General features: G+C 36.8%; 8 protein-coding genes and 1 long non-coding RNA gene across 14 annotated transcripts; 6 read left to right on the top strand and 3 right to left on the bottom strand.

Annotated features, from left to right (window-relative positions):
* The first annotated feature begins 41,589 nt into the window (after nt 1–41,589).
* On the top strand, nt 41,590–49,902 carry zc3h12aa (zinc finger CCCH-type containing 12Aa). Its single transcript, XM_032559382.1, has 6 exons — nt 41,590–41,718; nt 43,201–43,647; nt 44,978–45,117; nt 47,053–47,287; nt 47,436–47,542; nt 47,935–49,902. The coding sequence occupies exons 2-6, from the start codon at nt 43,277–43,279 to the stop codon at nt 48,954–48,956; spliced, it is 1,875 nt and encodes a 624-aa protein (XP_032415273.1). The 5' UTR covers nt 41,590–41,718; nt 43,201–43,276; the 3' UTR covers nt 48,957–49,902.
* Nucleotides 49,903–50,734: 832 nt separating this feature from the next.
* LOC116717780 (CAP-Gly domain-containing linker protein 1) lies at nt 50,735–55,170 on the bottom strand. The gene is made up of 8 exons (XM_032559383.1): nt 55,032–55,170; nt 54,702–54,801; nt 54,530–54,614; nt 54,069–54,253; nt 53,914–53,998; nt 53,690–53,825; nt 51,697–51,936; nt 50,735–51,136 (listed from the first exon to the last, which is right to left on the bottom strand). The coding sequence occupies exons 2-8, from the start codon at nt 54,774–54,776 to the stop codon at nt 51,079–51,081; spliced, it is 864 nt and encodes a 287-aa protein (XP_032415274.1). The 5' UTR covers nt 54,777–54,801; nt 55,032–55,170; the 3' UTR covers nt 50,735–51,078.
* Nucleotides 55,171–59,542: 4,372 nt separating this feature from the next.
* LOC116717326 (uncharacterized serine-rich protein C215.13) lies at nt 59,543–67,511 on the top strand. 3 transcript variants are annotated; one of them, XM_032558615.1, is made up of 10 exons: nt 59,543–59,695; nt 61,294–61,363; nt 63,015–63,641; nt 63,732–63,776; nt 64,571–64,623; nt 64,726–64,821; nt 64,952–65,111; nt 65,249–65,313; nt 65,476–65,571; nt 66,476–67,511. In XM_032558615.1, exons 2-10 carry the CDS (start codon nt 61,333–61,335, stop codon nt 66,722–66,724), a joined length of 1,422 nt encoding a protein of 473 aa, XP_032414506.1. In that variant the 5' UTR covers nt 59,543–59,695; nt 61,294–61,332; the 3' UTR covers nt 66,725–67,511. The 3 variants fall into 3 exon arrangements, with proteins under 3 accessions (XP_032414506.1, XP_032414505.1, XP_032414507.1); XM_032558614.1 differs by having other exon boundaries at nt 63,015–63,776; XM_032558616.1 differs by lacking the exon at nt 63,732–63,776 and having other exon boundaries at nt 59,549–59,695; nt 63,015–63,281.
* A 1,327-nt stretch (nt 67,512–68,838) lies between these two features.
* On the top strand, nt 68,839–85,486 carry inpp5b (inositol polyphosphate-5-phosphatase B). 3 transcript variants are annotated; one of them, XM_032558611.1, is made up of 23 exons: nt 68,839–69,254; nt 69,774–69,853; nt 70,051–70,148; nt 71,109–71,138; nt 71,256–71,366; nt 71,780–71,923; nt 76,164–76,254; nt 77,305–77,475; nt 79,070–79,171; nt 79,427–79,541; nt 80,093–80,209; nt 80,994–81,181; nt 81,327–81,438; nt 81,529–81,638; nt 82,186–82,321; nt 82,779–82,889; nt 83,041–83,206; nt 83,310–83,545; nt 83,636–83,743; nt 84,398–84,482; nt 84,814–84,941; nt 85,038–85,149; nt 85,244–85,486. In XM_032558611.1, the coding sequence occupies exons 1-23, from the start codon at nt 69,198–69,200 to the stop codon at nt 85,339–85,341; spliced, it is 2,706 nt and encodes a 901-aa protein (XP_032414502.1). In that variant the 5' UTR covers nt 68,839–69,197; the 3' UTR covers nt 85,342–85,486. The 3 variants fall into 3 exon arrangements, with proteins under 3 accessions (XP_032414502.1, XP_032414503.1, XP_032414504.1); XM_032558612.1 differs by lacking the exons at nt 68,839–69,254; nt 69,774–69,853; nt 70,051–70,148; nt 71,109–71,138; nt 71,256–71,366 and adding an exon at nt 72,848–72,980 and having other exon boundaries at nt 71,811–71,923; XM_032558613.1 differs by lacking the exons at nt 68,839–69,254; nt 69,774–69,853; nt 70,051–70,148; ... (1 more) ...; nt 71,256–71,366; nt 71,780–71,923 and adding an exon at nt 73,070–73,097.
* A 927-nt stretch (nt 85,487–86,413) lies between these two features.
* On the top strand, nt 86,414–104,179 carry mtf1 (metal-regulatory transcription factor 1). 2 transcript variants are annotated; one of them, XM_032558949.1, is made up of 12 exons: nt 86,425–86,517; nt 89,658–89,742; nt 90,237–90,763; nt 93,091–93,329; nt 95,104–95,235; nt 95,477–95,550; nt 95,989–96,122; nt 96,862–96,939; nt 97,694–97,796; nt 97,883–98,514; nt 99,538–99,607; nt 100,417–104,179. In XM_032558949.1, the coding sequence occupies exons 3-12, from the start codon at nt 90,296–90,298 to the stop codon at nt 100,896–100,898; spliced, it is 2,412 nt and encodes an 803-aa protein (XP_032414840.1). In that variant the 5' UTR covers nt 86,425–86,517; nt 89,658–89,742; nt 90,237–90,295; the 3' UTR covers nt 100,899–104,179. The 2 variants fall into 2 exon arrangements, with proteins under 2 accessions (XP_032414839.1, XP_032414840.1); XM_032558948.1 differs by lacking the exon at nt 89,658–89,742 and having other exon boundaries at nt 86,414–86,517.
* Nucleotides 104,180–104,219: 40 nt separating this feature from the next.
* Nucleotides 104,220–104,821, bottom strand: LOC116717505 (uncharacterized). The gene is made up of 4 exons (XR_004338752.1): nt 104,802–104,821; nt 104,681–104,724; nt 104,397–104,495; nt 104,220–104,324 (listed from the first exon to the last, which is right to left on the bottom strand). It is a non-coding gene; the product is annotated as an uncharacterized LOC116717505 (long non-coding RNA).
* A 920-nt stretch (nt 104,822–105,741) lies between these two features.
* On the top strand, nt 105,742–110,942 carry yrdc (yrdC N(6)-threonylcarbamoyltransferase domain containing). Its single transcript, XM_032559156.1, has 6 exons — nt 105,742–105,994; nt 107,683–107,878; nt 108,021–108,135; nt 108,229–108,348; nt 108,425–108,555; nt 109,577–110,942. Exons 1-6 carry the CDS (start codon nt 105,823–105,825, stop codon nt 109,644–109,646), a joined length of 804 nt encoding a protein of 267 aa, XP_032415047.1. The 5' UTR covers nt 105,742–105,822; the 3' UTR covers nt 109,647–110,942.
* Nucleotides 110,943–111,095: 153 nt separating this feature from the next.
* LOC116717641 (glycoprotein endo-alpha-1,2-mannosidase-like protein) lies at nt 111,096–124,839 on the bottom strand. Its single transcript, XM_032559155.1, has 4 exons — nt 123,786–124,839; nt 121,337–121,446; nt 115,117–115,193; nt 111,096–113,810 (listed from the first exon to the last, which is right to left on the bottom strand). Exons 1-4 carry the CDS (start codon nt 124,297–124,299, stop codon nt 113,174–113,176), a joined length of 1,338 nt encoding a protein of 445 aa, XP_032415046.1. The 5' UTR covers nt 124,300–124,839; the 3' UTR covers nt 111,096–113,173.
* Nucleotides 124,840–129,016: 4,177 nt separating this feature from the next.
* lin28aa (lin-28 homolog Aa) lies at nt 129,017–142,195 on the top strand. The gene is made up of 3 exons (XM_032559124.1): nt 129,017–130,465; nt 137,554–137,738; nt 141,495–142,195. Exons 1-3 carry the CDS (start codon nt 130,388–130,390, stop codon nt 141,712–141,714), a joined length of 483 nt encoding a protein of 160 aa, XP_032415015.1. The 5' UTR covers nt 129,017–130,387; the 3' UTR covers nt 141,715–142,195.
* Nucleotides 142,196–142,700: the final 505 nt, after the last annotated feature.

Below are 142,700 nucleotides of genomic sequence, written 5' to 3'. Positions count from 1 at the left end.
ACATTGACCTGTTTGTCAGAAGTGGGTGTTGTGGTTTATAACTACAAACTGTAAAACAGATATGTTATCACAGATGTATAGTGAATTCCCAGCATTGCAAGCGGTAGCTATAATATGTCCGCCAAATAGTTTATATGAAATTGTCACTTTTATAGAAAATCTGTCATATTGATCGGAACAAGTTAATTTCCACACTCTCTGTTAGAATTGTGAGAAGAAAATAAACATGCAAGTAAGCAAGTCTATTTTTTAAGCTTGTTGTAAGTGCCAAACACACCCTGCGCAATACTGCAGTCACAGTGTTTCAGCAAAAGTGGTATGAAACCGTAATTCAGTTGCACATTTCAAGTCAGAGAGGTGTGAATGCTGACATTATGTTGCACACGAATCACAAAAGATTTTGCTACGCCGAACACTATGAGGGAAAAGTGAGGTTCAGAACAGTGACTAAGGTTTGTGTCAAAGTTTAATTGCATTCTCAGTGTGAAAATTATAAAACTGCTGACCTGTTGGAGAATTTGATGGCTTGCAGTCACACTGCATAGAATATGTAACATTATTATATGCAGCTCTGTGACTGGTCGCAGAGCTGAAGAAAAAGTCTGAGCTAACGCCTTTCTGTCTGCAATTTCTATTTCTGTTTCCGTTGCTTGTGGCTGATGTGTCCCATCTTGGAGAAGTCAATCTTCCTCACAAAGAAGGAGTCTACCTTCCCGGGGGACATCGTTTATTCATGTATCAGATTTATTTTTTGCTGTCATGGCCTCCCAGGATCCACACCGCATTTATTACAGCGGGATAATGAAAACTGAATTCATATAGTGAAGCCCCACATGCATTGTGTGACTTGGGTGCAGTGTGAAGGTCTCCTCCCTCCACTACAGCAGGCTCCGCTTTTGAATCAAGGAAGAATTTTGCTGTTTACAATAAACTTAAAAGTTTGGAAAAAGCTAAACTTGTTAGTTTGGTGTAGAAAAGGTGAATATTTAAAGTCAGAAGTTGTGTTGTTACTTTTTTGCACTGGCAGTTTGCTTGTGTCTGAAATTGAGCAACAGATAGAGCAGGGAAAAATCTCTGGTGGTCTTAAAAAGAAAAGTTGCACATCAGCATGAAATGAGAGCAGAAACACAGACATCATTCATGGTAATTTTATTCCAAACTACCTGGTTTTGAGGATTTCAGGTCTCTTTAGAGAATACTCTAAAGGCAGAAAGCAACTCACTTCTCTAAATACACCGATCTTCACACTTTGAAAGTTCTCAACGCAACTTACTTTACACTAATCTCTACAGCTTTTTTGAAAGTGCAGTGTATTCATATTAATAAATGTGAAATTGAAGTCCACTCAGAGACATAATCTTCAAATTAGCTTGATTTTCATATAAGTTATTTTCAGATGAAAAGACAGGAAAAACACTGTTCAGTTCAAATAAATTAATAGACAATTTATTTAATACAAAGAAACATTACCAAGAGGATTAGAAACAGGAAACTAGGTAGAATGGAAGAATTTTTTTTCTTGTCTATGCCCCTTTTCATTGAATAGAAATACTTTTTCGCAAATATTTTTTGCAAAGCATGTTTTAACAAAAGCTATACACCACAATTATCAAAATCAAATAATCAAATACTGTGATGTCTTGTTCATTAAATTGTTATTGGTAAACATTATTATGTACATGCCAAACACAAAAGAATAACAAAAAAAAAAAAACGTTTTATCCAGGTTCTGTCAAATTTAATTAATCTGTCACCTCTGTAGGTGCAATTCATTGTCTCAACCATAGTGTAACATAAGGGCAAAGAAATAATAATAACTCAATAACTCAAACTGTTTATTTTTACAGTAAAATAAAATGACTAGAGTGTTGCCCTATGTTCCCTGAGTACTGTTTTATATAACTGACGATAACTGTATTGTCAGTTATATAAAAGTTATATTTTAATTAGTTACATTTTAATGCTGAACTTACAAAAGTAATGTATTAAGGGTCTGGGTTATGTAAAGCCTTTCTCTTGTTTAATGTTTGTTTAATGTGTGATCAAGCTCCTTTGAGATATTTTTTTTTCATTATTGATTATTCTTTCCTGTGTTTCTATCTGTGAAGGTTTCTCATTGCGAATATTCTATGCCAAACTTCTCCTCTGAGCTCATTACTTGTTCAAGCCTCCCAACCAGCAAGATCTCCAGCCTTCTGGAGTGCAACTCTCAATTTGTTCCAGAAATCAGATACTCATTGTTCTTCTCCTGGTCACACCTGCACACTCTCAATTTGATGCAGACGCCACATCCAGACTCACCTGTCCCTCCTCTACATTCCTACTAGATCATATCTGTTCTCTGGCTCCTCAGCACATGGACTCTTTTCAACCCCTCCCTTCAGTCTCGTTTCAACATTTTAAAGTAAGCAGATTATCACCTGAAGACACAACCAAATACTACCTTTAATGTATTTACCAGTTCCCCCCACAGCAAGTCCCCGAAATATCAATATTGTTCTTTTAATCCTTGTCTCTGAGAGATTAATGTTTCAGCATTTGGGTCTGGTTGTTAGCTCTGCAAAGCATTGTTTCTCACTAATAATGCTGGGGTCATGCACTTAATTTTCTAGCATACATTGAAGTCATACAGTGAACATGACATGATTGTTGTGCGTTGTTGTATAATTTACAGAAAACATGTTCTCCTGGATATATTTTATGTAGGAAATGAACAACATGAAACATTAATCAAATTCATTTCAGTTTATTTATGAAGCACTAACTTACAACAGTCATCTCCAGGTGTTTTACAGGATAAACAGATCCATGTCCTTGTTAAATTCAAATTAGTTCAGCCCATTTCAATATATCCCGGTTCTATAGTAAAATTAACATCAACTAGACAAATGTTGAGTGAGTACATCGAGTAGATTTTGCAGCAATCTTTTTGCGTGTAGTGAGAGTGGAGAGGAACTACTCCCTCGAAACAATGAGATACCTTAAGCAAAACTACAATCAGTATCAACAAACATCTACTGTGATGGGCGAAGGGTTGAGAAGTCAGAAGACACAGAAAAACTATTTCTATTCTGGAGCATTTATTAGGGACAAAAGGTCCTTTTCTGAAAAATGAGTTTTTGACAACAATATTTCTGATAATCATGTGTCAAGGAAAGAACCAAAGCTAATCACAGAAGCACTGATCCAGGCGTATTATCTATGGGGGGGGAAAAAAAATAAAAAATCCATATACAAAGTGAATGTCAAAAATAGTCCCATCAATAGGTTTGTAAAAGATAGAGAAAAAGTTGAGTGTAGAAGAAACTAAGCCATCAGGACTTGATGGAGAAAGAAGTTAAAGTTAATGGCAGCAATGGCACCAATAGCCATATATAAGGTTGAGTTTTAATTTTATCTGTCCATGTGAAGTACAAGATAGAAACATGTAGATAATCAGAACAAAAGTTACTTCATTAGTCAGAGTGTTGCATCCGCATCACATTAACTGTTTAAATATCACTCATGTTTTCCAGCTCTTCCAGCTCAGCCCTGAAGTTTGGAAGAAGAAAATAAAAAAAACTGAATCAGAAATGACCTCTGAGCAAAGAGAATATCAAGATAAAGCTTGTACAAATTTCATCACACATTTGACAAACTGCTGGATATAAGAATTGCTCTATAATTCATTGTGTGTATTTCGTTTGTTGTCAAGCCTCATCACATACACACCAACCTATAAGTAAAGAACAGGCCCCTGTGTAGATGGAGAATCAGAAATTTTCCATAATTTTATTCTTTTTGTTTGTTTTTGCCATTGTGTATTCAGTCATCACATTACATGATGTTTCTATGCTCAAAGAGCATCAATCAGTGTTCATATCAAACATCTGAAGAACTATGGTAGAATAGTTCTTCTATTCTACCAGCCAGCCAGAATGTTGGTGCCAGCCAGAATGCTGTAACTATTTCTAAAACTTGCCTCATGTCACCAGTCCAGACTGATTGCATAACAGTGTGGATGATTATTTTCTGTCACAGTGTGGGACATCAGTCAGATGTTGTCTCTGCATTGTCACAGACCATGTTCGTTCTTCTGTGGCCACAGCTACTCATCTCTGTTTGCAGCCCCCTGGAACAACTATGTAAAATGACAGAAAAACAAATGCTGTGTATCATGAATTTCACATGTCTCCCCAGTCACTAAGATCTGAACACTTTTGGGACTTGGTGGAACGAGGGATTTGCAGCATGGATGTGCAGCTGGTGAAGCACAGAAATTATGTGATGCAATCATGTCTACATGGACCAGAATTTAAAAGGGGTTTTTACAACATGCAATGGAGTCCATGCTACTAAAACATTTTTTTTATTGCAAAAGCAAGCTGATTCCAGTGCTCTTAGTGAGTAGACTGTGGACTGTGACATCAGACAACATAGTTTAACTGTAACTGCAAATAAACTATGCAAATAATTATTGTAGATTGCAATAATTATTTTGTTCAGACTAGAAGCTGCAGTGCTTTGCAGTTTAAGAGCACTGGTACTTTCAATTTATTGGACATTTGACAAGCAATAGAATTTTATGAAGGGTTTTGGACTGCTGAAAGCAGAAGAAGAAACTTTATTATACACCCATCACACTATTGAGTATTTGCCTTTTGTTTCAATTGCATATGAAGACAAAATCTCATAAAATAATAATGCTCTGCCTCTGCCTTACTACTCTACAAGTCTGGCTGCAAGGGATATTTTGGATGAGTAAAAAAGAAAACTACTTTGGCCTCTAAAGGCTATCATATAACGTAAACAGCACGCATTTGCACTGCTACTATGGAAAATGTTGAAGTCAGGCGTTGCAGCCATGATATTATCTAATGTCATGCTGCACATAACAGCACTGTCGAAAATTTACTTACCTCTCCATGCTTGATGTGTTAAACTAAAACTGATACCATTGATGATACATTTTCTGATTAATTCTGCTCTTAATTATATTACCCTTTTGGTGCACTCGTAGAACATTGAGATTTAATTCCCAGACAGACAGGTGTTTCTAAGATACTGAAAAAAGAAATGACATTAGATGATATCAACAAACATATTGAACACAACTGGTATCCTGAGAAGTATCCTAACAACTTAATATTATAAATCCAACATTCTTAATTCCAAATGGCCAAGTATGCAATGGAGACTGTTACATAATTAGGCTACTCTTTATTCTTTTCAATTTTGTTTTTGTTTTCTCTCTCTGTCTGTCTCAATAGACATGTCAAAAACAATATTTTCTATAGCTTCTTAAAACTCAGTGCTTCCTCTAAATTCATTCTCACAGTCTACTTTGATGAAAATGTAAGACTTTGAATCTTCTTCATTAGTAGTCACTTCCTAACTGAACAGTGCTACATGCACAATAATGTAGTGCTTAGATATGTTGTTTTCTCATTGGAAAAATATGTTTTTCATTTTCTGACATGGTCACAGGAAAGGGCTTTAAAAAAAGCTTAAAATTGTCCAATTTTAGTCACCAAATAATTTATTTTTACATCTCTGGTTTCAGATCCCAATGGTCTGAAAAAACGGTTTATGATCTCTCAGCAACAGTAGCAAATATTTCTTGTCTTGAAAAATCTTCATCAAAGTTTGACATTAGCAGAGATGGAGATCACTAAATTACTGATGAGAAATTTAAAGGTGGAAACACATTTGCACACTTTACAGTTTAGTCTAGTGACTGATTTTTAAAGGACATGTTTATCTCAGTAATAATCTGATATTAATTTTTCTTTGACCTTACGCTGAAGAAGGTTCTAAGATACAAACTGAATTTAGATCACCCTATCCAGAAGACTAAATAGAAGCATGCCAGTCTTGAGTGCCCTCCTTATATATTTGCACAGTTAATCACAATACAATGTCTTGCAGTTTTTTGGGGGTATATTGCAACAGACACTGCTGCTTTATGTCACATCCCCCAGGCTCTAGGAATTTGAGTGCAGGAAAAAAAAAAGCTCCATATAAGAATACACATCCTTGGATGCAAGAGAAACCATAAAAAATGCTGTTTTCTGAGGGATGTGGATGTGATTAAGGGTTTAAAAAGGAGCAAAATCTAGCATAAGAGGACTTAATGTGGGTATAAGACTTTATTAGGGATTATAAATTGAAGATTCAATGTGCATCCCATGCAAACAGTATCTGAATATTGGCTTATTCTGAACAAGATTGCCAGTCGAAATACTCCTATGCATATGAGATGTGTGCTAAATATTTCTGTGTTACTGCCTGCCAGATAAACCCAGGCTTTGTTGTCTAATGGGATCCCTCACATGACTGCATGATTGACTGACTTACTAACTAAATTAATAACTTGTTTATCTATCAGCTTAGATAAACACTTTAAATGACTGGAATGTGAAATTTGATATGTTTCCATGAGCTGCAAAGTTGGATACATGCTGATTTTCTCACTGTGCTGGAAGTCAGAAAAACACAGATTAAAAGAAAATGGAAAATACAGAGAGGGACCTCTAAGGGGTGGAAAGCCAGAACCTTACAGCCTCTGTCCTTTGAGAGAGTCATTATCTCCTCCCCCTTCACCATCACACCATAATCATTTGTCTGCTTTACCACAAGTACATGTTTCCCTCATCAGTATCTGCAGTGCCATCTGACATGCTGCTTGCCTGACAGGTTGGCCTTTTTAAATGATGCTTCGTCATTGAGGAAGGCATGTAGTTGCATTTGTGAGCTAGTTGTCCTTGTGTGTGAGGCTAAAGGAACAAATAGCTAAAGAAAGAGGAAAGGAAAATGATGACACATGGGGAGAGAAGAAGAACCTAAAAGAAATGGGGGTGGAAGAGACAAAATGGCAGACTACAACAAATGGTAGAGTTGTACAAAGGAGGAAAAAATGTTACATTTCTTTCTGTGATAGCTTAAGAGAGGCCTAATATAAAATGACATTGTAATAGGTGGCGTTTAAAACTGCTCTTTAGAAAACAAAGAGCAGTTTTTGCCCTCAGTTTAGCTAAATAAAACTTTAGTGACACAAATGTTACATAACATTTTGTGAAAAGACAACTTAACATTTTATAATGAATACATACTATAGAAAGTTTGAGGTCGTATTTAAAGATCCACAATTTTATTTATGTTTTTAGTTTTAAAAATCATAAAACATTTTCAAAAATCAGATTGACACATTTTGTTCTAGGGGATGCTGTTTGTGGAAAAAGATCTAAGCAAAAAACACTTAGTTTCGAACACAATGATGAGAAAAACATAATAAATATCACTGATACTTCAGTCTTCCATCATTCTGTGGTTGAAATTTAATGCAGGATTTATGCCATACAAAGAAAAAAAAAAAAAAACATAAAACACTGCTAATCTGCTGTTGCAGATCCCTGGTCTAGTTTGGCTGCCATGTCTTGTTAGATTTGTAGTCACACCATTCTACTTCAGTTTTTGTTTAATGGGTGCAAATATCACTTACAAACATGAGACCTTTACAGAACAGCTGCCTTTATTCTTTGAATAACAAACAAAAGGCATCCACTTGTTAGGTGACTGCGATACAAGTATATGGGGGGAAGGAATGCATACATATTTTCTGGTTTGAATTAGTTTATTACATAAAATCACAATAACACACACTGAGATCTGTGGTTGTAATGTCACAAAGTGTGCAAACGTTCAAGGTGTATGAGTAGTTTTGTGAGGCATTGTAGCAGCTGTGGGCATGTGACACACTGATAACTTGGACAGATGGAGAGGCGTCTTACATACTTAAAATCAGAGCCAAGTGATTTTTAAAATAGGGCAGACAGAGCCAGTTTTCTCTTAGTAGTTTCCCCTCTCTCTCTCTCTCCATCTCTCTTCATGCTCCATCCTGTCCTTCTCACTTTCTCATTTCTGTCTTACAAGCTCGCTGGACCCGTCTTGCTGACATGCTTCAGCACAACCGCTAAGCACATCGCACTGTTGGGTCTAGAGTTCACACTGCTGACAGTGCCAATTCATTAGTGTCCACTGACGCAGGGCCAAACTCCCATGCCACAAAGCATTACATTTTTCCCCCCACAGAAGCTTTCTTTTTCTCCAGGTTTTGTCTGCAAGGAGATGCGATTACAAACTACGTGCTTACTTCCTTCACACCATGAACCTATTAGGTAGAAGAATGAAAAAAAGAATGACAGCTAATCCACCAGAGCATCTGAAAACTCAACCAGGGGCCTCAATTATATGCGGATGGCTTCCTCTGAGTCTTTTCACTGCTTTAATTAGATTGGATCCGCCTTCTAATTATTCTAATTGATGAATTATAACTTGATTATGTCATATTACAGCTCAGTAAATCTAAAATGTGAATTTGCTTGTCAAATACCAAAAAGACTACAAGTCATCTGAGGAAAAAAATTGGTTGGCCTTGGCCATGGCGAGGGAGATGCACAAGAACCACAGCAGACACTACATTTATTTTCAGATGCTTCTCAGGATTTGGGCTCCTTTAATCACTTCAACCCCAATCAATTAGACCTCAGCTCGTGTTATTTCAATAACTAATCTGGGATTTGGGGGCAGAGTCTTCTTAGTGTTTATGCCGTAATTATATCCAAAATGCATTAGCAAATGTTTTTAATTTATGTTTATGTCTGATTTAGCACTGGCAGAACCCAGGAGCTGTGCTGCTTTAATGTATCCTCCATGAACAACATTAACAAGAATTTGATGATGTTAGATCTGCTTAATTAGGAACAGCAAGGGATTTGTTTGATGTGATAAAAATATCATTTAAGGTGAACAGAAATTTGTGAGGTCAGGAGTATTACTGCCACCCACTTAAAGAGGAGGCAGGCTCTGATTAAGACTGAGCAGCTCGAGTAACAGTGGGAGTAGAGCCGGGGAATGCTTGCTACTGATTTTAAATAATGAACATTTAGCTTTCTCTTTGGCTCACCTTTGACCTGCACCATGACCCACTGCCTGAGCTCCTTTGCCCCAGCCATTCGCAGCAGATAAAAATGTATGTGGGAAGCAGGTTGACATATGTGTATCTGTAAATCTCCCCCGCCCAAACATGCAGAGACAATCAGTTCAGAGGTTGGAGTTCACCCAGGCTTGATTTACAAGGGAGCTTTCACCACTTTACGTCATCCGTTAGCATCTGATGTCTGATGGTACTCAGCCTAAACAGCCCACCACACAATCAGTGGACTTATTTTATTAAAGCTACTCATAAAGTGTATGGTACGGAATTTGCCTAAGCCTTTTGCCTTCGGGGGATGTATTTGCTCAATTAAATACACGTAAAAAGACAAAAGGTTTGCTGATTAATTATTTAGCCACTCTAGCAACTGAAATAATGTGAGTGTAGGCGGAGGTGTTGAATTTCTGCCACACAGCAGAAGTGGTTAATGAAAGGCAGCTTGTTACTATACATGCATACAGCTTTCAGCTTCATAACACATCTGATTTAGTAATATAAGTCTGAGCTTGGTGTTGTCTGTTTGCTATTGTTATTGGTTTGGTTGTGATCTCTAAAGTTGTAATGGATTAAGTACAGTTCAGATCCCGAACTCACAACCAACGAAAGGTTAAACTGGTTTTACCGACAACAATTCGAACGTGCAAGATGATCGATGTTTATTCTTGGGTACAACTTTCAGATCGAACTCTACAAAACAGACAGGAGAGAGTAACTGGGAGCACAAACAGTAAGTAATGTGTAATCAGGAAGTAAAGGATTACCCAGTAGAGGTTGTTTTCCAGGAGATCCTACTGAGAGACTCTGACCTCAGCAAACTTTACTTGGTGAAGTAACAGTTGAAGAAAAAAATATGTCTGTTTACTAGGGATTGTTTTTCTTGCAGGACCATATAGAGGGGAAACCACAAGTAATGATATCATGGAGTGATGAAACTACATCAGGGGGATAAGTCAAAGTAAACATACAGATTGTCTTTAAAGGGCATGAATCAGGTTTATAGTGTCAACAATCTGAATTTCAATGGTTGGGGGGAAAATACTAGCACAACAGCAGGGCAAATGGAGAAGGCAGATCAGATCTGGAGTCCATGAGGGAGTAATCAGAGTCCAGGTGCATGAAGTAGGATTCAGAGTCCAAATTAGAGGAACTCACACTGTTGTCAGGAAGCAGGCAGAGGCGATGGTCAAGAGGCAGAAAAAAGAGTCAGAACATGATCAGAACAAGGACATGGGACATATGACACTCTCCTGAGCAGAGCAGCAGCACAGGTGGGAACCATCAGTAGCCAGCAGAAGCGATAGGCGCAGAGGATCAGCAGGGAAATCATGTCAACTTGTTCTTATTCAATCCCTTTTATTTAATAGTCCTTAATAAAATTTTGCCAACCCGTTCTCTTCAGAAGTCACCTAACAAAGAAGTAGATCAAATTTAATTTCAATATAAAGTCATCTGTAAAGGTCTACAAGGTTTGTTAGAGAACATTAGCCACCAAATGTTTCAATGAGACTTAGAAACTCTATAGATAGGCCACGGCTAATGTTGTGGAGAGGTTTAAAGTGGGACTGGGTTCTAAAGTTGGATTCAAATCCTTGAACATTTGACAGAGCTCTGTTGAGCCCATCATTTGATTAGAGTTTGATTGTGTTGTTTTATAACTTTTATAAACAGAATCAAACTGGAATGTGGCAGGTCAGGAAGACACAGCCAAAAAGCTTATGGGAACTTTAAAGGAGATGCAGAGTACTAATGTTCAAGTGGTAAAATCTGGTAAACTATTTGAAATGCATGCCACAAATATGTGATCTATTAAAATTCAACGTCTTTTCACACTACGAAGCTAATAAGAACTTTAACTTGTGCACATAAGAAAGTCTCTGCGTATGAATGTGTAATGAGGTTTCATTGAGTCTCATCCAGCCAGGTTTATGAATATGCATGATTTATTTTTATTTTTTTCTTATCTCAGAGACTTCCCAGTGTTTGGGAAGTTTTCCAAGAAAAGGTTGTGATGTGTATGCAATTGACTTTTTGTCTGTTCATGTGATTGGATTGAATGCACTATATACTTCTGTATAGAAATTTGATATTGTTTCATAAATTGTCTTGAAACAAAATTTGTTGTGAACTGGCACTGTATAAATAAACTGAAGTGAGTTCTACAAAATTATGCCACTGCTGCAAACACACCAAAACATGGTCATTCATCTAAACTGGCAGGTCAGGAAAGACCAACATTGGTGGAAGACACAGCCAAAAAGCTTATGGGAACTCTAAAGGAGATGCAGAGTACTAATGCTCAAGTGGTAAAATCTGGTAAACTATTTGAAATGCATGCCACAAATATGACTTTCATAGAAGAGCTGCAAAAAGAGAGACTGCTAAAATTTATCCAAAAGAAAGAAGCCCAAGTCAATGTAGAGGCATAGAAAATAAGTGGAAGACATTGTTCTGATCATGTGCAAGCAGATAGATAGATGGATAGATGGATCTCATTCAACATATTAAAAATGATTTTTTTAGTTCATAACATGAGACGATAAGTACCTTTTGTGAAATATCATGTTATACTAAACATATTGCAGGAATTGCCAGTAGAGTCATTTGTGCTCCTGTTTCTTGTTTTGTCTCTTAGGAAGTTATATTTTCTCTTTGACAAGATGTGAATTTTCTCAGAGAGAAACTGTTGTCATGTTGATTAATCTTTTGCAGATTTATTGAACTGTCTGCAGCACCGTGACAGTCAGCACAGGGGATTTACATATTTTGTTGTGATGACATGATCTTTTTCCAGTGGCACACTGAGCCAACCATTGTGAAATTTCCCATGAGCGGTTTTTGAGAAGTAAACTTTTATGTAATTTCCATCAGCAAAATGATAAAACATTAAAAAGTAAAAATACAATGCCTCTGCTTTACTTTGAGACCTGATTTTGTGCTTCCCAGCACTCAAGCTGACTCACTTGCTGAGTTTGAGGCCAAGGACGATATTGAATAAGCAACTGCAGCAGAGTGACAGATTGATCTGCTGTGAACATGATACAGATGTAACCACGCAATTCATTTTCCCTCACTGTCAGTGTATTAAGATGTAAGGTGTGTTTTCTTTGGCCCAGTAAATAAGCTTTTATTGTGTCAGTCCCTCAGAGAGTCATTTTATTATTTATAGTGTTTAGATGAATAAACTGTTTTATATGGTTCAAACAGGCAACTCAGTATGCATAATTCAAAATTTTAAAAGTCTGTGATTAATCCTTGAAGAAAAAGGATTAAAAATGTTAATAAAAATGACATGTTTATTAACTTTTAGTAATCTAACCTAAATTAAAATTGTGACAGATGCTGTGGGATCAACAGTAGATAAAACTTTCATAGCGGTTATTTTAAAAAATAGTTCACTTTATATAATATATTTTTTTAATAAGTTGATGTTATAAAACTATTCCACAGCCTGGCAAAATATCAAAAATGAATTTTTCAGGGATAGTGGGTTCAAAGCCATATTCAAACCTCAGTGCACCAGCAGTACGTAATATCTCTGAAAAACCCACATGAACTCAGGTGGATATTGATCATGATGCAGGCTGTATACGCAAAAAGAAAAAAAATCTGAGTGAGGTCAAGAAAAAAAAAAAAGTACCCTCTTTGGGAGTTCCAACTCCCACAATCCCTAGTTAACCCGAACATCAGCACAAAGTGAGGCAGCTCTCAAGGTCAGAGGAGACGCCTATACCTACATAAATCATGAGTGGAGTCATCACAAGAAAAACCTCGAATGCCCATAAGCGTCTCTCAGTCCCATGTGTAAGCATCTTTCTTCCCTTTTGCCTCACAAAGGCATTCATCACATTTTCTTTCCATGTTTTTTCCTCTATTCTTTCATGACTGATGTGCTAGTTGAAAACTATCCAGTAAAGGTAGATCCACAGGCATTAGCATTTAGCCATTTTAGTCTTTTTATCAGCTCTCGGTGTTTGTATGTGCTAAAACCTCTTGAATGAATATTTACTTTGCTTGGAGGAATGAGAAGAGTTTCATATGGGGAAAGAATTTGGGTGTAACATTTTTTGATACATTTTAGCTGACATCTATAGCTTGATTTCTGTGGTTGTCATTTTCTTTTTTGTGTGTTTTTTGGGGGGAACGGTTTTCTTTTTACTGTGGATGACTTATATTTGTTACGATCAAATATTTACATTCAGTCTACCCTGACGTGAAGGCCTGAGTCAGTCAGCATCGTAAAGTTATTCCTATGGTGAAACTTTTTTACATTCAGTTACACAAGTCCACATATTGGGGTTTTATGTGACAGACCAGCACTAGGAAGTGCTAATTACAAAGTGTAGGAGAATGGTGGATACATAGATTTTACTAATAAAAATTTGAAAAGTGTGATATACATTCATGTTCACCTGCCCTATGTAAAAAGAAAAAAAAATATATATATATACAGTATATATAAGCTTTTAGTATGTATGCCAGAAACTGTTTTAACTACAGGACCTTCATATACATGTTTCATTTGTCCCCTACATGCCTGCTTGTTTACTAATGTTCTATAACAAAACCTTGGGAACCTTAATAGAAAATAGAAAACTAAAAACAAACATATACAACATACAGATGGATCGTATTGATTAAATAGCTGAATTTGGAAAGTAATTTCTTTTCACTGGATTTAGGGGTATTAGACTAAACGTGGTTGAACCCAAGACAGTGCGGGGTATTGCACTGTCACATGAAATCTTGTAAAACACATAGTTTTGTATAATATGGTGATTTAACAATACTTTTCCAAGGGACTGTAAGTATCAATGCTACAAAATTGTATACAAAATACTAAAACTAAACCATAGAAAACTTTAAGGTAGTGAGGTCAGTGGTTTTAGTTTTACCCCGTTTTTTAGTGCAATTATGCCAATTTTGAAAGTTCTACAAATCAGCCCCAAAGATTCTTGTACTGCAGAAACATCATAATGCTTGTGCGAACTTTATGCTTTTCTTCACTGTCTTACCTAGATCACCATGACCAATATTTGTATCATGCCTATCTTGTAGGTGTTGCAACAGTGTGTTTGGCAGCTGCCAGGTGGAGGAAGCAAGCAGAAGTAACAGTGTCAGTGAACATTAGGAAACAGGAGACACCAGACTTCACCAGCCACAGTGTGCACACCGCAGTGGCAGGCTTGAAAAAAATTGGCAAGGACCAGATGGAAACCTGGGGGAGATACACTGAAATGTCGTTAACTGATGCTTGGCAGGTGAGTAAGCTGATGCAATGCCCTGAGCCAGGTGGGAAGTGCACAAGCAGTATGAGAAAGTGGGAACAGCAAAAAGAGGAAAATGTTAAGGAACATATAAAAAAATAAGGGAAGAAGTATGGAGGCTGATGAAACTGAAACCAAGTTCATCTTTATAAGTACAGGCTCTATATGTTCTCAACAAAACCACCTCTCTCTCTCTCTATTGATCTCTCTTTCTCTCTCACTCTACCAATCTGTCTGTATGTAGTGGTAGCTGCACTGAAATAAGTTGGAATGCATGTCCTAATTTCAGTTTTTGCTCTAATTTTGCATCATAATTATATCGGTGGGTCTTGATAATGTCCCAAAATCCTCCCTTTAATGAAATTTAAAAATTATGAAAGACTAAAACATCATGCTTTTTAACCTTTTTATGTTCTTGGCTCTGATGCTGCCGTTATCCTAAGTGAAAATTCTAACAGAAATATCTTGTGCAATAATCTTTCAACTCAGCATTGCTTCAAAACTTCCACTTTAAAATGTTTAAATTAGAAATTGCTTACGTTAAGAACAGGCTCTGACTTGAGGGATCTTAAAGAAGTGACATTTCTATTTCATTAAATAATGGTGAACATTTTAACAGACCACTGCAACCTACCGAGCATTGATCAAAGTTATAAAGCATTATATTTTAAAACATTTACACAGTATATAAAAAATAAACTACAAATGTCCTAGTTTCCAATTGTATCCAAATAAAAAAGTAGCTTTTGTGTGCAATGACTGCCTTTTAATTTCACTTAATAAATGAGAAAATGAACTTTGGTCTGTGAACTACTAGCTTTGTACTTTCTCCATCTCATAACAACAGAGCAGAGGAAAATTTCTCTTTGCACCAGATGCAAAGAACTTTTATTTATAATTGCATTTTGTTTAACAACCTTTGTATGTGAAGCTTCTGCTGGAACATTGCAAAGTCATAAGGTTTATTTGTTTATATCATTGTTTATCTGGATAGGGACAAGCGTTAATTACCTGCGTTAACACAGAACACTATGACTATTGTAGACTTAAATACTTTTCAATACATATATATTAACAATATAAAACTGTTTAAAAGACAGTAAACAGCATAGCAAGATAAAGTATCATCCATAACATAGATCTTAAAATTAGCTTAAAACAGACTCCAATGAAACAAAAGTCTCTGAGAATATACGGCTTTTTGCTGTTAATAAATATCTATACAATCCCTCTGTATGCATGTGTAATGTGTCATTTAAATGTGCAGAGAGAGAGTTGTTATTTGCTCAATGATATATTTCTTGATGAACATCTGCCTCTTGCAAACTCAGTTTTGCACATATTTAGGACATAACTGTGAATTTGCGCCTCCAGACAAAAAGAAAATTTTTTAGCACTTTGAATGGGAAGAGGTGAAACTGAACTGCCTGGCTGAAATATTTTAGTAAAAAAAATCTTTGGTGAGAAAAACCTGTCTAAATATATTTGTTTTTATACAAGAGCATTATACTTTGTACAACATTTTCTCTTTTCTGTTAAAGTCTGGGTTTTTCACAAAAGATTATTAGCATTTTTTTTTATCATGACTCGTTGATACACCTTTGGAGAAAAATGGGTAATTAAAAAGCCAATACCTCTTGCAATTTCTGGAAATTTGCTTATTATTGATCTCCTTTTCTCCTCTCCTGCTGTGAACCAGATGCGTTTCTCTATTGATCTCACATCACACTGTGCAGTGTACCGGCACAGTATTTTTAAATCTCAGGCTATTATGTATTGATCTATAAAAACTTTTACATTTTTTTTCCTTCAAAATACATACAAGTTAGTTTGACGGGATGTCATTTTCAGCTCAAAGCAATATTAAACTCACTGGGGTATTAATGGCTATGCTCATACAGAAAATGAAATTGTTTTCATTAATTTATCCCAAGAAATACTGCAGTGTTCGTGTGCCCCATTAGCACAAAGGGCATTCTTGGATTTCTTCACTCTTTTAAAACAAATCCTTTTACTGTATCAGCATCATTTCTCTGAAGGTGTTTGAAACATTCTAAGCATGCAGCCACCTCAGTGCGAATTCATGCCTGATTTACATGATTTCTATATATGGCTCTCACTTCAAGGTACACCCATTGCGGTTTTGATACAGAAGTGCTTTGTTGTTAGGAAACAAGGGAAGAAAAAGACCAGAAAACAAAAACAAAAAGTCTATTTCTGTCAAACGACAACCCTCTACAGTCTTGCGGATGTCAGAAGTTGAATTTACAAGACAAAGGCGGTGAGCACACTGCAGCTCTCTCCTGACAGATGGATGAGAAATAAACAACAGTGGCTCAGAGGAAAACACGTTCCCAGTAAGCAGAAGTGAGAGATTTGGCAAAATGTCCACTGTATTTAAATGACAGCTAAGGGTCTGTCTCTTTGTTCTTATTCTAGTATCCATTAGTCATGTTTAGGCTGCAACTTTGGTGTCTCTTTTGCTTTACTTTTGCTACCATGTATATTCACTGCACTGTTGCGTGGGCCAGCATTAGCGTCACACTTTTTCTATTTTCCACAAGAGAGCCACATTTGTTAAACTTATGTTAAAATGGGAGTCCATTAAAATTACAACACATTAAAAAGCAAAAATCATTGAATTTTATTTAGTTATTTTTATTATGAATAATAAACTATTAAAGTAATTAATTTTACTTTGTGTGATCTATTAAAATTTTACGTCTTTTCTCACTACGAAGCTAATAAGAACTTTAACTTGTGCACATAAGAAAGTCTCTGCGTATGAATGTGTAATGAGGTTTCATGGAGTCTCATCCAGCCAGGTTTATGAATATGCATGATTTATTTTTATTTTTTTTCTTATCTCAGAGACTTCCCAGTGTTTGGGAAGTTTTCCAAGAAAAGGTTGTGATGGATCTCAATGTTGCTGCATCGAGGTAAGTGGCAGAGAGACATTCTTGAAGTTGTTCTCAGGAGTACAAGGAGAAAAACAACAAAAGCACATTGTCTGTGATTCTGCATGTACGTTCACACCCTTTATCTGTGCCAGAAGAAGTGGGTGGTCACACTGTGAGGTGAAATCTCACACCTAGGATTATAACACTCCCAACAGATCTGTAGTCCTGTGTCAACAATCACCATATTATGTGTGCTGTAGGTTAGTGTGCAGGCTGTGTTTAATCAAATTGAAGATTTTGTTATTTAAATTCATTTAGAAGAAAGAAAACTTGATAATGGTTAGATTGGAATTTAATAATAAACAAAATGTATCTTTTTGATAATACTAAACAGTTTAATTTAACCAAAAGTCTTATGAAGCATCAGCGATTAACCTACTATGGTAATGTATTATTTATTTAAGTCACACAGCTGTATCTTCTTGCTTTAGACTATAGATCATGTCTAAAGAGTCAAATCTAAGGTCAAAAGTCCATAACAAGTATTTTCTTAGTTCCTTTCAACTTCTACGCAACACTTTTCTGTTTTTGACCGTGATCTGCTGTAATATTTTATAGCAAAATGTAATGATCACACTTATTTTATAGGATAGATTAACATATTTGACTTACTTAGCTACTGTGCCCCAATAATATTTTTCTAAAGGCAAATATAAAACAAAGTAAAAACTTGTACCTAAATATCAACAAGACTCTAAAACAATTAAATAACTGAGATAAGACTTTTAGTCACAAACTGTAGATAGTCAAAATACTCAGAAAACTGTGTGAAGAATGAAAATGTTACACAAACATTGATGCAAAAAACAATATAAATGGAATGTCATGAGGCGCTAAAGGCTGTTATTACTTATTATTACCAAGTAATTAAATTTCCTGAGAAATTTTGGGTTTTCACTAGTTGTAGGCTAGAATAATTAAAATAAATTCATAATGAAATCTATCATTCTGTGTATGATAAATCTTAATAATTGAGTTACATTTTTCAAACTGAATGCCTGAAATAAATTAACATTTAAATTTTATTTAAATGTACTATGTTCTGCATGTGGAAAAGCAATGTAAACTGTCCTAATGGTAGTACGCTATGAACTCTCTACACATAACCTCAGCCAGATGATAGGAAGTGATGTTCCACAAAATATGCAATTTTTTTTAGCTTTCAAACCCAGGAAACATGGATTTTTATACCAACATATATCAAAATATATAAAGGAGCAGTTTACTTTAGATTGTTGGATACACTTTTCCTTGCACTGCAAAAATATCTGCCTGCATGCTTTTCTGCTATTTCCTTTCCTCGTGTGAATGAGAGACTGTGGCCGATGCCGCGCTCAGGTGATGAATGACCAGCCGTGGATAAAGTACACAGCAATAACCCCTAGGCAATTCGAAGAACACTCAGGTATGGGCCAGTGAATTTATCATTCAATTGTCAGAGGATTTTATCAAGTGTGTTTTCTCAGGTGTCTTCTGATTTATTTTACAATTTGTAAAAGTCTCTCTGAGTCAGCATTCGACAACCAATGAACAGCAAGCTTCAGCACAATCGAGGAGTTGAACAGTGTCCTGTGAACAGCAGGAAGATGCTTTTTTAAAATGTTTAAATGTAAGAAGTGGTTAAAATTCGGTGTCTGTCCAGAGCTGCGGAGCATGAGTGGTGCAACAAGCAAACAGGATGTTTTAAACAGAAACGGACGACCTCGCTCTCTCTCCTCTCACTGCTCAGACGAGAGTGCGTGGGTTTGGTCAGCATGGTGTAGGAAGCACAAACCCTGCTGAGCCCCGTGGGCTATGAACACTCATCAGCACATGGAGAGCTGTTCGCTATTTTGAAGGGAATATCTGCGCTCTCCCCCATTACACAAATGGGTCCACAGCAGCGGAAAAGTTTCCTCTGCGATACCGCTTGTTTATTTCTAATGAGCAGGCTAATTGTTAATTATTTTCTTTCTAATTGTGGTGGTGGACCTGGCCTCTCAATCTGCAGTGGCAGGCCTCTTATGGCTTGTAATGGGGCTAATGTGATATTGAAACTCATGCACTTTGTCTTGCACTGGCATTCTGTCCCTTCTAAACCTCCCATTAGCCAACAAGCACAGCAGGAAGGCAGCCCTTGAGGGACATTACCAGTCCCACCTCTTGAAGGCGTAACATGTAAGCTGCCTCTCTACGGAGGGAGGGAGCCCTGTTTTCTGCCTTGCCCAGTTCTCTGCATCTCTCTGGGGGCTTGGCAGTGTCAATGTAGGGGTGGCAGTGATTGATGACACCCACTGTCTTTAACACAGTATGGAAATATAGCACCAGATGTCTTCACGAACGTATGGTTCTGCAAAGTTCTGTGAATCCAGGTCTTAAGAATTAAAAAATATAAGTTGGACGTTGCATGCCAATGTGATTACTAACAATAGCTGTACAGGTGTGTTTTAATAACTAAGAAAATCATCTAAAATGTTTATTATTTTCTAAATCCACTTAATTATGTTGTAACTTGTATGATACACAGTACCTTAGTTATACACATTATATATTATGATCTAAAGCCATCAGAAATGTCTACCGAGAAATGTTTGGGTGCTTCGTGCTTTCCACTGCAGAAAAACTTGATTCTGATTTTATTTTCCAGCAGTACTTAACACCTGCCCACTGCCAAAGGCTATAATACCATGTTTAATTGCAATTGTACCACTGAGCTTGACAAGCCAGTCAACACTCTGACCTTAACCCAAAAGAGATTCTGTGGAATGATGTCAAGAGTTCAAATGATGCAGATGAGCTGAAGGCCACTATTGAACCATACTGTACCCTCAATACCATGCAGCAGAGCCACTGCCTTATAGCGTATAGAGGCCCTCACTCGGTATTGAGTGTGTATGCTTTCCAGTCCCTGGATACATCTTTCACTAGGCTAAAACACCTGTTTTGTATATGTGTTTCTTTTACTTTGGTGTAATATTAAAATGTTCAGAGAAAAAGAATTTTCTCAGCTATAAGAATGAACTTCAAAATTAACAAAAATAATACCATGAATATATCACTCTATGTATAGTATACTCTATGTATACTTCATCAAAAAAATGTATGGGCATCATATTTTTAGCTGCATTACCAAAAGAAAAATAAATGTTTTCATTCATTTTCCAAACACAGTAGTGTGTGTAATATGCACAGGCACTTTAAGGGCATGAACATTCACAGTAAGTAGCTGTTGCTTGAAATTCAGTCTGTATTCATTTCACATATGGCAGCAGTATGTCCAGAGAAATACCAATCATGCTATAGGTCGCTTCTTGTTCATTATGACAAAACTTGGACTTCTTATTTTTCCCATGAGTTTAATTTGATGTAATAATTTTATCGTCTTTACAAGAGTGCAGATATGTTAAACATCCAGAGGTTATTTTTATGCATAGGGGAAAAAGGGGCAGGAGGAAGTTATTTGTCGGTCTGGTGAAGTGGGAGGAAGTTCCATTTAATTGGATTTTGATGTGCCCTGTTGTCATGGCACCCAGATCCCAACCTTACACATGAACTTGTGCCTGTGTGTATAAAAGTGTGTAAGACAGAGCAACAATGAGAATGAGACAAGCAAATGGAGAAATAAAGACATAAATATGAGCAGATGTGAAACCAGGCGGGAGGTGGGGGGTGGGTGAATTTTCTGACACTTCAAGTGATCTTCTGAAAAGAGCATTTACTCATGATATTCTAGCGATTTGAGAAATAAAAGTGCTTGGCTATTTGTCACAACGGGCTCACGCTACAGCTGGTTAAGTGGCCACGGATGCCTTCACCAGGAGCAAGTGAGATCCCAGCCAAGAGGTTTAGTGCATGTGTAATGAAGGAACACAACGTCCATCTGCATCTCAGTCTGCTTTGATGTGGCATGTGCTCCATCTTGACTGATCTCAATAGTCAACTGTATCAAATGTCGGAGCAGAAATTCACGTGCAGCATTCATCTGCAAAACTCACAACATTTCATAACAAGCAACAGGCTGTAGGGAAAAAAACAGTTTGGACACCAAACTTTGCTTTATGAATTAAATTATTACTTTTGGAAAGGGCAAATCAAGTATTTTATTACTAGCAATACATCAGTAATATAATAATTATACAGATAAAGTGAAGCTCACTTTACAGACAATTCTTTTGTTTTTTTTTATTAGTTTTTTGTGCTTTTAATTATTCTTTCTATTTTCATTTACAAATAATGATACAGAACCCAACTTTGATTAATTTTACAGGATAACCCAAGTCATTACCAGGAAGCCAATCAATAAGAACAATGATCAAATATGGAAACAGAATTCTACCAGAAACATTTTGAGGAAGGGTTTCTTTGTAATTTATTAGGAGACATCAGCGTACTTAATATATATATTTTTCAAGCCTATGCAAATCATGTCCCTTTTGATATTACCAAAAGGGTAAGTGCATTATGTAACATAATGCAATTGAGGTACATTTCTGTTGAATAATCTTGAATGCCTAAAATTATACATGCTGCTGATGAATGCATGTAAACCTCTGAAGGGCACTTTATCTCACGTTTGTACACTATAGAACAGACTAGTAGACTCTGATTTCTGATTTTTAACAAATTACAAAATAATCCTTGATGAACAAGTTGCTGTCGGTGGTCAGTTCGCTTTAGAAACATTGTTTTGAGTGTAAAGTGCAGGTCAAATCCCACAAAAATATCCTCATACAAAGCATCAAAACAGATGCTTGGGATGTTGGGTGTGACCCAAATAAGTCCAGATTATATATATCCATCCACTCATCCAAAAAAAGCACCAAAGAGAGTCAATGAGCGTGTATGTAAACACCAATATTGACATAGCGAGCTATAGCAGCAGCTTAACTTTGCACAGGGGAGCTGTAGCCAATCCAGTGAACCATATAAACACACAGAGGGAAACACTTGGGTTTGAAGGCTCCATATGCCTTATGTCACTTTTATGACTCTGACATTCTTTATGATTTGGCGTTTTTCTAAAAGATTTCAACTCAGCTTATTTATGTAGCACCACTTCATAATAATTGTCATCTCAAGGCATTGTGTAGGACAAACAGGTCCAATTTATATGCAAATATAGAATAATTGAGTCCAAAGTTCATTTGATTCCTTCTCCTTAGTTTAAATACAATTTCATCTAAGTGAATCTGATGTATTCAGATTCATTTTCATCATTTAATTGTAATAAAGTCAGAAATAATTTATTTTAATTAACAATTAGAATAAAAAAAAAACATTGTCTGATGAAATTAGCAATTATGGCTAATAATTAGCCAAAGATTAGCCAGTGAATCTGATTGGGGAATAGTTGCCACTCCAAACCCTCAGCCAGCTGATTTAATGTTTCTGTAAGAGAAAACAAATCAACATGATTAAAAAATGAACTATTTAATAAAAGGAGTTCTTATGTTGATTAAGCAACATTTAAAATGTATATGGCTTTGTTCTGACTTATCACTGTTTTGGAGATTCAGCCAAATTCCTAGCTTTCTCCATCCAAAGAGGGATGCCTTCTCTATTAATCAGACCAGCTTTCAACAAAACCAATCATCTACACACCCCACATTGTTTTCCAGAATCACCTAAACAACCAGCGGTTGAATGAGGACATGAGGCTAAAAATGTAATCATTTCACCAATATGGGAGTGGATTATAAAAACCACCAGTCAATTCAAATACATCTGATAAAGTATCAGCTAGAAAGTAATAATTAATTTTAAAAAATGTTAATCCTTCAACCTGGCTCAGAGTATGCAGGCTAAATGGGAGCCCATGTCTACCGGTTTTGAAGTCTTAGTTGTAAAACCGTTGAAAACAATTGAAAAACTTTTATTCTATTGAATCAGGAAGTAACTACTTCCTGCAACAATGGGAAAAGTCTATGAAAAGTATTATTTCTTTGGTTAACTTTGGACAACCTTACTCAAACTTTGTGGTAAAAGAGCTGTGGAGGAATCATAAATAATATATAAAACATGTGTTCCACAAAGGAAGAACAGTAAAAATGAGGTAAATTGAGTCTTACAGCATTAAATAATACCCTGTTACACATTTCATTGTGATAACTTACTGTTCCTCATAATTTTTTTCTTGAATATCTTTTCATGAGGTTGGCAGACATAAAAAATAGATGAAGAGGCATCTCGGTTTGGCATGCCAGCACCCACATTCCACATCAATGCAAACAAGAATCTGGAGCATCCAAATTTAGTCAAACAAAATCTGGGGTTAATCACCCAAAATACAACGCAGACACTCAAACACCTGTTAGAGACGCGAGACAGTGCAATGATTTTGCATGCAAAAATCATCTCCTTTATACTAAAGTTAAATTACTTTTTCTATCTGTAGTGGAAAAAAAATCTTTTTTTAACAAGCTAGAAATAATGTGGAAGGAGGAACCGTGGTTGTGTCCATAGGGCAGCCTACCGTTAAACTGCAGGAGGTGATTAAAAAATCACAACCTATTATTTTTATAATAGCAGGTTTCTTATTAATCATTTGCTTCAGAGAATGCATGATGACTACTAACTACTGAGACAAATTCAGATTTGAATATTTTCCAAGTTCATGTGTAAAGCGACTGCTCTTCAGCTAACTGTGCACTGAAAAAGCTTTGTTTTCACTCTAAAGCACAGACTTTATTCAGTTTAAGTAAAAATGTAACAAGACTAAGAAGTGAAGAGATTCACAAGCTAAAATATCGAGTTTCCCTGACTGATAACCTACGGATGAAATCTTTAACCAGGATACATGGTTAGCTCTTGCTAATTACCCACACAAGGGTCAGTCAAAGAAAACTCATATTATTGTTAACCAACACAAAGAGAAGCAAACTGAGAATAGAACAGGCTTTACTTCCCCTAAAGAATTAAGAGAGTATCCTATGGGAAGATCCATGCCCATTCATCTTTAATGTATCGCTCAACTTGTGCTCCGAAGCCCCTGAGGACTGACATTGGAGAACAGACAGAATAGAAGAAGAATGTGACAGGGAAAGAGAGAATTTGGAAGGAGGAAAATAAGGGAACACAGGGGCAGCTTACTGGGGAATAGAAGTATAGTGTGAATGATTGATGAGAAGTCAGAGCTGTTGGGGCGCATTCACCAAGTAATAAAAATGGATTAATGCAACTGTTTTCACTCCCCGTAGATCAGATTGCTATAACGATAAGTGAGGGGTCTGGTTTTGGGAACTTTAAGTCTATTAACTGACCGGCTTCTTTCATCTCCCTCTGGAGTCCCTGCATCTCATTCCCTGTTTTATTCTCTTTGTGTTGTTTTTTTTATCTGAACCACAGTGTAGATTTTTCCTGCTGTCCAATTGTCAGCGTTCTTTTATCTTCCTGTGTATCAATCCTGATTATTGCTCAGTTAATTTGTGGGGATTGATCCACTCTGCCCCAAACCGTTCCCACCATTTTTGAACATCAAGTGTAATTTTTCCTACAAAATCACCTTCATCCACACTGCGTCGTGATTACCCTTTTCACCCTAATGTCATCATTTTTCCCACCCCGTCACGTGCTTGTGTTTTTGTGCTTAAGTCAGAGTGACCCCTGTTGGTGGGGAATGCACCTGCAGGCAATAATAACACATCTCTCTTCTCTCTTGGGGACATCAAGCGTGAAATCAGTCTGGCATTGGCTACTCTGTGACAGACCCTTAGTCTTGGGGCCATATTCACCCCCTGCTCTCTCTGTCTTCACTTTGGAAGCAGCACCAGTCAGCAGGTGGGGTTGGTCTCTTTGCTTCATATGTCTCAGTAGTGTTTCCTCTTTTCTTTAAAAAACAAATACTCCACATCTGACGGAGTTGTTAAAAAGGTCAAGATCATATAGGTGGCACGCAGTATGTCTTTGTAGATCTTTTTTGGATGGAAAAGTGATTGGAAATGTTTTGAAATTATAACTGCGGGTCCTTTTCTATGTTATTTAAATTGTCTTACACCATTTGTATCCACGCAATTTTTAATACATATTATGTTGATACTTTTGAACCTAACATAGTCTCAATGCTCTGAAGAAAAAAAAAATCTAATTTTAAAAGTGGGATTTATTTACTAAGGTAAAAATGAATTCAAAACAACCTGCATGTATATGAAAAATTAATCGCCCACCTGCCACCCTAAAGTGCATTGATAATGCATAGATCAGAAAAAAACTGAAAAACATATAAAGCACTGCAGGCCTCACTCGCCTCAGTTAAGGTCAGTGTATATGATTTGACAATAAGAAAGAGACTTGGCAGAAATGGCCTCAAAGGGAGTTCTAAAAGGAAAACTACTGCTGACCAAGGGAATACAAAGGCCGGTCTCACATTTGCCAAAAACATCTTTGTGATCTCCAAGACATTTGAGAAAATATACTATGAGGGGAAATACTGAAACAGTGAAAGTGTGACAGTCTGATTGTTTCAGGACCTGGATGACTTGCTGTAATTGATGGAAACATGAATTCTGTTCTGTAGCAACAAATCCTGAAGGAGAATGTCCAGCCATCAGTGCATGAAGTTAAACTCATGCACTGAGTGCATGTGGGTAAAACAACAGTACGCTGACCCAAATCATGCAAGCAAATCCACTTCTATAGGCAACAAATATGTTCACTATAGAAGCACAACAAAGCCAGTTGACTGTCTTGTTCATGAACATTGTGTCAGGACTTTTCATTTTGATGACATTTTCATTGACATGAATACTTTCTTTTGAGGAATGAACTATCCATTGTGACAAAGTGACACGGATTTGTAGGCAATCAACTAGGATTTGCAGTTTCTACTATTTGTTTTGAAAAATTCACTAGCTGCTATGCAAACGTCAATAGTGATGTGAGAAAAACTGTAAGATTCTGGGTCATAAATTTGGACATGCTGCCCTCTCAAATATCCTCCTACGTGACAAAACTGAAACAAGTCTGCTGATGTTGATCTCCATCAGTTATGATATAATGAACAAGCAAAAAACTGAAAAAATCTGTAAAAAGGGAAAATAAAACATATTCAAAACTGCATGAAAACATTACAAATTTATTTTATACACAAAGATTCCTCCTATAATATGCAGGAAATGAAATATGTAATGAACTGATATGCTATGCTATGTTAATTCATAACAATACACTGGTATCTCTCTGTAGCAACCAGGGGAGAGGTGGGCAACCCAGAAGCACAGAGGCCAGACAACTCGACATTTATACACTCTTACCTAAGGGAAATATTTAGAGAACCATTAACCTAAAAATCATGTTTTAGGACTATGGGAGTAAGATGGAGTACCTAGTGTTGGGCATTGACTGCACAGGGACAGTATGCAAACCCCATACAGAAAAACCCCAGGCCCTAATTAGAACAAATAGCTTTCTTGCTGCCAGGCAATCGTAATAATAATCGTGCCACTGTGCAAAGGGGTTGACATATTACCTACAATTTAAAGTGGCTAAAAAACTATTCATGTTAAAAGTGTGTTAAACTTCCAAGCCTCAAGTGAGTCCAAATTTCACTTAGATACTGATAAATGTGGTCTTGTGGACTGTTTCTTTCCAGGGAACCTAAGTTTCATAAACTTTAGCAGCTTTAATTATGCCATGAAGTTCACTGACTACCTTTGAAGGTGGACCACCCATTGATTGGACTTATTTTTGTCCAGAACATCCACATGTGGCTTGTTTGAGCAGAGATCTGAATAATTTAAGGTCAACAGCACAGTTGTGTTTTTCTACAATCTATACACTTCTCCACTAAAGTTCTGTACCTCTCATTTACAGTCACAATAAAAAAAAACCTTTGAACTGTTTTCAGTTCAAGGGTTTTATGAATTAGGACATAGAAATATCTTTCTCTTTACATGTTGTAAAATATTTATGACTTCAGGTGTATAAAAGTGCATGACTAATTTCACACTGCAATTTATTAATAAGCAAAGAAAAAAACACAATGGACCTTACCAGAGGGGCCGCTTTTCATTGGCTGATGCCCATTCTACCTGGTCACGTGTGTGGCCGTCTCACAAACACACTTCCCGTTAGCCAAGTACAGCATAATGGCAGCACTGATACAACTTCTACACCTTGAAGCCTGTCTGCTACACAGTCTTACGTTAGCTAAACAGATCAATATGCAATGTGTACTGTATCTGACATACACTAAAGATTTTATTTTAGCAGAAAAGGCTTTGGACTAAACTGTTACTCGTGTTAGCCACGTTAGCACCAAGTACAGCTAGTCAATCAACCATCGCTGTGTTCAGGGAAGCGCTGATTAATAATCGAGAAATAAATATCAAGCCTGGAAACTTGATGTCGTAACGGACTGAATGTTATGTTTTTAACGTAATCTTTACTCGTCTTGCAGGGCGCAGGCAGTTGCCAAGGTAACAGGTGTGCTTAAACTACAAAGAGAGAGAGAGTAACAAGGTAGGAGTGGTTTTGAGTTGATCACCTGTTCGGGTTATTTTACCTTTGTTTACCTTTGCTGTGGCGCATTACAGCCGCTGTAGTTTCTAAACGTTGGACTAATTACCTCGTTCGTTTGTGAGTTTACGTCATTCACAACAAACATCAAATAGAACAAATATATTTCATACACAACAAATGGCTTCTACCGTGGTAATTATGTGAAATTAAATTAATTATATCCCAACTTCAGAAGATTTGCCTTTACCTTTACAGAGCTCTTTCCTCCTATTAGTCTGTAGCTTCTCATATTGACGTCATCAAACCAAATTTCAGATCTACCATAACTGACTGACACCTGCTGGCCTCAGGTTTGCAACCAGCTTGTGACTGAGAAACCGGTAACCTCCTCCCAGATGATGACATGAACTTGTTAGTTCCTCTGTCCATTGTAGTAGCTGATATATTGTGAAAATCCGGTAGCAATGATGCACTAATCCAGTCATGTTTACATAGAAACAACGTGCCGCGAGGCTTTGCTTGTGAGACTTGCGGTCACGTGGGTCGGTTGTGGGCGGAGCTTGGTAAGGTCCATGGATACGAGGTGTATGCAAAAATTATGCACATTTGCTCCTTCCATAACATACAAGTGAGAAAGTAAAAAAAAAAAGAAAAAAAAAGTTGGTATCAGTGTTTTGTGTTTTATCACTTGATCATCATCAGGTGGGACCCTGGATGAGAGACCAATCACAGTCCTTAGTGGACAGCAACTAGCAACGCTGTAAACCACATAGGAATTCATGTCGACTTCTCTTTCAGACTGGCTCTCAGCAGCTGGCTGAATCACTTTTAAACTAGGACTCGTCGGCATAAACTTTTAGGCTAAAATAGGAGCTCTCTGAGAGGACACTGAGAATCTGCATATAGGTCCAGATCATTCTACTGTGTCTTGATACATGGACCCCTAAAACTGACAGAGTTTTTCCCTGACAGTATTAAAAATACACACATAAACAAATTTTCAATCTTTGAAACATTTCTTAATATCTATATTCTCACATGAATGTATTTATTTTTTGCTAGTGAGTTATCCCTGCACAACATTTTAATTTCATTCAAAGTCATTCAGCCATTCCGACATCCACCAGATTCCAGAGAAAGTCGATATAATCGTGTTTGTCGCCGCTGTTGTTCTTGGAAGTCAAAACACAGAGAAGCGACTCATCCTAAATTCAGTAAAGCATGGAGGCTTTGATACAAGCACCAGAGATTGCCTTTGAAACGTGCAGTACAGTGAACTTGACTGTCTGCAGTAAGTGAAGCGTAACTGGGTCCAAACACAAAACAATTTTCACAGTTTGACTTCAAATTTAATCTGATTGGTAGTAAATTGGATTTATGCAAAAAAGAAAATAGCAATTTAACTCTTCAATATTAAAATGAAGCATAAAGGCATTGTTGATGCTTTGGTGTAGAGGTAAATAGAACAATGACAAGAATGGACCAGGAGACAAGAATTAGATGTTCTTTTGGTCTTTGTACTGAGGGGATCACTCTGTGATCACTCTGTGACCCCCTCAGTACAAACTGAAAGTTCTCATTAAAACTGAAAGTAACATAACTACCCAGAAACTAATCAGGTTCCACTCAGACAATATCTTTGGTTACAAACTGGCCCTTTTAACATTCTCAATTACCTCACTTCATTTATTCCAAATTTCATTTAACCAGAATGACCCTGACTCCAAAAATGACTTTCAAACATCACAATGAGATTTTGATTCAGTGAGATCTGAGCATTTTGAAAGTTAATTGGTGAAATCTGTCAGAGTGGCTTGTTTAATTATGGTGGACGAGGCTTTCATTTGGGCCTTGACCTAAAATAGCGCAGCAGGTGACTCACGTTGTGAGGCTCATTCGTGCAAATGCAGCTGATCCTTTATTTATTTCTACAGAAGTCAAAGCGATGACCCCTGAGGACGGTAATTAAGGTGGAATCAACATTTCATTCTGTGCATGATGAGCATGTCAAGACAATTATACTCTTTGAAAAATGGAAGAGGGACTTGATGCAGGGGGGAAAAAATGCGGGAGCTGCTCAGGTCTGAATTGTGAATAATAACAGGCAGGTTTGAGCATTCACATGAGGCTGATCCACCGGCTGCTGCTTACATGAGATAATTAGGTCCAGTGTAGTCACTGGAGGAGGAAGCTGGTGGAGTGGGAGTGTGCAGATTCAATCAGCCTGTATATTTTACCGTATTGTTAAGCACTTGAGCTTTTAAGCAGCTTTGTCACTTGGGAACTAACAGCATTTTTTACCCATCTCCTCTAGATTTGTCAGGCACATATTCATTGCCACTGATTTATGTGTCAGGTCATAGTCCATATAGGCAGTAATGTATTCCATCAATTCTACTGTACTCGAGAAGCAGAGAGGCTATGAAGAGCTTTCTCGCCTCCCGCAAAGTCTGAACTGGGTCAGGGCTGAGAACCTGCAGGCCATTTCTTTTTGCATAAGTATTCCTTTTATGTCATGCCAGTTACATGGCAGATAGGCAACACAGTTCATTTTTATGTAAACTTGTAAACTAGTACTCCATTATCTTTCAGCTTAGAAAGAGTATACTGCAATATGTAGGAATTAAAAGAGTCACAGCAGAGTCACAACAGCATGCAAACATGCAAGAAACAGATCTGAGGTATAAAGTGAAATGAATGTTTGCCAGTTTTTAATTCTGTATTTAAACTTTATTGGATTTTGGCACCTACATTTTTTAAGGTTTTTTTTGTTTTGTTTTGTTTCATGTTTTAGGGCTTACACTGAGTGTGGTTTATTCATTTAGTTGTATTTTGTTATTTCAAATTTAAATATAATATAATTTTCTGTTGATCAATATTGTTAGCAATATTACACTTGGGGTTAGTGCTACTGCATATTTTATATGTTATTGACATAAAACTGAACAACTCGTCTTGTTTTGTGTGGGTCTAGATACTTTGTTGACAATCTGTTCAGATGATTGGTTAGGTGTCTGAGTCTTCATCTCCTTAAAGTTAGAATAGTGAGTGCTTCTAAAATAGATGCAAGTTCAGGTCAGAGGCAACAATCTTTTTTTTTTTTTAAATCCTGTATTTCTGCTTGATTTTCATTGTGCTTTTCTTGGTAGATTTTCAAATTATTTTTAGACTCTGGTCTGTTATTGTATTTCAAAATTTTCTTTCTTAGTTTCGGTTTTTGCTCATGACAAGATCAACTGCCAGATTTATTAGTGGATAGTGGCACTAGAATGTGACAAATGTTTGTAGATAACCAGAAAATTTTTTTTATAATCAAGCTAATTTCTTCCTCTGTATGTTTCAAATCTATGAACATGTTTTTCAATAAATCATCTGTTTAATATCTGATTAGATGATTAGATGCTTGATTAAAAAAATGCATCTTAGTGTACTTTTGTTTTGAATTTTATTAAAATATGTTCTATGACTAATGGCTCTGATTTGCACCATTCAATGAAGAAAATAAGCAGAAATGTAACGATATCTGGTTGAAGTTTGGAGTGTAGAGAACATTTCAAACTTCAAATTACTACCTAGGTTTTGAGACAAGACATGATTGTTTTTACTGATCCATTTTAATGTCTTAAAATAAATGTTGTATGCTATATCTCTCCAGTGGATTGATTTTCCTGGCGACATTTTCTAATCCCAAAAATGACTGCTATTGCACATGTATTTTTCTTGGCGGTCTTGCTCATAAAGCCTAAAGCTTAATTTTTAAAACCAATTTAGAAATGTTTACAAAGGTTAAGAAATAATAAATCACATTAAAGATGTATCTGACTTCCATAAACCTATTATTTTGCTTGTTTCGTTGGCACTGGAACAGAAATACACATCCAGCATAATTGAACGACCAAATTATGGTAGCCATTGGGAAATGACTTATTTTATGCGTGCTGTTCTCATTTCACGCCTGATGGAGTCTCACCTTTAACCAGGAGGTGCATGTCTTTCTGTGCAGTTTCAGGCACAGTATTCTAATAAAGGTATAATAGAAGCATTCTCCCTTTTTAATTGGACATTGTTAAAATGACATATCAATCCTGCTGCAGAAATGTCCCTTCCATGTATTCTGTAATTGAAACAGTCTCCAGTTCCTGCTCCATTTTCTGCTGTATAAGAAGATTGAGATGACTTATGTGCAACAAATCCCATCTAAGCATAAAGTTGCCTATAGTTGACACTCAGCATTAAATCATCATGTCAGTTTACATGATTGTAATGATGCTTTGACTTAGTGTCCCACAAAATATATTCAGAAAGTTACTTTTTTTTTTCCAGCACATAACATTTTGCATACAGGCCAAAAGATTCCGTTTTATTTTGTATACTGTCCATGTGATTGGTTGAATTGGGTTATATTTATGATATGTAGGAATAAACTAGTAAAAGGGGTTGAGCCACACCTTTCAGATTTGTACTTAGTCATTCACAATTAATCATTAATTTTTGTAATGATTAATAAAATATCCCTCTAAGGTATGTTCAATTTTGAGGTTTCAATGTGGCAAATATGTGAAAAGTACAAGGAGTATTCATACTTTTGCAAAAAGCTTTGTGTGACACATTCTTCTTTAGTTTAAAGTAGCCCATTATCTTGCAGCTCCCTTTTTATTCTTATCATTTATATTAGTAATTCTATCGCTTTCAGTAATTTATCTTCCCTCATAATATTTATTTTCTGCAATTTTGCATTCCGAAAGCCCCGATTCCCATTAGCATTTTTGCAATTATGCAGAAATTCCATTAAAGTTCTTGGCAATGAAAAGACAAGAAATGATTACCCTATTAAGCCCCAGAGTGAAAACACAACATAACGTGAATACTATTGTATGCTAATAACATTTATTGGAGGATAAAAAAACATTGAATTACTACCTGTGCCTAACCACTCAAAAGATTCTGTTTCAGCTATTCTCGTCATGTGGCAGACAAGCAGACTGAAGCCGAGCAAATAAAAACTGGCAGCTTCTGGATGAACGGCTGCATGTTTGGGTCATGATAAGGAAGAATTACATTTTTACACGCCACTGAAGAGAGGAAAACAAAGCCTGGTGTGGGTTTAAAAGCTCTGTAAACTGTTGGAAAACAACTCAACACGGGGGGGGAAAAATGAAGTATCATTCTCTCTAAATGGTTTAAACCTTGTCCTCGGAGGATGATGTAAGTGATTTAGACTTCATCAGAATCACACTCTATGGCCCCCGAAGCACAGATACAGAAGAAACATGATTGTAGTGTGCAAGGGAGGGTGTAAGGTGGTATTAGTCTTTTGGGGGGAACTCTGAATGGAGCTATTACAGAGCCTAGTGTCATTTCTACAGATATTCATTCATTGTAACAAGTGGGGCAATGCTTATTTTTAAGAATACTTCCACAGTCCCCTTTCTGTGTCATAAAATACTGTATGCTCATCTCCATTATGTATTCCCATCTGTCCATCCACCGATCTAAATCTGACTCAGTGCCAAAGCATTTCTTTATGTTTATATTTGTTGCTTTTCTTTGGAAAGGTGGAAGCAAATCATAGAGAAGCCATATGGTTCTGGCACAGAATTGAACAGCAAACAGAAAATGATTTAGTTATTCTTTAAATATTAATGTGTTTTCATTGCAACTACAGATTTATTGGTTTTTTTATTATTATTATTATTATTCATGATCCACACTCAATAATATCTAATTTTTAAGTAAAATAATAAATAAATAAGACCTCTTTTTATTTTATGTTAAATAAAAAACCAACTGTCTTGTTTTTTTTGACAGAATTACACACAACTTCGTCTATAACCAAATATATCAATAGTCAACACTAATATTTGTGGTTATAATGCGACAAAATGTGTTTAAAAGTCAGAGAAAACTTTATCTTTACAAAACTTTTGAAAGACAGCAAAGTGCCTTAGTTTGTAGTCTTTGTTGAAAATAGGAAAGATGACATAAAAATAGCAAAACCACCCTCTCATCACCCATTTTTATTTATGTCATCCTGCTTGTTTTGATGTTGTTTGTTTCTTGTTTTACTGACTTATAGTCCTTTTTGTGTTCCCATGTCTGGACACATTGGAAAATAAATGATGGGGTGGATAATCTCTCACCAGCTATTTTGATAAGTACTGCATTTAAGCAAAATTGTAAAGAAAAAAATAGAAAAGTTTTACAGACATCCATTGTGGTGTTGTTTTTGCCTTCTTGTTTTCTTGTCTTCTTTTATATTAAAGCTTCTTGCTGGAAAACACAGGAAGCCAGTAAAATTATTAACACAAACATAATCTTTACTGAACGCTTCCAAAAACTGAGTTCAGTCATGGAGGACAAAACAGGGGCACAAGGCCTGTACTGTCTGTTATCTCTACCATTTGGAAGCTTGGCTCCTCAGAACCTACTCCCACTGAGTGCAAATCAGAAAATCTAACAGCTAATGGCAACAGTTCTGTTCCCTTCTGTTGTTAGTGACAGCAAAACTAATGCCCACACATACAGAGTGTAGCACAAACGCTGTCAGCACCCTCCTAATGACCCCATGGGTATAAGTGGCCAAAAAGAGAGCGAAATCCCCACAACAGCGCTATTTCTTTCTCCAACACCCTTAAAGCACTTTAGCCTTTACCAGCATGAGTGAACTGACATCTTCAATGTTTGTCCTGCAGCAATCAAAATCCTAAGTCACATTTGTGATTGTATAGAGCAATACTGGCTGTGTGCAAGAAAGAAGTATGTTTTGTTGTTGTGCTGTCGGTAAATGTGAGGGAGAATTTTTACGTTTAAACGTGAGACAGATCAGCAGAGACACTGCAAGTCAGAGGTTATTAAAAACAATGACAAAAAATAACTATAATAAAAAAAAACATAAAACTGATTAGTAAGTGGGAGAGTAACAGAGGAAATTATAAAAAAAATGATATACTACTACTGCTTTGGAGTAATGTTTTTTTTCAGATTGTACTGTCATAAATTCATCCTTACAGTCGTAATCCTTGCCCTCTTAATTCAATATGGTCACAGATTTGCTGGTGCCGATCTCAAGTTGTCAGTTGGTGAGACATATGGCAATGTGAACAGCTTATCACAGACACATGGGGTTAAATAATAGAGTAACAAATTAATTTAACATGTCTTTTTGAACTTTGGGTGTACCCTTTGAGAATGAACACCAATAATTAACACAAAATAAACTCTATAACTTTGTCTAAACCACAGAGTCTTAGCTTTATGTATTTTTTTATTTTAACATAAAAGCTTAACTCAACAGTTCTTATAAAATGTACCTACCCACCAATATATATTCACATTTACACCCCCCTCAACCATTTTTATTTAAGGTTGCCATAAACAGATTGTTTGTTTTCATAGTAATTTGTACCATAAACTCAAAGCTACTCAATATTGTGAAATTTTGTTTCAAAAATCAAATAAATATCATACTTCATTACAGGATGTGACTGTATTCTTTTCAATACCATAAACATTATTAAATGGGTTATGACCTGCTATGACAGATAAAAGATGTTTCAAAGTTAAGCATGAAGTAAATACTTATTATTTTTTATCATTATTGATCACTATAGAAAAAATTATTTTAAATGAGATTTAACTCGTCACTGATGAACAAAAACAGGTGGGATATATTCTCCAGTTTTGCCACTTCAATCAATCCATAAAGTAATAAACACTCTTTGAACATTAAAAACACATTAAAAACACATAAACACGATGATAGATAAGCATTCTTCTCTCTAATTCAACTTGATTAATCTGACTAGACTAGGCCAACCTGTGTCTCTTCCTCTATTTGCTTGTCACTATTCTGAAACTTCCGTCCACTGAGAAACATTACAAACTGCATGAGAAATATCAGCTTCCTCCAAACAATCTCAAACAAAATCTCCTTCAGTTTTATTCTCTTCTGTGTTGTTCTACAACAGCTAAAAGCTCTTAAATGTTGACATAATTTATTCAAGCTAGAACATGAAAAACATTCTCATTTGATGTAGCCTCATCACATGGTTTCTTCGTGTGTTTTCTAATAAAGACTTTTATGCAAAAGCACTTATGAAAAAGTCAATCTCTAGACATGCAAAGATGGCAGCTAGTTATGCCGAAAGACCTGCAGCCGTAATTGCAATGAAAGGTGTTGCTGACACATTGATAGAGGATCTGAATCCAGTTTGAAAAGAATTATTCTGTGAAAATTTTAGAAAGCTGTGTATCCTTCCCTTCCAATTCACAATGGTTCAGTTGCATCAGTCCTTCTCTTAAAAATTTACATGTAATAATGTAACAAAATGTGAAAGTGGTTTTGCAAGGCATTGTACGAACCCTCATGTGGAGCACAATGCAGCTTTTAAATGCAGCTGTATGGTCTTTTTGTGGCTCTGCAGAAAAGTGTGAGAAAATAACCATGATGTTGTTTTCAAGTGCTTCAGAGTCTCGCTTAGAATTGGGAAAACTGTGACATTTACTACCGGGCTCCATCGCATGAAATCAGGCTGCTGGTTACATCATTCCTCCTTTAAGGGGAATATGTGACTACTCCAGTTTATTTGTTTGTTAGCGAGACAAACAAAAAAATTGTGGATTTCTTAGTTTGACATCTCTACCAAGAGAGACGGGAGGATGCTGTCTCAGACTTTTACAATTGGATGCAGTGTTGAATTATAATACAGTTTAGGAAGTAAATTTACAAAACCCCAGCATGTTTGATTTATTCAAATATAATTTTAAAGAAATCTTTGCCACTCCTTTATGTGAAGCACAACTATCTGTGGGTTAGTACATTTTTTTTTTTCTTTTTAAAAAATGCTCAAAAGCCAGAACTCGTGTCAAATTCCACAATGCAATACAAATTTGATATCTGTTTCAATCTGTTGGGTTCTTTTTATTTTAATAACAAAGCTACAAATGCCCCAATACGTCCTGTAGATTGTTAAGAAGTAAACACAGAGTACAATGAAATACCGCAGAGCTCCACTCACTAAGCTCAGCACTATCTCCAGTGTTCAGCACCTCCACCGAGGCAAATCAAGTTAATGTTACCAGTACACAGCTCATACCACAATTCTGAGCATTGTCAGCAAGAACAGGAGCCCCGGGGTGAACAAACATCAAAGCAATCACTCAGAGAATGCAAGAATAGAGAGTAGCTGTCACACCATGTAACTGCGTTACCATTTTTATTCAGCACAAAGAGAAAAATTCTCATAAATAAAACCCTTACATGCTCCGTTGCTGTTTATTTTGCCTCTGCCACAGTGATAAAGCAAACATCGTGATGCAGTGTGTTGTCTCTTCTCCCACAGGCCACAGCCTATTTGATTGATAAAGACTGGTTGAAGTCAAAAGCTGGGACTGGAGAAGCAGCACTGCATACCCTGACAACCCTGAGAGCAAACAGGCATCGGGTTAATCCATCTTCAGCAGCAACAGTGGCACACCCGTGGAAAAGTGCGAGACCGTTACGATTTTCAATTTTGATGCAGGTATTTTTTCAGCATTGCTCAATAGTGAAGATTTTGATTCACCGCAACATGAGTGGAGCACTTCAGCAGAAACTCAGCTTTTTTTTTCTTACATCCCAGCAGAGAGTGCATTAATCATCGCAGTCTCACCCTCCTAAGTGAAGACAGAGAGCAACAGCTGGGAGAGAGGAGCTCGACTTTAAGCAGTACAGACTCCAGGAGGTTCAGCCATCACTTCTTGTTGTGGATTCTGACATCAATAGTAATGAATACCTTGGAGCGTTGCCTGACTGCCTGAGCATGAATTGCTAGAACACTGAAAAGGTTTTTTTTTGTTTGTTTTGTTTTTTGCTTGTGTACCTTTGTGTGCTGGACTTCTGCACCTTTGTTTGCTTGTGTAACCACGTGCATCAGCGAGAGCACATGCATTTTGTTGGACCAGATATGAGTAATACGCAGAGTATCACACAGGACTAAATGACCTGAACTGACAGGAACAATTAATCAGTTTGCCGGTGCTCCTGGATGAGGTTTCATGCTGAGGTTACACCTGCACAGGCCTCAGTTGCACTGGGATCGGGAACACATATCCAAAATTATCTTTAAATGATCTATGGCTGCCTAGAGCATATTTATCTCAAGTGGAGAAATGTGCATTTGCATGGCTTTTAGAGTTTTGTTATAAAACACATATTGTCTCTGGGGAAACCTGCTAAAATTCCCTTCATTTATTTGTGTAAATTGCCATAGCTATCTCCATAACAAAATTTGTGCTTTGCTGTGTGTAATTTTCTGATAAGACAGGAAATTAATGAAAAGAAACTTAGGTTAATTTCATTAATAACCTGCCATAACTGATTTGTACCACTAGGAGGCAGATGAAACAAGCTAAAAAAGATACTCATACATCTTGAAGGCAACAACTTTAAAATCTAAAATATTGCTTCTTATTTTTATGTTTTTCCTGTAAATTGATAAAAATGGATTTGAGCTGACATGATAGCAACCAGCTGTATAAAATATAACTAAATAAACTCAACAGATCTTCTCTATGAAGTCTGAGACCGAATTTGTAGAAAGATAGCTTAAAAGAATAATCAATTATTAACCAACTACATGGTTAGCAAACTTTAAAAAAGAAAACTTCAACTAATTTATGAACTTGAAGTTAATCTAATACTTTCCATCCTTTTCTTGGCAGTTGTCCATTAAGCAACTTCTTCTCTACAATTGTCTGCTCCCATGCTGCTCTGGGAATTTAGTTGTCACTAGTCAAAGCAAATCTAATTAATCCTAGAGTCGAAGCCTCAGTCCTCTCAGATCTGCTGCTTTTTTTTCCAATTTTCCTTCAGCACTGTAGCCACCTAGTCAGAGGAAAAGCCTCACTTTTTCTACACTTACACACAAAGACAGGAGCTCTTTACTTGCAGTTCTATGTAGGACAAGTAACCAGCTGTCTTTGGTAATAAATGAGTAAGATGAATGTGGGGGATGTGTTCATTTGAAAGCTCTTGTCACTGAGAGTTTGTCGTCCGGCAGCACAAAGGGTAGAGCCGTCCTGCCTGATTTACTTTAGATTCAAACTGCGGCTAAATTGGAAACCGTGAATCACTCTGACACTATTGGTGCAAGATGGATTACTTCAGTTAAAGGCTGGCTTTCTTTACTTTAGATCTTTTTAAAGAAATCATACAAAAATTAATTTTTCTGACAGACGGCTGACCTGGGCAGGCTTTAAAAGGAAAAGCAAAGAGACTCCAGCTCTGAGGAACTACAAAGCTGCTTTTTTTTTTATCTCCATGGCGTTATCCCAGCCGCATCCAAAAGCTCTCAGCAGCACAATGAGTCTGGCTGAATATTTGATCAACGGTCTCAGGTTTAACAAGCCTTGCCAAACAACACCTGCCTGGGAGGAAAAGATATGCATTGGAGCAGGGCATTGCTTCCCTCAAGATGTTAAGGAAAAAAAGTGTTTAATGTTCACAAAGCCCAATCTGTGCGAAGCTCATCCAATTTTGGGCTCTAGGATTCTGAGCAAGGTTCAAGATTTGCATTTCTGGACAATAGTTTTCCTGATGCCAATAATTCCCAGTGCAATCTAGACATAAATTACAAAACAATGCACTCTACCACATCTACGCAATGCTTTTAGAGATTGAATTCAATAAAATGGTAAACAAGTGTCCTTGCCACCAAATGTCACAGAACAGATGTTTCTTCATACTGTAATGCTGTTGGAAGGTCTCCCACATATATGGCCATATGCGATCAATTTCCAGAAAGCAGAGCATTTATCTATTATATTATTTTATTCACTCTAGGCTGTATTGTGGTGTAAATTAGTTTAAGGTTAGGATTAGGCTTTGAGGGGTTATGATTAGGTTAGGCCTTCAGGTAAAGAATGTAAGTCAGAGTTGTTTTTACTCTTGAGGTGATGGAAACACATCTGTTTGAGCGTGCATTTGTGCAAGCTCCAATTCATGGCTGCTGTCTGCAGCTCATTGCCCCGTGGTAACATCAGGCCTCACAGACACCTGGGACCAGCAGTTTGAGGCCTCGGAGAAGGCAACAGCCTGGCAACTGGCCCTGATTACTTTCTCCACTCTCCGGAACTCAACTCAGTGTGTGCCATTAACCAGCTCCGCGCAGTGCAAGTCCAACTCAACCATGCCATTAACCCTGCACACAAAGGGTGGTTTACAGAACACACACTCACACACACAGCGCAGAACACTTCACAATTTATCCATCAGTGTTCGAGATACCGAGCTGCTTGCAGGCAACCACTGTTTATTGTTTTAAAAGTAAGAGCATAGAGGATTGTAGTGCAATGCCATGAAGCAAGGCTGGCATCTACTGGGCAATTAATATAACAGAAGAATATGAGCTGTTAAAGCGTAATGCAGTAACAGCAACTACTGCTACTGCAATAATTAATACGAGAAAATTGCCTTCTTTTTTAGACTTTATCTAATTAATCCTTATTTCTATTTTCAAATTTGTCATTTTAAATTGTAACAGTGTTGTGTCTTTTATTGATGCTGTTATTTTACCTCAGCGGAAGTTGAAATGTATTATTGATCTATGTGCTGTCCTCGCCCTGAGATTTCGAGTTTTCAGCAGCTAGACAGCCAGACAACGACGCTCCAATAACCAAACTTGTTTCTTTTCGACTTGTTTATTGAAGAGTGGTCTCTGACCACTGCCATCACTTTGGCCATCGTAAACTGAAACATACAAGACTGAGTATTAGCCAACGAACATTGCAAATTAGCCATTCTTGCTGCGAACAAAAACTTTAAAAAAACATTTTCCTAAATGACTCCAGCGTACAATTATTTACACCACAGTTACATAAAACAAAGAGACAATTATTGCTTTCACAATTAACCAATACTTACGAACAAATCTTGTCTGAAACACAACGTATAAGGATAATAATCAGCTTAACCCATGAACTGCTCGGTGTTGCGTTCCACCATCTTGGATCTATTTTCTTTTTTAGCGTCACCAAAACATAACAAAATATCCACCAGGGGGCGTTCTAGTGCGGTTTTCAACCTTGCCGGTCCATTTTAACTTGCGAAAGGCAGCACAATCTATAAAATCCATTGATCAATGGCCACTGGCAAATTGCAAAATCTAATTTTAATGAACCAAAGTAAAGTTTTAAAATTATTTTGAATAAACTTTAAAGAGTAAAATATTATACAATGCAAAATGCGGTCAGGTACATCAATTTTTAAAATGAGTGATTATTATTAGTTTGTAAATATGTAAATGCAAAATGCATTACAACACATAACTTTTACCAGAGTGAGGCATACACTGCATTTTATAAATTATTAATAGAGATAAAATGACTATATCACAAAGACAAATATAGCCAAAAATAAATGATGTAAAGGTCTAGAGTTGCATATTTATACATTTTACACTTAATTTACTTTAGAGCAGTGTGTGTGTTTCGAAATATTTCCTACAGGAGCTTAATTTTTACTTTGCTGTCCGTGGATTGTTGTGTCGAGTTTCAACCACTAGGTGACACAGTCCATCCATAAACTTCATAATACAATCTGTTTCTGACAGGACAAGATAAGGTGTTAAAAGAATAACCTTAATGATAAAGCTTTATTATTATTATTATTATTATTATTATTATTATTATTATTATTATTATTATTATTATTATTATTGTTGTTGTTGTTGTTGCATATTTTCCAAGTAGATTGTTCTTTAATTGGAATATGTTGTTTTGTGTTTACCTAAATGAATTTGCAGAAGCAAAGGTCTATTTTCCTGTAGACCTGGTTAATGAACTACCTGGGGGGAAACATCATGGAAACAAACCTCCTGGAAAAAAATCAAAGTGTAACTGGAAGGTGGGAGGAAAGAGGAAGTCTTCTTTTCTGTCTAATATGCAAATACTTCCTGGCTTTGCATGTCTCCGCTTAGAAGAGGAGAAAAAAACGAAGTGGGCGGTGCTATGAAAAGTGTTAAACTTCACTGTACTCCGACTAGCAACAGGATTTACTTTAATCTGTTCGTAAATGGAGTACGAAGACACACAGAAACAACCAAAGCAGGTAAGAGGCTGTTCTTAGTCTTCACTACCAGTACTAGTTCACCTTTAGGTATATTAACGGCTGAAAACGTCCCGTGTTGTCACCTGTGTTTGGTAAAGGTACATACACCCAATACAAGCCTTTGAAAAGGGGCCTTTGTTGCGCAAACACCTGGCTTCAAATATTAGCTTTTCATTCAAACAGGGTAGAATGTTATGTTGATATGCCACATACGTTGCGCCAGAGGAACCACAGGATAGCCTGCTGTTTTGTATATGATCCCGTTTATCAAATCAGAAGGCAAATATCACCAGTAACAGAAAATTCACTGCCACTTAACTGTATTTACTTAATCATATTTACTTGAGTAGCTTTTTGAAGAAAAAAAAACTTGTATACCTACTTTTTAGTTTTACTTAACAATTACTATTCTAAACTATCGCGACTGTAACCTAGGTACAGTTTCTGTACACTCTATCTGCCCACTGCGAGAAACTTCATTGGAAGAAACACGTCTTAACCTAAAGTCCAGTTAGACACAAACAGTTTTCAAGTGAGGTTTGTTGGGGTTTTTTGTACAAAAACGCTGTTCAATTAATGTTGTTTTCTGTCTGTTGAATCTGATCTGTCACGTGTAAATCAAGAAGATACAGTTAACACTATTGTCATTAGAAGTACTTTATCCTGTTTTAACATATATTGACTACCAAGTTTCATAAGTTTTATATTGAATAAAGGTTTGAAAAAAATGTTTCTCCTGCCTACATTTGTTGTTTTGTAATTATGTTATCTATTTTTTTGTTGTTGTTTGCTTGTTTGCTTTTTTGGTCTTTAAACTACCAGAATTTCCTCAAGACTTTATATTTTTTATCTAATGACATCATTTTAAAGTGTTTAATTATATGGTATGATGAATATTAATCAGTTACTCAGTACTTAAGTAGCTGTTTTACAAAATATGTTTTATTATTATTTAAGCATCAGTGAATGGCAGCAGAAATATATATTCTCTCAAAAACAGCATTGACATACTTATTAGCACATGCTATTTTGCAAAAATTACATTGCAAGACAATGCACAGAGTTTGTGCAGGTCTAATCAAAAGTTTAATCTCTTTCAGAACCTGACATCAGTCGTCTCCGCTATGTAAAACTTTTATAGTTTTATAAACTTGTGATTTTGTAAAGGAAATGTCTTCCAAACCTGTGCTACTCAGTTTGTGCAAACCTGAGTAGCACAGATTTGGACAGGCTATTTATAAGTATATTTAATGTGAATTTACCATGATTTAATTAGCTTCTGTTTTAAGACTTTATAATCAATACTGTAGTAACACTGTGGGAATATTAAAATGTCTAATTTTTGATTTTGTGGTGTTTTGGTGTCGATGTTATCACGCCTTAGTAAACAACTGAAACAAATCACTCCAGACTTTCTGAATATTTAGTTTGTTGTGTTAATCTTTATGCATAGTGCTAATAAAATGTATCTTTCTCCATCAGTCGGTTGAAGAATATCACACTGAAGGAGCAGTGCCTTGCCTTACACATTGCTAAAACGGAGTTCAGGGGCTTCAGGATGGACCCGGTACTTCCCAGTGATGTTTTTGACTCAGATCTGCTGGAGACAGAAAGTGAGGAACTCCGGCTTAAAGTGGACTTCTTCAGAAAACTGGGGTACTCCACAGCAGAGGTGAAAGCCGCTCTGAGAAAGCTGGGCCTAAGCACAGACACCAACGCAATGCTCGAGGAGCTTGTGAGAAACAGAACCACCAACACGTCACCCTGTTTTTCCGAGAGCGATGAGAGGAGCGCAGATCTGAAAGACCTGCTGCTGCCTCCCAGTTGGGACGTTGGAACCTGCAGAATCATGCCACAACTCGGGGAGCAAAAAAGTGCAGACTCGGAGCTGAGACCTATTGTTATTGACGGCAGCAATGTTGCTATGAGGTAAAACAAAACTCTTAATTTTATCTAGATTAAACACTCACTGATCACATTGATAAGGTCATATTGCTAGTATCAGGTTGTATTCACTTTTGCCTTTAGAGCTGTTTAAGTTTTTAATGCGTAGATCCAACAAGGTGTCTTAAACATTCCTAATATTTTGGCTTCACATACTGCATACTGTAGTTGCTGGAGATTTGTAGGCCTGTTCCAATCTCTGTTGGATTAAGCCCTTGTAATGGAAAACCATTACAATTAAGTATATTAGAATAATTTTCATGTTCAAGAAACCAATTTGATATTATTTGAGCTTTGTGATAAGGTGAATTACCTGATGGAAGTAGCTATCAAAAGATAGGTACTGTATAATCATAAAGAGATAAACATAGAGATAAGCAATACTAAGGTTGGCTTTGGCATTTAAATGTTCCTCAGTTGGTACCCCTGTCTGCAAAGTGTGGTGAGAAAAATCAAGGCTCATCAGGCCAGGCAATTTTTTTCTAACCTGTCGTTGGTTCTGGTGAACATGTAGAAAGTGTATCCTCAGTTTCACTCATTCTACAGTAAGTCACCCAGTGATCTTCTGCTGCTATAGCCCATCTACTTCAAGTTTCAGTGAGTCTCCTCATTGAAATGCAGGACATTATTGTTCACACAACTGTCAGGGGTATTTTCTTCTTCTTGACTCATGAACCTTAGAGATTGTCAAGCGAAAATTCCAGATTGTCAGTTTCTAAAAATACTCAGACCGAGGCATCTGGCCCCAACAATGATGCTACATTAAAGTCAGTTAAAACCCTTTTTTAATTATCTTTCTGATGCTTAGTTTGAACTTCAAAAACAGTACAGACTACCAAACAGAGGTACTGCTCTACAAAATAACTATGTAGATAAGCAAAGAGAACTAACAGCAAAGACAAAAAAAATACAAATTAAAATGGATGCATTTAAGACAAAGAATAAAACGTAGAATATAATCAACTGGTGTCACAGCAAAAATGGAATTGTTTAAGACATCTGGGTTAGGAATAAATTGAGTTAATGATATGACACTGGCTGGTGTTAGCCACACTGCCTGAGCTTGTTTTGGCAAAAAGCCACTGATACAAGATGAAAACTCAGGAGCCCCACCCCTTCATGTGAAACATAATGCATATTGTCCTGAATGAATAGGGAAGGGATAGCACACAAGCTCCTTCAGTGAGATCATTCAAAGGCATGCTGTTTTGACACGAATCAACTGAATCTTAACTACTTCCTTCAAGATTCTTTCCACTGAAAACGCTTTAACTGATCCTCTCCCCCACACCCTTTCTGTTGTTTTCTTTTACAGTCACAGCAACAAGGAAGTGTTCTCATGCAGGGGCATAGAGTTGGCAGTGGATTTCTTCCTGGACAGAGGTCATAATAACATCACTGTGTTTGTTCCCTCTTGGCGCAAAGAGTTGCCCCGAGCTGATGCCCCTATAACAGGTGAGGACAGGCAGCTGGTTCCCGTCAGGAAGACCAGAGTTAGTTAACCCTTCTCTACCACCTAGGAATTGCTAAAGCCTGTAGCTGTTAGCAATTACACTGGTTACATTTTTAACCCTTGAGACATTCTTCAGCAGCTATTAGTCAGTATGGCTTAGCAAAGCAAAGAAGATATAATCTCTTTCTAGTACACAACATATAATCTAAATTGTCCATCCAATTTATTTTGTATAACATTACATTTTCTACTACAATCAAAACAGAAATAACTTGAAAGATTACAAAAAAATTGACTGAAAGTACATCTTTTTCTGTGTGGTTCAGTTTAAGATGTTTTCACTTTAGCCTTAGAGTCTGGGCCTCAACATGTTTTAACAAGCTTTTTTTTTCCTCAGTGGGATTGTGTGAGATGTGAAGAGAGAGAAAAAAGAAACACTCAGGTCATTGTCTTCAGTCGTCAGTTTAAAAAATATAAAATATTTATCCCAGACAAGCAAAGCACAGAATGTAGCTGCCACATAAGGAAGCAAAAAATAATGGGAAGGAAATAGGAGGTGTGGTAAAATGGGGTTGTTTTTACCTAGCTATTTGAATATGACGTCCACTTCAGTTTGTTCCTTTATTGTAGCTATAGGTATTGCTTCATTCTTTATTGATATGCTGGAGATACAGCTTCTCATCACTCATGTGATATGCAATGAGACAAGACTGTCTTTTGTAATAATAAGCTAAAACGATAGATTTGGTAAAAGCAATGTTGCTTACTCTTTTAGGATAATTTGTTTTACATTACATAGTTCAACTACATATAAAATCTAATTATTGACTCACAAAGCTTTTATGTCACAAATCTGTATTGTTGACATAATCTAGCTTGATTTAATATCTTTGTTTCCATGAAACTGAGCAAGCTTCTTGAGGATATTGCTTCACTTTAAGACTCTTGTGATTTTGGTATCTTCTCATCTGGGGTGGAGCAATCCAAAGGTTTTATTTCAGACTAAGAATAAGGAAGTAAAAATAAGCCCACAGCCACCCCTGGGAAAGTCCCATCAGGAACTTTATGCCTTTTCTTTTTCCTCCACACCTACTGTAGTTTGTTTATAGAGTGTCAACAATCATCCACAGCAATAGGTCAAATGAAAACAGTCACCTGGATCTACAAAAACACCTGCATGAAAAAGTGCCAATTGGCTAAACATTACTCAACCAGTTTCCTGGTTCGTTGGTTAGGTTCACATGTCATTGCACTTGACTTTCTAACTTGTTTAATCAGTTTCTGTGATTGTATTAATGTTTAATTTGCCTACTGTAGGAGTCAATAATACAATATATTATGGGAATTGTGGGAACTATATTAGTTTTGGATATGAAATATACTTTTCTTGATAGCATTTAGTTTCTGTAAACTACTGCACATTTGTCGAATGCTTATTGCATTTTTAAAGCCGTGTTTTTGTGGCAGCCTCTTCCATGAATTTTGAAAACAATAACATGGTGCAGAAGTTTGAATTCAATGTGTATTTGTCTTTATTCAGCACAAGGTCAAAAAATACAAACAGACTCAAATCTATACATTCACTCTTCTAATATTAGGTTTAATCGCTCTTAGCAAGTTGTGGAGAGACTCCACAAATAAAGTATTTAACCATATGGCGTATTTCAAAAAATGCTTGAATTCATTTAAATTAGTTGGTTTCACAACTTTGACATAACTTAAAGAGTAGTAATACATTGACAATAATATTAGCTGCAATTTTTGTATCTGGGTCTATATGTATAATTTAGACACTGTGGATCAGAAAACACAATAAATACAGTTCTAATTCATGTTTTAAAATCTGACTAAAGAAATGTAAAATGTAAAATTCTGACCAATACTGTAAAAAGGACTAAAAACTCATTTGACTGACTTGTGACCTTTACTCTTTTCAGATCAACATATTCTGTTGGAGCTTGAAAAACGGAAAATAGTGGCCTTCACCCCTTCCCGCCGGGTTGGTGGCAAGCGAGTGGTTTGTTATGATGACCGCTTCATTGTCAAACTGGCGCATGATTTAGATGGCATAATTGTGTCCAACGACACCTACCGTGATCTTCAAGGAGAAAAACCTGAGTGGAAGAAATGCATTGAGGAGAGGCTCCTCATGTACTCATTTGTGAATGACAAGTAAGGAGAACATCCCACTTCTTTTTTACAGTACCACTGTTTAATAAAGGGCTGCTGCTGCATTAGAGGCACACCGTCTAGCTTATTGAAATTTTGTGAAGGATCTTCTTTGAAGTAGCTTTGTCTTTATTCTCGTCTCTTTTTGCAGGTTCATGCCTCCAGATGATCCTTTAGGTCGACATGGACCTAACCTCGACAATTTTCTCCGGAAAAAGCCCCTGCCTGTTGAGCAGAAAAAACTGCCCTGTCCATATGGTAAGGAGTTACTGCCTCAGAGAACAGATATTTTATTTCATAAAGGAATCCCTTGATTAGTGTTTTCGCTCTCAAATTTAGACAAACAATGGAAACACAACTGGATAATTAGGCAGGGGTTTCAAATTTATTTTGCTTTGATGAAAAAGCACCTTATTCATTTTATTCATAAAAGTACAATTTTTATAAATAAGATAAATAAATCCTATATATAATTTAGAATAAATTGGCAAACAACAACAATCTATAAATTGTAAATGTCTACTGTGAGCCTGACAGGGATGTCCAGCTGATAGCTTCAAATATAGTCTGTTCTGGTTCTGCAGTTTCCACTTTCTGACAGAAGAATATGGTGATAATTCGATTGTGTGTTTATATGCATTGCCTTTCAGATAAAAAGTGCACTTATGGCATCAAGTGCAAGTACTACCATCCTGAGCGGGCAAACCACTCCTATCTGTCCTTGGCTGATGAACTGAGAGAGAAAGCACAAATTTCTTTTGTAAAAGAAGAGAAAAAGGCAAGATCATCTGTCAACTATCCTCAATCTGAACCTGAGCCTTCTCATCCTCGACACACACATCTCCCTTGGGATCAGCAGATTTCCTCAGTTCTTGGTCACATTAGTGAAAATAAACTACTGCTCTGGGAAAACTCCAGAAAAAGCCCCAACCAAATGCTGTCTTCAACAAATGGAGGAAAGTGTCAAGAAGAATATCCCGCGTCACACTACATACCAAATCATTATCCCAATATGTCTCGGGAATATTTTGATTCCGGTTTTGGTTCGACTGAGAGCTACTACTCCGACTTGCCACCATCCCGCAGCAGCACCCACAGACTTGGTTCTCAGCATCAAAGCACCCTCCCCAGGCTCCAACATTCCCCAGTTCACATGGAGAACTGTAATACCAGTTATTGTGGCAAATGCTATTCCTATCCTCAGCAGCAGCATCATAGCAACATCGACTGCTGCAGTCTACCCATCTATGACACCTACAATCCAAATATGTTCCCACACGGTGTACATCAACAACGGAGCCTGCCTGCCCATTTCCATAACACTGCAACCCCCCAACTCCATCATAATTACTGGTCAGATCCCTTTCAGGGAATGCCGCCAGCCAGATCCTCATGCCCCACCCCCTCCTTGGCTTATCCTTCACATTGCCACAGCTCCTGTTGCTCCTATGAGAATCACCAGTACCAAACCTGGGGCCAACAACAACAACCGCCGCTGCCTCCGGCTCCTGCTGCATTCAAGCAAAATAGATCAGAAATGCGCAAGAAACTGCATGCCATCTTCAACCCAAACCAAGTGGATAGGGTCATGGAGATGTTCCCGCACCTGATGGATGCTGAAGTTTTGGCTGCAGAGATACTGAACATGAAAGCTCAGGGGATGATATTCTGATCATGGTTCTGTTCTCTTTGATCTGGAATATCAAAATATTTAGGACAATTTCAGTGAGGGCTGCAGCAAAGTTAACAGCAAAAAAAATGGGATCTGAAATTGTAGTGTCATCATGCCCACATAGAACCACATCAATGTTTTTTATAGCAACAATACAGTACAGGTGTGTTAGTTCTTGCACACTAAAACCATCACATTGAGGTGTGTTAGGGTTAAACACAAAAACACGTTGATTGATTTGAACCTCTAGATTTTTAGGGTTTCACATCATAATGATGTAAAACGCTGGACACGTACTGATACTGAGAACTGATGAACGCCCACAGAGATAGATTAAGTAAATTAACTAAAATAGAAAAACCATCAATATATTAATCTCGTACCAAAATAATTAGTAGTTGCAGCCGTGTGTCATTCAGAGAGTATTACAAAATGTGTTTTTCAGGGAACTAATGTAAAAGATATTGCAGCAATGCCTCATTATATCTGCTTTCTATTATGCTACTGAAATATTTATGGAATTTGAGCTATTACTGTATTATATGTATGACATTGTTGTCAAATGTTACTTTGCCATTCAAAGTTTGGATGGAATATGCCTAGACCAAAGATCACTGAGTTTCAGGAGTTTTGACTGTTGATGCATATTGTGTCAAATATTATTTTAAGTTCTCATGCTGTATTAAAGGTTTTATGCTTTTGCTTTCGCTGTAGTTCTCTGTAACAGTCTGCTCTTTCAGTATTATCTTTGATCTGGCTGATCTCACAAGGAAGCTAATCAGAGGTGTCTATTAAAAACACTACCTGAATTAAAGGAATTTACCAAGTGTGCTTTTCCCTTTCCTGTAAATGTGCATCATTTCCATGAAACGCATACTGGCTAAAATGTAAATTATGTATGTTTTTAAGTGAATATTTTAATAAAGATAGAAATAAAAATTGTAAATGAGTCTTCTCAAATATACGTTTGAATTAGTGATTGTGACTGTCTTGGAAAAAAGAGTAAGGTAAACAAGCTTTAACAAATCTTACCTTTCAACTACATTTAGCTGCTTTCACCAATTTCCTTGAAATTAATATTTCTGGACTTAGACTGAGCCACAGTGGTCTCATATGTCATGCCAGCAATCACATTTCCTGAGCATGTATCATGTCAAAATCTTTTAATTGTCTTGCCATATCTGTTTTGACTGTTTCAGAGATTTGAAACATGCACCACCCAGAGGTAATCATAATAAGGGGTGTCTATTATCAGTGCAATTACAACCTTACCAGCATACAACATTGACCAAATGTAGTTAACGTAGTGATGCAATTTTCATAAGTGTTTTTTGCAACTAATGCTTTTCTTATGTACTCTATTTAGAGTCAAAACAAGACATGAAGAAAGAAAATGTGACCAATCACCAACAATATGATATTCTGAGCTGCCATTAAATATATGGCAGTTTGCCAGCAGCACTTGCAAAGAGACTTCATTTCTTAACACTTCTTAATATGTGTCAGTGTCTTACATATTACAATGAGTTTGAATAAATAAGCAGTACTTGGTCATTTAAAACTACAGTGATTGTCTTTTGTTCAAATAAATATGTTTACTCGTATTGCTTTTACCTGGGCAAATATTCACAACAAAGAATATTTTCAGATACAAATTGGTTTAAAAGACATGCCGTTATACAAATGGAAGATTTAGTGTGGTCTCGGTCATTAAGAGACTGAGCATGACATTAAAGACTCTTTTTGGTAAAGTTGTTTTTATTTTGTTTCTTGCTTTGCAGATAATCCCTAAGACATATTAATCTGTAGGAAAAATGGAAATGACTTGTATAGACATTTTATTTCCATCTCAACTTTTCAAATTCCCCCTTGTACCTTAGGGGACACTGTACATATTGCCTTGAAACTTTATTTCTTTAAGAAAGTTGCTTTACATGAAAAATCATTGATGTCATGTTTGTCCTTTGATACACAAAAAAGTCACACATTAGCTGTCATACATGGGGTATAAGTCATACTTGGTCATTTGAGAGAGATATTTTGCATTATTTATGACATGAATTTTCTTCATGTAGCAGGTTTACTGTTCTGTCTAATGTTCTGCCTGGTCCACAGGATTCTTTTATTCCCAGGCCATCAACAACTTGTGGAATGGCACAAAGGCACCATGTCCCGGTTTGCTGCCAAAAAAATGAAATTACATTTAGATACATGACTGGAAATTTACTAGTTTCAAAAGCAAAAACACATGACAACCTCTCATACACATGTTTAACCTTTTGCATATATACTGAGCTACTTCTGTTTAAATTATCTGAGTGATCATAGAGAAAATACCTTCAGAAATACCCTTTTGCTATCTTTGTCACTCAAATCAGACATGCCCATGCCTCACCTTTTAAACGCTGTAGTCTGAACCTGCTCAGCAGGCTTTAGGACTGCTAACTGAGGTCAACAAGTTAGGGAAAAAGAAGGTGTGTAAAGGTACTGTTTTCCTCTAACTATTTTTGTTTTAGTATTAGGAAACAATAGAATACTAACCGTCAAATGAACCAAGGCATATTTGGTTTAAAAGTGGTGGATTTACTTTCAAAGAAGTTGTAATATGATTATGTAAAGCACAGCTGAGAACCTTCTAGTTGGAAAAACAGAACTGCAGTGTAGCACTTAAATTCTTCAGACTATATACACAAAATATATCCACGAGGTATCAATGTATGGGGAAATTGATATTAGTTACCATTCAAAGTAGGTATGTCCATTATGACTGCCGTCACACAGTGATGCATCATGGCTCTGCAGCTCCACACCCAGGTGGAGCTCTGGCTCCCCCTGCAGGTTCCCCAAGAAACGAACTGTTCCCGTGCTGATCCGGCCAGATGGCAGCATGATCCTAACCCGATGGCCCAGTTGCAAGTCCATGGGTGAGTGGGGGACAAAAACCCGATGTGGGCCGTGAGACGTTTTCCAGGATCGCACACTTCAGAAGGGAAAAAAATAAGTTAGTTCTACAGCAAAAACTGAAGTATAATATCATGATTCATTTGTTTTTTTTTTGGGGGGGGAAGTTAAATTTGTAGGCTGATGTCTGCATTATTTTTAGGAACGTTTGGTAATCTATGAAATACTTCAACATAGTATTTTCCGTGTGTTGTTGACATTCTGCTAATTGTCCTAAATGAAGAAGACATTGAATGGGAATGGATGTGGTCAAAAAAAGTGCTCAGGTCATCAGTGGTGTTTAAACAGAGTTCAGTTGTCCCAATCAGTGTTGACAGATGGGGTGGGTAACCTCCCAGTGGCTTCTTTTGGGCTGGGAAAAACAACTTTAGGTGGGTTGTTAACATTTGGGGAACTTTTCACAACATTTGGCAGGTTTTTTGAAAGTCTTCATATGAAAATTCTATAAAATTGTTTGTCATTGTATGGCAGAAAACCACAAACTTATTAATTTTATTAAAATATCATGTTCTTGCTCTCATTTCATTTGTTGATTTATTTTGAAATGTCTACATTCTGTCAAATATGACATCATCGTTGATTGATAGTTACTGGTCAATCAAGTCTCACTATGAAATATATTAGTCAATGTCATTTGTAAGGAATTTCACTAAGCTACACTGAGGTGTGTTGGCTTGATGTTCAAAGGCAGCATCACGCTGAAGTGGGGAAAATGCAAAAATTATCCTAAGGAAAAGGAGGCTGATTTGGAGCTAAAATTGTGGATTGCACCTCTCCCAGAAGATTCTAAAGGCCAATGCAAACAAATCTGACTTGCAAAAGGGTAAGCTGGATATTCAGGTTTAGTGAGGGATATGAGATTGACATGTGGATTGGTAGACCACCAAGTATAACCAGATTTAGAAGGATAATTATGACTCAAATTTATTATAAAAATTATTTACAAGTAGAAGAGTAAGAAGATAAGATGTATAACTAAAAATGGCAGTATTTGCTCAGTCAACAACAGGGTTGCTACTCTGAGTTTCTCCACTATTATTGTTTTGAAAAGAATAGTATGGAGAAATTCCCAAAGCAGATTTAATGCATACTGCTGACGTTGCTACTGCACCAAACCCCCTGTTGTCTCGTACTGCCTTTGTGGTATTTTTTGTAAATGTACAGCTGTGCTGGATAATGAGATTCCCACATGTGACTTATGAACTGGTAGCAGGAGCTCTGAGGCAGCTCATCTTCCCAAGCTTGTGACAGAAATGTTTTGTGAAACAGCCTTGAGTTTTCCAATTAAAATTTTTACTTTAGTTGATCTTCCTGCTAATTTATCCAACTTGAAATATGGTAATTACTGCTGAGTAGACATGAAAAGGACAATTTAATCACATTCCCCAGATAAACATGCTGTGTCAAGGATAAGAGCCTAATTTTATGTTTAAGAAAGTCCGAAAAACTGATAAGGTCCAAGTTTTTTGTCTTCTTGTTTTAAAATGCCTGGTAATATTGGGTGTTACTAGATCACCTGTCTTATTACACCAAACAATCCAAAAGTTTAATTGACCCCCTTAAATCATAGAGTCTGTTTTTTTCCCAGAAGTTGGTGTGAAGACTTGAGGCAGAAGGAAGCCCAGTAGAACAACTACATCTAAGAACTTTCTGAATCTATGATCAAGTGGAAGTGAAATAGGTTAATGTCTCTCAGTATTTGTCACATAGGCAACTCAGTCATAAAGGTTTTCTTTTACTGACCTACTGGCCTACTCAATTAATGACTGTACCTTGAGGCTGATGATAATGAAGAAGATGATCTTGAGCTCTGTGGGGTTGACAATGATCCATGGCTCCCTGATAAGCTGCATGAATGGCTGCCACTTCTTGATGACACTTTGGATCTTCTGTGTTGGCAGAAACCACCTGCTCATCAGAGATAGTTGTCGGTGTCATTTCCTACTAACAATTGTCTCAATTGCTCAGTTGCTTTAATGTGATTGCTCTGATTTACTTGACTGCTCATCCAAATCATTTCCATTGTCTCTCTGCTCCTCACAAGTTCCCACCTTCAGCAGTATCTCAGCCTCAGAGAAAACCTGAGGAAAACCACAATCAGAATCATCGCCACAAACTTAACAACCCCTGCAAACATTTTAACAAACACACCTGATTACGCAGTTCCTCCTGTTGCCTTTGCAGCTCTGAAAATCTCTTTTCCCACGATGCTCTCTCACAGGCGATCCTGGTCTTGATCGACAGGATCTCTCTCTCGATTTTGGTCACTCGTTTGTGGAGTGCGTTAACGCGGTCGGGGCTTCCTGGGATGGCTGCAGTCATCTTGCTTTCATAAGCTATTAAAGGATAACAGATAATAAAATGTAGTTCCATGAGTCTGACAGATGAAAAGATGATCTACAGATCAAACACTATTTTTGCAGTAACTTTTAGAAATAATAAAGAACATTTAAGAAAATATTGGGATTGTAATATTACCTTGCCTTTTTTTAAATAGACAGCTTTTAACATGGAATTCAAACTCTGGTGGCATTATCAAATAAAATACTGTTAACAGTGAAGACTTGTTCTTGCGTGTTAGTTAAAAGTGTTTTACCTCATCAAATCCTTACCCACATGTCGTGTCACCTGTCTGCTTTTCTCCTCTGTGATGTGTGTTTCCCTTGGTAGGAATTTGATTGCATTGTATGGACAGATCTGCAGAGCATATGCGTACCATGCATTATGCAAGTACTGTGAAAAGATGTCATTATAAACTACCAATAGATCTATACAACAACTTACCCACAGAAACCGGCATGTGCAGAGTATTCCCTTGTATGTCCATATAAAGAATGTCTGTAGGATGTACGCTGTCATTTTTTTCCACTCACATCATTCTGTTCTAATCAGATAATAAACAAATCAACTGTTTATACTTATTTTTCATATTAATTTTGTTTATCAAACAAAACTCCTACGGGAATAAAGTACACCCTGTTTAAGGATTTTGTAACTATACAAGATTGTACTAAACCAAGTAGGTTTGTTCCTCTGTTTTAGCATCACATTATGATGTGGTTCTACTCTACAGTAATCACAAATTTGCCTTTTGAAAATGTACACAACACTCACCTTTTTCAGTGGTTCATCTGTATATTGAAAAAAGAATCCAAAGTGAGGTCACATGTAGATAATATCTTCCATTTCTGATCAATAAGCTTCTATTTCAGGTCTCTGATAAACATTAATGTGGTGCATAAGGCTCACTGACCTGTTGCTATGTGCCAGCTTTGCATGAACAGCACTTGACGACTGCTGGGTAGGTAAATCTCACCTAATCTTCTTAGTCATGCAATTACACAGTCCGGTTGCAGCCTGGCTTCTTAATTTGGTCTGCTGAGCCTAATAGTGTATATAAAACAGTGAGAGGAAACCCTCCGGTGCAACTAGTGTCCATCTACATCTGTTCTGTTCTTTGGCATACTGAGCAAGTCAATGCACAGACTATTTTTGTGGAGAGGATTTTCAGACCTGCAACATTAAGCAATGTGAAGTCTACTCTACAAATATTGACACATTATTGACTAGTATATTCTAAATTTCAAATTGTGAAGGCTTCTCATTTACTAGATTACCTCCAAATTGAGTTATCTTAGTTAGTTAATCTAGTTAGCATAAATGTTCTTTATTGACAGGAAACAATAAAACTACAACATACTTTCATAAATGAAATGGGAAAGGAGGGTGAAAAACATCAAATCAGAGATAATTATCATTCTCTGCATCAGTCATTTTGATATGATAGCTCTGTATTACTTATAGAATAACTAAACAATATTTAAAGTCAAGTAGGTTATGTTGTTAAGTTCTGGAAGTGAATTGACATTTTAGGAGTGTGTGAGCAGAATTCTTTGTTGTGAAAAATTATTTGTGCATTCTCAGCACAACTAAGCAGTTGTTATAGAGTATCAATAAGCAGAAAGTCAGTGCAGTAATTTGTGGACTTGTGTAATGCTAACACAATTTATTCTGCCACTTTTCATAAAATAAATCACTCTGTAAACAATTAGTTTAGCAGAGATTTTTTGTGCCTTATCCAACATATGAAGGGTGCCAATGACCATATATTGGACAGCTGTTAAGTTAGCAGTCTTTGCTATGATTACATGTTGCATAAGCATTTTTTGGTTTTGTATAATTAAGTTGTCTTAGAAATGTGGTGTTTTACTAGCTGCAAGCCTTAGTTATCTTAGTTAACATAAATAAATGGTCGACATACAGTACAGACCAAAAGTTTGGACACACTTTCTAATTGAATTCAATGAGAAGGTGTGTCCAAACTTTTGGTCTGTACTGTATATGATGGTGTCCACAATAAACCCATTATTTACCAGAGAAAACTTTCACTTTTCAGTGGAAATCACTCCAGAAGTGGAAATTCTGAAGTAATCTGTCAACAACATTTATTGTATGAAGAAGTACCTGTATCTATGGTATACAATATTTTACAGCTTAGACTAAGCTTATTTTTTGTTTATCGTTCATTATTGGTTTATATAACACATTTTACTAGATTAATTTTTATATTTAATTATTTTCCTGACCCTACTTATATAAATAAGTAGGGTCATTTATATATGTTCAGCCTAAAGTACTGTGCCACAGAGCTCATTGTTTGCAAATAAAACAGGAAATGTTTTTTTCCATCTTTGACAATGCAGGTGCCTTCGGCTTCCAACTAAAAGCTTGGCATTGAGGTGAAATGTGAGTCAACTGGCCACGTACGCAAGGTAATTGTTGGAGATGAATAGGTGTATAATTTTAAGCCTTATTCAATTTAGGTATTCATTCAGAGACAAAGAATAGCACTCATCTCAAATTGTGGGTCATGTCCTCATGCATGCTTATAATCAGTCACACAAACTGAACATATAGGCAACAAGCAAACAGCAAAGCTCCTTTCATGGTTTTGAAAGCAGACAATAATGGGTTTTAATCAGCTTATTGCAGACACTATGAATGTGAGTGAACATCGTCTGTCTTTAGACAGAATAATCTCAGACAAACTTTATCTATGCAAATCACATGCTAATATTTACTCTGTATTTGTTACTGAAAAATCCATCATGGCTGTTTACAATTACTTGTAGTTAATATATTAATGTTAATATATACTGTATATACATTTGGAATATGATCAAACAGGAAATTTACGTCATGGATGTGCAGCAGACAAATAAGCAGCATCCGTGTCAGGTAAACATGTCAATATAAACCAAAATCTCTGCGAAATGCTTCAAACGTCTTGTTAGATCTCAGCTACACAGACTTAAGAAAGTATGAAAACAAAAAGATTTCCAACCCGCTTTAAGCAATGTGTATTAATGAAGTGTATGTGCCTCTCATGTTTTTAGCAAACTGAAAACAGATCCCTGTCACACCCACCACCATTGTTGTTCAGCTTTTGACAATGGATTTTTGAACATTGATACTAAGTACTTCAATACAAGTTCCAGAAGTTTCCTTGGGATCCTTTTTTGCTTTGCAGCACACTTGTTATTTCAGAGATTTTTGGTCACCAATGCTCAGCTTAATAATGCGCTTACATTTCTTTTAATTGTACACAACTGTGAATTTGGGGAAACCTTAGGGGAGTTTTAGAAAGTTTCAATAATTGCTTTTCTCTATTATCTCCAGGAATTTATTTAAACACCCTCCATGTAAAGGGAACACACAAACAATACAATTATTGCCTATCTCAATATTAGTGACTTTCAAAACAAGTGGAGTTCCTAACCTCCTTCCAAAGAGGTTAGGAAGGTCTCTCTAATCTTTTGCATCCTCCACAGATTCTCTATCAAATTCAAGTTGGCAGAATAACTGGATCCCTCCAAAATGTTATGTTACTCCAACATATTTGTCAATATGTTAAAACACTTAAAGAGTAATTTAAAACTAAATCTGCCAGGGGTATCAATAATTTTGGAATTAACTGTTATACTATATGGAATGTTACCTCTATTTATTTACTTTAAGACTAATTAGATTTGGATATATTTAACACAGCTTGCAGTTTGTACTTAAAAGATGAAAGGCTTGTGTTATCTTAAGTGATTGTCAGTGTTTGTTAGTATGAACTGAAGTAATTAACGTTATAATTATGTCATAGATAATAACATAAATAATTCCAGTAAAAAAATGTTTGGAAACAACCTTTTGTGGCAAAAGGTTGTTTTGCCACAAAACCTTTTGTTTTTATGCTTCCAATAAAATTACTGGAAGCATAATTTTATTATGTTTCTACAAGCATAATAAAATTATGCTTTTGGAAATTTTATTCCAAAAGCATAAAATCTGAATTTTGGTAAAAGGAAATGACTCAACACTTTTTAGAGTGTAATTTTGACGTTTTTATGATTTGTAGAAAGATGGACGTGAAAAATAACACCAGTGAACTCCATAGACAAGATTTGTGTGTGTAAGTTTGAATTTCATTTTTCAAATCCACACAAGGTTAAGGCTCACATATGCATGCAGTCAATTTAATAGTGATTGAAAGAAATTGTGTTTGGGTATGTTATATCTCTTGTGAAAGAAATAGTGTTCTGTCTATTTTATTGTTTTTTCTTATTAATATTGTCTTCCTTTAAATAGGAAATAATGGGTAAAGTAAGATATATAAGAAGAGGGCAGGGTCAAAAACATTTTTACTTCTGCCTACCTCCTTTTCAAACAAATGGCTATGTAAATATGTGCCGCGTGGTGTGTGAATGTAAATGTGAATATGTTGGAAATAAACCAATAAACAAAACAAAACTTTGATGCAAATGATAAATGCATCAAAGTGCCACAAAAGCTTGAAAAATTATAATAACAATTCTGACAGGGTTAAAATTTTACATTAAATAAACAATGCACAAATCCCTTGATGTTTTTATGGGACAGTTTCCCCATCATGTAGTGCAAAGTTTTGATGAAAGGTGGAAGCAGTTCTGTCATCTGGAGTGGAGAAGCTCTTTTAGTGTTGTGCCCAAGAATTCTATGTTCTTTAGGCCACAAAGAGGTATTTGTTGTGTGGAAGGGCTTTATGGTTCGGAGAGAAAGAGGGGATCTGATTTCACATTGTGTTCAGCAGAAACCAGAAGACTCCCTATACAATCACACTGCAGGGCTCTGAAATCTCATTGACCTTATTCACTATTTTTTTATTCCTTGTTTTTATAAAACTTTAATTGCTAGCTAGATGACTTCAGAGTACACTTATGATAGGAACCTAACGCTTCAAACAACTATAATGCTATCTTTTTTTCTGGGTATTATGCTCACAAAACTGGGACGAAGTGGCATTTTGAGAACAGATAGAATTTAATTCTTGCTTTGTAAAGAATTTATTTGATGCCTTTGCTCTGAATAAGAGCTTAAAAGAGGCATTTAAAGTCATCCCTAAGGTTGACCACATTTGGGGCTTAATCAGAACTATAACCAGACATTAAAGAATTTTCATCTACAGTTCTGGGTGCTTTGGAAATCCCCCCCCCCACCCAGAAAGTTTTTACCTGTACTTATTACCACATCATTTTAAGACCCACCCAGCAACGGCAGCGTGCCTCCAGTCCCCTCCTCCGACATGGTGCAGGTGAGAGTTTCCACTTGTTACGCTGTGGTGGAGTCAGGAGGAAGAAAACTGGGGGAGGAGGAGGTAACAGAGAGCAACAAAGAAAGGGAACTCCAGAGAGAGAAAAAGCTTACTTAACTTCAACCTAAGTTGAGATAAAGGCATCCAGAGTGAATCACAGGTAAGTGGATTTTATTCATTTGTTTTCGGCTAACCAAGTCTCCAAAGTTGAAGAAAAAAGGAAAATAGTAAAGTGCGGGTTGGGAAAAACAGGATCATGTAACCGGAAAATTTGTTATTTGGAGAGCATATGTTGTCCTCTATTTTTTTTTCCAAGTAAACATTTCAGTTAAAAAAACTCATATGTTTCTTATGTGTAAACATATCACTGCTTTTGTCTGTCATATCAAACATTCTTTATTTTTCTATGCTCTGCCTTCACAAATGTCTACGATGTATGTCGTCTTTCTTTTAAAACAATTACTATCTTTAAAATTATGTAATTTATAGGATTCTGATAGCCAACATGTCCAAATGTCAGAGTTGGATCTTGTGCATTTTACCTTGAACTCAACCACCCTACATTTGAGGCTGCATCACTAAAAAATAAAACTAGTGTTTCTCAAACCTCTGTAACATTTTCAGCAGGTTACAGAAGAGACTTCTTTAAAATGTAATATAAACTCCAACTTTTATTGGAAAATGGCCACTTTCATAACATTTAAAAAAAAATCAAGGTTGAACTCTCCTTACAAATACAACATTTTGGGATTCCTTGTTGAGATGGAAGATGAAGTGACCGATGTTGTCATCAGTTTCCAGGGTGTAGCACCCACAGGAGCTCAAGCTGGGATCCAGGGAAGAAAGGAACAAAACAAGTCATGCCACTATAGCAGCTCTCCCAATGGGACTGATCAGGGAACAAACACATTTTAATTGTGCTCAATGATAAACTGCTGCAAACCAAGACTCTTGAGGTGTAATTGCGTGACCCAATGCTGAACTAATTTTTGCAGAAGTTACTTCATAGAGGGAGCAGGCTCATACTTTACAGCATTTGCAGCACTCACTGCATTTTGAGTTTGTATTGTGTTTTTGGGAGAAGTGGGAGGTTCACAGATATTTCTCTATGGACTTAATTTTTAATTAATCTTTAAAAAGACATCAGTGAAATTGTTTTTTTCTTCTACTAAATCTTTATTTAGTAGAATCGCAAAGACATTGATACAAAGACATCTTTCACAAGGTGACCTGACCAAAAAAGACAGCAGTACACATCACTGCGGACGATGTAAACAAACGAAAATAACTAAAACAAACTTTAAAAATATTTTTTAAAAAGTAACAATTTCATATGTAAAAGTAGAAGTTTCTTGCTCTGTGACCGGCTTCACCAAACAATTATGAGCTCACTTTTCCTCAGAACAGTGAGAGGATTGTAAAATGAGAAGATCTCACATCAAAAGAACTGGGCAGGTGGGTTACAATGAATGAGTATGGTTGTTATTCAGAAACCTATTATCATTGGTAATCAGTCTAAGTTGAAATCGCATCGCCGTCTGTCACATAGACCTTTTATCTGTTCATTAATGCTCAGTTTATTTTGCTGCCAGACAGGTATTGTTTGTCATGAAGTTTGTTGACTTTCAAAGCAGAACAAACAAATTACTTTGGTTTTATTATGGAAGTTCAGTTTTATATATTACATGCTACATCTGAATTTCCCCTCTGTGGGACAATAAAGGTTATTTCTATTCTATTTTATTTTTGTTTTTATAGGTTGGGCACAGAGCTGTCTCCGTTTCTTCCAGTAGCATAATGGCTTCAGTCGTTTTTAAAAAGGACACAGGTATGGGTAAATTTCTGTGAATTTAAAACTTCTGTTGAGATTTATAAACATGGTAATCCTTGTGGTTTTAATCACTTACTAATTTCTAAATCCTGAAAAGTATAGGATAAGCACAGAACAGGGTCAAACAAACTGAATTTTTATTTTATTCTCAAAAAGACAGAAAAACACAGGAAAAGATATTAAAATAATTTAGAAAATTATATTGTGGATTATGAGTAAGAAAAAAAATTGTGCACCAAATTCTAAAATCCTATCTTGTCCCATTCTCTGAACTTGACTGTCAGTGTTTTTAGAGGCCATGCAGTGTCGCTTCTTCAAACATCTTATCTGATCATTCTATTTCCTTTTAGCATTTCCTTAGATTTTCCATGTAGTAATCTTTGCTCCAACAGTCTTTTTCTTTAGTGATGAAGCTTTAGTCACTGAGTTCACATGAAGCCCCTGACAGTTGACTTCATTCACAATTTTCTTTATGGAAAAGCTGTACCTGATACATCCAGGTGCTTTTATAACTCTACAAGAGTGATCCTTTGCACTTTAACAGCCCTTCATAATTTTCTTCTGACCCGTAAGGTGAAGTAAAAACATACCTTGAAAATTGAATGCTCACTCTGAATTTGACTCTGGATCAGTCTGACATTTCTAAATAGATTCTGTTTGTTAAAATGTTAAAAGAAAATGTCATGAACAGAAACCCCAAAGTGCAAATAAAAAAAATTTGCTTTTTCATGTGGATGAAAAATTATATGAATAACTGTGTTAACATTTAGAACTTTGTTATATTATTAAAGTCTCTATTTGGTGTGACGTTATCAAATTAGCAGTCAGGCAAAAGTACATCTAATCTTACTGGATTGTTTGTTCTGTAGTTTTAAATGACATTTAACCATAGAAAAAACAACATCATGGAGATATAAACAAGTAATCCTTTCCAAGTTATTACTGCATTATTTATGAAATTATTATTAATTATTAAAGCCATTCCTGCAGGCAGCATAAATGTGAGTACAAAAGATAAATGCAAGTAAAAAAAAGATATTTTACAAAAATACTAAATGTGAAATTCAAAGCAAAAGTCAGACAAGCCAAATTAAACAGATTCACACTTAATGTCAGCAGCTCTGCTGATGTTAAAGGGGAAGACTTCATAACTGTTGCCCTGGCCTAAAGCCAGTTTACTAGCTTGAAAAAGACATTTTATTATCATTTTAATTAACTTTCAAAAAGTAAAAATCAATAATTTTTCTCCTGAAATATTTTATCCAAATAGCACAGTGCTAATTGGATAGCACAATGGCTCCAAATTCAAGCCATTTTTTTTAATTTGGAAATTAAAAATTAGATTTAATCATTAATCGTTCAGTGGACACTGTTGTATATTCTTGCAAGAGCTGTTTTTAAAAATCAACTTTACCAGCAGTTTCCTTAATAAGATGGGGTCATACAATACAGTACCTCACCTGTAGGAAGGTAATTACTGAACCCTTGCAAACAGTCAATAGTTTACAACCACAATTCTTAATGTCCTGCACTATATGTTTATTGCAAAGCCTCGCAGAATGGGCTTTATAATCTTCCAAGACATATGTTTGTAACTCTGCAGTACACTTTATATCTGGTATCTTTCCCATAATGTCTGTTTGTGCAGGTATTGTATGCCTCCTCCTATCAGGATTTCTGCTGCCTTCAGTATTTGTGTCTGGGCAAACCACAGCTGCAGACATGAGCACAACTTCTTCCACTACTGACCCAGCATCAATGACAACTGCCTCCACCATGAATACCACCACTTCTGCAGCAAACCTCACCATGACCATTTCAACAGCAACCTCAAATACCAACCAGGCTGCTAGCATGACTAGTAGCAGTTCAGCAGCTACCCTTACTCAGAGCACCATGTCCACCACTTATGGAGGTACTGTAATGTCTACTGCCATCCAGTCTCCTTCAACCAACTCAGATTCAGTATCTCAAAACACCCACTCTACATCAACCACCTCTGGAGGCCCAACATCAGTAAGCACCCACTCTCCTTCAACCACCTCTGGAGGTCCATCATCACATAGAACCCACTCTGCCTCAAGCACCTCCGGAGGTTCCTCATCATTCAGCACCCACTCTCCTTCAACCACCTCTGGAGGTCCATCATCACATAGAACCCACTCTGCCTCAAGCACCTCCGGAGGTTCCTCATCATTCAGCACCCACTCTCCTTCAACCACCTCTGGAGGTCCATCATCACATAGTACCCACTCTGCCTCAAGCACCTCCGGAGGTTCCTCATCATTCAGCACCCACTCTCCTTCAACCACCTCTGGAGGTCCATCATCACATAGTACCCATTCTGCCTCAAGCACCTCCGGAGGTTCCTCATCATCCGGCACCCAGTCAATTTCAGCCACCTCAGAAGGCATGGTATTTAGCTGCTCTCAAATGCCTCACATGTTATAAGTCAGGGTAAATGCAGGTAGACAACCACAATACCAACTTTGCTTTCTCAACTTATATGTATACCTCTATACATATACTTGTAAGTACACAAGTAGTCCTCCTTTTATAGCAAAGAATTGTGAAATAGAACTTGGGAAGATTCTGACTATAACTTTTTTGTGAAAGATGTATGTTTTTCAGCTGGCAGCTGGTTTCTACAAAAAGGATTGCATCCCATCTGACTTTTAGATTCTTTAGGAACTAGTGATGCACTGACAAATTTGGGGTTAAGAGAATCCGCTTGACTAGCCTATGAGTCTATATAGACTCAAAGTCATATTAGTGTTTTTAGTAATACTAAGGTGTTTCAAAAATGTTGTCAGGGAAGTGCAGTAGCTGTAAGAAGGTTTTTAATCATCCACTGTATTTTCTAGGATGGCATGTCAGCTGTTCGGCCAGTCTGTTACAACAGACTTTGGACAGGTGCTAGTTATTTCACTCTGACCATTCAGATCTCTTACAGTTTTGGTTGTTTTGTACCTGATGTTTTGGGGTGCTAAAATTGCCCATCTGCCACAAGATGTCAATTGGTATCTACTTTGGGAACCTTTCATCAAATTGGCAGACCATGTCTCTTGCAGTTCTTCATAACTTGTTGAAGATGTCTGGATAACCTGATAGTTTTTAGTGAATTCTTAGGATATACTGATTGTGAACAATTACAATATACCTGCTTTAAAATTTCCCAAACTTGACGCCATTTCTCTATTTCAGGTAATATGACTGAGGAAAATAAAAACACCACATCAAATTCTTCAATGGAAATGGCAAGTCAATTTTATTATTATTAAAAATATAATATTATCACCATGTTTTTTATTTGTACTATATTGACCTTAATCGTGTGTCACTCAATCTGTCTAAAACAGATAAATTGCCCTTCCTTCTCCTGCTATTGCTCTGATTGCTACTCAAAGTACAACAGTCAGAATAAATCTTATTGTTCTGCTGGAGAATCATGTCAGGTAAGGAAGTAAATAATTATTTTATACTCTGCTAATCAAGTCAGTTAAATAATCAGATTATTAGTGTAGAAGGATTGTGAAAAAATAAACATTTACAAAAGCATGTTTGTGTAATTTTGCAATGGATCAGCTGCTGAAATCAATGGACATGTGGTACAATGTGAGCTGCAGTGCCTCTTGTGTGGAAGATTGGAACAACACCTCTCGCAACTGTTCTGTGAATTGCTGTAATTCCACTAGATGCATTAAAGACATTTTTGCATCCATGATGATGATGATGACAACCACAGGTAAAATACAGAAATTGCATTTGCATATTTCATCTTGTCTTGCTTGTCTTTCTCTTTACAGGTATATTTAAAAGTACTTGTTTATGTGTGTGATCTTGCACTCTTACATACCGTATGCTTTTCTTACATAATTTTAGTAGCTGCAACCACAACAACAAACGCTCCGCCAACAACAAGAACAACCTCAACAACAGCAAACAAAGTAAAGGCCAAAATCTGTGAATGACCTTAGCATTTCTCTTCTCCTTGTTAATATCTATAAGTTTACTATTTGCTTTGTGCTTAAGACTTTCAATTAACTACCAGAACTTGAATGTTCTGACATAATCACCCTGTTTTCTGTGTTATGTTTTTTTTTCTACAGGGAAACAAATGTCACAAGGGTAGCTGTACTGGTGAAAACTGTTATAAAAATTTCAAGGATCTTGAAACCTGTTCTTCTACAAACCCACACTGTCAGGTATGATCTGTGAAAGGATTTTTTATAGCTTTTCTTTTATTTGTCTATGTGACATAAACCCAACACTCAACAGTAGGTGTAAAGTAAAAAAGTCTAAATAAAAGTCTAAAATAACTACAGTATTTTTTTCCTGTTTGAAGTACAATTACCTCATTCGAAAAAATATTTTCTCTAATAAGAGAGGGATTGATCAATGTTCTTGTACCTACTTAAATTGCACTGTGTGTTGTGGCAAAAGAAACTTGTTTGTCAGTTCCACTTTTGTAAAACAGGATAAGTTTTGCAAGCATGTTCATGCTCTCAGACAGAAGATCTTAAAGTACATAGAATTGTTTTTATTTATTTACTACATTATTATTATTATTATTATTATTATTATTATTATTATTATTATTATTATTGTTGTTGTTGTTGTTGTTTTTAACAACAGCAATCATTTATTTTTGATTAATTTATTAAAATATATATTTGTTAGATCACATTAAAGGGTGATTTTCTTTTCTATATCTTTCAACATGAGATGAGGCTACTGGGATAAAATATGCATTTACTCCAAGGCTTTTTGCATGTCTTTTATGGAGTGTGCAGAAGTGTGAAGAGGTTTGCAAGGTATCTAGTGCGACATGAGAATTAAAAAATAAAATAAAATGACATATGACATAATATATAACAAAAAAAAAAGTCAAGAATATTGAAAGGTTGCATTAAGATTTTAAAACCGCTTTAAGTCTATCTCTTTTTTTCCTTTTTTATTTCTGAAACATAAATGAAAATAGACTAACTTTATGTTGCTTAGCACAATTTTATTCACTGGGCTTCGCATTTAAAGAGTTAAAAACTTGTTGAAGTTCAAGCACCTACATTTTTATTTTGATACTATTTTTTTTTATATTGTCTTTTTCAGTTAAAAAAAGAGACCGCTAGCTCCGGCGTTGTTTGGACAGCAGGGTGCACCAATTGCACTGGATATGCTGCCTGCACTGCCACCACAACCTCCCCATGTAACCTGGAGTGCTGCACTGCCACCACAACCTCCTGCCTGATTTTGAACGGCACACTGAATGTCCCGTCTTTCGCCACAAGAGGTCCCTATCTTCATATTGAGTTGATTGCTTCCTTGGTTTGCCTGCTTGCAATCACTCTGCTTCTGTGAGTGAGTGAGCATGCATTTGCTGTCCTCGCATTTCTTTATGCGTATCTCGTTGGGGTTCATCTGTAATTGTATGAATATGAAACTATGAAAAAGTCTCAGTTTCAATTGATTGTGTGTCCTGTGTTTTGCACTTCCAGTTCACATTCCTTTTTGTTTAAGCATGGCTTTGAACTTAATTGAGAGCATCCACCACGGGGAACATCAACCTAATCCTAATCCTCAGATTTCATTCTCATATATATTAATATAAATTATATAATAAAGACAAATTTGAGTAAATTATGAGTAATGACTTTTAGTATTTATATGACCCATAGCCTGTCATTTGTACTTTGTCCATTAATTGGAATTGAAATATTTGCACTGCCACACTTCAACTGCTTAAAGGGAAAATATATTTTGGTCAGTGAGTGACCCTAAAGTAGGTACAGCACAGATGATTTATGATATAAAAAGTTATTTTTGGAATAATGCAGCTTTAACTTTATTTGCACTTTATGAAACCCAAAAGTTGGGCTGTCACAGGAAGTTGTTAAGGCAATTCTTTTACACATGTCCTTCTTGAAGTGTGCAATTTAATATGCAGCAAGTTTTGTCTTATAGTTTTCTGATTTTTGACTTAAATATATGTAATGTGGGGGATTACCAATTAGATATATTTTATTTTCAAATGGTGACATGTAAAGGCTAAAGGAAATCAGAAATGTGTCAATTTATTTTAGCTTTGTGTACAGAATAATTTTGATTGTGCTTAAAATGAAATAAATGCAATCTATATATCTCAAAAGTCTAAATCATTTGACATTTTCCATGCTTTTAAATTACTAACATTTGCTAAAAATTTATTAGCTAGCCTATCACTGATTAATCCTAAATCCATAAAATCAAAATACTATTTAAACAGAGCTTGTTTAACAGTATCTTGAAGTATGCAAAAAAATAAAGATCTTTAACAACAGACAATACACAAAGTCATCTGTTAGTGTGAAAAGTATTACAAAGCTGTTTGGATATACATAGGTTTTGCATTACCAACATGGCACAATAGTGAGAGTCATTTGCCAAGAGCAAATATTGTAAAGAGGAGAACCTTTCTAGGAATGGCTAGCTTATCAAAATGACTTCAAGAACTAATCCACAATTTATCTAGCAAGTCACAAAAGAACCCAGAACCAAATTTAAAATACTTTACCCCTCAGCTGCCTTGGATGAAGTTTGTGTTCATGATTCAACTGTTTGAATGAGAAGGGGCAAAAATGGCATCAACAGGTGAGTTTCAAGGTAAAAACAATTGCTGATCAAAAATAACTCAAACACAAAGACATGTTTCACATTTGGCTAAAGGAATCTCCTTGACCCCCAAGATTTTGTGGTCTGACAAGACACATAAAAAAGTTTTTGTGAGGATTTGCATCTTATAATTAACTTAAAAGTAACACAACAACATAACATCACACTCACAGTCAAACATGGTGGTACTATGTTGGGAGGTAAAATGGTGAACAGCCTGTATTTGTATAACACTTTATCAAGTCCAGAGGACCTCAAAGGGCTTTACACCACATTCATGTACATATTCACATGCACACCTTCCATTGGATTCAACTTTTGGGTACCTGACTTGATAGTACAATAATTTCTAATTCTTAATAAAAATATTTAGTAAAATATATCATTGCATAAAAGACAGTAAGCATAAAGTCTTAAAAACACTTGAGGATGATTTTTTTTTTTCTCATGGCTTTTCTTCAGTGCTTTTGAGCATAGCAATATCAAATGTGTTTAGCAATAACCTCTAGTAAGTACCCTGTGTTTGGGGGGTTGTAATTAGCTGTAGCCTATACCATAATCATCAGAACTTAAAATCGTATATTTTCTTTATTATTATTATTATTATTATTATTATTATTATTATTATTATTATTGAGATTCCTGTAAAATAAATGTCTTATTAAGACACTTGGTGAGGGTTACAGTTTCATCTGTTTTTCAGTTTCCTTCCCCTACATTTTGAAATCACATTTTCCATCATGGACATTTCGTAAGTTCCGCTCGCCCCTTCTCGAGTTGCGTGTCCTTTGAAGGCTCTAGTCCCATTTGGGTCACTGACTTGAAGCTTAATTCAAACCAATCCCAAAATCCTTCCACCCTTTCTGATTGTGCTGATGACAGCCCATATGTGACGTCAAGACTGATCCTGACGAGTGCGTGGCACCGTGAGTGCGCGCGCGCGCTGGGGTTCGGGCTGAACCAGCAGCGGAGAAAACATCTGGATCGTAAAGGAGTAAAAAAAAGGATGTCGGACCGCGCTGAGCTGCTACCGCTGCTGCTGGGCCGTGTCTCTTTCAGCTGCCTATTCGGTCGGTGATCCCCTCATGGAGGGGGAATAACTGGGTCACTCCAAACTCCTCCGCGGATTCACATTGGAGGAAAAAAAGAAAACGTGCTGCCGAAGTTGTCTCAGTTCTTCACTATGGATCAGTCCGTTGCAATTCAGGAAACTTTGGGAAAAGAAGAAAACTGCATTGTAGTATCCTTTGTTGTCTAAATGATCCAAGATTCAAAATAAGGACCTCCTGCTTCAAACTCACTAACTGGACCGACTGATTCTGGAGATACAACCCAGGTTGAGGCCTGTAAGATTAAGCTGTGGGAGTTGATCGGGTTTTTAACACTAACTGCGTCATTTGGTTTGTGATTACGAACCAGAGTCAGCTCGAACAGTTCGCGTAGTTTTGAGCAGGAAAAACGGGTTTTGTCTTAAATTAGTTCCCCAAAATAGCCTTTTCCATAGAACTGCAGTTGCGCATGTCATCCACAAGATGGCGACATTGTATCAACAGCTCATGATTTCTTCTTGTTGGGAGTGGTTAAGGAGGTTTGGTAGCATGTAAACATGAAGTAATTTGCATACATAAAATAGATTTGAATTAAGGATACAGCTCTTGAAATGTCTATGCAAAAGTTTTATTACATATTTTTCTGTTTTTGGCTGAATAGATGAATAAATATATTTAAATTACACTTTCCTTAACTAAACTGCTAACATGCTGCACAATGTGACATCTTACTTGAGGATTGCTCAGAAAGCAGACTTCTTGGACTGGTAGAGTGTGCAAAAGAGCATGCGTAAGTTCAAACAAATTAAGGAAGTTTTACATGGCTTTTAACATTAATATTGTTTGTTATATTTGTGCAACAAAAACCTCATCCCGCCTTTTGATTTTTAAATCTTTATTTCCTTCTGAATCACAAACTTAACTAAAACTGACTCTATCATTGGTATTTGTCTAATACTTGTTGCAATTATGTAAAATTATTTGCAGAATCTTTATTTATATCCATCGGAGAATGGCCATTACTGCTGATGATGTGTCACTTGAAGACATTATACCCATCACCCTTGACTTTGCTGTTGTTGAAGGTAATTTTCTTCTGACATTAAATATACAGTGTCTTGCAAAACTATTCTGTTTAGCTCTGTCAATCTTCCCTTTAACTTTTACCCTGTCAACCAAAGCATCCTCACATCATGATGTTGCCACCACCATGTGTCACTGTTGGGTTGATAAATTCAAGGTGATGTTTGTTGTTAGTTTCGTTCCACAAATGAGTTTGCATATAATGCAAAAATGTTTCAGACTTGGCGTCATTTGACCAGGACACGTCCTTCCACATGTTCGCTGTGTCCCATACATTGCTTGTTGCAAACATTAAGCTGGATTTATTTTCTTTCAATAGCTGATTTATTATTGCTACTTTTTCATAAAGGTTATATTTGGGGAGCGCACAAATAATAGTTTTTCCGTGACCATTAACAGAATGTCCAATATTAACTGGATCTTTTCAGCTCCTGCTTAAGCATATCAACCACTGCTCTTGATTATTGCTCTTTTTGCCAAACAGTGGCTTTAACAGCACAAAATGAAGTTGTAGAAGCTTGTGATATTGTTTTATAACACAACTTTGTTTTAGATTTATTCACAGCTTTATCTCTGCTCTATTGGGTGTGTGTCTGATGCTGTTTGATCACTATGTTCCTCTAACTAACCTCATTTAATACATTACATGTAGATAGACTATTTACAAATTGCTGAAGGGAGTTGGTTTCACTAGATTTTATTGGAAACATGAGAGTGAAAGGGGCTGAATAAAATGCACATCACACTTTTCAGATTTTTTTGTAACAAAAACTTTGAAAACCATGGGAGAATGGTGGTAGGAGTTTGTCTTGCAATCGGTGGGTTCAACGGGTATGAATACTTTTGCAAGACCTGTATTTGCTGGCACGTTTTAATAAAATTGTTTTTGCCTCTAAACTGAAAAGCAAATAAAGTACAGTATGAAGCACCCTGACATATTTCTCATGCTGCTTTCTCTATAGTTTCTTCTCCAGAACAGCTTGTGGTTGTGGGTAAGTTGCCCTCGTTTATTTGAAGTCTCAAATATCATATCATACATAACTGATCTACCGCACAGAAAATGAACCTTGCAATGTTTTTCCCCTGCCACACTTATTATCTTATTGTAGGTGCAGACACCAGAGTGAGAATGAGCTACAAGAATGAAAAATTAGAGCTCAGGCTTCCGTTTGGGTCCCACTCTCGCCTCTTTCTCTGTGAAGTCAACAAGGCATGGAGTGGTAGGGTGAACTGTTTGTGCTCTGTTTGCAACAGCCAGCATTTGACAAAATCTTCCAAAGCTTTTGAACATTTTAAGGAGCAAAATATAATCAAATTCTATAATATGTTTGTTAGAAAAGTTGCACAGATGTATTGCAAAAACATACGTCATCATGTCTGAACAATGACATCGGAATTAGACAAGCCTTTAGTTAGAAGGAGGTCTCTGTTGCTAGGGATGGTCACATTCACCACAAGCTCACTTTCACATTGGAAGCATCACATGAACAAAGCATTACGGGCACTATATCATGAATGTCCCTTTTGTTGTTGTTGTACTCAAAGTAGAGCTGTTATTGCTTTGCTGTGAAAGATATCACATTGTTTTCTCTTAATCTATTATTCTTGCTGTCACTGTCCGTTCGTCCATTAGATGTGTGCAGGTTGCCCACACAAGTACCCAAGTTCGAGTGGACCAAGAAGTACAAGAAATCTATCAAAAGACAGGAAGCTGCGAAGCAAGCCATTGCACCACTGGAGGTGTTATCTACTAAAAATAACCAGCACCAGAAAATCGGTTTGTCATCTCTGTTTTATTTATAAAAAGCTGGGGTCTGTGTAACCTATTGAACTCCTGACAGTGTCAGAGCAGAGAGGGATGAAGCAGACGCTTGTTTCTGTGTCTTTGGTTGACAATTTTATGCTTTGGAGAATTGCATCATAGCGATTTCAAAAACACCACTTCCTTTGAACGAAACTCTGTCATCCTTCATAGCGTATATTGCAGTACCTTATCACTGGTGAAACAACACTATGAATAATGGGACAATTGCTGAGGCAGACAAATTTGGTAGCACACCTGGTAAAGATATACAAAATGTTTGAAAATAAATTAATCTTTTAATGCTGTAGCATAATTTCTCACTGAGAAAAAAAAAGGAGTCTGATTATTGTACCTCAACAGTTCTTTGCAGTATGAATATTGCACACACCAATATAGGATTGAAACTATACATTGGGCCACTGGTATTCACGGGGTAAGGAAACACAACCCTCCATGAATAGCAAAAATTTGCATTTCATTATATCAAATGCAGAAGAGAGTATTTTAAAAACGGCAATCTTAAATCGTCTCAGTATCTTAGGTCACTATTTACCCTAAGACAAAATTTACTTGTTATTCTTAATGTAAGCACAACATCTTGTGAGTTTCTTTTTATTTTTGTACAATATTTCATTTCTTGCAGAATATAGCCTATGTTACATCTGTGTTTTGTGTGCTCCTGTAGACACGCATGCAAAACAAAATCAAATGCACAAACACTAAGACAGATCTCTGCAAGCTGAGTGAAACATTTCTGACCATGTTTGCTACTTAGTGTTGGTACAAAACAAACAAACTTTTTTGAGCGTTGAATTCCCAACCAAACACTAAGGGCATGAAGTATTCCCCAGTTGCATTTTTGCAGCTTGTTCTGCGTGTTTTGTCTTTTCACTGCAGCGAGGAAATGCAAAAACCCCTCCTCCTACTACAACGTTAGCATGGGCAGGTCTGAAACACAATGTACATTGATCCTCTGCACAGAATGCGTGGGAGCGGCACAAGGACATGTCTGGGATGACGAGAGACTCTGGTATGAAAATCATTCCCAAAGCATTGATTGTTTATTCTGAGGAGGCGAGAGAAAACACAGGAGGAGCTGTCAGGGAGCTGAGATTGGCTAACTCTCTCTAGCTAATGCTAACCAACAGTAATTCGAACAGGATTAGTGTTGCTAATTAGTTACAGCGTTTTCATTATGCGGAAATGTATCGCTTATTTTACGTCCCTTTCGTAACGCTAATGTTAACAACTTGTCTGCTTTTGTTGACTTGAAAACGTGGATATTAAAAGGTCGCGGCTAACGCTAGCAGCAGTCTTTAAATGATGTCGATGGTGGGGCACCTGTTGTGGCTGATGTTGCTCAACGTGTTTTAGTGGTGGAATATTCGTGTCCTTTCATACATTTGAATTGCGGTCAACCTGTTACATTTCCTGTCTTTTCACTGTCTGTCTACTCTTCTTTTGGCTTTTTCTTTCTCTGCCTTTTAGCTTAAAGCCGAAACTTTGTTGAGCTCAGAGTGCCTTTCCCTTTAGAAATTCTGCTTTAAAAATAATAGCTAAGCTTCCAGCCTGTCACCTGACTTTAAGTAGTATTAAAACATGTCAGTCATACCTGAAGCTGAAAATATATTGCATAAAAACAAAAAACCTTGCTTAACCCATGTTTAGGTGAATTCTCGTTGTTGATGCAGCAAGGGATGACTGGGAAGTTATGTAATTTTGAACTGTGTGCAGTTGTAGTGACAAAAAGGCGTTAATGTTTTAATACGGAAGAGAATGAAGGGCGATAAAAATGAGCTGACATGTATGCTGAGCAAAGATTGACCCGCTGATAAAGGCACATGAGCGGTGCAGTTTCTTATCTCCATATCTGGAAGTGTAAGCTCTTCCTACAAACGCTAAAGCATCTAAAAAAAAATCCTTAAACTTAAGACCTACTAATACGCATAATGTGAATTATTGTTACAAAACTAATTCAGAAATATGTTGGATTTAATAGATTATTTTTGATAACTAACAACTACTGCTTGAATGCATTTTGCAGTTTGTTTTAATAACAGATGTAGCATAATTCACAAGCAGTTGAGCTGTTTTTATTTGCTTTACCATTGCTTTTGTCCAACTAATGACTAATATACTGCATGTCAATACAGCTGCATGAATTATTTTATCACAGTTGCTGTTGCAATATCTTTGCAGTCGCATAAGGTTATTTGTCTTTTAAGTAGCAATAATTTGTAATCTAAATGTCTTTAATAGCCAGATTTTAAAAAGTTACTACCTCAAAAGTTCTTTTATTCAGAGACCTTAAAAAGTACAGGAAATATTGCACTTTTCATGAGTTCGGGGAATTCTGGAAATGCATCTTTGCCCCTCAATCTTTTTTTGCTGTGCTCTGCCCGTGAGCTAACTGAATTAAGAAATCTACATGTCTCCTTGCAGATAAGATGTGTTTTGCTGTTGTGAAAGACATGTTGTTCGAACAACATATCTGATAAGCCAGCCACTGCCAACTGTCTTCCTGAGCAGATATCTCAAGCAAATAGCATCTTATTATACTCGATATTATTCATTAAATAGAAGAATGATAAAAAGCATTGCATTTAACTACGGTACTACTGCTTAAAAACAATTTTTGTGAAATAAACTATTTTAGCAAAAACACAGAATGGTTTATTTAATTGTTTGTATTTATAAGAGGAGGGTCAATTGTAATGCAAAATTAAACATTCCTTACAGATACCGTGATTTATCAAGAACATTACATTTTTTGATTTTGCTACATTTAATCTTGCTTTCAAGGGTTTAACCTTTGTGCCACATTTTATCCTATGTTTGCCTTTCTTTTTCCAATATACAACTTAATATCTAATTAAGTAGTTTGGTGTCTTTTCAGGTAGGTCCTGCAGTCCATATCCAAATATATTGCTAATGATTGCCAACTGCAATTTATTAACCATGTTGTCTTAATAAGAGTGAGTAGTGATCCTTCATTTTTAACACAGTGAGTTCCATATCTTTATGACCAGGAATATATTTGCATAGTTGCATTTGTTTTTGGGCAGGTGAAGGAAAACTGTAGTGGCATAATTTTAGCCTGCTGACCGGCAGTGAGTAGCAATAGGTGAGACAGCAGTTTGTCAGCTCTGTACAGCCTAGAAAACCTGAATCACTCATTCACTTCTGATGGTAAAAAGACTTTACCTTAATAAAAGTATCATAGAAAATGTTAGTTTTGAATCTAATATCATTTGGTGTGTTGGTGACCCAACAGCTAACAGCTGACATTATTGTTAGCTGTTAATAAAGATTTATAAATAAACGTTGAAGGATCTCTTCTGGAATTCATTAAAAATACTCTTTTTTTTTACCTCCTTGCATTGTTCCAGATTTTCATGGTTCTTATGGTTTCTTTTTGAAAGTTTTAGAAGTCACTTGACCATATGGAACATGCTGAGATTCTTGAGAAGTCTGGGTCATATGTCACCACACATTTCCCTAATAAAAGTAATGCAATAAGCACATTTTCTTACTGAAGATGTAAAAATGCAATCCCAGCTTTAGTAGTAACATTTCTGATTTTTGCATTTATTTTGTAATCATACATGTGCAATTGTAGCTAATAAAAAGTTGGATGCCTCCAACATATGACTATAATTTAATAACTTCCTAAAAATTGTAGTCTTAAGATGGGAGTAGATTAGGAGGTTATACATATCAGATATAGTTTAGTGAGACTAAAACTATAGTCATTGTTCATCCTCACTGTAGATTATTCCTATTTGACACGACTTGATATGGTTTCGTTGTCCACCTCAAAATCATATTTAAGGTTGTCCTTCAGATTATTATGCTGTGTTGTCAGTTAGATGCATTCCTAATGTATTCTGGTTATGTCTTAAAGTTTAATTTCCTCCTCAAAGTGCTTGGCTTTCTCTCTCAGGGGAGCTGGCTGCCAAGCAGCAGGAGACAGGGCCCATGCTGTCTCATACTTCACACTCGGCCATTAAATCCAGCTACTTAGAATGCAGTAACTGTAACTGACTGCAAAAGATGGCCACAGGCATCTGAAGCCCTCGGCTAGGCCCTGTCTTTACAATATAGAGATTTAAGTTTATTTGTTCCGTGACTATAAATCCTAAGCTTCGTTTTAGTTAATAAGCTAAAATGCATTACATTTAACATTTTTCTGTTTTGTCTTCTTTACTCGCAGAGAAAGTGTCGGACAAAAAGGGATCGTTAGAAAAGGTGAAAAGTTCTAACAGTATCTCACAAAAGTCCAAAGGGAATTCCAGCCAAGATAAGTAAGTTGGGTTTTTAATTATTATTTTTATTATTATGAGTTTCTTTCAAAGTGATGGTTGAAGTTTGAAAAACAAATCCCTCCTGCAGTGAATGTAACTCTTATTAGCTATATTTTTAATAAATTGGAGTACTGCAAAGTGAAACGTATACCAGTTCACCGTACACAGAATACATGCATATATGGGCATACTTTTCAGTAAGCTAGCATCTGTGTACAAAATGTGTTTTTACTCAAATCTTGCCCTTGTTGTTGGTCTTCTGTTGTGTTCAAACTTTGTGAAGAACAGAATTGTTGGTTTTGATTAGCAGTAAGCCATAATCAACTAAATTAACAGTGCAATATAACCAGTCCATCCCCTTTTTTTGGATTGAATTACTGAAATAAGTCAACTTGAAACCTACATGTTCTGTTTCATAACAAAATATGAGAGAGAAACCAAAAAAGCTTTGTTGTATGCTTTAAATTAGAGCAACCTTTTCTGTTGCACACAGCTGCACAGGTGTGCCACTGCCCTGTTATTAAAAGCCAGTGCAGCACAAAACGGATCAAAGGGCCAGCCATGACAATAGCACTCTTTTTATGAGCAGTTCAAGTTTGTTTGCAGCTTTATTTAATGCAAATGTGAGTATAAGTTTATAGTTTAGCTCTTAGGTATTTGTAATTGTACTGCTTGTCAGTTAATGTGATCTAACAAGGTGTTCAACAGTACTGCTGACTCTTTGGAAACACTACCTTGCATGAAGGTAGTGTTTGTTTACAATAAATTCCTGGAAAATCACACAGTTCTGATGTAATGTATGTATATATAGTACAATGAAATAGTACTTATAAATTATCTGTTTTTTTGTTTTTTTTAATGTAAAATAGAATGTCTTTGTTAGAAAAAGAGTTGTTCCTGTTAAAGCCTGACCAGGGGCTTTGCTTACTGCTAAACGAATGTTTTAAATGCAACTGTGCATTTTCTGGTCAGACTAGCCATTCATCTGTTTGTGAAAACACATCTACCCTGTTGCCCCTTAACGGTCCGTTTTTAACTTGTGTGGTGCAGCCAGAGCATTTCTAGTCGAGAGGAGCGGGATGATCTGGTGCGCTCCTCCAGCCACACCGCCTCCAACAAAGCTCAGATTCTGGCCATGCCGCAGTTCGGCCTGCGCGACAATCTCATCAGGTGTGAGCTGCTGAAAAGTGAGGACTCGTACACCTATCTGGAGAATTTCAGGTATGATCCTTGTTTCAGTCACATCCTGCATTTGTTTGTCGGCTTTTCCAGGTGAAAGGATTTTGAATTTTAATATTAAGAAAGCTAAATATGTAGCTGATTGCAGTTTTCACATTCTAAGTCTTTTGCATCTACATTTATATTTTGTTTCTAAAAGTATGGTGTGTAGGATTTCCATTTTTAGAAGCTATAAAAAATGACAGAGGCTTTGTGGGTTTGCATTGCTATTTACCAAAGAAGAGCAAGGCTTTATTAAAAGCACTAGCTGACTATTTTACTATCCTGTGGCTTGGTATGCAGCACCAACTCATTATGAGTTGCATCTAATTGAGTTACTTTTTCCATGCATTTTATGTAACTGAAGGAATTTTTTATTTTTTTTTACACTGTGCACATTGATTTGTACAATTACCCTACTGCCACCTAGTGGTAGACCTGTCTAACTATTATTTTAGACACAAGTGATCTGCTAGGAGCATTGTAGACTGTTGAATGGAAGGAAACCTATCTTAAATCTGGACCTGAAGAGCAAATCTCAGTGGAGATCTAAATGGAAAGACTCTGCTACTGTGTGTGTCACAATCAAAGTGTCAGCAGACATTGCTGGTGTCCTCTATGTAATACTTCTGGTTTTGTAACCAGATGTATTTTTTTCCACTTTCAAGGTTTCTGTTTAAGTTTAAGTTTCTAGTTTCATACTTACGGTTTCAGTTAGGTGTCTTAGAAGTTTTGAGAAAATGAAAATACTGCTGTTTGCATGTACAATTAGCCATGTTGTAACTGGGTTGCACAAACCCTTGCTTTTTTTATTGGTAGTCCACTGATATTAGCTTGTGTGGGATTCTATAAAGTTGATAGTCATGTTGGGATTGGCCAAAATGAAGCTGTGACAATAGGAAAACTTGATTAAAAATACCACAGCTGTATGGTGAAATTAGTATGTAATTTCAACAAGAATCCTAACTGCTGCTAAAATAGCATGACATTTAGTATAACAGTTAAATCAGTGTTGTATATGATATATATTTTTATTGTTTTTTCCATCTATTTTTTAAACTGCTTAATTTGTGTCTAACCTTTTTGGTTCTGTTTTATTTTTCTTAGTTTGAGAACATTTTCAAACTTTTGAATTTGTCTTTCTTGTGATGAAAAGCATAGATGGGGGTCTTCTTTCAGCCAGCTGACAGGCAGTGCTGCAGTTTTCTGATCCACACAGTTGTAGAGAACTTATGCAGACACTTTTATTTCTCTCGGCTCTCAATAAAGGGGCTTTAATTAAGCCACAGAAATATGATGTAAGAACATTTTGGAAATTTAGAAATGGCAACTTTTTAAAAACAAAATGTTATGACAGTTTCTCTTATGCATCCTATAGTTGGTTAGAAAGAATTTCAAAGTTTTTCGTCATGAACCACTGTATTACATTGAAACAGAATACGCTCTGGTTAATATGTAATGAATTTTGTTTCACAATTTTAGTTTCCTCATCTGGAAATCAGGCTCAGAAAAGCCACTAGATTTTCCCGTAGACATAAAAATTCCCAGTCAGATTGATCAGATTAAGTTATGATGATTATTATTTTTTCTCTTACAGATTCTTTCTTGGCACATACAATGTGAATGGTCAGACACCAAAGGAGAGCCTCCGTCCGTGGCTGAGCTGCACTCCCGATCCTCCTGACATTTATTGCTTAGGGTAAGTCATATTCATCCTGCTGGAGAAGAGCTCTGCTTAATCCCGTTGCAAAGACCGACGTTTCCTGCTCCTTCCTCTGACAGATGCTTGCAACTATCGAACCTGTTTAAGTAAACCACATTCTCACCCACAGATTTCGCCATGCATACTGATCCTGCCTACGTTTCTATTTACTGCTTTGCTGTGAAGGAGTGAAAAAGTTTGCTGAACACGAGCAGCTTTGAAACTTTTATTTTTTTTGCTCTTTTTTTGTAGTTTTCAGGAGCTAGATCTCAGCAAAGAGGCTTTCTTCTTTAGTGACACCCCCAAGGAGCTGGAATGGATGAAGGCCGTGTTTGAGGCTTTGCATGAAGAAGCTGATTATGCCTTGGTAAGTAGGTTTTTATTTACAGAGCTGGTTTTTATATCATCATGAATTCAGAAGGTTTTAGCTCTGTTTACATGTTGGAGCCAGTCTCTCAGCATCTATCCTTTTTTGGTTTTATTCGCCAAGTCAGCCCACTTATAAGTTTTAGTTCATTTTAGTTATTATTTCCTCATTTCCCCTTTCTCAGAGTGCTGACTCTGTCTTGTTAACTTCCTCATTTGTTTGCACCACTAGTTTATTCGTCAGAGCTCAAGAGACATTATAATGAGGTGTTATTTCTCCCTGCGCACTTGCCTGATCTGCTCCTGACAGTTAAATTCAGCTATAAAATAAACATATTTTTGATTTGTGATTTATGCTGGACTCAATGGGAGTTTCTGTGCTTCTTTTTGTTCACTTCTGTGCACATCTGCTTAAAGTTTTCTTCAAATAAGATGCTGATGGAACTAAATGGCTTAAAGCGTAATGCTTTTGTATTTTATTTTAGTCATAAACAGAGTTAAATAAGTATTCATATTTAATTGTATATGTTAGCATATGGTTTGTTGCTTCAGGTGAAGTTGATCCGTTTGGTGGGCATCATGCTGATATTCTATGTGAAGAAGGAGCATGCAGAATTCATCTCTGATGTGGAGGCAGAGACTGTGGGCACAGGCATAATGGGAAGGATGGTAAGGATGACTTCTGCAATGCTCTGCTCAGAAAAACAGGACTTTAAAATAGTACTTGTTACTGCAGGTAAAAAAAACCAAAAAAACTAGTCTGTTAAATTAGTCTTCTCTCACTCATTTGGAGTGCACTAGCTCTAGATTATTGTTGTTGTTAATTCTTGTCCCTTATTCGCAAGGGACCAGAATATGCAAGGGTCTCAATGCAATCGCTTGATCTAAATTTAAATATCTGCCTTTATTGGTACTGATCCAGAATTTTTACTTAAACATTTAGTGTCATTCCTGACGCAAGTGTTATGTAAGCTACAAACTACATACTGTAAGTACTAATGGCTGTACTGCTGCAGTTTTTGAAGCTGTTTTATTTTGTCAATACTAATAATTACATATACAGTAAGTATCAGAATGATCATTTCATTATCAGATGTTAAATCTATATACTGCATTCTATGTATTGGACGTGACATGGTAAGAGACTTTAAAACATAATAACAAAAATATGCTGTTGCGGTCAATTATGTTGTGATTTTAGATGTTAGATGGTTTGACAAGTTAAGGAACTAAATTTCCTGTTGAAAGCAATTTCATGTGATGTCATCAAAATAAGTGTGACCAAACTGAAGAATGAGGAAATGCAGCCAAATACTCTTCTAATCACTACAAATAATGTAGTTAACATGTTAAATGAGGCAGTAGTTCAGATCATTCTCATCAAAAAGATTTTGTCATTTTATTTTAGACTGCCAAATTCTCTTTCTTTGTATTAATCTTTTATCCTTCACAGGGAAACAAAGGGGCTGTTTCGATCCGTTTTCGCTTCCACAACTCTGATATCTGCGTAGTCAACTCTCACCTTGCTGCGCATGTTGAAGAGTACGAAAGACGTAATCAGGACTTCAAGGACATTTGTAGTCGTCTCCAGTTTCGGCAGCTCGATCCTACAGAGCCTCCACTCACCATCTTGAAGCACAAGTGTGTACTTCCTTTATGATTCTACATTGTTACACTGTAATTAGAATTTTGGTGCATCAAACAGGTTTATCATTATGAATATGGAATGATAGTCTGATGTGCGATCATGTCTCTGTTATAAATACGTCTGTGCTTCTTGGATCAGTGTTGTTTTGTGGATCGGGGACCTCAACTACAGAATCAGTGACCTGGACGTCGACAGTGTGAAAGATCTAATCACCAAGAATGATTTTGAGACGCTTCACTCTTACGATCAGGTAATTACTGACAATCTATTATCTTAATGTTCCTGACTTATCATTTGTGTTTATGAGTGGAGATATTCATTTGCTTCATGTGACCCTCAGCTCAAGAGGCAGATCGATGTGGAGGCTGTGTTTGTCGGCTTTAAGGAAGGAGAAATTGATTTCCAGCCCACCTACAAATACGACACCGGCTCCGATAAATGGGATACAAGGTATTTCTAACTGCTTTTTTCTTTATGAATCTATATTTTTAATAGATCCACACTGTTTGTAATAAAAGATTGAAGACTTGCAGAGAGATTAGTAGAACACAAACTATTCAATTTATCCTGGAAACATGTCTCGCATACATTTCATTTGATTCTTTGAATGTTTTAGTCTTTAGAGGCTTCTTACATCATCCTAGTGTATGCAGCATCTCCATGTGGTTTTGAGTGTTCACAAAAAGAGATCCACTTGTTGATCCATTGTTTATTCAGCATTATTATTTCATCAGAAATCCGGTAAAGTCCAATTTGCTCTGATGTCCTTGTTATATTCATTTGACCTCCTGGATTACACTGTTTATAAAAAATATCTATAAATATGCCTTGATGACTAGGCATCACTAAGTATCACTAACACTAAGTAACACTAACATTTCAGTGCTTATTTAACAATAATAAATTGTAAAATGAAATTCCTGATTTCTGTGTTTTACCACAAGTAATAAGATAGACCAATTTGCAAATATTGTCCGTTTTATTCCTCTGATTTCAGTGAAAAATGCCGCATCCCTGCATGGTGTGACCGTATCTTGTGGAAAGGCAAGAACATTCAGCAGAAGCATTACAAGAGCCATATGGATGTAAGGACCAGTGACCACAAACCTGTCAGCTCTTTGCTCGTCATCGGGGTAAATGCTTCAGTCTTCTAACAAATCTCATGTTTAATTCATTGTCTTTGGTTTGGACAAGATGCACTAACCTCAATATTTGACAGGCATGTTAGATATGTAAAATTACTTTAAGATTTTGCCTTGTCCTTCAAACTCTTATGTTTGAATTTAGCTTCTTTCTGAAGATGAGAAATAGATATATTAAAAAAAGACATGACTCAGCTGAAAAGTACCAAAGAAAGTTAAGGTTAAGAGGCAGCAGTTCATAAATCCTATGACGCACAAATGCAGTTATTACAATTACATTTTAGGGAGAGTCATGTAATAAAAGTTTCACAAGTACTGACATGCTTGGATCGCTTATTATTCTCTTTAATCTTTAATATTTTTTTAATTACTAAGGCTGCCCTTTAATGCTACTATCCCACACATTTAACTTTTTTAACTTCTTCTTTGACTCCCTTCCCTTCATCAGATCAAGAGAATAAATCCTGAAGCTTATAAGAAGACCTTTGAAGAGATTGTGCGCAATATAGACAAAATGGAGAATGAATGTATTCCGTCTTTAAGCTTGTCCAAGCGGGAGGTAAAATTTCCTATCCTGTAATTTGTAGTTCAATAGAAATTGGTTTATTTGTATACATTTTCAGAGTTAAATATACTTTTTGTTTTAACACACTTTGTGTAAACAACATAGAACGATGTTATATTTTGACTCTGATTTTGTTTTCCTTCAGTTCCACTTCAAGGACGTGAAGTTCATGCAACACCACGCTGAGACCCTGAACCTTTTCAATGATGGGCAGGTCCCATGTCAGTTTGAATTCATCCAGAAGCCGAATGAATCCACGTACTCCAAGCCCTGGCTCACAGCCAACCCATCCAAAGGCTTCATTGCACAAGGTGAGGATCCTGAACATTGAAACTTAACTTGGATCCTCAAACGTTGCATCATGGCTGCTGCCACAAATCTCCTAATGTTGTATATACATCTCTTATTTTCTAGGTGCTTCTATGGATATTGACCTGGAGGTCTTTGTAAACCGCACAACGGCACCAGATCTAAACTGCGGCAAGCAGGAGATTGAAGATATTCTGGTACTTCATTTGGAGCGAGGCAAGGACTACTTCATCTCCGTAACAGGGAACTATTTGCCAAGCTGCTACGGTACTTCGATCTATTCACTGTGCCACATGAAAGAACCAATTCAAGACATGCCGAAAGAGACCCTTCTTGAGCTGGTCAGCAACTTTTGAAATATCTTCTTTCATTTCTTGTCATCTCTTTTTTTAAAGTTTCGAACAAACGTGTCTTTTTCTTCTGAACATCAGGCAGAAAAGTCTCCAAACGATGATACAGCAACCGATGAAAAGCCTCTTGACATTCCTAAAGAACTCTGGATGATGGTGGATCACTTATTTCGCAATGCTGTCGATCAGGTGAGAAAAGATTTGGATTTACAAAGTTTGCTGTTAGATTTGACATCTGTGTATCCAAGCTGCAGAAATCTGCAAAGGTTACAAATTTCTGGGAATAAAGTGCATGCTTTCAGCATTGCTCCTGAGTTGCATAATATAGAAGGTTATTCTATATTATGAATAACACATTTAAAATTTCCTAACATAAAAAAAAGAAAAATCTTAGTTTTTTCAATTAAAGTTGTAAAAAATATATTCATTGGGTAAAAAATAAAGCGCTTGTATAGAGAGGATTTCACATTGACCCATATTGGAATGGATTTTACTTTTTTTTACTATTAATATTCTTTCTTATTATTGGGTTTAGTTTGAAATTATTTCATTAGATAACAGTGTATATCTTAAAGTATATAATTCTAAAATTAGAAGGCCTTCCTTAAATTAAAATAAAGGTTTAAGTTTTTGATTTCTCCTGAGGCTACATAGAGGCTAATATGATTAAGTAATTATGCCCTGCAGCTCGTAGGAAGTCGGAGTAGATTTAAGTAAGGAGTTGCATCTATATTTCATTTTTTAAGCCTTAATTCAGAAACTTTTTTTTATTTAGGTCAGACACAATAAATCATTTATGTATGTGGTCCTAAGGGAAACCAAATGTAGTCTTTCCATTTACAGGAAGACTTATTTCAGCAACCTGGACTTCGGACTGAATTTGCTGAAATAAGAGATTGTCTTGATTCAGGGATGCCGGATTCTCTTCGTATCCTTTCAAAAAAAGATTGATTAGTTTTAAAAAAGTGAAACACTGAAATATTTGAAAAGCTTTGTTATGGTCTTTGTATACTTTTGCTACTCTTAGTAAAGATTTACAAATGTAAATACTCCATATCTGTGTTGAATTTTAATTACATTTATTTCAGAGTGAAATAAAACTCTTTGAAACTACTGAAAGTTCATGAAGCTCTCTGTCACCACATTGCCTTTGTTTTTTTAAATTGCAGACACCACAGAGTTGTTTCTGTGATACAAAAATAGTTAGTCTTCAGTATATTTCACACAAGAATTGTTTCCTTGACTTTGTCAACCTGTAGCCGGTAGTAACCATTCAGTGGCAGAAGCCCTTCTTCTCTTCTTAGATGCCCTCCCAGAGCCTGTGGTTCCCTTTCCTTTTTACCAGCAGTGCCTTGAATGCAGCTCCAGTGCAGGCCAGTGTGAGAAAGTAAGGAAAAACATCACAGCAATCTTTTTTTCTGATGTTGGGGAATAAAAACCTAAATGTTCCGTTGACACTAACTTTCTTTTCCTTGTTGTTCAGGTTATTTCCATGCTACCTCAGTTCCATAAAAATGTGTTCAACTATTTAGCAGCCTTTCTCCGTGAGCTCTTAAAGAATTCTGCAAACAATCGATTAGAAGTTGCCATTTTGGGTAAGAAAATGAATGCAATTATTTTTGTTCTTTTTATGTTTAACAGGAATCATTCTTCTGTGTGCTACAAATAATGAATTCTCTTTGTTCACAGCCACTATTTTTGCCTCCTTGCTCCTGAGGTCGCCTACGAAGCAGGATTTTGCAGAAAAAAGGAAAACACAGGAGTTCTTTCAGCATTTCCTAACCTAACATTCCTCTTAGGCACAAAATGTCTATTTTGCTGAAGTGGAACACTAAAAGAAGTACAGTATTTGAAACAAACTGTAGAAATTTATTTTACCACATTTATGTACAGCAAAGTAGTGTATTTACATTAAAGAAATTATGATTGTAATTTCAGTATGTTTTGTGATCCAATTATCACTGATTATTGTAGATCTGTAGAAGCCTAAAAGTTTTAAATGTATATTTTATTTAAAGAAATGCTTGTATTTTAATGTCTTTGTATATAAAACTGTTTAAAAATGTGTGATCTGCTTTTACTTTTCTCTTTACATTGCATTTTATTTATGCTTTTAGAAAATAAGTACATTATACACAACTTTAAAAAAAAAAGAAATATTCATTTTCAGCTTTACATTACTGTTAACAAACTAGTCCCTCATTTTTAATAACATAGCAAAATACAGTAGTTTCACATCCATTGAAAAGAATTGAAAATACCACAAACTACCCAATAGTTTTGTACTATTTTACAACACAGTGGGGCTATAAGCATTTGGCATGCAAGGAAAAGCACTGATTATGGTGTAGATAAATAGAAAACATTAATGCACTTTTATAAAAATTGAAGTTAATAAATGGGATTATGCATAAATTACAGAGTTATATACAGAATATAATTATTTATGGGTCAAATGAATAGTAGAAAAAAATTAATGAAAAAACCCAGAAGCTGTCTCTTCAGTCTTCACTGGAGCCGCTGTAATACAGACTGCTACAGGAGATGCCTGCTGCCCACAGCCATCAGCATCTACATCTCACTGGAGAACATAAGAGTTACATTTTATGTCCTTCTACGATTAATAAAGTATTTTTGTGTATGACATGTAAAGATGATTTGATTCAATGAAATCTACACTGAATGTGCAGGGTTTTGTTGCACTTCCATAAAATGACATTACATTTTTTTGCCAAATTAATAGTGAAAGTTAATTTCTGCTGGCATATCCTGTGTGGGAAGGATATAACTTTTTATTTTTGCTCTTTGGAAATTATTTTATGATCGAGTTATATATGTAGTTTCCCATAATTCATCACAAATAGCTATGATCTGTGACGTTGTTTGGCATCCCCGTGTTGGGAGGAGATAGGAAGAAAGTGCTTGCCATCCTGAGCTTAGGGACAGGGCTCACGTTTTGAAAGGTAAATATGTATGTTGTTGTCATTTCCTTGTACCAGCTAAACTTTGCCATTGGTGTGTCGTCTTGTCGTTTTAACATCATTTAACCATTTATCTGCACAGCACGGTCGGTACCAGATGTCAACTGTCGACATTAGCGATGCTAGCTAATACTTTAGCTTAGCCGTGAGCTAAAGAGTTGCTGCCTAGCACATCTATGTCTGATGTGAAATATGTAGTTGACACAGCTTGCGCAATGCTAACATACTAGCATCTATTAATTGACTTTTAACTCCCGAGTTATCGAGAAAATTAGAATCTTGTTTGTTTATAATGGAGTTATTAAACGTGGGAAACGCACAAATGCGCTAAATTGAGTAATAAAACGGAGGAACGCTGTAAATAAATTGAGATATCAGGTTTGTCTTAGCTACTTATAGAGTTTGCTAACTAACGGTGTTTGGCTAACAACCTTAGTTCTGACATTTGGAGAAATCAAGGGAATTGCATTGTCAAACTTTTGAACAGTTGCGGCTGCTGGTGAGATTTCCAAATGTTTATGTTTAGCTAACATTTTGCTCGTTTGCTTGCGAAAATAGTTGATTCTGCTTGTCATGAGAAATGGACATCGAAACGAAGGTTCAAAGTAATTGCATTTTGGGGATTGTAATGAGGTTTAGTACACTGTAAATCATTTTTAGTTGTGTCCAGTCCCTGTTTGAATTGTTACCCAACTGGCTCTATAAAGTTCTAGACTTTGATTTGACTGTCTACGTTTCTGTAAAATCAGCTAACCTCACTCTAGAGATGCTGTAGGGAAAAATGCATTTGCCTCTTTACATATTTCTCCTGTTTCTCTAACGTTTCATTTCTTAAAAGAAATTGTATTATTACACAACAATATCACGAGAGTGCACAGGGCTTTGGGTATTACAGCTAGAAACTACAGCTCCAAATTTAGGTGTGATGGACTCAGTCCTGAACTTTCATTGACCTATATACAAAGTCAACCTCAGCTGGAGAAAACTTCTAGGATTAAAAGAATAATGTCTCAATAAGATCTTGAGAAACTCATGCATGTGTTTATCTTTAGTAAATTGCTTACAGCTACAGTGTCTTCACTGGACTGCCTAAAAAAATCAGACAAGCTGCAGTTGATCCACAGCGCTGCTGCTTACGCTCTCACTAAAACTATTAAAAAGGAGAACAAGTTTTAAAGTCATTACACTGGCTCATTGTAGCTCAGAGAAAAGATTTCAAAATACTTTAGTTTGTTTATAAACCACTGGATGAAACAGAACCAAACACGGAAAACCAGCATTCAGTTTTTATGCTCCACTAATCTGGAAGAAACTTCCAGAAATCTGCAAAAAAAAAAAATGCCAGTGCTCTGAGTTACTTTAATCAAGGCTAAAAATTCAATTGTTTAGAGTTGCATTTGGCTGTTTTGTTTACACTACTAACTGAAATGTCATTCATTATAATCTGCGGCTAAAAAGTTGGGCTGCAACATTTTACCTGTGACCCAACCACTGTGCATTGATCCACTATGTGCGGTGGTATGATTGCAATTATTGACAGAATGAATTCTACTTTTCAGCAGAAATCTAGGTAGAGAATCTCTATCCATCACATCCTGACCTTAAGCTCCAGCATTTTTTTTTTTGTGATGCTGTTGAGCAACAATCCGAGGCATAGCAACAAGTTAACTTCTGGATGGCTCAAAAAATAATAAATATGAATAATAATGATAGTAAAAATAATATTTTGGAGAAGCCTCTCAAGAATCTTGATGAAATTGATCTGAACTTAAGTAATTCTGTAGGGAAGAGTGTTCCAAAATTTGCAATTTCTAATCTATTGCAAGTTATTGCAAACAGTTAATAACAGACAATTACTAGGTTAGTGGGGGGATTTATAATTTTTCTTTATACATAATTTGGTTTGGATAGCATTTTTGCCCATAATAAATGATCATAATTTGAAGCCTGTTTTTTTTTATTATCTTTGTCTGATTTTGACATTTGCTATATGTTTCCACCAGCGAACTTCTGCTTCCTGCTACTTGAATTGCAATTATTTTATCGGCTCCTCTGTCTCCTCCAAAACAACTTTTATGTTTACTGTTTCAGGTTTCAAGTATTTCCAATGGTAAAGATGAAAGGTATTTTTGTCTCAAAGCCAAATGTTCTCTCTCACTGTTTTTAGTAGTGAAATTGTCATATTTAGCTGTAACAAATATGATATTTTGATCATTTAGAAGGGCTATTACAAGTGCTATGTGTTTTGGCTGGGTTTTAATGATTCTGGTGTCATTTCAAGTTCTTTTAATGCTCTTTTGGATAATATATTTTTTCATAGAACAAAATTTTTTCATATCAATTTTGAATATGTTGATTTTCTTTATTTTTTTCCATCTTTGCCTGATTTTGATCAAATTCCTCCTTCAATAGGATTTCATTGTATTTTGTACAAATGGTGCAAAATATTTTAACAATATTTCAGAACAAGACTACAGGAAGGACACAACACTAAATAGCATCCTTAAAGTTGCCTTAGTGCATCCTCTTTCTTAGACAAAACACATATTGTGGGGCTTTGTTCAGTAAGATGACAACAGTGCTTTCTGTGAACTTGGATGTGAAAAATGCTTCATCTGTTCAGGCTGAGACTTTACCTTGGCAGGTTAACTTGGCAAGAATTTTATCTGCAAATCTGGATGTGATGAACAGATTTTGTGTCAAAGGATGTTCTCAGTACCAGGATTGTCTTCCTGAAACATGAGGATCACCCTATTTTTTTTTTTTATGAGATGAACTAGGTCTTATTAGATATGTTTCAGATATTGTGTGTTTTAAAAAAAGATTCCATCTGAAAGAACTTTTAAAGAACATCTTAAAAATGCTGAGCTCAGGTTTCCTGGTTGAGGTTAAGATGGGTAAAAAATACAAAACTTAACAAAGAGCCAAAAATATTGTGTAATTTCTGCTCCTCAATTTAACTTGAGACCTATCAATTGTTGGGCTGAAAAATCACAAAAACATCTACATCTCCAATGATTTTTTTAATATATGTTGCCATGAAATGGTTAGCAGCATTAAATAAATGATCAAACTTTTTTCCTGGACAGAATAACAATTATATTTGTAATTTTCTTTTAAAGGTTCTTTAACATGGAATGGAGAATATTATGTGGTCAAACTAAAAGATTTTCAGCTTGCATTTGTATTCCAAACAAAGTTTTACAGGCAAGTCATAAAATTATATTATTTATTTGCAATTTTGAAAAGCAACCAAATCTTTTGTGAACTAACTAAGCATATGTTTATGTATCAACTTTCTTGATGTATGCTCTATAGGTGACACCATCAATTCACAGATTATTTGGCTGATTTTAAATAGTTGTACTCATCTTCATGCAAATCAAACACTGTTTGAGAGTCATATCAAACATGAACAGTCATCTCTGACTATGTTGTTATGTGTTCTTGGTATCATTACATTTTCATTGAAAATTCCTAAAATAGCACACATGGAGCATTTTCTAGATATTGGCACGCAAGTAACATACTCTGTCAATGCCACCTGCAGACTTGATGGTAGTTACACACTTGGTTTTATTTAATGAAATGTCACTCTGATTAAATCCAATAGGTTTTTTTAATTATGTTATGGCCTTGCCTTTTCTTATAGTAACTTATCATCTAATCAAGGCCAAATATAATTATCTCTCATTTTTCAGGTAACACATTCAACCACTGTACGGTCCTTCTTGCAAAGGAAGGCAAGGCGACAGGGACCATGAGTGAGAATGGCCCTCGAACAGAGGCGCCAATGTACTTCGAGGTGGAGGTGGACCAGCTGGAGCGGGAAGACGAAGAAGAGGACGACAAGATCCACTATGACAAAGATGACGACCTGATCGCCGAGCCGTCATCCTCGTCTGGGCGCGTCTATGACCGCACCACCGTGCTCATCGAGCGAGACCCCATCCGCCTCGACGAGGAAGGCGAAGAGGAGGGGCATTGTGGAGGCGATGAAGATGGAGTCACTTTTTTAACTGAAGGGGAGGGCGATGCGGACGAGGAGGAGGGATCTCTGGTCTTCATGGCCGACCCCGACGGGATGTCTCAGGGTTATGTGCACCACACGATTTCTCCTGATCAGATCCAGTTCACCATAAACCCAGGCTCCACGCCGATGCCTCGCAACATAGAGGGCGCTACGCTCACTTTGCACTCTGAGTGCCCAGAGACCAAGCAGAGAGAGGTAAGATGATACACATGTATGTTCTATAATGTAAAGGACGTATTGCTGTTGTTTCCAGACAAACCTGTGTGTGATATGTTTGCTAGGGTAAGGTCTCTCATTGATTATTGTTAAAGTAGGACATGGCTTTAGTTGTTTTTTTGCTGAAGTAATGGTTTTCTTTGTTTGCATGAGATCTGTCAGCACTTGCGGCTAATTGGTCCACTAGAAAGGCTTAAAGATTTTTCTGACAGGTTTAATTCAATTCCAAACAAAAAAATGCATGTTGTGAACTGGGAGTGTTCCCCACTTAATTTTATTATACGTATAACATAGCAGGTGGGATGAGTACATACAAGGCTGTTTTTGTTCTCCTGGAGTTTGTAATGCAATTTCTCAAAGAAGGGTTTGAAGCAAACAGGAAGACAGAAACTAACCTGGTTGCTCATTTACTCTGTAAATCTCCCCATGGTTTTGGCATGTATCTCAAAGGAAATGACTCAGAGACATAAAAACATTATATAAGTCTAATTAACAAACTACAAGCTGCAATACTTGTAGTGGGAATACTCTAACAATAGCTTAAGCAGGTGCACTGTCCTCATCCTCTCAGGTATTTATTAAGTCCAGATAAGATCCCCATACAATTTAGGTCTGGATTTGGTTGAAAACAAAATTAAGGAGATCTTACTTGTAGTCTCACCTTTTAATCATCCAAGCAGGCGGAATATAAAATCTCAGTTACTTGTAGTCTTAATGTGACCAATTTTTTTTCAGCTATCTCTTAAATTAGTAATTATTGCACCTGTATTTTATGTACTGTTAAGTTAAGAAGTTTGTTAGAGAATATTCGTGAACAAACAGTGTGGTGAAAATCAAGGAACACGACAGACAGATCGGGGAGTTTGAAGTAAGATTAGGTTACAAGATGATGTCCTGAGTTTTGGACTACTCAGAAAACTTTTCAGTGAATCATGTGAAGATAAAGAGTGTAGCTCAAAGAGCCAATTGTAGAAAAAAAAATTACATTTAAGGTAAAAAAATTAAAAAAGAACTTTGTAAATATGTTTTACCAATATTTACAGATTTACCCATACCCAGATTTACAGAGTAAAAGGGCAACCAGAAAGTCATCAAGTGGCTTAGTTTTAACGTCACCTTGTTCAGATTCTCTTAAATAGAAATCACCTTTATTGCTGTCCATTTATTAATTGCTTAATAAATAATCAACAGATCAGTCTTCCACTGTGTTGATGTTAAGTTGACCAGAAATGCAGAGCTTTTCACATGTTGATGTTACATGTATATGTATATTTTTTTAGCTGCATATGCAGATCTTTTGCCACAATGGCCAAGGAATGCTGTTATTGCATTTTAGGCAACAAAATGTTTATTTTCTTATTTAAAAAACATTGTTTTTGCATTTTAATGTACTTCTAATATTGTATAAAAAGGTTTAAACGATTCCATAAAAAATCTGGACAATGTGCCACTTTTTCTTTTTTCTTTTTCTGAGTAATCGTCTGAATAATCAACAGAATAATCAATTAGTAAAATAATCTTTAGTTGAAGCCTTAATATGGTGGAGTCTGTGATATGTGGTTTTGTGCACTTTAGGCTTGATTGAAACAATATTATAAATCTGTTTATCTGCCTGATTATTTAATTTTATAACCTCAAAACTAACAAAGGGTGTACTTTCTTTTCCTTATAACTCTGTGTTCTGGACAAGTTGCCTCGGCATTGTGAGTTTCTCATTTGACACATTACACATTTAGTAACCTCTCTTGTCCTGCTTTTGTGGTAATTGTTCTGTTGTTACGTTTTAGCTCTTTAAATAAGATTGAGAACGAAAATGAAGCGAGATGATGTCAGTTTTCTGTCAGGGAGGCCATCTGTAATGTAAACGTTCTTTTCCTGGCTTTGTGTTCACAACAGTGTAGTTTTGTTTTTCTGAACGGTGAATAGAGTGCTGTTATTCACGCGGCCCTGGGGTAGTTGTATGAGACTGCCGCGCTGCACTGGTCATTGGTGCTGTGAAACAATATTGAATGGATGCGTTGCATAGGAGGTTGGTCATCTTTGCTGTCCTTTCCGCTCAACCACTTCGAACACTGGCATGTGGCTGAATCATTCAGCTCAAGTCCCCTCTGAAAGGTCGCACTGTCACAGATTGTCACTTCCTATATAATGGTCTGGTATTTTTGAGATGAGTCAACAAACTGTTTACAGTTTTTTTTCTTTTATTTTTTGTTCAGTGAAGTTTAAAAATGAGTCACAGACTCTTTCTTGGGCAGTTATTTCAGTAAGCTTGAATATTGTGCCTTTTTTTCTCTTTTTTGCTTCAGGTAAAACGCTATCAGTGCACATTTGAAGGGTGCACTCGGACCTACAGCACAGCAGGAAACCTGCGGACACACCAGAAAACACACCGGGGCGAGTACACTTTTGTGTGCAATCAGCAGGGCTGCGGAAAGGCCTTTCTCACCTCTTACAGTCTCAAAATCCACGTCCGCGTTCACACGAAGGAGAAACCTTTCGAGTGTGACGTGCAGGGCTGTGAAAAGGCCTTCAACACGCTATACAGGTGAGCTTCCACCCTTCTTTAGTTCTTTAGTGCCAGGTTTAGTTCTTCTTCCTGCTGCTGTTTGTTCATTGCTTTTTTGTTTGCAACTCATTACATTAAAGGCCAAACCAGTCATCGTGCAAGAATAACTGCACTATGTTTTTGTATACATCCCTAATCCAGAATTACATACAATTTTTATTTCCTTTTTAAACAAATATAAAGGTTTGAGAAATATGATATGATATCCAAGATTTTACAATATAATAAATACGGTATATCATATTATATAATATAATAAATGTATCATAGGTTAAATGTATTTGCAGTGTCTTTGAAAAATAGTCACACCCCTTGAACTTTACCACATTTTACTTATGTAACAATAAGAAACTTTAATAACTTTTATTGAAATGTTCTTGAATAAATTATCAGCACAAAGTTGGCTGATAATTGTGAAGTGGAACATTATACTTGTTTGTTTATTTTTTTTTTTGCAAGTAAAAATCTGAAAAGAACATATTTGTACTCTGTTCCCCCCTTACTCTGATATGCAGCCTTACTTACTGCCTTCAGAAGTCGTCTATTTAATAAACAGTCCACCTGTGTGTTTTAATTCATTACAAATGAATTAAATAAGTTTGTCTGCCATATCCATCAAAGTTATTAGAAAAATAGGCTTGAAATATTTCACTGTATTGAATGACTATATAAGATGTGAGTTTCTGAAATGATTGGAAAAAAATACAGACCTATTTTTCACAGTACAGTGAACCCTCGCTGTACCGCGGTTCACCTTTCACGGCCTTTCTGCTTCGCGGAGTTTTTTGTGCAGTTTTTTTTTTTCACAGTGCCTTGTGTTTTGTGTCCTGATTGGCTAAACAGTCTTCGCGCTTCTTTTCTACCTGTGTGCCAATAACGTTACGGTATTTAAATATACAGCTTGGCAAATTTTGACAAATATTTTTGTCCAGAAGAAAAAAGAGCGACAACAACTACCGATAACAATATTCTTCTCTTGAAAAAACACACCTGCACCAAAAGCTTCAGAAGAAAAAGACACTAGAGAGCGGAGTCAGGCCGCAGCGTCACAGTCAGAGGAACAGTGAAATACGCGAGTCACAATTTTGCCTACTGTACTTTGTATTGATGATTACAATGATTATTTACTGTAGTTATTTGTAAGAAAGCGTTCTATTTGTTAAAAAAAATGCTTAGGCCTGAAAACAGGTTTTGTTCTTTGGTTTCAATGTAGAATATTTAATTATGCTGTATAATAATTGTAAAAAAAATAAAGGTAACTACTTCACGGATTTCGCCTATCACAGGTTCTTTTTGGAACGCAACCCCCACGAAAAACGAGGGTTCACTATATTCCAATAGTTGGAAGTACATCTCATCTCACACCATAGCCGCCTGGCTTCTCCAGATGCTGTAGCATAAATGCCTTGTTCTTGATGGCAATGTGTTGTCAGCATCTCTTATGTGTCAGAGGCTGTTACCCCAGGGAACCATCGCATGCAACACTTGGATGGATTCTCTCCTTAATGACATTCATTTCCTCTGTCTTCTCCTATTGCCACCCAGATGCTGTAACACTGCAGTCAGTGGGTGTGGACTGATGCTTTTCTTGTTTGCCAAATTTGAACTATTGTAAAAAAAAATGTAATATGTGAAAATAACTGTTTTTGGGTAAAAAACAAATACTGGATAAAACTGATGTTTTTGCCTCATTTATTTTCTGTAGGTCTGCCATTGAAGAGGTGTAATAAGTCAAACTTGATTGTTTTCGCAGGCTAAAAGCTCACCAGAGACTTCACACAGGCAAAACATTCAACTGCGAATCGGAGGGATGCACAAAGTACTTTACCACACTCAGTGACCTGAGGAAGCACATTCGTACTCACACTGGGGAGAAGCCATTTCGGTGAGAATCTCCATTAAAACCACAGTTTTATTTCTTTTCTGTCTACAACTTTGGGAACTGAAGCTTTAATAGACACCCGAAGGCAGTGGAGATAGGATGCATCACTGTTCGCTGGTGTTCACAAACTGTTTTTAATGAACGATTTTGATGTTTACACATGGGCAACATGGGCTTGGGTCTATTCTGGATGAATAATCAATAGTTTATTTTAAGGTGCTGAGTCATTTTTTATTCCTTACAGGTGTGATCATGATGGATGTGGGAAAGCCTTTGCTGCAAGTCATCATCTCAAAACACACGTACGAACACACACAGGTACATATTTTTTCCAAACTTTGGACGTGTCAGGAAGCTCCAATGACTCCATCAAGTGGAAACTGAAAGAGTAAACTATGATTGTAAATGTAACAAGACAGGACAGTCCAGTGGTGGAATATATAAACCTGAACACATCATCCCCACAATGAAACATGGGGGTCCCAACATTATATTATGGAAATTGTTTTAAATAGCAGAGACAGGGAAGTTGTTCAACATAACAGGAAGATGACTGGTACTAAATAAAGGACAATCCTGGAACAAAAACTGCTAGAGGTTTCATCTAAAACCTTAAAAATTCAGTAAAATCTGCAATGGAATAAATGAAAAAATGTTTAAAGCATAGGGATTATTTTGCAATGCACTGTGTATTCTTTACAACCTACTGAGCACATAATTAGACCCTTTGTCTTGTTCAAACGTTTTTCTTTTTAGGCGAGAAGCCTTTCAACTGTCCCAGTGATGGCTGTGAAAAGACGTTTAGCACTCAGTACAGTCTGAAGAGTCACATCCGGGGCCACGACAAAGGACAGCCGTTCACTGTCACCCTCACACACCCACACTCTGAAGTGAGTCATTCCACGGCAGCATCTTGGAATATGAAACACTTGTTTGCAGTTTGTTGTGCAGGACAAGTGTGAATCTAGCTGGGCTCTGTTTGAAATGATTGTGTGTGTGTTTATGAGCTGTAAATATGGAGTTAATTTATTTTCAAATATAAAGAATTTCACAAGCGAAGCTTTATTACTTAATGGGATGTATTTTAGGGGTTAAATAAAACCTTTTTTGAATCATTAATTTTTTCATTATACCACTTTTAATTTGATTTATTATTTCCAGCTGGTGTACCACACTTATAAATAAAGTTACTTACACAATGCAATCCCCTCAAAGTCCTCAGTCACCCAGCGCTTATTCAGATTCAGATTTTTATCCTAACATCTCTCACTTTGACAGTATTTTGTCATGGTCACTAAAAAAGAATTAGAAACTGTAAGCCCTTCTGCTGGTTCCAGAAAGGGGAAAAAAAATGTTTGTTCATATGTCTGATAGTAGGGGGAAAATAATCTTGTCGAGGCGGTTGGCTGATTTTGAAAATAGTATAGAAGTGAACAAGAATATCCAGATTTATGAATGATTTATCGTACTTAAAAGTTCCACTGTTATTGCAGCACCATTCTAATTGAGTTTTTGTCTCTCAAAAATGTTTTCTGATGTAAAATGTAAATTTCGACATTATCATGTAATAGAGTATGTGGTTTAAAACAGATTTTGTTTTTTCATTGACCCATTATTCCTTAATTATAGGATGCAAATCACTCACTGTGCCTCAGTGACTTAAGTCTCATCTCTACTGACTCAGAGCTACGAGAGAACATCAATAATGTAAGTGGATCTGTTGCCTCATCTTTGTTGAATGCAGTTTGGATTAATATGGAGGATCCATCAAGATAATCACGAATTAGTGGCTGTATTACTGAGCCAGGTAATTGGATACCTTAGATTTTCTCCTATTAATTACTGATTTATTTATTGATTGATATTATATGTACATGCAAGCGCATCTCAAACTAGAATTGTTTTATTTCAGTATTTGAATTATAAACTTTTATATTTTTTTGAATATTTAGCTTACAGGTAAATAAATCTAAAAAATCAGTTTAAATAACTTGAATATTACTTATAATATTCAATTCAATAATAAGGACATTGCTAAAGAAGCTGGCTCTTCACAGAGCTACGTTTGTTTGCTCTTGAACCAGAGACGTCAGCATCTTATGCTGACAAATTATTGATGCCGAGTGGTCCAAAGTCATCTGTTCAGATGAAAGTAAATTTAGTTTCATTTAGATATCAAGGTCTGATGTTAAGTATTTAAATCATACGCTGTACAGAACATAGATATACCTTTGATGAAAATTACATTTTTATTTCAATGGAGTTTATTGGTCTTAAAATCTTCACATTTTCTGAGAAACCAAATATTGGGTTTTCATTAGCTGTAAATGATAAATATTACAATGAGCAAGAATGAAGACTTGTGATGACTGTGTCTGATTTTTTTATTTGATTACTATGAGAAAAAACACTTTTGAATGACCCTCTAATTTGTTGAGATGCTTCTGGATCTGTTTTACAGGCTCAAAACCTGGACCTCAACAACGTGACTCCTATAAAAATCTTTGAACTCATGTTCCAGAGTCCTGAAAATAGCATCAGCCAAGATGACCCACATCCCACCAGTAAGATCTCAGAATCAAAAATGTGTGTTTAAAAGTGTAACAAACATACAGTAGATGTCATGGCTGAGTTTTTTTTTTTTCCTTAGAGAATTTAGGTGAAACCTTCTGCATAGAGACCTCTATCCAACCAGGCGTGACTGATGTTTCGTCTGTAATCTCGTTCTCTGTCAATCCTACCTCCTCATCATCCTGCTCCAACAACGCTGCTGTCCTGGAGGCCTCTTCTCAACATATTCAAAACTCCTCCCCTCAGGCACACACGCCTGTCCCTGTGACTGCTAGTGTCAGCTCCACACAGAACCCCCCTTTCATGCAGCAAAGTGGGGCTCAGCAGATTTCAGATGTGCCTCCGGCTCCTGTCCAAGCACCAAACCATGTCACCTCTCAACACTTTGTGGCACTGCCACCTACATTCCTCCAGTCGGAAAGTGCTACTCAGACTTCTCCTCTACCGCAGCCCATCTCTTCTCCAGCTCTGACCTCCGCAGCTCCAGTTTCTGCAGCCGCCACAGCTGATGGACTTTCAGCTGCACCTCAACCTGTGCCTTTGGCCAACAGTTCTGTCACCAACACCGGCCCCGGCCAGGCTACGGCTCCTGCCACCATCACCATAGCGTCGACCCCAAACGTGCTCCAGCCCAGCCTCGTCATGTCAGACCAGAACCTCCAATGGATCCTGAGCAGCGCTGCAAACAGCCAGCAGAACCCTGAGCAAGCAGTGAGTACTGCACACACCCAGGGTTAACATAACAAATCTCACTTTTTTTGCTGAATCTTTTTTGAGAGTAATGTAGCAGTCATTGAGGATTAGCTTCCACAGAGACGTTGCCTGCTCAGCATCTCTAAGTCTTTGGGAATTTTTTATTATGACACTCATTTACCTTGGACTAGTTCTGGGTGATATGGGCTAAAAATAAAATCAGTTTTATTTTATGTTTTTTTATACCAGACCCGATTTTTGATTTTAACTTTTTCTTTAAATTGCTTTCTTATCTTATAGAGAAATTACAAATGACAAAAAATTTTTTCAAAAAGTGGGTTTTATCATCGTCTCTGAAAGTTGTACAACAAAGTATTAGGGCCAGGATACAACTTTTTTGTGTAATTGTTTATTATGAAAATATAGTTATATAATGAACAGAACAAAGTTAATTTTTAGCAGAAGTCTTAAACTTGCAAGAAAAAGTTATTTTAAAGTGGAATAAAGCTTATAGTTACTGAGATCTGGCCTAGTTCATGTGGGTTTTTTCTTCAAATTAGACTCGCTTGTTTGCGCAATTGTTTCAAAGTTCTCCTACTGGTAATAATTTGATGCTGATGTGTTAAAATTTAAATAACATTTCTGTACAACCAATACCAAATTATAACTTTACAAGATGCTCAACATTCTTCATTTTAATGTTTTAGGTTTTTGTTACAAAGTTCTCATAAAATTGCTGTTTTATTCTCCTAATATTACAAACTTATTCTCATATTATTTTGGCAATGTCCCATGATCCTATTCTTGTAATATGACTTTACTCTCATAATTAAAAAAATAGATAAATAAACCTTAGCCTGGCCCCAATAATATGTCGTAGAGTTGACCTGAAAATAAATAGAAGATTTTTAAACAATATTGCAGCCCTGGGTGTGCTGCCATCACTCTGAAAGATAGAAACACAAATAGTGCATGATGAAAAAAGTCTAAATTTTCCAAAAATTAAATCTTGAAAAACCCTGTTTTGATGTTTGTTTACAGTCTCACCAAGGAGCTCCAAAAGTGGAAAAGGTCTTCTTTACTACAGCCATACCAGTCGGAGGAACTGCTGGTAAGCCTTTTTATGTGTTCTGTATATTTTTGGGCATCTGCTAAAAATAATATTAAATCAAGAATGTGTTTTGTGATCCAGTAGCGAATGTATCAATCTGATACTAAGTAAAAAATAGGGTCAGTATTTCTGTTATTGATACAAATATTGATACTTACTATTTACATGTCAAACTTCTGACCTTCAGGTATTTTCTGTTTTTTCCTTTGGAGTATTTTGTTAAAACCTAGAACTGAATTTAGATAACTTTTACAGGTGTACACAAAATACTTTAATAACATGTGTATATGACAGATACATAAAAACTAAACACATTTGTATGCATTGTTTTCCAAATTAAGTGACAAATGTTTACCAAAATCTTTGTATGATAGAGTTGAGAAACTACAATTCAAATCTAAAAATATTTCAAGACGGAATCTGAAATTTATGTATCGATCTTATCAAGTTAGGATTGAATCAGTACTTATACCAACAGGGTATCAATATTTAGGATGAATCTGCCCACCTCTATCTTTTATGCTGGATCAATTAAATAGTCAGTCAATGTATTGATTCTGTGGGCCACCAAGATGCTGTCTTGATAGTTTTGAATAATAGAAATGTGGTTTATGTGGACCTATTTTATGTAGTTTTGCTTTGAGTTCTATAAATTGGTGACAGTAAGATAGCAAATTAAAAAGGCTGATTTAGAGTTTTACTTTTTAATGGAGTTGCCAAAATGAATTTTTAAATGATTCCCTAAGGTACTGAGTTTGTAAATCGTTTGTTTATATTAGCAGCCTGAGTTGGAGCCGTTTCTTTTTCAGGTAACTCTGTCCAGCAGATTGGCCTCAGCCTGCCTGTCATCATCATCAAACAGGAGGAGTCCTGCCAGTGCCAGTGTGCCTGCAGGGACTCTGTGAAAGACAAGACTGCAAAGAGTGCCTCCTCCGTCATTTCAGCCCCTTCACAGCAGCAAACTGTAGAGCCCACTCCCCAGCTGTCATCTGAGCCTCCACCACACTCAACCACTTCATCTTCGTCTTGCTGCCTTCCCAAGTCTTCCTCCAAGGTGGGTGAGCCAAGACCAGAAGCCCCCACCTCTTCCTCTTCCTCCTCCTCCACTGCAGCTCAGAGTTTCTCCCCGATAGTGAACAACACTGCCACCCACCCACCCACATCAGACGGGCTAGCCAATATGGACGTATCAGACTTCCTGTCCATTCAGAGTCCCGAGACAGCCGCCAACATCGAAGCTCTGCTGCTGGTTGCGGATGACTTCAACATGACCACTGACAGCGGTCCTTAAGAGAATTTCCACCGTGTTTTACTTTTCCACCCACAGCTCCAATAATTCTTCCAACAGATGCCTCATCCTTCACCCTGTATAGTTTGTGCATGTACAACCCTCTGTCTGTGCAGTGCATTCTGTTCTGTATGGCACTGTGTGGCATATATACAAACCTGTACAAACTAGGAGTACGTTTTCGATTTCTGCAGTAGTTGCAGTTAGTTTGCTCACAGAGATTTAGCAGCCTTTAGGCAAATCAATTCTGACAAGAAGCAGTTGATCCTTTGTGGAAAACATTGCCTGTATATATTAATCCTATTGATATCTCCTCATGAACTGATGAAATGTTGTCAAAGCACTGATAATATAAAAAGGTTGTGTAACTGAGCAGAAAGAAAAAAAATATTTCTATATCTTTGTACTGTACTGTAGGCCCTATCAAACGCTTCAAACTGGTATGCAACTGACCAGAATGCACTGTATATTGGAGGAATTTGCTCTTACTTTAATCATGTTTGATTTAAAGCATCATATAGCTCATATGAAGTGGTTTCTTTAGCATTCTTATTGGAAAATTTATGTAATCAGAAAAATGTGATTACTAATTGAGAAGAACCTATGATTAGTTCTGCCTGTCTTTTAAACGGCATTAAGTCAATTTGTAAGTTGCCTCTAACTTAAACTAACTTAACTTTTTGTATGTTAATTTATTTAAATGCTTGATTCTTTTAATATACAGGTAAAATTCTACTTTATTAGAGTAGAAAATTAATCTAATTTATTTCAATCAGGTTGCTTTTAAGTTGAATTTTATTTTATTTTTTCCTTATTTGGTTACTGACATGCTTAACGAATTTTGCTGAAAGCAAGTTTGTGAAAATATTAACCTCTAGTTTAATGCACAGTAAAGCAAACTGTTGTCAAGGATCTCCAAGATATGACCACACTTAGTTTGCAACTACTGTCACCATCCCATTTTTTCAGGGCCGTGACCCTCTCAGGGATGCATCAAGTCATAACTGATCCCTGTTCCCTGAGTTCGTTAGACGTGTTTCTTTTTCTCAGAAGACTCACACTTGCAGTAGCCCTATGTTTTGCTGCACTCTTCCCTGTTTTTTGCACACTTTCTTGTAAAAAGAATAATTTCACAGCTTGCTAGCTGAGGCGACACCACTACAGACTTTTTTGTATACAACTGCTGTAAAGTAGCATTTAAAAGCTGGTGTCTGGAAACTGTAGATAGAGTACATTTTAGTGTAAGCTTCTTTGAGAACCTTGTAGATTACAGGATTTGTATTTTTGTATAGAATTTTGAGCTCAGAGTTTGAACCTAATCTATCCTGCATCTTTACATTCCCCACCCCCTACCCCAATCACATTTATGTAGAGCAGTTTAGAGTTTTTGCTGTGTTTAGTTGAATTGTTCTATAACCAACTGGGCTTCTGTACAGTCACCATTTGTATCAAAAAATGTAACTTATAGCCTTTTGGTAAGAGTGTAATTTAATAATAAGTATTGTTTCACATGGGACACAATGCAATGATGACAGAACCAAGGCATTATTTCTAGCAGGTTTTCATATGGAAGCTCCTTGGCCTAACAAACCATTCTACAAGCCTCTTTGCCTTGATCATCTTTCCTTCAACATGTCAAAATATTGATTTTCATCTCTTGCATGGATCACTTTGGCCAAAACAGGAAAAGTTTCTTCACAATGTCTAGTTTTTGTTTTCTACAATGGATGTTTGGAAGAATGTAATGAATTGCTATATGATGGAACAGAAAGCTGACTTTTAATTCATGGTCATAGTTAAAATGTGAAAATCTGGCAGTTTTTGGCCATTTTACATCAATTAAGAGCATCTTTGAGAGGCACAATAATCATGATATGTTGTCTTGAGTCTGTAAACTCGATGCTGGACTCATTTAAATGTAGTACTGAAAAAGTTAAGCCACCCCTTTTTTTGTATTTTTGTAAAAGCAGAACACATTCTTGTAACCATGCTTAAGGACTCAAGCAAAGGTTTTTCAAAAGTTGCCTTTTCACTGTTTTCAAGCTGGTCCTAGTCATTTTGGTGATCAGAACTGCTTGAAAATTAAATTACAGATCCAGCATAGTTGTCAAAAATGTTAAATTATAACAGGTGTGTAAAGAAGATGTATTGGCTCAAAGCTCTTTGGAAGTAACTTTTAAAAATTTAAATGTTTTGGCTTTCAAACAACTTTGTCCCCTAGCATCGGTTCATTAAAAGGTGCCTACTTTCACAAACTATACTTTAGTCGAGCGCTGAATAAGAATCTGCTTCTACCTTAAGCATATTAAGTGTAGTTGGCTCAAACCCAAAGCAACATTTCTCCCCAGCATGCTAAACAGTTCTTTAAGGCCTGAACAGAAGTAAACTCTTTTAAGGCAATATACAAATAATGTGTGGCTTACATTTTTTAATATTGTACTGCAGTGTTCAGAATCCCACTGACGTAGTGCTTGAAATCACTCCCTGCATTTGAAAATGTCTGAAAAATATCTGACACACTAAAAACTACTGCAAGAAAGCCAAGCACCCATTACTTTTATTTTTACATGTACTGTCAATTTATAGTACAAAACTATGCAATTTAAGGTGGCATTTGGAATTTAAATACTGACTCAAGACTTCTTTTTGCCTTCTACATGATTTGCATATACAGTTCTTAGGCAAAAACTGAGTTTTCTGCAGACTTGTGCATATTGACATGAAGAGTGTGAATATGGACTTTAGAGTGTATTTCAGGTACAGTGCCCATATATTTTGCAGTTGTCTTTGATTTATTAAATAAATTGATTTATTTTAAGAGGTCTTTAGAGAAGAATTCTGTTTTAAGAATTAGTCAAACATACAGCTTTCTCTTCTTCGGTCCTCTGTGTTTGAATTTTGTCAACGTATCCGTTTGACTACATACTTTGTCAGCTTTTATCCTACAAACTAAAGCTTAATGCTGCCAATATTTACATTAGCGATAGTTTCACAGCCCAGGTTTGTTTAACAGCTACATGAGAAATTGGTTTATATGTTGACATTTGGAAGCAGAATGCTGGGTGTAAAATGTTTCATTTTGTTTCCCCACAAATGACCAGTTTAACATAGGAAACCATATGCTTCCAAAGGAATGTCATACACCCAAAGAGAGAACTTACAGATATGTATTTTTTAAAGAATGTATAATGTGAAAATGTTTGCTTTTGCTTGTTTCGTACAAAGTGATAAATACCTATGACTTGAGAGCAATATAGTACTAATAAAACCTTATTCATGTCACATTACGTATTCAGTGTGCTTTGACTGTTGCTTGCCACCCAACAGGATTGACAGCTTTTATTCAGTTACATTTCATGGGGACGTTTTGGGAAGTGGCTCTCCAGGTTCTGGCTGTGACTTTAAGTATACATCTGGTAGAGATTTGTCCTGCAGAAAAAGCAGCATTAGTAGACGTTATGCAAGAAAGACATTGGGGGCAAAAAATAAATAAATACTCACCAGTAAGACCTTCAGTGCTTTCAAGTCATCCAAGACAGCGTTACACATATTTATTCTGTCTGTCAGGGCAGCCATCCTGGTAGAAATTTCACCGACTTCCTGCAGCATTGAGATAGATTTTGTTTGTGTATATGAAAGCATTATTTTGGGTTATAAAGCACCTGCAAGCTATAATCATAACTAAACACTTGGACTCCAGAACGGCTGTTTTAAAGTTATACCCATTTATGTACCTTCACCTCCTGAAACAGTTTGGACAGATAGCTCTTAATGTTGGAACTGACCTGGTGCACCAAGTCCAGGAGATCAGCAGCATCATCTAAAACACCTGCTAAAGTAAACATAATTACAATGACAAACTACTTACTGTTTTTAATTTTGTCTATCGAAGAAAACTGATTTTACCTGTGTCCGAATCCATGGCCGTACATATAACTCACTGGCCTAGTCCGTCGGTATTTATTAAAGCAGTTACAGGTGCTTTACATTTTCCTAATTGGTCTACCGCGTGATGACGTAATGCCTAAACGTGAAACAATCCAATAAATGCAAAATATATAGCTAATATAAGTATTTGTTTTCTAGTAATATTACTTAATAATACATTTAAGTAATTACATTTCATAAATTACTGAACTGCATATTGTGGGTCGGTCAGTGGGTGGAGAAAGTACTAGTACATGATCGGTCAATCTACTACGGGCAGGTTAATGTTAGGGTCTGTTTAAGAAAGAAAAATGGAGGACTATATATTAAAAGAAATACTGGTACATTTTTACAGATATATAAAATGTTTTTTTTTCATGTAAGGTTTCCGCATTTAGTTAATTGTTTTAGTAACTTACTGACACATTCATAATATAATTTATTATTATTATTATTATTATTATTATTATTATTATTATTATTATTATTATTATTATTTATTTCCAACATTAATCGTATATGCAAAATATTTTTTGGGAATTATTTATTTTGTGGGTTATAGCTCTTTTGTTCGAAGCCCGGCGTAACGGAACATGGAGGAGAAAAAAAAAACGGGCTCTGTAGTTTTGGGCCTTGATATAAATAATTTAATCTTATCAAATTTTGCTTCTCCAGTTCTGCAGATATCTTGGCTTGGATTTAATAAGTGGATTTTAGGGTAATAAATAATTAAATAGTTATCTGACTTTGAAAAATACTTTTATGTTCTTTTTAATTTTGTTCTTTTTGTGTTGTTAAAAAAACATGAACAAAATAGTGTAATAAAAGAACTTGTCTGACTTATCAAGTTTGTCTCTAGTCAAATAGGCAGTTGTGCCTTTAAAAAAAGTGACGTCATAGTTTAGAGGAGTAACCCGGAAAATCTCTGTCATTGCATCAGGCATCAACATGCTCCATGTTAGTGGAATATCCGGCTTGTGTTTCAGTTTAGCTTGATTTTATGCGTTCGTTTGTATTTGTCGCTGCTGGATTGATCAAATATAGAGGATCTCACTGTTCAGCGGTCGCTGGTCGACTCGGAACCGAAATGTGTAAAGAACCGAAGACTAAACTGCTCCGCTTGTACCCGCCAACCTCCAACGGGCCGACGGTTCATCAAGAGACCCAAACAGGTACCTACTCGGAATAAAAGAGTATCCCAGTCTGTTTATATAAACAGATAGTTGTAGGTGTAGCTGAGCGGGGGAGAGTTTAACTAATACACATACCTTTGACCAAAAAACACGTTAGCTTTCTGAAAGTGTTGCTAACTTTGATTTTATTTTTTATTTTTTTTTGTCTAAAGGACCCTTTTCAGTCAAGCATTGCGAAGGCAAAATGAATCAAAGATGAAATGTAGTCTCTGTCTTACCATAATACTGGAAAATGGAAATAACTTTTTAAGCAATAACTGTGTCCTCTTTATTGCGTGCAGTCTGTTGTTTCTGAAAGTGTTGCTAACTTTGATTATATTTTTTATTTTTTTTTATCTAAAGGACCCTTTTCAGTCAAGCATTGCGAAGGAAAAATGAATCAAAGATGAAATGTAGTCTCTGTCTTACCATAATACTGGAAAATGGAAATAACTTTTTAAGCAATAACTGTGTCCAGTCTGTTGTTTCCATGTTTAGTTTAGTTTGAATGTTATGCCATTCTCACGGTGACCATATTGCTAAGGTTTCACGGCATCAGAGTATTCACAAACTTTTTAGACAAAAATACATACTCAGTGGTCACTTTGTTAGTTACTTGTTGGTATGGTATCATCACTTTGTTGCTGTTGTGCATATAGGCAGCACAGCTACTGCAGAACACTGTGAACCTACTGTCACGTTCAAGAAACCAGTTTGCTATGATTTGAGCTTTGTGACTCATATAGGGATGGAGAAGGTGAGCAGAAATGCTCATATAGAATACATAATGTATCTTAAAGGATAGTAATGTCCTTTAAACTTTGGGTTTCAAATTGTTCCAAGAAAAATCTCCCGAAACAATTATGCAACCACCAGCATAAACCATGGACACAAGGCAGGCTGGACCTGCGGTTTCATGTTGTTTTTACGGCAACCTTTGACTATCATTTGATCATCAGAGGAGTCTATGTTTTTCCAATCAGCTGTTGTCTAATTTTGTTGAGTCTGTGTGAATTTTACACAGTGTGCTCGGCTGCTGTCACCCATCTGCTTTAAGTACATTTCAGTAACAGGCAATTCAAGATGCTTTACGGGACGAAAACATAAAACAAGAAACTTTACATTTTCTTAAATGTTAACATAAAAATCATCATAGAATATTGTAAAGAAAACTACAATTAATCTACAATCAAAGGCAACTCTGAACAAGTGATTTTCCAGTCTTATTTGAAGAAACTCATGGCTCCAGCAGTTTTGCATTGTACATACCCATCTGTGTATGTAATTGTTTGTTTCATCTTATTGTTATCTCTTCTTAGGTTTATATATTTATCTTTAATGTCTGTATGCTGTGAACGTGTGAAACTGAAGTCAAATTCTCTGTTTGTGAGAACAGAGAATCCAGACCAAACTGGATGTAGCAGGGGAATTGCTATAAAAAGTGTAGGTGGAACTTGCTATAGGATAACTAATCAAAACCAGAAGGGGAGGTTATGTATATATTTTTCAATGACAGTTAATATAATGATCCAACTTTTACTGAAGAAAAGATCAAAAGATGGATCAATGCACCCATAAAGGCCCAAAAATGTGTTTATTAATGCAAGTGACAAGCAAAATTAAACTTTTCATCAGAGCTGTAGATCATGCTATTGATTATATCTGCTTACGGTTTTGTTTCCTCTCAGATGACTCTGAAATCCTGAGCTGCACAGTGAAAGCTCTGAAAGACGGTCACATTGTTGCAGTGCCGACAGACACTATCTACGGTCTGGCGTGTTTGGCCCAAAACTCTGAGGCTGTCAAAAAAATCTACGAAGTGAAAGAACGGAATGGACAGAAGCCGCTGGCGATCTGTGTTGGAGAAATTCGGGATATCTATCAGTGAGTGTGCTGATCTCAGTTCTGATTAGACTCTGACTTAGGAGAGTCCTTTAATTCTCTCTTTTGGACTCATGAAATCACTGCATGTTCTGTTTAGTTATTAAAGAAGTAGGGAACCACTAACCTCTTGTTTCCTGAGTAGGTACTGTAAGGTGAAGGTGAAAGAGGATCTTCTAGGTGATTTACTGCCTGGTCCCGTCACTCTTGTGTTTGAAAGATCTGAAAAGCTGAATACAAATCTCAATCCTTTTACTTCAGTAAGTCTTCTTCTTTAGTTGGACAAGCATTTAAACAAAATCCCAAGTGATGTGTCCTTGTAGGCTGTCAGCTGTTATTGTTTTGTCCTTTAGCTTGTAGGCGTTCGTATTCCTGATCATGCCTTTATGAGGCGCCTCTGCCAGATGTGTGGGGAACCATTGGCACTGACAAGTGCCAACATCAGCTCAAATACCAGCACAGTGGAAGCACATGTAAGTCTCAGAAACATTGTTTTTTGAAGCATGTGCAGCATTTGGTAAGCTGAATATGGCTGTTTTCCTGTTAAAGGAGTTTCAGGAGCTCTGGTCAAAACTAGCTGTGGTGGTGGATGGAGGACCAATAGGAGACCAGACCCGGCAGGGGTCAACTGTGATTGATCTGTCAATACTAGATAAATACAGAGTCATCAGACCAGGCTGGTAAGTTTTTTTTTGTTGTTTTTTTTTAATTAAGTATTGCTGTTTGAAGTTTTGTTCACTACTACCACATTCTCTACTCAAAGTTTAGATTTTTCTGTAGAGGGATAGGGTTGTCACATTTATTAGCACCCTTAATATTTGCTTCCTTTTACCAAGTGCTCCCCACTCTACTAACATTTAGCCCATCACAGACCTAATACATAGACAGTCAGAAGTCAGGGAAGCAGAAGCGATGATCTGCAGAAATTGAATGAAGCGAAATGGTCAACTTCAATGTTGAAAGTACAATATTGACAACAGGGATAATAATAATTGTGCTACTGTTGATGACAATTTATTTATTTTTTCTGTGAATGAATATACTCAATTTTTTTTTCCCCCCATTTCACATGTGTGAGAAAATGCTATACTTGAATTTAAGGCTTTCTATGCATTTTTACTAGGGGTACCAATAAATGTCCTGAGCAATGATTAGTAGCACTAGAATTAGTAGAAATTCTGCTGTATTATTTTAGGTAATAACTGCAGTAATCATTTCTGGATTTCCAAACACATCATCCTTTCTTATTTATGCAGATTAATTCATATTAATAGAGTGTGGTCTAATGTTCTAAAACAGGTGTTTAAAGTTTTAAACTAACTAAGCAAACTGGCTTCAGATGTGTGGATTTTACAGAGGAGCTCATATTATTTTCTCATAAAAATTCACTACAACATTGTTAAAATCTACTCAGTAAAAATCCTGCAGTGATTAGGAATTTCAATTAAAGTTAAGGACATACTTTAATCAGCAGTTTGACATTAATTACTCTGATAAAACACAACCTCAGCTTACTACAGGCTCCCCACAAATGCCTGCCAGCTTGGATTAAATATCACAGAGTCAGCTCGTCACATTGTGTTTATTTTTGCCTCTCTGACTCTGAGCTCCATCGCCGTCCCCCTCTCCTAAAACCTCCAACGCTCCCTCTGAAGTGGACTTGGTGTGTTAAACGACAAATGACCCTAATTCTGTTTTCAGTGCCCTTTCTGCCACGCTTGACGTGTTGGAGCACAAATACGGACTGTCAGAGAACTCAAAGGAGGAATGACCTTTAAACCCTTCGCACTCCAAACCCACGCTAAGACGCACAACCTGTTCTGACCCAAAGGTACTCAGGAAAGTAAGAATGTAAGAGCTGGACGTTCCCATGGAAAACAAAACATGTAGGGAAAACCTAAGTCTGTCATCACAGATGGTGGCTCTCTTAAACTGAGAGTTGCTTTTTCTTTTTGTAATTTTTTTATTTTTTATTATTATTATTATTATTTTTTTTTGCTTAACCTCTGATCATGATGTGGTGTAGAGGTTCAACATGTCTCTTTATTCAGGAATTCAATAAATGAAGTAAGCTGAATCTTCTGTAATATTTTTCCTCTTTAAATCTCTTCATGTTGTGAAAGTTTTTACTGTGTGCCTAAATTATCCTTTGTAGCACAGTGAAAGGATTAGACTTCAATAAATTGTGTTTTATTGTAACTCAGCCACAGATATTTTATACCTGACAGTTTCAAATTCGCTCTATGGTTATTAATTTTAATAATCTATTAGATGCTGTTCCAGTTCCTCTTTTTTGTACCAATTGTTGTTCCATTTGTCTACTTTCATCCTAAATTGGACCTGGGTGTTTTTTGTATCTTAATTTCATCGTCTGTTTAATATATTACTATAATAAAAGCTTTATTTATCTTTTAACTATATATTAAAAACTTTATAAGCCTTTAAAATTATTTTTGCAAACATTTTAAAGATTATATAAAGTACATATTTCTCGACGAATATTCATGGACAATAAAATCACATAACGTATGGATTTCACACACAAAAAATTATTCCAGTGTTGTTTACGTTTTTTGTTAACGTCAAATGAAACAAGCAGGATTATTAATTTTGATTTCCGAAAGATTAATGTATTTTGTGCCAAAGTTAAACTCCTACTACAGACTGTGAGCCTGACGTGGACAGTGATGACTATGTTCATCTTTCTAACTTTTAATTGTTATAAATTGGTTCATATTCCAGGTCTGAATTATATATATATATAGAATTTGTTGAATTTTGTTTGAATGCAGTCTTAGTTCATACCAGTTTACCCAACCTAAAACTTGAGTTTAAACAGAACACATAACTCTTAAAGCAGTCACGTGGTATCTTTGGATACTTTGTGTGTGTGACATAACGCAAAAATGCAACTACTGTTGTGCTATTGCTTTAAAATATCCATGCTAATCCTGGTATTTAGTGAAATCGTTCCTGTTATAAAATATGTCAGAGGCAATAATTTGCTGTACGCCAAGTATTCGCCAATTATCTTTTTATTGATGACTAATAAATTGCTTGAAAATCAGTATTTAAAAATGGACTATTTCATAAGTTGACTGTAATGTGGTTAATGTGTTAAGAGAAATTTGATTCCAGGGGGATTTTTAGGACAGAGTTTATTGTCTCAACTATAAATAGCCTATCCTTCTGGAGTGTTTGAGTAAAAAAAAAAGTCAACTAAAAGTATGAAAGACCTTTAGACAATCTAGAGGTACATTGCTCATAATTACTTTAAAAGTTCACAAGAAAGTGTTACAAACAACATCAGTTGTTGATATTGACCTTGTGGAAAATCAGTCAACAATACACAAAAGAGCCAAACTAAAGTTAGCCCAAACAGCTGATTCAGAAAGGTTTTCTTTAACTGATATCAAAGTCCTTTTTTTAATTGTAAAAAAAAAACAAAAAACTGTAGCATTGATAAGCTACTAAATCTTCTTTTGCTAAGTAAAAGATACTGTTAGTCTTGTGCATCTTTTTCTTATACAAAAAATGAATAGAAGATACAAATATTTATAGACACTTTAACTGAGCTATACTTGCCCAAGGAACAATTAAATTACCCTTTGTGAAGAATGAAGTGTTTTTGAATTTAAATTTGAATTGTACTGATGACAATATTCTTGTGTTATGCCACCTCCCATCCAGGTTGATTAGTGTCACTCTGCATTCAGTAGACAATGCTGATGATTTAACTGTTTTGGAGGGAAAGAAAGACATCAGGTAAATGCAGGGCAGCAGGTTCCTCTGCTAACAGATGAAGAAAAACCAGAAGTGATGTGGTATTGAGGTGAATTACCTTTATACGAGTGGTGAATAGATTTGTGTGTTGGGCCTGTCATTGACTTGCTACTAGTGCGCTGTATTTATTTTACTGTCATGGGAGAGATGGTCTCCAATAACCTGTGACTCACGCAGAGATAAAAAACATTTCTTTCAGACATGCACACTAACATTGTCCCTCCATCTTACAGTCTTAGTAGTCATCAACATTCTCTTGGCATAACTGCGGTGGCATGTTTCGCCACTTTTCTTGGGAGAATTCGAGTTCATTTAATGTGATTGGTTTCCTGGCACAAAGTCAGCACATTTTTTTTAACAACACTGAGGTCCTTGTTGAAATGGCTATTCTCTTAATGTCAGCCTGCTTTATGCCTTCCAATGCAGGTTTTTATGTGTATTCAGGATCATTTACCCTGTTGGGATACCCCATTATGTCCAAGTTTCAATCTTCTATCTGCTAAGCTGAGGTGAAATTCAAAAATTTGAAAGAAGTCCTTCTCTTTCATTTTTCTATGCGTCTCTGGAAGTAAAACCCACACCATGATGATATCACCTCTCAACACTTTGTACATTGTTCAAATGCTGGCTAGCCTCATACTGACTCGTGAGCCATAAATGATATATTTGTAATAAGAAATGCTAATCTCGTTTTTGAATATGAATAATTTGTATTGTACTCAACATTCTCAATTTAAAGAAGATTTCTTATTATCAGCGAAAATCTCCTCCTAAAACTTTTTTAAAAATGCCAATCTACTTTAATCATCTGTGCTGTCCGGCCCAATTTGTACCATTCTTCAGTTGCGGTTCAGAGCAGCACATAATTTTTCAGGCCACACTTTGTGCGCTCAATAGCTAGATCCATGTCAGAAAACCAACCAATTTAAATAATTTCTGCCACAGGTTAAATAACCTTCCTGATGGCTATATGAAGCACATAATGGAGATGCCATGGGACAATTTGATCCTTTGTGAATTAACATATACCAAAGCTTGTGAATCTGATTCTTGTTTTTTTTTAATTTATTGAAGTTTTATATTGTATGGTTATTCCACATAAAGGCTAAGAATGCTCTTAATTTAGATGTTTCATCGGTTTAATATATAAATGTGATTTTCTTCTATATTGTTTTCAAGTAAATGTTCAACTCCACACCTTAGTCTAAGAGAAGTGATACAAATCAAGTCATGCACAAACAAAACAATAATCTCAGTCAAGTCAATTAAAATCCTTTAGTGATGAAGAGAAAAACTGTACACTGTGAAGATGGACTTCACATTTTGTTTTTGATTAAGAGGCGCGAGAACAAATAAGACATGCCCATTTCAGAGTCCTGGACTATTAAGTATTCAGCAAAAATTTCTCTCAGCGTTTTCCCAAAAGACCCGGAACACTGTGTTTTAGCCACAAAAATGAGCATTTGTTGCCACCATGATCACTCTGATGCTGTGGAGCATAATTCTGTTTAAAGCTCACATCAGCCACTGCTGCTTCTCTTTATTGAACTGCTCGGCCCAGCGGCGGGTCAGTTCCAGATAGTGTTCAGGTCCGTGTGGCTGATAGTCCAAGTACACACGGGTCACGGTTTTCTTAGGCATGGCCCTCTCTATCTGCGTCCCTTCATGCCATTCGTTAAAAGACGTGATGGTGACGATCTCCGGCCTCACGTTGAGGGCCGCCTGCAGAGCCGTCTCATAGTAGCGACCGTTCACCCTGTTGCGAGTGTTGTGGTTGTTCCATGGTCGAATGCTGGTGTCGATGTAACCGGGCCCAACGCTGGGGATGAAAAGGAGGTTGTTCCCGTCACAGAAGGCCTTAACGGCCTTCCAGTTCTGGTGGGAAGAGCCGAAGGAGAAGCCGTTGGAGGCGAAGTAAGTGTACATTCCGTCGAAGCCACCTGCCAGGATGTCATGCTTGTGACGCTCCTCAACAATCAGAGCGATGAACATGGAGTCGTATGGGGAGCCGCGCACACTGTGGGAGCCGGTGGGAGTCAAAAATTCAGACCAGGACTCTGGTGGAGTCAGGTAGGAGTCATAGATGTAGAAGAGAGGAAGACTCTTCCCTGTGCTGGAAGTGAACTTGTAGAAGGCCCCATGATCACCATACCTTCAGAGACGAGGATGTGAAGAAAACATCAGCAAGGCAATTTATTTCAGTAATTTAATTCAAAAAGTCAAACATTACGCACAGAGTGATACATTTCAAGCATTTCTATTGCAGTTTACAGCAAATAAAAGCCCTGGGGTCAGTTAGAATATTACATAAGATTACAAATGATTTTTCTAAATTGTCAGCCGTCGATGAAAACGCGTCGATGTTGTTATTGCACACTCAATGCTAAGTCTGGGCTCCATTTGCATGAATTACCGCAACAGTGTGGTAAATCATCAGCACTGGCTGTGCTGAGGTTTATTTGGTAGTGACCTTCAGTTCGTCTGCATTATTGGTTCTGCTGTCTCTCATTTTCCTCTTGAATACTTCATTCTCTGGATTTTAGGCAAAGTGATTTTGTGGGCAAATTAAGCAGATTATGGCCATTTAACTAGATATTGGTTCATATGGCGTTGTAGAAAGGTGCCAGATACTTTTGCCCATGTATTGATTTGATCAGTTTGAGGTGCTTCTTGAAGCAAGTGTAGCATGCTTTGTGATTCTCCACAATTTTTGAAAGGGTTTTCCTTCATCCTCCTCAAAAGGCTTTGATTATCCCTCTTGCATGTGCACCTCACCTTTGTTTCTATACCACACCTTCTGTTTCCACGCAACTTTCCTATAGTTTGCCTAAATACAGAATTCTGTGAATTGCTAACTTCTTCAGCAATTATCTTTTGAGGCTTGAACTCTTTGTAAAGGCTGTCACTAAATATCTACTGAACAACCTTTACATCAGTTCCCCGTGCTGATGAAGTGTGATGAATCTTTGGATTGCTTTTAGTGATTGTAAGTGCTTTAATGCAAAGAGCTATATTGTCAGATGATAGAAATGTCTGCTGTTATTTGAAACATTAATATTCGCCTTCAGTGACAGAGTAGTAAAGACTACTTTACAGTTTATTTGCCATCAAATGAAAGGTGTACATTTTTTACCTGACACATCCTCACCAACTTTGGTAAAATATGTCAATTTTCAGCACAACTGTAAGAGTTTGGTTTAAGTTGGAGGCTTTGAATTAAGAGTGTACTTCATGCACACTTTTCCTTATGCCCTCTTTGATACTAAAAGATTGAAAAGAAAACTGCTTTCATATCAAGAACCCATTTATAAGTCATGAACCTGGCCTTATATAATCTAGAAAAACAACCTAAAAGTCTTTCTATGTTTTGACCCTTGTTCCCTCAGCCATGCATGCAAATCTAATGGATTTCTGTTTGAGTTGCATCAGTGATGAAGCTCAGCCAGACAAGCACCTACCTGTCAATTATGTACTTGATGTTGTCGTGCAAAGTCTGGTCATTTCTTCCTCTGTAGGGTTGGATCTGAAATGCAACCTGAAAAAAAAAAAACACACAAGAGAATACATATTGTGTTTTAACTGATACCACAATCCAAACTTTTGCCAATATCTAAGTGATCCTCCCTGAGCTGATAGCTAACCTTTTTGAGCATAGGGCTAAAAGTAATGTATTACTGAGGTTAAGCAGAAATAACTCAGTACAAGGCTTTTTAAGTCAAATTTTATTGAATGTAATCAGACTTAGAAATCCTTTTACCACTGCTTTTTCTTCAAAACAAAGTAACGATTTTGCCCCAAGTTAAAAAAGCATAAAGAACATTCGCTTCATGTTGCCTTGTAGCATATTATAGCATTTTTGTGGCAATAATTCCAAAAAGAAAATAACTACTAACTGAACTCCTGCGCTTTCATGCCAAATTCACCAACAATGTATATATATATTTTTTTATCCTGTGCAGAACCCCCTGGGAAGGCCTCTGAGACACTTCTGTGTTTTAAGAGAAACATCAATTTTCAGTTAATGGCAAAGTAAAAAGCTGTAATATTACAAAAGAACTGAAATGGCGTGTACACAAAAGGTGCTAAAGCTGAATATTTTAAAAGGAGGAGTGAAAATTCAGTGAGTTTGATGATGCATAATTCAGATTGAAACACCACTTTAAAAGCAGTGAAAATCCACAGAGAACAATGTGAGGAGAAAAATTGCCTTTTAAAATGACAGCAGCGACTAAATGGATGTCATGAAGGGAGCTCAGTGAGAAAGCTGGGCTCAGCCTTAAGTACCGTGGAGCGTGTAGTACATCATTGGTGTTATATCAGATGTAATCTTTGCTAGATTTTGAAGCACATCACTGTTGTTTGGCACAGTGGGAGTCTGTATTACAAATATGGAGCACTTCTGGAAACCATTCATCATAAGTCCACTAAGAAACTAAGCGGATGTTTGCATAGTGCCTTAAAAAAGTATCTTTCACACAAAAGGATATCCAGTTTTGAAGCTGCTTTACAAAAAAAAAAATATGAAAGGTGTGATGCTTATTTACATTCAGTCTATTTACTCTGATGCCCCTAAAGAAAACCCAGTCACTTAATTTGTAGAGTTCAGTTTAGTCCCAGTATAGATCCATCTGTGAAATATAAAGCATGGTTCATTTTAAAACAAACCAAAGCATCTTATCTAAAAATGGAAATCATTTGGGCCAACTGCCAACCTGTCAAGACATGGCTATATTGTGAAAAAAAGCTAAACTTTTACATCTGACACACTTTCCAGTAAATAATAATAATAATAATAATAATAATAATAATAATAATATCAATACAGACAGTTAAACATAGCATAATGGTCCACGTCCTCATTGCTTCTTTTGAACCTGATGAATATGTGGTCATTATTGGAACCATGAATTCTGTTAATCCTGAAGGACAATGTCCAGTCATTAGTTTATGACCTTAATCTCAAGCGTATTTAGGTCATGTAGCAAAGCAACGATCCAAAGCATACCAGCAAGTCCCGTCTGAGTGAATGTAAAGAGAACAAACCAAACGTTGCCTTGTAAAAGTCTGGATAGGATGGGTCAGAATACCCCATAGTGATGTAGAAGACTCATTGCCAGTTATCCTGCATGCTTGATAGCAGTTGGCTGCTTTCAGGGGCAAATTACTTTTTCAAACTGGGCCAGCTTTGTTTTGATAGCCATTTTCCTCTTAATGAAAAGGTCATCATTTAAAATCCGCATTATTGTCCATGCTTAACTATTAATATTTATTTGTTGATCTGACTCATGTTCGTTTGACACAAGAAGAGAAATCTGCAAGGAGCAGGATATTTGCTTCCACAGAAATGTTAACTTACAGAGAGCGTTCAGCCAGCATTAATTAGAGAAGCAGCCAAGAGCAGCGGAGTAAAGCCGGAGGAACTGCAGTGAACTGAGAATATTGTTCTTCAAAGTATTGACTTATGGAGGAAAATGCACATAACCAAAATGCATGTCCGAGTTTTCAGACATTTACACTTTGTGTTGGAATATCATATAAAATATAAAACATAGAAATAATATGAAATTTGCTGTTGTATTGTGACGAAAATGGTGTGTAAGTACTTTTGTAGACCCTGTGAATGATCTGTCAGGATTCTGACAGGCTTTATGGGCAACAAAACTGTTGCTTTGATTTCTCTGTAACTGCAGACCTTAGAAAGTATAAATCATAGCTTTGAATCTAAGTTTATGAAGCCACAACTTTCTGGACTTTGTGAGCCTTTGGTGTGAACCTCTTCTGAGAAGCTGAGGATATAAAGCCACATGATTATCACCCAAAGGGGAGACACAAATCTGTTTCTCTGCAGCTCGGAGTAGACCCGCTACAGTACTAATTTGCCCAAATACTGCCCAATAAATTTCCTGTAAATTTTAAGTAAATGAGTTCAAGCATTATTATACTTCAAAAACACTGACAGCATGACCCTGGGACAACTGCAGCATGATTTATGCTGAGCAGGGAGGAATTTAATGCCATCTCATGCAGAAAGCACAAAGGGAGGGATTAGGGCAAACACAAAGCTCCAGATCTTTGCAATAATTAGATACATTTCAACTAAGCTTAGGACATTTCTGTAATTGAGAGTGCCACTTTCTTTTGTGGTCATACCCCGTGGACAGACACAACAACAATGGGTCACACAAGAAAAAAATTTTGTCATCCAGAGACAAAAATAAAACAGTCTGTCTGATCACAGGGCACCCATGGGCCGTATTCCCCTGTGCACTTGACATGGCCTACTTACGAGACAGAACTTTTATAGCCCCTCAGGGTGCAGATTGTTCAGAGGCACAAACTGACTCATGGGACCTTTGATGCTCACTTCACCTCTGCTCATTTCCTCCCTGCACCCAGCTCCCAGGACACCCCACCACCACAAACCCTGTCCCCACCAAACCACCCCCATGCACTCCCTTGGGCGGAGAGACTATTTCGGCGCCGGTTCAAGCTGAGGTCGAGAATCAGCAGCAGCAGCGGTTGTGCTTTAGAGCTTTCCAACTCTGCTGTGCACAACACGCAAGCTGTGTGTGGGAGCTGCTGAAAATACCTTTCACCTTATATAATGAAAACTCCATTGGTTTCTTTTGTAACGTTACCCAAAGATAGGTGAAGGTTTTTTTTTAGGTGTGTAGTGTGGGATTGCTGGAATGATTGGTGTCGAGTGTACAAAAGTTTTTCTTTTTCTTTTTTCCAGCAAAATTTTATTATAAGCCAGAGAGCAATGCAAAGTTGTCCCTTCATATCATCAGTGCCTGGTCATTTATGTCAATATTTAGTTTCAAAAACATACTTTTTTCAGAAAGAAGTTTACACCCACTCATCTAAGATTTATTTTAAATGTTCTTCTGGAAGGTGGAATGAATACATGTGATTTTTATTAAGTATTAGGTGCATATGTTTTAATTTATCTTTGGATTTTCTCTACTCTATAAATCAAAACATTCCTGCTGAAACTTATGACTTTGGTGCAAAGTGTTGCATTCATCCTCCTCACTTGTCTTTTTTTATTTTTTTGATTCTTTGAGCCCAGGAAAAAAGGTTCAGTCCAACATTCTGCACTTTGCACTCTGCACTCTGAAATTCTAAGACTGCACAAAAAGAAGCAGTCCAAAAATAAATGTTTCTCTCTGCAGAAAGAGTGAAAGAAGCTTGGTAGGAGGATACTTAGAAAAACTGCACTATGTTTTTTTTTTTTTATTCACAAGCTTATAAGAAAAAATCTCCTGATTCAATAAGATGCTGACATGTTGCAGAATGAAAATGCTTTGAAGCATGTCACTTATTGTTTTCCACTTGCATTCAATGAAAATGCCACACTGACCAGAGCAGAGCTGACAGCAAACCGTCGTGATAAACCCTATCTGTTAGCTTTGTTCCTGACAGCATTATGTGTGAAACCCTCACAAGCCCACTGTTGCATGTCTATTCTGGTAGTTCTTGTCTTGTCTCTCTGGAGTTACTTTATTTATTTGCCTCCAGCCAGATAACTGAAGACATAAATGTGATATAAAATCTGACAGTCTGGCCTGAGTCCATTGCTTCTCACTAGAGCTCTGTATAGAGAGGACTCTTATCTGTGCTGAAAAATGAACCATCAGGATGCTCATGTGAGGATATGAACTGTCATTTTCCTGGATTGCATCACCATCATTCATCTTCATAATTATATCACCAATTTTTAAAAACAATTGGTTTTTTGAAATTCAAGTAGTACAGATTTTCTTCATGACAGTTGTCTAAAAGGGATACAATTGCAATCAAAGATCATCACATTAAGGAACTCTGCAAATGCACACTTCCTTGCAAAGTGTCTGTACCTTTTTATATTACATTCTGTAATGTGTAAACTATAGGCTTTGTTATATTTTTTATGTTACAACAGCTTTTCCCTCCATTCCCTCTGTTCTCAACGATTTCCTCACATGAACTTTATACCCTTACAAGTCCATGTTTATCTGTGAATATTCAATACTCTAACTGAAAGCAGGCAGCTAAAATAGTTCAGGACTATTTAATTTTTTCTGACATCTGAAAATAAAGGTCGTAATGTTTGATTGTGCCTATGTGTCTCTCTATTTAGCCCAGGTAAATGTTTTGTTTCAACTTTATTTTTCTGGTCTACATAAGCCAAAATAGCTGGATGACATTAAAAAAATGTCATAAAAACAACATCTTTATGTGTAAGTTCAGGAGAATGGACATCAGAGTAAAACAGCTCAAGCCTTTCAGGAATCGTTGACGTCTAATGATGTTCTCAGAGTCACTTTGAACTATGAGAAACTCTTTCTTGCATCAATTTGAATATGGCATTTCCAATCTTATGTAAGAATTTCTGTGCGATTAAAAACAACTTCCACCCTCATTTTCACAGCTCTACCAACTGGAGTTCATCACCGACAGCTCCACTCAGATACAGTTTGCAGCTGTTCACAGGTTGCTAATGCTTCATAAACCTGGTTTCCAATTATGAATCTTCACATTTGGCGTACTGCGTGTGGGAACAAATATATTAGTCTATTTGTCAGACAGTGCACATTATTAACGAGTACAGTATTTTAAAATGATAGGAAGGTAGGCGTGACATGCTTTCATTTATGTTCATATCAGTTACTAATATAAAAATAAAGTGCAATAATTAGAACCATAATATAAAAGTTATGGGTTTTTTTTAGGCCAAATATGAATTAAGACAAAAAGGAGTTTCTATGATTCCAAATGTGACCGTAGTGTTGCTGAAGTTGGTTGGGGTTTGTCCACTTCTGTAAATCAATGCAAATAAACTGTAAGTGTCCAATTCTCTGTTACTCAATAGGAGAAGGCTCTGAGAGCCATGGACATGTTTTATGATACTTTTAGGTTGGTCCATCGTTATCATTTTTTAACACAATGTTACACGCTAAAGAATGTTAAAAATAAATCATTTAAATAATGTCAAGTTGAATGTATTCAGGGGGACACAAGGCTTTAATTATAATTTTTTTTATTAAAATTGCAAAGGGCAATTTGTTTATTTTTATTTTTTCCTGCTCAACAATAAACTGAACCTGTTCTGCTCACAAGCTGATTGGGTGGAGGAGAAGGAAGATCATAATGCAGTTATATGATTACCATTTTAGTATTTGATCAAGTCCAGCATTATAACATTATATTATAAATTATATATTATCTGAACCAGTGCCTCATTGTTCTTATTACCAGTGTAGTTTTACTAGAAACTAAAAAGTTTTATCTTTAAAAATGACATTTTTGTATCAGCACTACCATATTTTTAACAGATTTGGGGTTCATCTTTTCTGTGTCAGAGGTAAAGAGCAAATTAAAACGTGAACAGAAGCAAAAATAGGCCTATTTTTGCTCTGTTCAGTAGGAATCCACATGGTTAAAGGTTAAGCATGATGGAAAATCTTTAGCTGCATTAATGATGAAATATGACCTTGTCCACCAGCAGGTGTCGACTTTAAATAGCACAATCAATAAAGAAATTAAACCTTCACTCTTGCAATAACAAATATGATATACACAGTGAAAAATATAGAAGAATGCCATGTTTTACAGCACATTGCTCCTCTCAGAGCTTCTCTTCCACCAGTTTTCAGCACTTTTTCCGCTCTCACAAAATGTGCTGATGCATTTTACCTTCAGGCTGTGTCTGTATGCAGCATCCAGTACAGCTGGCACCAAATCCTCAGCGGGTTCCCCGTTGTCGTCAGCGAGGCCGGGAGGATACCAAGACAGCACCAGAACCCCTGGAAACACAGAGATGATTCAGGCTGGAAATCTGTCTGCGCTTCCGTCTTCATGTTTTCATCCTGCTCATCTAGTAGTCATGGTATTTATATTTACTCATCTGCATTTCTCATCTAAGCCTGTCATGTCGCGTTTAGGAGGAAATCTCTCAGCACACTTAGGCGCTTTGACAGCTCATGCACTGAGCATGAGCTGCATAATGCAGAATCCTTCATTGATGCTGGCAGAAAAAGGATTTAGCCAAGCCTTACAAAAGAATTCATACCTCTTCAAATTTTCCTGATTTTTTTTTCCATGTACAACCATATCGCACTCGATGACTTAAAATATTATTGAAGAGATCTTTTATGTTCCTTTTCCTTATGTTCCTCTTCTTGTTCCATTCGCTCAGTGAAACACATTAAATAGATCAGTTCAAGAAGAATAGAAATCAAAGAAGCAGGTAAGAGGCTAAACGGTAACTCTGGAGGAGCTGCAGAGAACCTCAGCTCAGGTTGGAGAATCTTTCTGAACAACTATTAGTCATGAAAAAATATATATGGGAAGAAAACCATAGTCAAAAGAGAAAGTATTCTTAATCATTATAGAAAAAAAAACAACAATGCACATCGGTGTGCAAAAAAAAAGAGATGGCAAGAAAAGAAAAGTTTGGTGTCACTATTGCCTATAAATGCCCCAATACAATACAAATTGAAGTTCTAATATGAAAAATGGAAGGTACTTTATAGCTACTACATTGGTCACTGGCGTCAGACAGGAACTGGCACGTCAGATATGCAAATAATAATCAATTAAAGTTATTACAGTACAACACTCTCTCATATGTATGTGTATAAACAATGTGGCTATTCCTATTCGTTTTCGCTGCCGACATTGATGTGGCAGAATATCATTTATCAGCTCAAGCGGAAGTGTTAATAGTTTGACTTATGTTTCTAATTAATTGGGCTGTTTTAACTAAGCATTAGCAGCCAGCCCTCCACTGGTCCATCTGTTAAAGTGATGAGCTTTCAGAGGATTGTATGGAGGGCTCATCAGTCCGGATGGTGTACAATAACCCAGTGAGCCGCGGGACAGAAACATCAGGGCCTGTCACGTGTAGCCTAACACACGAGTCTGTTACTTGACACCCTGCAGCAGACCTCAGATGTCTTTTAGAGTCGGGGAAGCTTTTGGAAAGGCAACAGCATGTACGCATTTATAATTTATGACACTTTTCAAGAAGTACTTGAAGTTCACAACACTGGAGACACTGGATCTGGCTGATAATTTAATACTTTGTATCATTTTACTGCTGATGGATTCTTTTTATTTTACTTTTCAAGCGAGGCTATTTACAGTGCCTTGTAAAAACATGCAGGCATTGGGCTTCACATTTTGTCACTGTGCAACCACAAACTTCAAGACATTTTATTGGGATTTATTGTGACAGCCAAAAATACACAATGTTGTGATGTTGAAAAAAAAATGATCGATGTGTTTTTCACTAATAGAAATTTTCCGTTTGGCATGGACTTGTATTTAGTCCCTAAAGTCAATACTTTGTAGACTCACCTTTGTGATTAGAGCTTTTTATCTTTTACGATTCGACTGAAGTCCTGCCTCAGGTTCAGCTGAATTTATGTCTGAACTTAGTCCTCATCTAACATAACTATACTTCCATCTAAATCTCATTGTATCTCTGGTTGTTATAGTTTAAAATTGTTCCCCTGTTTGAAGACGAATTTCTGCCCTTTTTGAAGTCTCTAACAGGTTGTCTTCTGAATATCCCTGTTTTTTTTTATCTTCTCATCAGCTCTGACCTGCTTTGCTCTGCTGAAGAAAAGCCTCCTACCACCTTGCTGGAGTCAAACTGTAATGAGATTTCAAAAGCCAGTGGAGGACGAGACTTGGTCAAAACCGAGCTGCGGCATTTTGTTCCAGCTGTGAGCGATTTGAGATTTTCAAAGTTTGGCCGTTAGTTTTCTAAGCAAACCATTTTTTATATTTGACCTTTCTGGTTTCTTTTATGTTCCTTGTAATGATGTTTACTCCTCAATCTTCTCTACCAAACCTCTGAAGTCTTTATAGAAGAGTTGTATATGTCTAAAAAATAAAATCCCAATAAAATACATTGATGTTTTGGAATGTAATATGGCGAAAATAGTGAAGCAGTTAAGAAATACGAACACTTTTGCACTTCATTGTAAATCCTTGAGAGCAATAAGCGCAGGAATAGATCGACTGAGAGTTTACGGAGCTGTCCAGTCTATTTGTGGTGCTGAAACTGTTCAGCGTACTATCAGATTTGTAAAGAGAAACTCCAAACCAAACCAGGGAGCATCACGGAGCTGCATACCTGCCGCGGAGGCTCCGATCTGCTCCATGTGGGACTCCAACACGTCCGGATCCCGGGAGCTGTACGAATTCAGCTCCGGGTAGAAACTGGAGGCGATGTCCTCGGGCGGCATGTGTTTTCCTCTCGGGTAGCTGGATGCGACCTTGGGGTCCCAGTGTGGGACCAGGATGTGGTCCCAGTGGATGTATTTCCCGTCCATATGAGGGCTGCCGTACCAAGTGTAGTAAAAGATGTGGACATCGTAGAATATTGTCCCCTCTGGACCAGAGTTGGACAGAACTGCTTTTGTGTTTCCCCCTTGCGGGCGGGCTTGGACTGGGGACGCGGTGGCTTCCCGGGACATCCTCCCTCCTAAGATCGGCAAGAGCTCCAAGCCAGGAGCCAGATCCGAGAATCCGTCAGTAGGCTTCAGGGTCCTCAGTCCCATCAGAGACCCGAAAATGAAGAGGGTGAAAAGAAACAGGGCAACGCAAGCCTTCCTCCGCAGCCTTGCCATGGTTGGTAAGGGTTGCATGGGATGAAAACGGCGCAAATATACCAGTTTTCAGATGAAGCACAACTAAGAATCCGCAAACAACTCTCTGTAAGTGTCCCGATAGAAATTCAGCTGAACTATGCATGGCTGTAGTTCGATCGCAGCAGACAGCCTGGCGCATTTGTTTGGGAGATATTTAACTTTCTTTTGCTCCCCTTCTCTCTCATTTTGCTAATCTGGATCAGAAACGTCGAAGATAATAACAAGAAGATAAAATCACCCTTCAAAAACAGACAGCGCTCATGTTTCCTCTTGCTCTGAGCTCTAGCAGCAGCGGCTCCATTCGCCTAACATCCAACACATGACCGGTGTCCCACAGCAGCAGTGATGCTCCACAGTGTCGGCGTTTGAAAGCCTCTGTGGTTGGCTGCTTTTTGTTTACAGTTTCTATTTTGGACGCCAAAGGGGCGGGGCCTGGCTCGTCATGCTTTAGCCTCAGCCTCCTTTGCTGCACACCCAGGACATCGCATCAGCATTTAAAGACCAGAAGGAAATAAAACAGCAGAGCATAAAGGTTTAAAAGTATATGCAGTTGTTGGCAAAAGTTTTGTGTGTGTGGGGGTGCGTGTGTGTGTGTGTGTGTGTGTGTGTGGGTGGGGGTGTGTGTGTGGGTGTGTGTGTGTTACACTTTTTTTCGTAAAATTAAATAAGTTTTACAGTGTTAAAACTTTAGGCATTTCCTCTTACTGCCATCTAGTGGTCATTTCATGGAACAGGCGCCCCAGTACCTTATTAGAGTACCCCATGGACCACTTTAGTGTATTGGGGGTACCCTAATGTGTTTAAATGTATTAGTTATTATAAAAAATAATAATAATAATAATAATAAGCAGAGATGGAATATGCTGTCCTGTGAGTAGAATCTACTCAAGTCATATGCAAATTAGAAGCTCGGTAACATTGTAAAAGAAGCCTTTTTCCTCATCTTTTCATGGGATAATCACCTAAACTGTGAAACTAATATCACTATATTGTCATGATAATTATGGTGGATGTATAATGGAGAATGGAGAATGTAAAGAGGATATTTCTTTTTGTATTCTGCTGGGATATTTAGTGATTGAAAGTAGTTGGAAGAACCCCAAGATGAATGTCATTTAGGGCGCATTCAGTAATGAACTGGATCTATTTGTGTGTGTGTGTGTGTGTGTGGGGGGGGGGGGGGGGGGGGGGGTGAGTTTGTTTTGTTCAAAAGCAGAGTTTTTTTTTCCAATTGAGACGACAGACTTTTCATTCAAATGAAAATGTTCCCGGGGAGATATTGCATAGGTAACAGCAAGGCCTAATAGTGTATAAAGTGATGTAACAAAGTGGTTCCTTTCTGTCTGCTGGCTCAGATTTAGCTGTGTGGTCCAGAAAGCCTTGGATTGTGGCCGAGACATTAGACAGCATTTTAGAGGAACTGACGTACCACAGTGTGAAAGGGCTGGCGTGCTGATATGCTATTAATTTTTTTTTTTACCCAATAAGTGCTTTAGAATGAATAAAACCACCTGAGGCTTTAATTTGTCACTGAGTTCATCATCTAATTTCACTGGCTTCTCAGACAATAAGATTAAACAAAATAAAAATGTTATAGTTAGAAATGACAGCACATGGGCATATAGAGTCACTTCCATAGTATAGTTGTGTATAATTATTGCTCATGTTGTTGAAACAGAAATTGTTAGGAAACAAACAGCACGTGTGAGCTTTTGGGTTACTAATCAAAGGTGCCTAGAAGAAAGTTGTTGAAAGAAAGCAATTAAAAGTTTGATTAAAATCTGCTAGAATCAATGTAGAGGACTTGGTAATCATACAAAACAAGATGCTTTGGAGAGATTATTCTAAAAGTTAACTTTCTGCCCTATGTGAGCAAAAATTAACACTTGACAACACACTAAACACACCATCCCATGATAAAGGTCAATAAAGGGCAAATACTGCAAGAAAACTTGTTAGAGGTTGCAAGACTTGCATCTCAGGAGGAGGAGGTTCACCTTCCAGTGGGACAACCAGCAGCAGTTTCTTATACAGGCAATATGGTTCTTCACCCAGAGCACAGCTGCATTAGGGGCAGAAAGAACAGTCAAAAAAAGAAAAAGGTAATACTGAACAAGTTTTAATATACTTACTGACAGATCCTGTCATTCAAAGAGGACATGTGTTTTATACAGTGTAAACACTGTAAGCTAAAGATGATAAAGTTGGTATCTGAATTATACTGAATTAAAGAGATTTTTCAGTTTTTTTTACAATTCAGGATTGAATGTGATTACTCGGTCAAAATCTAAAACATGGTTTGGGATGCAGGAATTCTTTTAGTCTTCTTGTGAAAACACAACCAAAAATATTCTCAATTTTACCATTGAGACAAACACAAATGTTGCATTATTTAGACCAGTCAAACCTGGTTTGAGGTATTCCTCACTGATCTTCAACCCTATAAAGATACTTGACCGTCTCAAAAACAAGTTTAAATAATTACATTTCTTGTCAAATTCTTGTTAGCAGAATAATGATTTCATTCAAGCAAGAATCGCCAGAGGAAAACCATGAGCATACAGATCTGCACGGATTGGATTAGATCAAAGCAGAATCATATTTTATAATGTCAAAAGTGATTAGTAAACAGTTAAAATGAAGCAAAGACTAGAAATACATTTAATTTATGAACTGCAATGTTACTGGAGTTATGAAAGGTTCTTTGAAGTTGTTTTGAATAGCATAATTTATGAAAAAATAATAATTTGCAGAATCTTAAAGTGCTGAGGAGGCAGTTGGATTATGTCAGCTTTGTTGGAGGAGACTCATTTAAATCTGGCAGGAGCTGGACACTCATGCTTCCAACACACCTCATTTTAACTGATGAGTTAAAGCCATTGTTGAACAGCAAACATCTGAATCAGGTGTTTTAAAGCAGGGAAGCAACTAAAACATGCAGGACCGTTCGCCTTGAAGACCAGGTTTGGGAAACACTTTAATAGTGCATCATAAAAACGATTTTTGTTGTCCCAAATAACCAAATTAGATTTTACAAATTGGGACAGCCAGCTTTTAAGAAGAAGAAAGATCTCAATTTGAATGTCAATCTGTGTGATTATTCGACTCCAACTGCTGTATTGCAATGAAGCAAAAGCACTGATAGTGTGATAATAGTGAGAGATTTTATGAGATATTTTGCAATGCTCAGGATGGATCCATTGCTTAATGCCAAATTTTGCCACACTTTTTCCTTCCACTCAACTTTCAAATAATACTGGGTGTTTGGATGCAGCTCTCTGAAGAGCAGCCAGCTTCGTTAGCATTTTGTAGGATGCCCTCCTTATGCAGGATGTCTGCTGGAAAACTACCAAGTCAGCAATCTTCCACATTGTTGTGTAGATCATTAAATGACAAATGCCCTTTTTTATTTAATCTTGAGTAAAATTCAAATTGTCTGGTAAACAGAACTTTGGGTTTTCATCAGCTGTAAGCCATCTTCATTCAAAGTGAAATGATTACTTTCTGTGTAATAAGCATGGAGTTTTTTCCCTCACTGAATTAGATTTAAATAAGATTTCCGATCATATGTTCTCTGTGTGTCTTTTTTTTCACTGCTCAACGTGAAAACAAGTAGTGTATATTCCAACTGATTTTCTGTTGTTCTGTCATCTCTTTAGTGTCATTCTCATTTTCTGTGTAAGCCAATTATGTAACACTTACGGGTTTTTCGGGTCCACAAGGGGTCGTTGTGGTCGCATTGATAAACTTTACTCACATATTGTTCAGTCTTTTTGTGATAACTTGACATTTTAAGATGTATTTAACGCATGTGACATTTCTATTCGTATCCTAACAACGGTCCAGTAATTCAAAGAAATCCCCGGTGCAGGGGACGTTTCCTTTTTACTTTTGTTGCAAAATATCCCCTTACGAACAAGATGAAATAAGAAAAAGAAAAAGAAAACTATACTAGAGAATTATTTTTGCCCTCTTTTCCATTTCTGTGTGTAAAGTGTTTATGCAATTTGAACGAATTCCGTTTGATAATTTGTACTATTTTATTTTGAAGTTCTTTTTTTTTTGACATCCTCGTTCTTTAACGCGTCCATCGCTCCACAAAAGACGAGAGTCAACGTTTCAAGCTGATGTGATCAATCACTATTGATCCATGAATTCGTTTGCTTGTTTTAATCAGCACCGTGATGATTTTACAAAACGGTTGTTTTTTTTCTTTTTCATCTGGAAAGGAACAAGGGTTTACTTTATAAATGCCATAGTTGGGCACTTTTTTAAAATCAGCACACAAATATATGACTTTTAAATTCAAAGCAGTCAAATGAAATTTTAATGACACTAAATTCAATAATAATAATAGTAATCGTTATTATTATTAAAAAATATTTTTAAACAGTAGAAACATTAATATTTTTATATTTTTTTAATAAAATGTCACCCATGTTAGGTAAAATTAGGCATTTTACCAATTGTTTTGGCTTTTGTACTACAATGAGTTAGATATGAGTGAAATAATAATACTACTAACATTAATAAATGTTCGATTTTCAGTTTCAGACAAATCGAATAAAACTTGATAATAATAATACAAGATATTTTTCAGAATCTCTGCTCATCCATCGTCATTTTATCAGATTGCCATTTTTGTTGCAAACATTTAGGATAAAATAAAACAATACAAATTCCGAGAAAGTATTTTGAACTAAATTAAATGTTAAATTTCGGACCTTTTTTGCACAAAAGGACACTTTAAGAACAAAATAAAGTGGATTCAGCATGTGTGGACCAACTGATGCTGCAGTTTGCCACAGCCACCTCACTGCTGCAGAAGTCCAGCTCTGAATGGAACATCAATTTATTCATTTTGTGTTGATTGGTCCTTCCATCACACAATGCATATGCATCCTTGGGGACTGTAATCGTGAATCACGTGGACATGACCGAGGGAGTGCGTGGGGGGTTTGTTGGATAAGAAATTGTCATTTGTATTGACCAACAGTGCTGACCACTGCAGGGGAGCTAAAAGCAGCGATCCCGGAGAGAACAGCAGTGGGAACTGGGACCGAACTGGCCCACAGGCATGGCAGAAGGTAAACCTGAACGTCGGGATGCTTTTTGCAGAGTTTTATCTTTAAAGCGTGCTCGGAGTGCCTTATGGAGGGGCAGGGTTTGGTTGCATTGTTTGGAATGTTATTGGGGTGTGAGGTAGTGGAAGTGGAGGTGGTGGTGGAGATTCTTCAGCAAAAATTCTCCCCCTCCCCACTTCTCATTGTTGAGCAGAGGAGGGGGGGATAGGTTGCCAGCCCCCTTTTGTTTACCTCCCTCTCCCGCTTTCCCTCTCGCTGCGCAGCTTCTGCTTTTCGCAGCATTTTGCATGAAAGTGGCAGTCTGTGCGGATTACCCAGCTTGAGGGCTACAAATAAAAAAAAAGAAAAGAAAAAAAAAGAAAGAAAATATTGTATCTTGGGTGCTAATTTTTGACTCAAGGCTGAGGCAGAAGACATGGGTTCCGTTTCTAACCAGGAGTTCCCAGGTGGAGTAAACTTCACGAGCAGCACGTTAATGTTCCGAGTTAATTAAGCTGTTTTCGGATCGACTGTCTCACTCATTGTAAAGGAGAGTTTTAAGGCATTGTTCGCACACGTGACGAGCATTGCGCTCAAATTTGACCCTTTAAATAGTTGCATTTTCTGAAAGTTTTGTGCACATTTGAATGCAAGTTTTACGCATTTTTTTTTTTTTTTAAGTTTTGCGCGTGTTTCTTGAACAATATTGTGCAACTGCTGGTTTTTAAATCGAACATATTTACTGAAGCCTCAGCATGGCGTGCTCAGTCATTGATTCGTATCGATTACCGATCCGCAGAAATTAACATTTTTAAATTTACAGATTTCCTTTTTGTTGGTTAAAGCCGGGCGAGTGTTTTCTTTTTCTTTTTTTTTTTGTAATCTTTATATTTGGAACTTAAGAGTGAACAAATGTTGAATTTGCAGGAGTGTGCAAGACGGAGGGAGATGAGGGACCGAGCACAGAGGAAGACACGCAGTCCTTCCACGGGGTCGGGGTGTGCAAGTGGTTCAACGTCCGCATGGGCTTCGGGTTCCTGTCCATGACCAACAGAGAGGGAGTGCCGCTGGACGAACCGGTTGATGTGTTTGTCCATCAGGTAGGTCTGGCCGCTCTTCCTGCAGAATCCCAACAAAGACGTTCCAGACTCCTCTTTTCTTTTCTTCTGATCATTTTTAGCCCATTGATCATTCGTTATTTCTCACTCGTTACTCGTTTCTAATTTAACACAGTTAGTTTGAGTGTCTTCATTTTTGTTATTTTAGTTCTTGCAGCAATTGATTGTAGAGTTTTGAAAAGAGACAAGTTTAGATGTATAGATTGTAAAATGACTCAGCTTTGCAGTCTAACATGTGGTTGATCAAAGGTAGAACGAAAAGACTGATTTACTTGACTTAGATGGATGTTTGTTGTAAGGCGTGGAGTTTTCTTTTGAAAAAAAAAAAAGTTTTGTAATATTAGAACATCTCTTGGCTTTTTTTAGTTACAGTTTTAGAGCAGTAAGAAAAAAACACGATGGAATCACAAGAGGCACAGGGGCGGATTTAACAGGATGTGAGTTTCTGGGCTGCAGTTTTGGTGCCCTACTCACAAGTTTCGGTTCAGGTGTTTTATACGGATCCTAATAACGACCAATGTCATCTCTAAGCAATTTATAAGACTAAAAGATCCACTTTATATCCATGAATATATTTGGAAATTAGTCCAGTTGTCAGGCTGACAGATGGGAATTGATGTATGTGCAAAACTCTTTGCGAACTTTTTCCACTGAATTGGTCCCAATGCTGGTTCTAGAGTGATTCTTTAAAAAAAATGGTTTGCTTTTTTCTACAACCCATTATCTGAGTCAGAGCCTCATCTCATCTCCCTCTAGTTTATGTTTTATTTCAATGTTAGTGGAGGATGGTAGGGCAGAAAATTTGACTACACAAAACAGATTATTAATTCCTGTAAACTGTTGAATCCTTATTGCTGCTATAATGTATTTACTTTGTTTCTTTTTTAAACAAAAGAGGGTTGTTTGTGAACACAACCCTAATCAATGGATCACTAATACCAGCAGCATAAAAAATGGGATAAGAGCTATATTTACAGCATGCTTTACATAACACCGTGTTAAAGAAACTAGTTGGTAATGACATTTATCAAATCAGTGGAAAACATCAGCATGAATGCAGGTCAGAAATCTACTTTATCGCTGTGATGAGTGATATAAAAACAAACAGTGGTAAGATTGATTGTCTTGAGATGATGTGTTGTGACCTTGTTCTATATAAATAAACTGAACTGAAATTGCTTGTGTTTCTCCAATATTAATCTAACATTTTTTCTGAATAATGTTGCTTAGTATTAATTTTAATTGGATCAATGCAAAAACAAAGCCCTGGAGTTTTAAACATGGTGCCTTTTGATTGGCTGCTGGTCTCCATGAGTCTTGATCTAGCTTCTGATGAAAGAGGTTCTTCTTTCCTGACTCAGACTTGGTACTGTAAAAGATCATTTATTTGTGTTAGTTTATCAGGAGCAGCAGGGACTGATGCCACGCAAGAATCAAACATCAGCTTAGCAGCAAAACCAGTTTGGTGGAGAAGTAAAATTGTGGACAGCACTGAACACATCATTCCCAATGAGAAACAGGATGGTAGCAGCATTATGCTGTGGAGATGCTTTTATTCAGAGTGGACAGGGGAGGCGGTTTGAGTTGATAAGAAGATAGTTTTAGAGAAAAGCTGGAAAATCTTGGAAGAAAACCTGCTAGAGGCTGCAAAATATTGGGGCAGGACAACAACCCTAAACACAAATAAAGCTGTAATAGAATGGTTTACATCAAAGTGTGTGTGTTAGAATGGTTTGATCAAATTCCTATTTGATCTTAATTATAATACAGCACAGTCAAAGTCAGTTAATCATATAATGTTAGGCTAAGTAAGCTGGGCCCATTGCATTGAGACTTTACAGAAACAGAGCAAGAGTGGAAATTAATGGTATTAAACAGAGGAAACCCTCATTATTATGGATGGATGGTCATTATTATCATCATCCATCTGCTACTACTGGGTTGTGGAAGAGACTGAACACACATTAGGCAGGGACACTGGTTCAAAGTTACTTTTTTATATTTTTCTTTAGGTGTCTTTTACTCATGCAAAGTTCAGTAGATTGATAGTAAGGTGCACATCAGCTTCAAGGTTTTTTGGCTTTGTCCACAAGTGATTTTTAGTCATTGCATTTCTTGTTTTTAAATAGTTCACTACATTTCCAGAAAAGTCAGGAAATATCATCCAAAAACGTGCAACTGGCGTGTCAGGCCTATTTGTGACAATGTGATGAATTCACTAAAACACACTAAAAACAAAGGAAGACACATTGAACTTTTGCTTAAAGCAGCTTCAGGTGAATTCCACTTTTCAAACCCAGATTTTCTTATTTTTGTCCAATACTACAATTGCGTATGTATGTCGTTTAAGCATTGCTAATCAGAGGTTATTTTACAAAGATAAAAGATCATACAAATGCTAAAATACTACATATAATTTAATTGCATAATCTGAAACTCCCATTTCCATTTTCTGATAGCTGTTTGGTTTAGCTGGTTGCAAAAATATGAGAAATTGTGGCCCATCTGTCCTGCTGCTAGATTTAGTTTCCTTTTAGTAGATTACGAGTAAAATCTAAAATGGAATTAAATCATTGGTTGTAAAAGTACATGGTTGACTGGGGAAGAAAAAGGAAAAAAAACTAACTCCTGTGGCTCCAATTTGTACCCCAAACAGTCAGGTACCAAACAACCAAAAGGGTGAAATGTCCATTATGAAGATGTGTCTAAGGTCAAAAGTTTTAGTTTGTGAGATACCTGTTTTCAAATAGTTCCATATTAATTATCGGCAGAAAAATCTAACAACTGATTTTTCTGCCATTAGAAAAATGTTCCACATGGACACGTCTGGAATACTGTTAACATAACATCCACTTATTTAAAATTATATTTTTTGAGGTTCCCAAAACTTCAAGTACTTTCCCAGTAAGCCCTTGCTTAAGTCTGGCTTGGCTTACACACCTAACAGACTTAGAACAAAGCTACTAAGCTGCACAAAAATGGAGAACAAATGATAATCTTTTATCATCCTCCCAGAAATGTGTGAACATATTTATGGCAATGAAAACTAAATAATCTTTTTTTTAAATATTTTAATGTAATTTAAGATAGTGCCTTTCTTCTGAATTGAATAATGGTTTGCCGATTAGATTTGTGATCCATGAAACACCTTGAATAGACTGTTAAATATCACTACTTTTCTTGTTTACACTCTTTTCTCTCTGACTTGATTATAAAAGTTAAGACAACTACTTTAAACTTTGTCAGCAACAAGTTTCTGCCTTGGTCTCATCTGTGAGAGAGCACCTCCATCTTCTGTCTGATAAGACGACGTTTAGCATGTGAATGAGAGGAATCCCTACAAGCTGCTCATTCACCTCAGAGTTCCTGTCATAAAATGATTAAAGGGTCTCTGCTGTCTGGTCAACCCTTCCACCCTCCTCCCTGTGCCTGTGTGTGTGTTGGCAGTATAGAGGTACACTACAATTTATTGCTAAACCCTTCTTTGAAAAGGACTATTTTTAGGTGCCTTTTCTTGTTTATGCACCAACAATCTATCTTGGGCTGTGAAAACAGCCACTTGCATGAAGTTTGCATGATTTCACATGCAGCCCCTGATTCAGTTTTACTACCATCTGACTATGATGATGCTTGCAGAATTATAGTTGTGAGTTTTAATTGAAAGCTACGGGAAGCTGGGTATTTCATTACTCATACTCTTAAACAACAGATGATAGGAACCTGTCTTTTAGATCTTCACTAGTTAGAGAGTTAAAGTCATTTGAAGTTGTATTAATATATTATTCTGCAAAGTCCCCATTTGTCAGCATCCAATCCTTTATCAATTTCCATTTATAAGCTTTGGTATTACTAATTTAATCTACTAACCCTTCAGGGGGAACTGAAGGGTTGGAACTGGAAAAAGACTGGAAAAAATAATTAATAGCACAGACATTCAACCTTTTAAAAGCCAAACATTTTATATTGGATTGTTTTAAATGAAACAATACCTGGATTTTTTTTATTGTATCATAATTGATACATTCAGAATTTTGTTATTATCATGTATTGTGTCCTCCTCAACCAAAAAGACATGGATTGCATATTTTTAATAGCATAAACCTAATACAAAAACATTTGATGCACTGGTCCCTACTCCCTTCTAAAGAACGTATCATTTTTATTATACCACATTATGAAAGACTATTTTTACTGATAATCCATTTTTTAAATATTTTATTTCCTTGTAAGCATTTGAAAGGGCCTTTAACTCCACAAAAACTTCTTCTTAAAAGATGTTTGTGTCCATTATTGATTTAAATCTTCTACCTGGGAGTAGAAGACAAATGCAGGATGTAACAAAGCAATTTTTTTGAAAGCAGTTTAGCAACTTTGTTCAAGAGGCAGAGTTCGCAGAAATATATGCATCAAAATTCATGCATTTGGTCTAATGGAGTAAAGTCTCACACTGAATGGCAAGCTTGAAAGAAATTAGATATTTAAGGTGGAATTAAATTATTTTTCTGCAAACTTTACTCAGGTTGGGTTTTTTAATGGTCATCTCACATCAGCTTCAGCTTACTGGCTTTTAGAATGGTGACCATGTATTTCTATTAACCATAGCTTGTTAAAAGCAGGATATTAAAAATAAGAAAATGCAGTCTTAAAAATTTGAACAGATTATTGAAATCTTCTAACAAAACCGCTTTTGCAATTGATTTCAATGTATCATGATTGATACATTAAGCTTTTCTCATTGTGTATTCATCCCATTTTCCCTAACCAAACGTATCTACAAGCACCTGATTCACTACACTGACCTTTAAAATACACCTGAATACCTAAGGTATCACAAGTAATACGCAGACTTTCATCACAGTTTTCTTTAAAATATCTACTGTTGTTTCAGTTAAGTCACATGTGGCCATCTTGGACTTTGGTCCTCAATAAGAGGCTAGAAGATGAGAATGGAATGTGATACAGCAGGAAAGGCAAAGTAAAAGCATTTTAAAGAGGCAGAAGCCTCAGCAATGTGCATCCAAAAATGATGGTGTTTATAAGGTTAATAAGCCATAAATAAAAATAACCTGCTGAGTTAAACGTAGGTTTGTGAGTTGCATTGATCGAAAAAGTAGTAATGTTTACTTTTTTCATTAGAGAAAATTGATGCAGAGAATCTGACAAAAAGTAAAGCCATGCATCCTAAAATTAGTGGCCACGCGTCGAGGAAAAATTAAGTCCCACGGTTCGCTGGCCTTTGTGCTGGTGGACAATAGAGCCATGCATCCGAATCAAGCACCCCTCAGCCGTGCCCCGAGCCCCTCTTTGTCCCAGCAGAAGTCTTTCTATTGTCCCTCTCCACTCTGATGTCTTTCTTTGCCTTGCTTCGCTTCCAGACATATTCTAATGTAGTTTACTCTAGACCCCACAAATAGCACCTCCACATCAGGTCCTCGAAGGATAAAAAGAAGAAAAGAAACCCCCCATCCTGATGCTTTACCTGTGTGAGAGTGGCCATGTGGTAGGTTGAGGGTGAGTTATGGGGGTGGGGATGTTCACACGTTTGAGAGAGGAAATGGATTAACGGTCACCGGGTGAAGAGTGGTACTGGGACGTCCATGTTGCCAATCAGATGTCATTTCTCACAAATAGTGTTCAAAATGTAAAATATTATACAGACATACAGCTTGTTTTTCAAATGGGGCTGGGTGAGGGGTTTGCAGTTCACCAAAACCTCAGATTGTCTTTTTCAAGAGCAGCGTTTAAAGATTTAATCCTTGTTTTTTAGAAGCCCATTTCCAAAATGACTCCCATTACAATGAATTGAATGTTTTGTTGGGTTCCAATGAGTTTTGACCTACAAAGAATCCAGACGTTTAGTTATAAGACACAAAAGGATGAAGCTTTGCTCCAAAATAAAATCAAAGAAACAGGATTACCGTTTTATCAAAGCAGATTTGCTAAATTACGGCTGGCTGTTCTTATGTCAACAGTTTGCGGCCTGCGTGACAATATAATCTTACAATCCCACCTAGGGATTTGTTTTTTGAGGGGCTTCCCATGATGCTTTAACCAGTCTGAGGTATTTATCCACAAACCTGTGCCACACCTTTTTTCTGTTTTATCTTTTATGCATTTGTTTTGGAGGTGGAAATGCTCTTTGCACATGTTAAGGAGAGGACTCTTTTCTCTTCAGGTGACTGTGGCATCAATAAAAAGGCAGTTAAACATTCAAGCCTGCAGGCCCATTGTTTATTAAGTAAGCAGATCCACCTAATGTCATCAAACCTATAACAAAGTGAAGTTATCAGCTCCTTTCCACAAAGATCTTGAGTGAAAACGATGGTATCAAAGTGAGATATTAGTCATTTGTGCTCCTTGTCAGTTTATATCTTTTCACATCTTTCTGCCAAACAACTATCCGAGGAATGTCACCCTGACCCCCAGCCTTCACAGAGAGATGCCTTGCTTGCCGTGTCACCCCACCCCCAACTCGAGCACCAACCCCTGCATCCTGTAGTTTAGGGTTAGTGGTGGTGGTCAGTGTGTTAGTGGAGCTTTGTGATGTGGGTGGGAAAAAAAAGGTGGGGGTGGGGGCGGCAGTGTGGAATGCTGCTCCTCTGGTGAGGATGGGGGATGAGGAAGAGTGGAGGGGGGGTTGATTGAAGATTATCCTCGTCAGTTTTTTCTCCTAAATGCAGAAAAATAATACGGAAATTCAGCATTGGGTCTCCATCACTTTTGTAGTGCATGGTGATGTGAAAACTAGCTGTGGAGAAGGAATGATGAGCTTTTTATGGCTTGCTTATCTGGTTATAGGCATAACATACCAGATACTTGATAAGAGCGGTTGGGTTCTGATTTTAAACTGGGATAAATGTTTGGTGGTCAGAGTTTCTACAAGCCAATGGTAGCCGTGAGTTAGTCAATATGGGCAAAATCATCTTCAATTTTTCCCACACAAATGAGTTGAAGAGAAATCAAGCACCCCTTCTATCAGATTTACTGTGAGATAAATGATTTCCACACCTGGAGTTTCCCAAACCACAAGATGTTAAAGTTGAATGAGCTCCTGCTTTGTTGCCTTTCAGAGCAAGCTGCACATGGAAGGTTTCCGCAGCCTGAAGGAAGGCGAAGCGGTCGAGTTTACCTTCAAGAAGTCATCGAAGGGCCTCGAGTCGCAGCGGGTTACTGGACCGGGCGGCATCCACTGTGTGGGCAGCGAGCGGAGACCCAAAGGCAAAAAGGTCCAAAAGCGCCGCTCAAAGGGAGACAGGTACGTACTGGCAAACTGGGAGGTTTTAATACAACAGAGGTTTTAACTATTTCAAGGTTTTGAATAAAAGAGAGTGAGGGTAATTTGAAAAAAAAGGACTACATCAAACCTCAGAAATGGAGAAAATGACCCAAAAGGGAGGGTTTTAAAGATCCTGCACAGGAGAAGAAATATTCCTAAATACTATGCCTGAAAATTTCAGTGACAATATCAATCACAACACACATTTTTCAGACTCATTTTCCTTGACCATTTCTGTGTGCTGACCACTCTCCATGAGCTTTAGCACCTTAGCCATCAAAAATACACATTGAGTGTTGACATTAATGACTGATATCCTGCTGATCACATATATCATCAATTGGCAGAGCCTGAATATGTTGATCTCGAAATATAATACGATGTCCAAGCAGTCCATTAAAACGGCAATATTTCACACAATAAGGCAAAAATGATTGCACATCCTTTTATTGTGGTTTTCTAGTTTTAACCCTTTATTACCTGAAGGAACAGATATCAAGATGTATCTACATTTTATAAATTGCGTTGTACATTCAATACTTTGGGCAAAACATTGTTTTTCTTTAAAGCCTGTTAAGTTAAATAATGAGACTCACAATTTCACTTCAGATTTTCTGTGAAACATTTAGTCTTTTTGCAGTGAATAATTACTTCATGTGTCCTAATCTTGGAAGAATTTCATTAAAGACAATAACTGGCTAAGGCATAATGTGATACTAAGACCTCAGTCAGGGACGAAATAGTCTTTTGGACTGAGATTTGCATACAATTGTGTTGTTGTAAAGTGTAAAGTGATTTTTTTGTGTGTGTTCTGCTTGGATCTGATGTACAATGGTGTTGTAGTTTCTCTTCACTTTTGTGGCTTTCCCTGGATCCCAACCCCCCGCTTTCAGCTCTACCGAGGGTCACATCAGCAGGGCCTGACGTGTGACCTGGATCAATAACTGTTTAAATCTGCTCGTCCCTGGTGAATTCAGATCTGCCCACTTTCTCCCTCTTCCTACCAACCCTCCTCAATGCACAGAAGTTTTCCTCTAAATCCAAAATTAATCATGCAAAGACAGACTTTAGATTTCCCTTTTACTTTTCTCAAGATAAGATGCAAGTTTGTTGATTAGTATAGGTGATTTTGTTTGGATTTAACTTGATGCACACATGGACGTATCCAATAATCCAGCAAACAACTCACACACCGTAACTTTATCCAAATCCATGTTTTGAGAGTAAAAAGAAAGATTTAATCTAATTGGTGCAAAGGCAGAAATAGCATAAAGGGATTCATTTACAAAGCCAGAATTAAAATGTAGCTTTATCTTAAGATCCAAAGATGGACTACAAGGTAACTATGTGGCTCTTATCAGGAGAAACTGAAGGAGCTAAAGAGATCAGTGTTTGCAGATCACTCCGAGCGTCAGTATGATGCAAGGTTAGAGGTGTATCAACTTCACCACATGTCAGTTGTGATTACAACCAGAGCGAAGTGAGTGTGAGAACAGAGATCATTATGGCCTCAAAGAGTCCTGGGAGGCCGTCATGGTTCAATACTTCTCCACAGACCTCTCTGATTCATGGATAAGGTGCGTTTTCTCTTCATCACTTTGTGTTATGCAACACTGGATTGTACTCCATGGATTGGGATGTGATTAACTGATGACCTTTTATTAAAAAACAGTCTGTTTGTATATAAATTAGAAGCACTGTGAAGCATCTGTGAAGCAGTTCTGACTTTGTATCTTATTTAGAGAGAGTCGCTGTTCTAGCTTGGTTCAGATCACTGATAAACTCACATATCACTTTGCAAAGGAGAAAAGTTCCTGCTCATTTAATTGATAACAGATGCAGGAGCCCAGGAAAGGGGCGTTAAGGGTCATAGTTGTCATAGCAACCGTGTATGAATAAAAGGAAGAGGGCTGGGGGCTTGGATGGGATTGGAGGGAGGTTGGAGGTCAGGGTTCAGAGGTCATTACTGCAGCTTTTTTAGACAAAGGGACCACTTCCACTTTCCTCCTGATGGATGCTGATGTGAGGAGCCTCTGTGATGGTGACGGTATAGACCTTGACACCACTCAAACAGCCAGGGCCACAAAGCCAACCTGACCCCTCAGCAGCCGCACCGTCCAAACCTCATCTGCTGCCACAAAGGTGGCCGGGGGGGTCCAGGGAGGCACCGAGTAACTGCCCCACGCCTACCACCCATCTGTCTTCCACCCCTGTACGCGTGGCCATTCTATAAATGATGTCCAAACAGCGGTGGCCGATGGCAGCCTGATGCCTTCAGCTGACCCCCATGCATAGAGTCTAACTAAAGTTCAATGGTGATGACACTTGTGCCACACTTTGATTGAACTGGCCCCAACTGGACGCTTCTCTGGGTGACAAGCTGACAAATAGCACAAACTGTACAACTTTAAAGAAAAGCCTCCAGTAACTTCGCCAAACTGCTTGCTAAAATATTGCCTTTAATTGCAGTTGTGTTTCCTAACCTGGGATTATTTCAGTGACAAACAGTTTTGAAATGTTCTTAAATCTTGTTCTCATGAAGTTCTGCACCATCCCCTCAAATGCCCTTTGAATTGGTGAGTTATGTAAAAATTCAAGCTAGGGTTTAGCAGGTGGAATATTGCCATCTAGAGGCGGAAATGTATAATTTAGAATCCTTGAGTAAAAAAGGCCCCAAGTTACTTTATTGAAATGTTTCTCCAGGAAGATTTATGTATTTTTTGACTTAATAAAAATTTTTTTTAGTAAAGTAGAAAATTTTGGGGAGATTTTAAAGGAAAGTTGCGATAATGTTTTCTGTAAAACAAACAAATAGAAAAGTAAGATGTCTCTTTGAGGCATCTGTGATTAATATTGCAAAATTTATTGCATTAAAATATTATATTAATAGCAACTTCAAGATATGCTAACTCGGCCCTGATACTGGTGAAATTAGCTTATGGTACTGTTTTGCATTATTGAAATATTATTGTAGTTTTGTGGTCAGCTTGGCAAAAATCTGCTTTTACAAAGAAAAAGGCTCAAATATACACACCTCTTCAGATTTTTTTGCATTTTTTCCATTTACAACCACAAAATTTAACCACAAAATTGTATGTACTTGGATTTGTTGTAATAATAACAGTTGAAGGAACAAGATACATATTTTTTCTTTAACATAAAAATCTGAAAAGTGCAAAGTGCACCGCTGTTGATCCAGCTTTACTCTGATATGCTTAAATAAAATCGAGGGCCTTCAGAAGTCACTTACCTTGTAAGTAATTTCTGTGTAATTTGTTGCAAGTTTAATTACAGCTGTTCTGCAAATATATAAATGGCATGATGAAGGTCAGGGATAATGTCGAGACGTTTAACACACCGAAGTGAGTTATGAAAACAATATCCCAAGCTTGGGGCATCTCAGTGTTCACTGCCCAACCCATTATCCAAAAACAGAAAGAGAATCTTACACCTGCAAAGCTACCAAGACATGGCCGTCCAACCAAGCAGATGGAGCTAAGGGGGAGAACATTAGTTAGAGAAGCTGAGAAAGTGGTGTTGCAGAGATTCACAGCTAACCCAACATGCAAAACCCTTACATGTCATGATGATGTAAACCCAACAAACAATTCTGATGTGTTTCGCACCTTACAATGTCCATACTTTCTCAAAACAGCGATTTCATTCCATTGGATGCTCACCATCTGTTCTTTCTCAGGTTTATGTCAAAGGTAAACTTCATGCATTCTCTTGTAGATGTTATAACTGCGGAGGCCTGGATCATCACGCCAAAGAGTGCAAGTTACCACCCCAGCCCAAGAGGTGCCACTTCTGCCAGAGCATCGAGCACATGGTCGCCAGCTGTCCAGTAAAAGCACAACAGTCCTCACCGGTTTCTCAGGGAAAACCGTCCCCCTTGAAAGGAGACGAGGAGGAACACAGCCAGCCGGCGCCACCTCCTGAAACCTCTGATTAAATGGGAGATTGAGCCTCGCCGAAGCACAGAAGCCAATCAAATTGCTTTGACGGTTGAGAGAGGGGACACAATTCTCCTCCCTAGCTGTTGAAGCTGCTTTTGGAATTCCCTCAGGTTAAAAACACTCATGAAGAATGTTTTCTTTATTATTTTTTTATTTGGTGTAACACTCAGGAATAATGCTTCGTTGTTGCACTCAGGAAGTTTAAATGTGTGAATTCTTGCTACCAGGAAAGGTATTCCAAAAACATTGGAATACATAGAGATAAAACTGAATGGTGTTCACAGGCATTTGCAGATTTCTTTTATGTAACTGCACTTCCCTTGTGAGCTGTATTAATCAATTTTGTTTGCATTATACTCAATGTGTTGAGAATAGACCTAAACTTTTGCTGCCTTACTATTCAGTATCCTTCCTGACTGTTACACCTTTCTGTCGACAAAGCACAGATGTACCGGACAGTGTCTCTGTGATGAATGTTAGCTAATGGGTTGTGTGGGGAGGGAGGGACAGGGTGTTGATTTGGAAAGAAAAAAAGAAAAAAAAAAACACAAAACGGGTTTAAGGGTATAGGTATAGGCAATGCACTGTTGTGAGATTTGCCAATATTGCTGTTGACCATCCAGATTTCTGGGGCCAAATGAATGTCAGACCAAAAAGTGTTTTCTGGGTTTTGGTCAATTATTTTGTTTTATAATTTGATTTTTATCTTTTTAGTACTCAGCATTTTGCTGGCTGTTCTGGTCTACCTCACTAGTGCATGTTAGGTCTGATATTTATAGATATCTGATTTTAGTTGGGATTAAATCAAATCCTTTTTGCACTACAGAATGTATACAGGATGAAAACTATCCATCATATACCATCATAAAGAGTAACTCATCAACCTGACCTGCAGCGATTCAATTTCATGCTCTGCTGCACTGTACGCGTGTACTTTAAGACCTGAGAAATTAAAACCACCTTGTGGTTGTTGGGTAAAACC

This window comes from Xiphophorus hellerii, chromosome 3 (assembly GCF_003331165.1).
Source record: "Xiphophorus hellerii strain 12219 chromosome 3, Xiphophorus_hellerii-4.1, whole genome shotgun sequence".
NCBI lineage: Eukaryota > Metazoa > Chordata > Actinopteri > Cyprinodontiformes > Poeciliidae > Xiphophorus > Xiphophorus hellerii.
Note: the sequence above shows the minus strand (reverse complement) of the source record. Positions and strands in the feature narration are given on the sequence as shown.

What these genes read in the sequence shown, in the direction of transcription:
- mtf1 (XM_032558948.1), top strand. Translation starts at nt 90,296, where the DNA reads ATGAGTGAGAATGGCCCTCGAACAGAGGCGCCAATGTACTTCGAGGTG. An exon ending in TACGAGAGAACATCAATAAT is followed by an intron (nt 96,940 to 97,693) that starts GTAAGTGGATCT and finishes TCTGTTTTACAG; the next exon opens with GCTCAAAACCTGGACCTCAA. An exon ending in AGATGACCCACATCCCACCA is followed by an intron (nt 97,797 to 97,882) that starts GTAAGATCTCAG and finishes TTTTTTCCTTAG; the next exon opens with AGAATTTAGGTGAAACCTTC.
- yrdc (XM_032559156.1), top strand. Translation starts at nt 105,823, where the DNA reads ATGCGTTCGTTTGTATTTGTCGCTGCTGGATTGATCAAATATAGAGGA. An exon ending in TCATCAAGAGACCCAAACAG is followed by an intron (nt 105,995 to 107,682) that starts GTACCTACTCGG and finishes GTTTCCTCTCAG; the next exon opens with ATGACTCTGAAATCCTGAGC. An exon ending in ATCTCAATCCTTTTACTTCA is followed by an intron (nt 108,136 to 108,228) that starts GTAAGTCTTCTT and finishes TTTGTCCTTTAG; the next exon opens with CTTGTAGGCGTTCGTATTCC.
- LOC116717641 (XM_032559155.1), bottom strand. Translation starts at nt 124,299, where the DNA reads ATGCAACCCTTACCAACCATGGCAAGGCTGCGGAGGAAGGCTTGCGTT. An exon ending in CATACAGACACAGCCTGAAG is followed by an intron (nt 115,194 to 121,336) that starts GTAAAATGCATC and finishes TTTTTTTTTCAG; the next exon opens with GTTGCATTTCAGATCCAACC. An exon ending in ATCAAGTACATAATTGACAG is followed by an intron (nt 113,811 to 115,116) that starts GTAGGTGCTTGT and finishes TCGTCTCTGAAG; the next exon opens with GTATGGTGATCATGGGGCCT.
- inpp5b (XM_032558611.1), top strand. Translation starts at nt 69,198, where the DNA reads ATGGATCAGTCCGTTGCAATTCAGGAAACTTTGGGAAAAGAAGAAAAC. An exon ending in CAGGCATAATGGGAAGGATG is followed by an intron (nt 80,210 to 80,993) that starts GTAAGGATGACT and finishes TATCCTTCACAG; the next exon opens with GGAAACAAAGGGGCTGTTTC. An exon ending in TAAGCTTGTCCAAGCGGGAG is followed by an intron (nt 82,890 to 83,040) that starts GTAAAATTTCCT and finishes GTTTTCCTTCAG; the next exon opens with TTCCACTTCAAGGACGTGAA.
- LOC116717326 (XM_032558614.1), top strand. Translation starts at nt 61,333, where the DNA reads ATGGCTTCAGTCGTTTTTAAAAAGGACACAG. An exon ending in CTGCTGGAGAATCATGTCAG is followed by an intron (nt 64,822 to 64,951) that starts GTAAGGAAGTAA and finishes GCAATGGATCAG; the next exon opens with CTGCTGAAATCAATGGACAT. An exon ending in CTACAAACCCACACTGTCAG is followed by an intron (nt 65,572 to 66,475) that starts GTATGATCTGTG and finishes TGTCTTTTTCAG; the next exon opens with TTAAAAAAAGAGACCGCTAG.
- zc3h12aa (XM_032559382.1), top strand. Translation starts at nt 43,277, where the DNA reads ATGGACCCGGTACTTCCCAGTGATGTTTTTGACTCAGATCTGCTGGAG. An exon ending in AGCTGATGCCCCTATAACAG is followed by an intron (nt 45,118 to 47,052) that starts GTGAGGACAGGC and finishes TACTCTTTTCAG; the next exon opens with ATCAACATATTCTGTTGGAG. An exon ending in TACTCATTTGTGAATGACAA is followed by an intron (nt 47,288 to 47,435) that starts GTAAGGAGAACA and finishes CTCTTTTTGCAG; the next exon opens with GTTCATGCCTCCAGATGATC.
- lin28aa (XM_032559124.1), top strand. Translation starts at nt 130,388, where the DNA reads ATGGGCTTCGGGTTCCTGTCCATGACCAACAGAGAGGGAGTGCCGCTG. An exon ending in TTGATGTGTTTGTCCATCAG is followed by an intron (nt 130,466 to 137,553) that starts GTAGGTCTGGCC and finishes GTTGCCTTTCAG; the next exon opens with AGCAAGCTGCACATGGAAGG. An exon ending in CGCCGCTCAAAGGGAGACAG is followed by an intron (nt 137,739 to 141,494) that starts GTACGTACTGGC and finishes ATTCTCTTGTAG; the next exon opens with ATGTTATAACTGCGGAGGCC.
- LOC116717780 (XM_032559383.1), bottom strand. Translation starts at nt 54,776, where the DNA reads ATGACAGCGTACATCCTACAGACATTCTTTATATGGACATACAAGGGA. An exon ending in GCACATGCCGGTTTCTGTGG is followed by an intron (nt 54,615 to 54,701) that starts GTAAGTTGTTGT and finishes TATGCTCTGCAG; the next exon opens with ATCTGTCCATACAATGCAAT. An exon ending in ACAGGTGACACGACATGTGG is followed by an intron (nt 54,254 to 54,529) that starts GTAAGGATTTGA and finishes ATCCTTTAATAG; the next exon opens with CTTATGAAAGCAAGATGACT.